The sequence below is a fragment of the Quercus robur genome, chromosome 11, assembly GCF_932294415.1.
Source record: "Quercus robur chromosome 11, dhQueRobu3.1, whole genome shotgun sequence".
NCBI lineage: Eukaryota > Viridiplantae > Streptophyta > Magnoliopsida > Fagales > Fagaceae > Quercus > Quercus robur.
This window is the reverse complement of record NC_065544.1, coordinates 49228151-49362301: the sequence shown is the minus strand read 5'-3', so window position 1 is coordinate 49362301 and position 134151 is coordinate 49228151. Positions and strand designations below refer to the sequence as shown.

Sequence of the window (134151 nt, the reverse complement as noted above, 5' to 3'; positions counted from 1 at the left end):
AGGTGGTGAAGGTGGGGAGTTACCGTGGAGATGGTGGTGGCCATGGGTTTCTGGGGTTGCCGTGGGGTGGTGGCGTGGTGGAAGGGGGTGGAGTTTTTATTATGGGTCATGTGGGTTCATGGTGGTGAAGGTGGTGAAGGTGGGGTGTTGCCGTGGAGATGGTGGTGGCCATGGGTTTCTGGGGTTGCCGTGGGGTGGTGGCGTGGTGGAAGGGGGTGGGGTTTTTATTATGGGTCATGTGGGTTCATGGTGGTGAAGGTGGGGGGTTGCCGTGGTGATGGTGGTGGCCATGGGTTTCGGGTCTGAGGTTTCTGGGTTGCTGTGTGGGTTGCTGTGTGTGTCTGGAAGAGAGCTGAAAATGGAAGAGAGGAGAGAGATGAGAGAGAACAGATATAATTTTGATATATATTATTTTATTTTGTAAATATATTATTTTAATGAGTGAAAGAGGAAAATAGAAGTTTGGGATGTGGAGGTATTGTAAAATAAGATGGTATAATGATAAAGTGAGTTTTTAGAATTGTAAAATAGAATAGCATTAGCATTTCCCAATGCTAATGCTCTAACGCCAAAAAGTGATGTTTATTATGGTATTTGAGTTGTTGGATTATTAAAAAAGACAGTGAGAGAGACAGATAGCTTACTTTTCTACTCCACCACCTTGCACCTTCCTCAATATATTTTTTTTTTTGATGGGCACCTTCCTCAATATTACCTACAAGATTTTTGGTTTTGTGAATTGTGATGATGGGACTATCGTATTTTCTTTGGTTAGGTGGGCCGGCTATGATTGCATTATTGGTGGAGAGTTATAATCGATGTTTCTCCTTTGTTTGGTCCACTTGTATGGCTATCCAAATTTATCTGCGTTTTTGTTTTGTTCTTTTGTATCTTTATTGTTTGTGAGAGCTTAATTATTTTTGTTGGTTTATTAGATATCTAGATTTTAAAAATAAATTGTTTAAAAGTTTTTTTTTTTTTGAGAAACAATTGTTTAAAAGTTGTATATAAGTTAAATAGATTGAATAAATAAATTAATTTTAGCATACTTCTAAGCACTTTGTAGCTCTGATAGAAAATTTTCAGTATTTTTAATGAAAATATTTAGAATTTAAATCCAATATTATATTATTAAAAAATTAATTAATTTTAGCATAATGCATCATGGAATAAAGTTTTTATAGAGGGACTATATTTTCAGTTTAAAAAATAAAAGGGACTATATTTAATTTAATTTATTAGCGTGTGTCACATTAGTCATTAATCTTTGCTCTAAAGGTACTAAAAGGTCAAATAATGGCTTCCTTGTTTTTCCATAAAAATATCAAAACATGGTTGTCTTATAGGTCAGTTCTATTGTCAATGACTCAATAATTAGATTTAGACTCATCGATGATCTACCATTGCTATTTTAATAGCTCCAATTCTGTCATTTTAGCTCCAAAAAAAACAAAAAAAAAAAAAGCTCCAATGTGAATACTGTGAGTCATTTTATTTACTGGTTTCAGGTTAGGTCTTTTTCTATCTCTAAAAAAAAAGGGGGTTAGGTCTATTTCTCACTAAATTTTAGTGGTCTCAACAAATATTAATACGCTCGTTTTTTTTCATTTAAGTTTTAAATGTAACTTTGATTCTCAAAAAAAATAAATATAACTTTCTTCTTTGGCTGGGCAAATCATAGAGAGAAGAAAAGACTAGGAAACAAAATAATCATATAATAAAAGAAGAGGCAAAAAAAAAAAAAACCATTATCGACCAAGAAAATTTTATTTACTAGAAAGCAGTAATTCTTGTAATTAGCTTGTTCACATCTTCAAGGTTGCTACTTTTTTATTCAACGAAAACAAACTTGGATTGTTCTGTTTTTTTAACAACAATTAGGAGGAAGAGAATTTAAACTTAAGTTACCCTATAAGAAAAACTAGACAATACCATCAAGTTTTAAGATTCTTTAACACATTTCTAGGTACGAGTACTATTCCTCTCTTACACTTTTTATGTGCTTGATATCACTTATTTTCCTTCAAATTTGGGGTAGTGTGTAATTACCTTTTTTTTTTCTTAAAAGAATGCTAAAATATATTTATACTTTAAAATTTGAGAAAAAAGTGATATTTTAAAAAGTAGTACATATAAAAGCTAAATGAAAATGCTGAGGACAAACAAACATTGTAATCTCACATAAAAGTGGACTTTAGGTGGATTTATATATTGGTGAAAACTTTTAAGGTAAAACAAATAAAAATAAAATGATAGTTTTTATTTTTAGGAAGAATTTCATTTAAATTTTCTAAATTTTATAAGGTTTTCTTTTTTAATTTGGAAAAAAAAAAATAAAGGTTATTACCAGCTATAGTTATAGCTCCCATCTAAGATGCGTAGAGTTTTCTTATTAATTTGGAAACGAAGGTTGTAAATTTATGTTACCAACTATAGTTCCCATATATTTTAGTGAATTAAATAGGAAAGTTTTATTTATATTTTGATTGCTTCTCCAGCTAGATAGATGGGCAAAATACGAATAATGTTAGGACTACACCCCTTCCCACATCCAAATATACACTCTATTTGAGTTTCAACTCGTGATTGATGTACAAGTTGACACAACATGCTCAAAGGTAAATCACATGAAAGTACTGAAATTTAATCACAAGTTGACACGTAAACATGATATGAATTTAGGTTTGAAAATTGAAAAGGTGTTTTTATAGATGGACCAGCAAAATACTCATTATGTTGGTTTTTTTTTTTTTTTTTTTGGGCAAAGTATGCCATTATTTGGTAGAAACAGGCATATTATAAAATAATACCGTGAATGCATTGGTTAAAAATGTAAATCCATTTAGGATTCAAGAAAAAATGTAAATATTGTTTTATAGGTTTTTATTTATTTTACTAAAATAAAAAAGTTAAACTTTATTAGGTTTGGGGAAAATTTTAGAGGCAATTAAATCTACACCAAATTTCACAACATATTTAGGTGTTAACTTATGATTGGTGAATAATAATTTTAATTTTCACCAAAGACATGATCCTTTATGTACGATATCTATTTCTACGTGAGTGATCCATTCTATGAAAGTGATGATATTGCAATCATGTTGTAAAATTGAGGAGTGTGGATATGGGTATGTATTGGTGAGGTTTTCGACCATCTCTGGCCTACATGATGCAGGTGGCTTAGTAGGTGCTCAACCACATCGTTAAAGCATGCCCAATTGAAGGAAATTTTCTCTATCATTGCCTTAAACACTAATAAAGTAAACAAAAAAGACAAGTAAATCAAATGAAGCAATAGACAAAAGGATAACAAAAGATGATGAAGATGGTCCCTCCTGCGGAAATAAAATCAAGGGTCAAGATCTACCTGTTAATTTAATTGATCAACAAATAAGTTTAGGTGTCAACTTTTCACTATTTTTTCACAACCTCTTGCACAATATATTGTGATTAATGCATAATAAAAATTGTGTCAACAGTGAACACATAGGAAAATAATATTACTCCAATTATAACTTACCACTTTAACATGAGTTTAGGTGATAGTCCAATATTAATGTCACTGGTATTTCCTGTCTTTGCCCACTATCTACCTATAAAACAAACTTATGAAAAAAGATCATAAAAATAAAATTTTTATTAAAAAAAAAAAGGGTCATCCCTAACATTGTTCATTCATTAATTATATTCATTTGATCAAGGGACCAACTGTGACATCTAGAGGTAATTTTCACCAAACTCTCACAAAAATAAACAAATCATCCGATGTTAACATTGCCAGTTATGCCAAATTCAAGATTTTTCCACATTGATACTTGCTACCCAATTAGTGAACACATATACAATCATCAATGCAGTTCCCTTCCTGCCAAAGACATAAAGCAAAGCTTCCAGTTATTAATTCTACTGATGTTCTAAAATATGGTCTCAAGCTATTAATTTTATTAAACATCAGCCTACCTTATGGATGAACTGAGTGAGAAAGCAGAGAAGCCAAAATCATTCACATGATTCGTATGAGCTGGAAGGATTTGATGGTCCTGTAGGATTATCACGTACAAGTGATCATAAAAAGAAAGCCCTTCAACCAAGAAGCTTCATGGCTCCACCATGTGCATGTAATATATAGTTCCAAGGCTCAATAATTCAGGTAATGACAAGTTGTAGTTGCTTTCTAATTACTGATATTGTACAACAAACAAAATAAGGTAAAAGAGCTGATGTGACTTTCATGATCAGAGCTTGAGCCCCAAATTCCCTTACATGATTTCCATAGTAGCTCCTACTGTTTTTCCTCTTTTTTGGTCTTTTCTTATTGCTTTGGGTTCACTTTAACGATAGATAAGAGATGTAGCATCCACTGAATTATATCTCAATTCAACACTATGAAAAAAACAAATTTATAAATTGTCATTTCAAACATACAAACAGCTATATTACATATACTTATAGACAGACGCACACACAAAAAAGAAACAAATAAAAAAGAAAGATTAGGACAGCACTTCATTAAGCTTCTTCTTCTTCTTTTTTTTTTTTTTTTTGATGTGTGTGGGCTATGAATGAGTCCTATTACTGATTAGGACTGAGCAACTGGCAGGAAATCTAATAAATTAGTTGATAACCAAAATATTATACAAGTATACGCTATAAAGCACTGCAAGAACATGTGATTCTCTTAAGGAGTCAAAACAGGTTATTGATTGGTTTTAATGTATAAAGATACAAAATAATGCTTCTGGTTCAATTTATGGAACATAAACTGTGACACACCCAGACCTCCTCCAGATTTGGTTTTGGATCACTTCATTTAACAGGTTTTCTGAAGAGATCTCACCACCACAGATTGCTTTGAAATTCACTAAATGAAATCAATAATCTCTTTAAAATAATAACAGAAAAATAAGTCTGACTAAAATGATGGGCGAGAAGAGTATTGTATGAGAGTTTTTTTTTTTTTTTTTTGAGAAACATATGAGAGTTGTTAAAAGAGGTTTGATAACATAAACAATTCACAGCAATAAAATGCATCGATAGTGATTTACAAGTATCGTTGATTTATAAAGTAATAAAAGTAAAACACACAAAAATTGCTTCTTTAAGATCTCTAGGCTTGAAAAAGGGGATAACAGAAGAATAAACAGTCACCAAATATAGTATCGATTATCAAGCCTATAGCTGCTGTATCAATGACTGAATATGTTGAGTTTATCCAACCAAAGGTCCAAAGCCAAGCGCAACTGTTAAACAGGTTGCACAAAAAGCCAACCCCACCCCATCTCAGGCTGGTATTGCAAAATATAATCTTGGGCAAGTTACATCAAGTGGGTCAGCTTGTTTGGGAAGTGTGGGATGTCAATTAATCTACAGTTTCCATTTATCAAACAAATTGCAGAGACATTTTTACAAAGTATCAAGGGTAAATTACAGAAAAAGGCACAAAGTTTATACCATGTTTCAAATTAGGTTGTTATTCATTTTTGTTATTCTAGGTAGTAACAGATAGGGAAGAGAAAAAGAGGAAAGCATTGATAAAACTGTGTTTCACCTAGGTAACTAGGTTCGATTTTCTAGCAATCATTATCTCACTCTAAGCGAAACTTTCTCTCTCTGCCCTCCCTATTCAGCGTCTACCAAATTGATGTATGAACAAGCCCTAAGTGAAAAACAGAGTTTAATCGATAGCTCCTTGCTTTATTCTGCTCTGTTACTACCAGAAAAACATAAATGAATGATAGGGATTGACAAAGGCTTCAGATTGAAACGATTTTCATAAATTTGAGACTTTAATCAACAAAATTTAAAACCTAGGACCTAATATGAAAGATGGTATAAACTATGGGCCTTTCAAATAATTTCCCAAGTATCAAATTAACTGAGGGTACTTGAACACTTCAATATAATTGCTTTTAAGAAAATTCTAGGGAATTTTATAAAGACAATGTATACCTCTGACATTCAATTAAAAGCATCTAATATCAAATAATGCCAGGACTTTATCCAGAATGCAATTAGCAATGGTTAAACAATTGACTATTTATAATATTGTGTTAAATAGAGTATACACAGTTACTCTCACTATTAATCATCATACACAAGTCCAGTTGGAATGGGATTGGTTTGACTGTGCCTCAAACTGAGGCTCAACTTGATTGGATTTTAAGTCCAACCCTATGACCAACAACTTCAGCCCAAACCTGCCGATTCATTGGATAAGGTTGAGGTTGGGCCATATACAGGCTACCCAAATTGCAAACCTAATATGTTTCCTTGCAGAGAATACTTGGAATTTACATGACTATACCCAGTAAGAATAACCAGGAAACGAACCCCCCCCCCCCACCTCTTTTTTCTTTCTTTCTTTCCAATTGGACAAAGCATACCCTCCATATGTACAAAAAAGTGGATGCCACCTTAACTGAACTGGAAAGCCTCATAGTCTACATGTGGTTTTAACTTTTAAAGCTACATTATGCTAACCCATTAACATGAAACAATTACCAAAATAGATAATACATACTGCATTTCACACCATAATCAAATGTCAAAAATATGGATTCGTTGAATTCACAAAGCTCTTTATCAGTTTTATTCAAGAATACTGAGACAAAATAATGATACAAAAGGAAGCAAAATATCTTCCCTGGAGACAACTATCTGATTTTTGGAATAAAATTTCACAAGTATTTCAGTGTGGAGATTCAATTGTATAGAATCTAATCCGGATCGAAGGCCAACTTGTGAAGGGTACAGAAAAATGTTACAAGTTATGGAGTTGACTACAAATATAATTTCCGTTGGTCCCCCTATAAACCACTCAACAGAGGACAAAATAGATGAAATTTACCTTTCGGCATCAAGTAACAAAGGATCTTCTTCCATCTGTCCAGTTAAATGTTCCAAAACTGAGTATATTACTTCTTTCAGAGGGTGAAATCTATCTGCTACTGTGAAAGCATTCACTTTATTTTCAATTTCTATCCAACTGACGGCACGCTCTTTCCTTACTTGTCTCTCATCCATAAGCTTTCTCACCTTCTCTACCAACTCCCATCTTCCAAGCACAGCATATATACTTGAAAGTAAAACATAGGGAGCAGAGGATTGGGGTTCCAATTCGATGAGGCATTCAGCCGCTTTTCTTCCCAACTCTATATTTCCATGAATTCGACAAACACCAATTAAGGCATTCAAAACTTGATCACCAGGCTTACAAGACATCTTCTCAAGCTGTTTCATCAACTCGTCAAAACATCCAGCTCGGCCTAAGATGTCAACTACGCATGCATAATGTTCTTGATCAGGAACAATGCCATGGTCACACATCATGGAATTGAAAACCTTAAGCCCTTCTGACACAAGACCTGAATGACTACAGGCATTGAGAATTACAACAAATGTGATCCTATCTGGCTTCAAGCCTGATCTTACCATGTCATCGAACATCTTCATTGCCTCCTCACCATGACCATGCTGCGCTAAGGCAGACATCATTGTATTCCACAACACAACATCTCGCTTATCGCCCATAAGATCAAAAACCAATTTGCCAATTTCCAAACACCCACATTTTGAATACATGTCAATGAGAGAGCTCACAACTATAGTATTAGGCCTAAAATTAGTTCGTAGCAAATACGCATGTAACTGTTTCCCATGCTTGAGTGAAGCTACACTGGCACAAGCACAAAGGCAACTACTAAATGTGAATTGATCAGGTCTAACTCGAAGCGTCATCATTTTCGTAAACAATTCAAGCGCTTCATGCCCCAGAGCATTTCTTGTATAGCCAGCAATCAATGCTGTCCATGATACAGGGTTTTTCTCGGGCATTCGATCAAACAATTCACTAGCTGATTCCATATCCCCCCATTTAGCATATCCTGAAACTAGAGTTGTCCAAGCAAGGACATCCCTTACACTCATGTCATCAAAAATTCTCCTTGCATCTCCCATCTCCCCACACTTTGCATAAGCATCAACAACAGAACTAGAAATCACCACATTTGACAAAAACCCAGCAACCAAAACCTGCCCATGAACCTGCCTAGCAAGCTCCAATTGCTTTAACTTCACACAAACCGTCAAAACACCAGCAAAACTAAACTCATTATACCCAATAGACAGTCTCCTCAGCTCCCTATAAAACCTCAAAGCTTCATCAGAATGCCCACTCTTTGCATAAGCAATAACCATAGTGTTCCACGACACAACATCCTTCTCGGGCATTTTATCAAACAACTTCTTAGCTGGCTTAATCATCCCCATTTTAGCATACCCAGAAAGCATATTGTTCCAGCTGTACAAATTCCTCACAGACATTTTATCAAACACCTTGCGTGCTTCAACTTCGTCGCCACATTTGAAGTAGGTACCTATCAATTGGTTCGACAAAAACGTAGTGGGGTGCTTTAGACCCGTGAGCTTCAAATGGAGATGAACCCATTTGGCTTCTCTAAGAGACCTGGCGTTTGCGCACTGTTGCAAGAGATAGGAGAGAGAATTCGAAGGCAAGCGGAGGCCTTTGCGAGCTAAGAGCTCGAGCGAAGAAATGGCTTGGGAGAGGTGACCTTGGGAAGCGAGGTTGAAGATTGATTGGACAATGCAAGGTTGGGTTGAGAATGAGCGTTTCTTGCTGGGTCTGGAGCGAAACGTTTCGTGAGTGAGTCTGAGAGTTGGGGAAGAGAGAGAGGGCATTGCATAAACGACTTCATCTATGTTGGGGGTTTAGAGGTCCGCTCCGCCGAGAAGCATAGCCGCCTGTGATCAATGACACCACTTTGTGGGCCTTTTTCGATGGGCTAATCCCCATTAAAACTTGAAGCTTAACAAAAATTGGAAGTTCAAGAACCTAAATTAAATAAAATTAAAATTAAAAATATATATCTAAATTCCCTCCTATATATCATTAAAAGGATGAAAAAAATATAAAGTTGGAAAAAAAAAGTTCAGAGTCTATGATTTGAGGTCCATTTAATGGGTTTGAGTTAGCTCTTCTTGTTTGGGTTCCAGTTAACCCATTTCATTAGGATTTTTATTTTTTATTTTTTTTATAGGAGTTTAGGGGTTTAGGATTTATTTATTGAATAGGAGGTTTGGGTACAAATCCCACTTACGTTAAAAAAAAAAAAAAAAAAAAATTGATAGATTGACTAAATTATAAAGACTAATCATTATGAATCGAGTACCATGGATTCATTATTAAAAACACACATGCATACACATTAATGTCTTGACTCGATAATAAAGAGGTGAAAAAATTGCGATCCTTCTTTTTATGTCTTTTTTTGTCACATTCTTTAATCTTACTCTCTTTCTCAAACCTCATCTAATATACATATTAAAGAATTTCTAGCCATTGACATTTCATTGAAATTAGACCTTGTTATCACTTTTTTAAAAATTGGACCAGACCCTATACAGGCCTAGTAAAAACAAGAAAAGTCGAGGAAAAATCAGCAATCGAATCAATTCTAGTTCTTCAACTGTTTCGATTTTTAAAACCATGCCTTTTACATATAATTAAATAAATTTATCTAAATTTGAATATTCATTATTATGGATTCATATTTTGTCTAGATTTTAATTAAAAAAACACACACACATTAATATCTTGACCTAATGATAGGTAGGAAAAAAAAAACATTCTTACTTACGCCCTCTTTCATGAATATGATATAATAAAAATATTAGATAATCCAAATTATAAATATTAAAATTTCGTCAAAATGAGACCTTGTTATGTATGTTTAAATAGATTTTCCATACTTTGAATATTCATTATTATATCCTGTATTGGTTAAATATCAATATAGGGACAATAAATCTCGCATGACCATTGATTATTTGTTAAACAATAGCAAAGTTGTCAATTGTCATTGGATTAAACAATAGCAAAGTTGTCAATTGTTATTGGATTATTTATAATTCAAAGTTTAGTTACAAAATTGGTTTATAATTTAAGGCTACAACCTTACTTAATATTTTTTTATTGGAGATGAATTTTGACAAATCCACAATTGGATTACATCTTTTTCTTATATCCTCCATGCTTGCAAAATTTCTTGAAAATTAAAAATCAATATCTATGTCATCAATAAATTGTTTAAATTTCAAATTTATTGTAGTTTAAAATTATGTATAAAATATAAGATTATATATTATATAGTAAATAATATTCGATTGATAAAAAATTTGACATGTGTATTAAAAGCATAAAGAATATACAATTCAACTATTAGATTTTTAAAATATGTAGTAATGTTTATTTTATTGAGTAAGGTTATAATATTAGGCTACGACTAATTTTGTAGCTAAATTTTGTCCTTATTTATATCAATTATTTTTTGTTATATAATTGATTTAATTTCATTAGTTGCTTTACAATTTGGAAAGTATTGTTACTCTCTATTGAAATTTGTTTCTAATTTTCTATGTATTTAAGGGTAATTTAGGGTTTTGATTTTTTTTTTTTTTTTGAGAATCAGGTTTTAATTAAATTACTTGTTAAAAGCTAGCTTTTTCCCCTAATAATTCCAAAGTTGTAACAAGGGAGAAGCGATTTTAACAGTGTAAGAAATCATTACTAAATAATCTAATAGAAGTGCCGAATTTTTTTTTTTGAGAGATAATTATAACATGTTGTTAACCCCACAGCTCAAACATTTTCCCCCCTAGACCCCCAAGTACTTTGTGCATAGAGAGGTGTCAATTCAGTTATAAGGCCTTTGGCGAAGTGCCAAAATTTAAAATACAAAATACTTTTTTGTTGTTGTTGTTGAGAATCAAATACATTGAAATTAAATTGTGTAATTAAGGGGGGAACAGTAATTAAATTTAGGAAAATTAGTAGGGGGGGGGGGGTGAAAGAAAAGGAAAAATAAAGGGTAGGTGTGGAGAAATCATTACCTATTAAATTAAATAATCCATAATTACTTGTAGGTGGAATAGATAGTTATAATAATCTTATAATAATTAAGTAGACAAAATATATACATATACACTTTTTATTACTGAATGGTATCAAATGTGAAGAGATAATTTATTATTTTGTGGAATCAGTTGCATGTAATATCCATTTCATACAGGAATGGCCCCCATAACACAAAAGGGTTATACATATACTAGCTCATGAAGATGTTAACACACATATATTATTATTAAGATAATATAATTGTGTGGCCTCAATTTTTGATTTTTCAAAAAAAAAAAAAATGTTTTATCATCATTTAGTTAAAATAAAATAATTCCAATGATTTGATTTAGTGTTTCTTAAGGCTGCATGAATCTATAAATGCTTTGAGTTTAAGCCTCTATCTAGCATATTGGGGCCACTCCTAATGAATTTCTTTCTATAATTACTTTTTTTTTTTTTTTTTGAGATGTCTTTCTCTAATTACTTAGTTAGATATTCGAAGAGCCCCATATATCATTTAGCAAATATATATATATATATATATATATATGGTCCATTTGGATATAGCTTATTTTGTTGAAAATTGAAAACTGAAAACACTGTAGCAAAATAATTTTTAAATGTGTGAATAGTGCTGTGGGCCCTATTTTTATTTATTTTTGAATAAAGTGGTTGTAGGTCCCATGAACAGTAAAATTTGTTTCCTAAAAGTTGAAACGCGTGAAAAAAAAAAAAGAAGCAAAATGCAAAACGCCAGACGCAGGATAATTCCTATCCAAACGCTCACGTAGTAGACTCCAATTAATTAAGAGAGTCCATATATCATTGGGTCTGTTTGGATACTGCTTATTTTACTAAAAACTGAAAATAATAAAAAAGTTACTGTTTACACTGCGATTACTGTTCATATGCTTGGTGCACTGTTCATGTCGTGCACTGTTCATGTCCCATGAACAGTGCACCAGGCGCTAGTCAAAAAAAAAAAAAAAAAGCTGTAAACACAAAAGGGACTAGACACAGGGAGTATCCAAATGCATACATAGAGTTAAAATAAAATGATGAAATTTAAAATACAAGTTATGATTTTTAGACTAAAATGATAAAAATGCTCTTCAAAATCAAGAGAGTGAAAAAAAAAAAGGTATAATGGGGAAAGAGGTTCTCTTTCGAAATTAAATTATCTATAACTATCAAATTATAATAAAAATAATTAAAAATAATATCTACCTAAAACTACATTGCTGCAAGGAGGTAGGTTAGATTTTATTTTTAATGTTTTAGCTTACGATGGATCAAATAAAACTCCTCATAGCATATGTAGGTGTGACTTGTGAGTATATGTAAACAATAGGCATCATCTCAAGTAGTGTTTAATGACGCTTAAATACCTTTTGAATTTCCGACCTTCATTTCAATTAAAAAATATAAGATCTCTTAATAATATATGTTAGGTTAGTGAATACTGAATACTGAATAGTGCTGCTATCACTTTCAATTTGTTTTTTTGTTTTAAATAAAATAAAATAAAATTAAGAGTACTTGGAATATGTTAGTGATAAAATGGCATGTTCAATCTTTATGGGAAAAAAGGAAAAAGACAATAAAATACAGTGTGATTGGAAGGACAATGAAGGAAAAATAAAAATAAATATATAGAAGGAGAATATGTGGAGAAAAGGGAATGCATTGCAAGTTAGTTAATTAAATTAATTATTTTTTGTTGGTATCAATTGATATAAACGATATATACGTAAAACCATGTATTTAAATTTTTTAATATATAATTGTGTTGTTTAAAATTTCACAAATTTTTTTTACTAATTGCTTACATTGAGAGACATGACATTCTCTTAAAAAAAAAGGCTAGTTAAAAGTAAAAACAATCTTGATCTAATCAGATGTAACTGAAAATGATTTATTACCAGATAGACTCTGTAGTTGCACGATTTTCCTGGCCCAACTTATGTTGATTAGGCCTTGGCCCAAAGCGCAACCCACAATAAATATTTGTAGAGGATGGGTCAAAGAGTTTAGCCTCAGTAAACTTGTTCGGCCTAATGCATGGACAATATAGTTTGCCAAAAGAAAAATCAAAACACCAGAATTGATCTTTCTCAAGTCTTATTTTATTTCTTTCTTTTTTCCTGATACAGTTTTTCCGTCCCCTTCTTTGAGGGACTCCACTACATTATATATTTCTCTTCTTTTCATCTCAACCTTACACCTGTTAATCATCCAAGCATCCACTTGAGCACCTGTCCCATCAGACGCCCTCATCAGACCCTCTGTGAGTTGCAGAGGCCAAGGCGGTACTGTTCAGGAGTCTTTTCCTCATTAATGCGACCAAGAGGGTGGTTGGGGCGCAATTAATGTGGTGGTAGTCTTCCGTGAGATATTTTGGATTTAATCCATTTTATATGTTGGGAAGATGAGCTGAAATGGCTGGGGCAGGTTCCTCGTCTGGGCTTTGTGATGTCCGAGGAGGAGTTACTCCTCGGACAGGTTTCCTTGGCGCTATTGGGGTTGAATAGCGCTTCATATGAGGCCTTTCTTTGGACAGGACGCTCCTCGGACGGGCCTGAGTTTGGAATAGCCCATCATTTTTGGGCCGGGCCCCACAATAGCTCCTCAAAACTCTGGTTTTTACCTCCCTCCGAGGGGAAAAGCGGGGTTTTGATGTTTGTGAGTGGAGGGAAATAAGGAGATCGTGGGGCGCGCGTGTGGACCGTTACTTTTGACGCACTACAATTTACGAGGCGTGGCCATTAACTTCTGGAGGCGTTATGCTCCCTTCATCCAACGGCTTGGCGTGGATCGAACGGCCATCGTTTTTTCCCGTATTTTTAGGCAGGGATGATCTTTTCTCTCTCCTCCCGGCTATATAAGACGTCAGAGGGGTTCAGTTCCTTCTTTCATCTGCATTTCGCAAACCTCAAAAGACTCCAGAGAACTCCATCGAATCCCAGAGATATACAAACACCTGCGTCCGTTACGCCGCCGTAGCCGTTCTTGTGAAGCGTTTCGTCCAAGAGAGATTTCCAGGCGTTCCCTTGAGCGTTTCGTGAAGGTACCAGTACATTTCGCTTTTCTCTCCGTTTCAATTCCCTCCTCGGACTTTACTTTTCCTCGTGGTCTCTACTTTCATTTCTCCCTTTCAGTTCAGATGGGTAGATTCGAAAAATTAGTTAAAACTTCAGCCGCTATGGAGGCCTTTAGGGCTAAATATCACATTCCCCCTAGGGTTGGGCTGCGGTACTGTCCTCTGGAAGGAGTATTGACAGATAGAGTTGTGGGAGAAGTCGTTATCCCCATGATTGCTTTCATAGAGGGAGGGATGACACTTCCCATGCGTAGGATCACCAGGGAATACTTGTTCAACCATAGGTTGACGCCGTATCAGTGTGCCCCGAATATGTTCAAGATACTAGGCTGTGTAGATGTCCTAAACGAGCAGATGAATCTAGGCCTTACTTGGCACGATGTGGCTTATCTGTACGAATGTCACCGCCTCGGGGATGATGGGTATTATCTTAAATCCCGGAACGAGGACGTTAGGTTGATCTCTTGTCTTCCAGTTTCCAATAAGACCGTGAAGAATGACTTCCTCATTGCTTCCGGGGAGTGGTTCGACGGTATTCATTGTCCGACTCGGGTAGGAAACCCAGGTGTGGCGCTTTTAGGATTGATCCTTTTTGGGGAAAGGATTTAGTGTTGAGGGGTTATTTTTCTTGCTTTCTTTGTAATTGAAAAATTTCATGGTCTAACCTCACTTTTCTTGGTTTGTTTGCAGACAAAAGTCACGTTGCTCCTCGGATAGGCCTTGTGAACGTGCCAGCGCTGAACTATCTTCTCAGGTCGGAGATTTACATCGCCCAGGACGGACAGTTGCGTGCGGCCCATCTGGTTCTGGGTTACCAACCTCTGAGCAGCGCTTTTCAGGCAGTCGGTCACGCTATAAGGGCTGGCAGTCCGAGGCTGGCCAGAATTGACGTGTCCCAGGACGGATTCCTAGCTGACCACGATTTGCCGCCAGTTGTGTTGCCAGGTGACAGAAATCCCTACTTAGCAGAGCAGTTACCTCCGGTAAACGAGCCTGGTGCTGCTGTTTTGGTTGAAGAAGAGGCCGAATCATCTCGTCTTTCCGTTGAAGAGGAGATAGATAAGTTTTACTTCGAGGAGGAAGTTCAGCAAAACCCCTTGGTGGAGTTTTCTAATCCCGAAGTAGAGCAGGACCAACATTCCGCAGTTGGTGTTCCCTCAATCGTTATCTGCTCGGACGATACTTCAGACGAAGAGGTAGAGCCCATGGCAGGAAAAGGAAAGACTCTAAAGGAGTTGATGTCCTCCCGAGGGAAAGGTCAGTCGTCAAAGGTTCAGCCATCGAAGGGACCAAGTCCGTCAAAGGTCAAATCCCTTCCCCCTGTAGTCCCCCAGGGCGTCTCGGACCCTGGTCTAAAGGTTAATCCGGACCTGAAGAAGAAGAGGCCGGTTGACACTACTGAGGAAGGTGAGGTGATTGCCCAGCCGACCAAGCAGCAAAAGACCACGCGGGCGCCAAGGAGCAGAAGGGGTAACTCCTCGGAGAGCCGGGACGAGGAGAACCTTGCTGACGTTCGCGCCTCCCCTCGTGTATGGAACCCCAAGCTGGAGCTGGATGGGGTTGCCATCTCCTACAATGCCTCGGTCCGAGAGTATAACCGAGGCCGGGCAGAGTACGTGGCGGATGCCTTAGAGCAACCCCTACTCCTTCCTCGGGACATGGAGGCCTATAGGCGATTCTCTCAGCCCGAGCTCTTCCTATCCCTAAAAAGGTATCTCGCGTTGGTAAGTAATCCTTTTACTGTTTTATCAATTTATTTATCCCTACTAGATTTCTTTAACACTCTTGTTTCGTTCGCAGATTACTCAGCAGGTGTTCGTGGCTGATGAGTTTTGCCGCGATAGCCATAGTCGGGTTGAGGCTGAGACCCAGGCTCGGACGGAGATGGAGAAAGCCTTGGGGTCCCTCAAGCACGAGCACCTTAAACTCACGGATGAGTTCAAGGTGTCGGAGAACCGGCGCAAAAGTGCAGAGGCTGGTTTAAAAAGTGCTGAGACCCAGGCGGAGGACCAGCGCAAAGAGCTGTACACGACGCAGCTTGACCTTGTCACTGAGAGGCAAGCAGCGCAGGATCTCAAGATTGCCCTGCAAAAGGTAGAGGATGAGCTGAGGCTGGTAAAGGAGGAGGCCCAGCTGATCCGAGAGGCCACAGAGGCTGAGAAGAATGCTGCTCGCCAGCTCGGGGCCGAAGAGACGGAGGCCAGGCTGTCTGAGGAGATTCCTGAGGTATGCAGAGAGTACTGCGACATTTCATGGGCTCATGCTCTCGACGCTGCAGGAGTTCCTGCGGATTTGGCACTAAGACTGCCCGAGAGCATTTTCTATCCTCGGGAGATCCGTGCGAATCCTGAAGACGCCCAAGTGGCTTCAGAGCAGGACCTGGCGGTGCCTGATGCCGTCCTTGTGCCTGATATGGCGAAGGATCCTGCCGCAGACTCTACCATCGAGGTTCCTCCTCCTCAGCCCGAGCAGAAAGAAGATCCTCCTGCTCAAGCTTAGCCTTCTAGGCTTTCAATCTCTGTAAATAGTCTTTATTTTTTGTTTTATTTTATTTTATTTTATATATATATTTTTTTTCAAATGAGAGTTATCCTACTTTTCCCTTTTTTGTAAGGACCTCTCTTTCTAATGTACTCGGAATATTAATATAAAATGTTTGTTTTGCTTATTACGGATGTGCGCTAGTGTTGCTCTTTTTTATTTCAAACATTTGCAACAATGTAGACACAAGTTATTAGTCAAAACGGAAATGGGTTTTTGGCGCTGCACGTTTGATGATTGCGATGGTACTAAACTGCGCACACGCATTAAAATGATTTTCTTTAAGTAATAATCTCCCAATCTATCACAAGTAATAATTTCCCCAAAAGTCTGTGGTCTGAGGAGCCAGGCAGGACTTAGGTTCTGCTTAAAACTATGAATTGTCACGAGTAATAATTTCCCCAAAGTCTGTGGTCCGAGGAGCCATGCAGGACTTAGGTTCTGTTTAAAACTATGAACTGTCATGAGTAATAATTTCCCCAAAAGTCTGTGGTCCGAGGAGCCATGCAGGACTTAGGTTCTGTTTAAAACTTATAAATAGTTGGCTTAAATATTAATTTCCCCCAAGTCTGTGGTCCGAGGAGCCATGCAGGACTTAGGTTCTGTTTAAAACTTATAAATAATTGTAATGTAGACTGGCAAGCGGCAAATAGTCATAAAAGAAAACGTATGCTAAGCCATTCTTATTAATAATAATACCTCCTGAGGTTATTTACATTCCATGGTCGAGGTACAGCTTTTTCATCCAAATCTTCTAGGTAGTAGGCGCCTATTCCGGCCACGGATGTGACACGGTATGGTCCCTCCCAATTGGGCCCCAACTTGCCCCAAGAGGGGTTCTTTGCGCTGCCAAGAATCTTCCTCATCACGAGGTCACCTGGACCCAGGGGCCGCAATTTGACGTTAGCATCATACCCTTGTCTCAGCTTCTGGTGATAGTAGGCCATGTGAATTGTGGCATTTTCCCTTCTTTCCTCGGCTAAGTCCAGGCTTCTTTCTAGCAACTCATCGTTATTGCTTGGGGTAAACGAGCTAGACCTCAACGTGGGGAAATTGTTCTCGATCGGAAGCACGGCTTCGGCCCCATAAGTCATTGAGAAGGGGGTTTCACCGGTTGAACGCCGCGGCGTTGTCCGATAGGTCCACAAGATGTGCGGTAATTCTTCTACCCATCTCCCCTTTGACTCATCTAGTCTTTTCTTCAATCCGTTTACTATGACCTTATTTACGGCCTCGACTTGCCCATTCCCTTGGGGGTATGCGGGGGTGGAATATCGATTAATGATCCCGAATTCACGGCAATACTCCCTAAAATTCTTGCTGTCAAACTGAAGACCATTGTCGGAAATGAGTGTTCTCGGAGTTCCGAAGCGGGTGATTATGTTCTTCTAGATGAATTTTTGGGCGTCCACGTCCCTGATGTTGGCCAAAGGTTCAGCCTCCACCCATTTAGTGAAGTAATCGGTTCCGACTATTATGTATCGCTTGTTCCCCGCAGCCTTGGGGAAGGGCCCGACAATATCAAGACCCCATTGCGCGAACGGCCATGGACTGGAGAGTGGGTTGAGAACCCCTTCGGGTTGGTGGATATTCGGGGCAAATCTTTGGCACTGATCGCACTTCTTAGCGTATTCCTGGGCCTGTCTCTGCATGTTCGGCCACCAGTATCCTTGGGTGAGTGCCCTGTGCGCCAGTGATCTTCCTCTGGTGTGACTTCCACATACTCCCTCATGCAACTCCTCAAGAAGGGACTCGGACTCTTCTGGATGTACGCAGAGTAAGTACGGTCCAGAGTAGGAGCGCCGATAAAGTTTGCGGTCCTCCGACAGCCAAAAACGAGGAGCATTTCTACGTATCTTCTCGGCTTCTAGTTTTTCTTCTGGAAGGATTTCGTCTTGGAGGAAATTCCTTATGGGGTCCATCCAACTGGGGCTCTGTCTAATCTGATGGACTTGGGTGGGGTTTCCGCTGATGGGACTGGCCTTGATTAGATCTTCGACTAGGATCATTCGTGGCAAATTACGTGCCGAGGACGTGGCAAGAATGGCCAGCGAGTCTGCATGAGTGTTTACGCTCCTGGAGATGTGCGTCAGACTGAAAGATTCAAAACTCGTCTGTAGCCGTTTGACTTGTGCCAGATACTCTTGCATCCTAGTATCTCGAGCTTCTAGCTCTCCCATCACTTGTCCGACCACTAATCTGGAGTCCGAGAAGGCTTCTATTACTCTTCCACCCAATCTTTGAACCATTGTCATTCCATGAAGTAAGGCTTCGTATTCGGCTTCATTGTTCGTAGCCGAGAATCCGAGTCTTAATGATTTTTCAATGACAGCGCCGTCCGGCGATATTAAAACTATCCCAACTCCTGATCCTCTCTGGTTGGCCGCGCCATCCGCGTAGACCCTCCAATGCATGGTCTCCCCGGCTGAAATTGCGCCAACCAGTTTTCCACCTAGGTCTTTCTTCTCGGTCATCGTTTCTATAGAGGGCTCAGTAAACTCCGCTACCAAGTCTGCGAGGACCTGTCCTTTGACGGAAGGTCTGGGCATATATTTAATATCAAAAGTCCCCAGAAGAGCGTTCCACATGGCGATCCTTCCTGTGTAGTCAGCGCTTCGAAGCACGGCTCGAAGTGGAAGCTGAGTCAGGACGATGACCGTGTGCGCCTGAAAGTAATGAGGAAGCTTCCGGGTTGCATGCACTATCGCCAGAATTGCCTTTTCTAAGGGTAGGTATCGCACCTCGGCCTCATGTAGTGATTTGCTCACATAGTACACCGGTCGTTGCACCCCATTATCATCCCGTATCAGTACCAAGCTTACGGCGTGGGGAGCTACGGCGATGTAGGCAAACAGCACCTCGTCTGCCTCCGGACTGGACATGATGGGTGGTCGGGACAGGTAGTCTTTAAGCTGTTGGAAAGCCTGAACGCAATCCTCCGACCATTTAAACTCTTTCCACTTGTTTATCAGAAGGTAAAAAGGCCGACATCGATCCGCCGATCGCGATATGAACCGGTTTAATGCCGCAATCATGCCAGTGAGCTTCTGCACCTCCTTCGGGTTCCAAGGAGCCTGTAGACTGTTAATGGCTTTGATCTGGTCGGGACTCACTTCTATTCCCCTGTGGGTAACCATGTACCCTAGGAATTTCCCAGACCCGACCCCGAATGAACATTTGGAGGCATTCAGCTGCAACCGGTGCTCCCTTAAGATAGCGAAGACTGTTCCAAGGTCTTGCACGTGCTCGGACACCCTCTTACTCTTCACAACCATATCGTCTATATACACCTCAATGATCTTGCCCAGTTGTGGCTCGAACATCCGAGTCATCATCCTTTGGTAGGTTGAGCCCGCGTTCTTTAGCCCGAATGACATCACCTTATAATGATAATTTCCGATGGGCGTCATGAAAGCCGTTTTCTCTTGGTCCTCTAGCGCAAGGGGTATCTGATGATAGCCCTGGAAGGCATCCAGAAAGCTCATTCGGGGGTGCCCCACGGTTGCATCCACCAATCGATCGATTTTGGGTAGAGGGAATGGGTCCTTGGGGCACGCCTTGTTCAGGTTCGTGAAGTCCACGCAGACCCTCCACTTCCCCGTCTTCTTCCTTACCACCACTGTGTTTGCCAACCATTCGGGATAAAAGACCTCTTTGATAGCCCCTGCTCTTTTCAACTTTGCCACCTCGTCTCTTACGGCACTAGCGTGTTCCTTTGAAGGGCGTCGGGGTGGTTGCTTCCTCGGAGTGGAAGAGGGGTTGACGTTCAGGTGGTGGCAGATGAGGCTGGGATCAACTCCAAGGGCATCATAGGCGTCCCATGCGAATACGTCGACATTTTCTCTGAGAAATCTGACCAGTTCTTCCTTTTCTTGAGAGGGCAATTCAGAGCCGACCTGAAAGAACTTCTCCGGGTCATTGCTGATAGCAACCTTCTCTAAACCTTCACACCTTATCTCCTCGGCCAGCCCCTTGTCTTGCTCTGCCGAGGAGGTTGGTTGCTATAAGCTCTTTGGGATCGAGGACTCGACCAAGGGCCGATGTAAAATGGCGGCCACCACACACTTCCTAGCTACGGCCTGATCTCCTCGGATCTCTTCTACTCGTCCTCTGGATGGGTATTTCACCTTTTGGTGAAGTGTGGAGGTCACGGCCTCTAGGCTGTGGATTCATGGCCTTGCAACTATCGCGGTGTAGGGTGAATAAGCGTCGACCACGATAAAATTCACCTCCACCACCTCCGCCCTAGTCTGCACGGGCAGTCGGATTTGCCCCTTTGGCGTAACAATCTTCCCCTCGAAGCTGAGAAGGGGGGAGTCATAATCTGTCAAATCTTCCAGCTTCAAGTTCAGCCCCTTGTATAGGTCTGGGTACATTATCTCCACCGCACTTCCAGAGTCTACTAACACCCTTTTCACATCGAAGCCCCCAATCCGCAAGGTGACCACCAAGGCATCATCGTGAGGTTGGATTGTTCCTCTCTTATCCTCATCCGAGAATCCCAGTATCAAAGAGCTTCCCTTTTTTAACTTTTTGGGCTCCCTTTGCCTGTCCTCGGAGGGAAGGCGATCCACGGCTAATACCCTGGGGATGGGTGGCCCAGTTCTTCCCGGTGCAGCGAGGATGACATGTATCGTCCCGGTGGGGGGTCTTAAAGACACGTCCCTTCGAGGTTCTTGTGTTGCTTGTCTGGGATGGCCGCTCGATGGGTGCAGCAGGTGACGTAGCCGTCCTTCTCGGACTAGTTGATCCAGGTGATTCCACAGATTCCTGCAGTCCTCAGTAGTATGCCCATGGTCCTGATGATAGTGGCAATACAAGTTCTGATTAGGTCTGGCAGGGTCTCCAGCCATCTTTCCCGGCCATCTGAAATAGGGTTCATCCCTTACTTTCTCCAATACTTGTTGTACCGGCTGTCTGAATACGGCATTCACTGTTTGCGGGTTGCTCTGCCCAGCCTGTCGCGGAAAATCTCTCCTCGGCTGACCAGGATTGTGACGTTCCGTCCTGAAATCATTTGCTTTAAGGGGGATAACCTTCTCCTTTCCCTTCCCTTGCAGCTGATCCTCCTCCACTCTTTTGTACTTGTCGATCCTATCCATTAGCTGTTGGACGTCAGTAACTGGTTTTCCGGTGAGGGATTTCCTTAAGCCATGCCCGATGGGGAGGCCGCTAGTGAACGTGCTGATAGCAACATTATCATGGTTGTCATCTAAATCGTTATACACCTCCCAATACCTATCCGAGTACGCTTTCAGGGTTTCTCCTTCGTGCATGGATAAGGACAGTAGCGAACTGAGAGGTCGAGGGACTCTGGTGTTTGTAATGAAACGGGAGCAAAAAGCTTGAGTGAACTGCTTGTAGGAGCCTACGGAGTTTGTCTTCAGGCTGTTGAACCACCTCATTGCCATCGATCCCAAGCTGGAGGGGAAGATTTTGCACATGAGGGCCTCGTTTTGCGAATAAATCGCCATTTTTTGGTTGAACTGACTCACGTGCTCTACCGGGTCTGTTTTGCCGGTATAAATGGCGAATACCGGTTAGTTGAAGCGTCTTGGCAGCTTGGCCCCTTCGATTCTATTCGTGAAGGGTGACCTTGAGACCTGATCCAACGCCTTCTTCATGGCGTCACTCCCCGAACCTTTGCTGGATGGGCTCTCATACTTCCGTACTGGGCGTGGTTCCTTTTCGTAAGAAAAGGTTTCACTTGGGGGGGTCCTCGACCTTCGTCTGTAACTCATGTCCTCCGCATTAGAAGACTCGCCTGAGTCAGAGGGAGATCGTCTTCGCTGTACACGTCGTAACTTTCTTTTCAAGTCATCTATCTCTCGCTGCATGGCCTGGTGACTATTTCGCCTCTGAGACACGTGACTTCCTGTCTGAGTGTGACTCTGGCTCGTCCGGATAGTATGCACACTTCCCTCACGATTCCCCCTGCCGCTTGGGTTGGTTGTGTTATTTTGCCTCTGGGACTCGGTGGGTTGTGTCCGTTGGGAGTTAGCTTGGTGAGGATCTTCCTGGTGCGGATCTAGTTCTGTCATGCTCGACCGTTGCACTAGCTGATGCCTTAGCTCTCCCCACAGACGGCGCCAATTGTAGTTGCACGATTTTCCTGGCCCAACTTATATTGATTAGGCCTTGGCCCAAAGCGCAACCCACAATAAATATTTGTAGAGGATGGGTCAAAGAGCTTAGCCTCAGTAAACTTGTTCGGCCTAATGCATGGACAATATAGTTTGCCAAAAGAAAAATCAAAACACCAGAATTGATCTTTCTCAAGTCTTATTTTATTTCTTTCTTTTTTCCTAATATAGTTTTTCCGTCCCCTTCTTTGAGGGACTCCACTACATTATATATTTCTCTTCTTTTCATCTCAACCTTACACCTGTTAATCATCCAAGCATCCACTTGAGCACCTGTCCCATCAGACGCCTTCATCAGACCCTCTGTGAGTTGCAGAGGCCAAGGCGGTACTGTTCAGGAGTCTTTTCCTCATTAATGCGGCCAAGAGGGTGGTTGGGGCGCAATTAATGTGGTGGTAGCCTTCCGTGAGATATTTTGGATTTAATCCATTTTATATGTTGGGAAGATGAGCTAAAATGGCTGGGGTAGGTTCCTCGTCTGGGCTTCGTGATGTCCGAGGAGGAGTTACTCCTCGGACAGGTTTCCTTGGCGCTATTGGGGTTGAATAGCGCTTCATATGAGGCCTTTCTTTGGACAGGACGCTCCTCGGACGGGCCTGAGTTTGGAATAGCCCATCATTTTTGGGCCGGGCCCCACAGACTCTGTTTGTTTCGATGTAAAATATTTTCAAATGTAAAATATTTTACATGTAAAAAATTTTACTATAAAATATTTGACCATAAAATATTTTCAAGTGTTTAGAATGACAAAAAACACGAAAATGCAACCCACCACCAGCCACTCCAAATGAGCAAAAACCACCAATAGCCACCCCAAATGAGCATAAACCATTAAACCACCCCCAACCACCCCAAAAACCAGCTTTGGAAGAGAGGAAAAAGACAGCCACCACCTAAAAATCTGACCATTAAACCACAAATCTGAGCACAAACCACAAGCAATCCACAATGAGCATTAAACCACAAATCCAATTAAACAACTCCATAACCACCCAAAAGAAAGCAAAAAAAAAAAAAAAAAACCCATGAAATAAAAACCAATTTAAGATCATAGTTTCATTTTATCTTTGCTCGCCACCATAGCACCTTCTAGACGTTGATGGTAGATCACAACCGTAGCACCTTAGCACCTTCCTCTGATCGTGGCTATCCAGATCATGTAGGAAAGCTTCCTTGACCACCATCGGCATCATAGCTCCCCACCAAGAAGCCTCCTCGTGACTTTCTTTTTCTGTGCGAGATGGGTATGAGAGAGGGGAGATAGATCTGACGATAGGGGTGCCGGCGGAAGCTAGAGTTGTTCGGTGGTGCCTCAGACTTGGAGCCGGAGATTAGTGGGAGAAGGGATCAGAGGTGTCTGGGTTTTTGGAGAGAAATTTGATTTGGGAGAGTTTAAGCATAAAGTGAGTAGGAGTGAAGATGGTGATAAGTATCGGGGTTTGAGGGAGTGAGCAAATGTAAAATGTTTTACCAAAATTTTAAGTGTAAAATATTTTACAAAAATTTGTTTAGGTTGATTTAGTTGACTGGAAATATTTTACTTTTGACTAAATATTTTACTGCAAAACAAACACAGTAAAATTGGAAAATGTTTTCTTGAAAATATTTTACTTCAAAACAAACAAAGCGTATAATTGTGATCAATGACTAGTCATGTTTTTAACTTCTTCTAAAAAACCAAAAAAAGACTAGTCATGTAAAGAAGAATCAAGGAATTGGCATTTCATGCACAAAAACTTGTAAATAGGATATGAGTAAAAATATCAGTATATTTTTAACTCCTCACAATAGTCACATTTGTGAGTGAGAGTGAAAATTAAAATGTGTTTATTCGATTTATATCAGATATATTAATTATATGGGAAATTTTAACCAATGCCCTTAGGACATTGATTTATGAGCTATTTTTAGAAACATTTTATTAGAAGAATGATAAAACAATAAATGTTGTTGATAGCTTTTTAAATTTCCCATGAAAGTTGTGTCAAAATTTTCCTATTATAGTTTATTAACAATTACTTTAAAGTCATCCGTTAACATGATCCTAATCATATAAGGAAGCTAGGGCTTAATAATGATAATCATAATAGTAGTAAAATAATAAGAATAGTGTTAGGGGTACCACAAATTTTAAGCATTCAAATTGACAGGTCATCAATCACAAAGAAGCGGTTTTTAAAATATTCATTTATGAAGTAGTTGAAGGCTTAAAGCCTACTAATTACATTTATTATAAGATCAGAGTGTAAAGTTTATGTAGTAAAATTTGTAGTATTTTAACATTTTCCAAATAGTAATAATAATAATTAAATCATCCTCTTGAATCTAGTAGGAGTGATCTAAAATTGGACTTGTGTAATGTAGGGGTTTGATTCCAACTTTTAAGCTAGAGATTGCTCATTCTCAAAAAAAAAAAGCTAGAGATTGCTGATACATAATAAGTGGAAGACCTTGGACATCCAATTTTCTCGAAAAGATGAATTACATGTGGCAATGCTGCACCTTGGGGCACACTTTGAACCCCAAAATGATTAGGAAGAACACTGAACACCAATGCATAGTCAAGTAGGCGAGGAAACCTTCAAATGACAAAGTTGCTATAACTTGTTTGTGAAAAATATAAAGGTTATATAGCATCTTTTAGTTGTTTTGTTTTAATAATTTAGGCAACAACTTGTGTTTAGTGGCCAGTTCCATTGGATATGTTGGGATACAGATACGTGTTTGATATTGGACATGTGTCCACATCGCAACATCACATGTCTAGTGGAACTGGCCACTAGACACAAGTGCCACCCAATAATTTATGGGTTAATGAGTTCCCTTAGTAGGGCGGCTCCATAAACATGATTAGGGTGTTCAAATGAACACCAGACCTTGAAAAAAAAATTATATATAATATTTTTAAAATATTTTTTTTGGTCTACCATAAATAAAAAATAAACACCCTAAAATATAGTTACAAAGACTAATAAGTGTAAACACAATTACAAAAATCAATAAGTTGAGTAACAACAAAAATAATGTTGTGGACACAACAAAAATGCAAAAATGCAAAAAAAAAAAAAGAAGTTGAGTTAAATTGTTAATAGAGTAAAACTATGGCCACAATAAAAATTAAAGTATTAAGAAAAATTCTTTTTAATAGAGTAATGCACACAACAAAAATATTGCAACAACAAAAATTAGAGTTGAGTTGAATATTCATTGTAAAACTCCATGTATTTATGTGTGTGTGGGTTTTTTTTTTTTGTGTTGACAATATACTTAAGTTCTCTTTTTATTAGATTTTGTATAATTTAAGTCTTTTAGAGCATTCACATTAGCTAGTGCAAAAATTCCTATCTATGTTAGCATAAAAACCTAGTTTATTTACTTATTTTATTTTACATAACTACTTTTCAAAAAGGTCAACATTAAATTATTGATTTTACATTACATTTCATTTAAAGTATTATTTCATTATCAATTTTTTGCTACTCTCCCAAATCATCTCTATGTGTGTATATGAGTAAATATAAAGTATTAAAAAACAAATTTGTATGTGAATATTAACTATACATAATTGCACAGTTACTGTAACTACAAATGCATTTTGCACAATAAATACATAAGTTGATTCAGGTGATTTTTTGTGATTGGCTGTGCAAAATTGGCCCTTATGAAATTTTTACGGACTAATATGATTACTTTTAAATTTGAATGACTACCCTAGAAAATTTTTTTAGAGCTACTGTTGCTTAGGACATTTATTAATGAATTATTTTAAAAAACTTTTAATACCACTTTTATGAGAAATATAAAAACTGTAAAAAAAAGTCCATTTTTTTCTCATAAAAATTTTTAAAAAATATTTCATAAACCAATGCCCTTAGGGCATCCGTTAACTTTTTCCATAATTTATTTTTCTAGGATTTCGGAATTTGCAATTGTTGTTAATGCAATCTTGTGACTCAATCCCAAACCGTTGATAAAAATAAAAAATAAAAAATAAATATTGTTGTAAATTGTTTGTGATGTTTATGTGTAAATGCAATTGTCATAATTATTAAATTACATGAAGCTGTATGTTGTTGTAAATTGTTTGTGATGATTATGTAAATGCAATTGTCATAATTATATGAAGCGTGTTAGAATGGCTCTTGGTGGAATTGGATGGCAAGATCATATAAATTAATAATTAAGCAGTTTCATAGAGATATAGCTGCCATCAGAGAGTTGAATATAGATTTGGTGGAATTTATCCATCTCAAAGATGATCAAATGCACTAAAAAAAAAAAAAAAAAAATCAAAAGTCACAAATCTATATCATAGAAGACGAAATGCGTCAGTGTATATATTTTATTTATTGTCAAAATCAAATTCAACATATACTATGTCAATGGACAAATAGAAATATGAATTGACCTAGATGCACAATAAAACTCTTTCAACTTCGTCGGTATATTCAATGGTTTGACAATATTTTTTTATTTCCTGCATAATAAAGATGTTTTGATGATAATTTAAGTTTGTGGTTAACTATTTTTAACATCTTTTGTTTATTATATCAAAGATGAAACAATCCTATTTGAAATTACTGTGTTTTATAAGTTAGGTGCATGTATCATACCAAATCGAATCACAACCAATCATTTTTGTTTGATAAACCTTGATTGATTTATTTACTTTTTGTACATTTCCAATCAATGATTTGCGAATTACACAGTAATTTTTTTTTTTTTTGCGTATCATGTAAATTATTATTTTGATATGATCATAACAAGTTTCAGTTCCATAATTACAATTTCTCTTTTACTTTTCCCTTGTAAAGAAGTTTTTATTTATTTTTTTACAAATTTTTTTAATAAAAGAATTTTAACTTATAATGTTTACTCATGATAATATTTTTTTATTATCAAACAAAGACATCAATTGGTTTTTGGATTAGGCAATGACTGAATCTCAAATCTCTTATTTGACAATAAAAGATTTTACTAATTAAGCTAATTAGAACCCACCTCATAAAAGAAGTTAGGAGATGATCCATCCACCAAAAAATTTTATACTTAAATGTGACCATAATAATATCCTATTTTTGATTTAATTGAACATACAACCGAACCTCAATCAATGGACACCTACAAGAAATAAGAAGATAGCATCACAGGGTCATAAGTTTGGTTTAGTGTGGAATTCTTAGATATGTAAGTTTATAAAGATCGGGGCTTAAAATGTAATTTGCAAGGTAATGACTAAGGTTTTTGTGTAAACCTGATATGGAAGCGAATTTAGTCCTTACAAGGTTTTGGTGTAAACCTTATATAAGACTTTTGATGGTTGGCTCCAAAAGTAAACCAAAGTCCTTGGCATTTGAATGCAATTAAGATTCAAATTGGGGAGTGACATTCGCTTACATGACTTGATTGACTTTATTTTCAAATATGGAATTCAATACAAGATAAAAAGGAAACCACTTGATCAAAAAGAGAAAGGGAGGATAGATGGAAGTTCTTATCTTTTTGATTCTCAAGGATGAGACTCTAAAAGCCAATTCCATGATTCTTGAGATTCTCTTTCAGATAGGTGCTTAGGTTGATAGTAGGGTTAGCTAGCTCGATCTCATCCACTATTTTTGCTCAACCTTAATTACCCTTTAAGACCGAATCAAAGAGTTTGGTTGAGCTTGTTCATGTCATCTCATCACGTTATATATTCTTACAAACCTCTTTCACTCGATCTTATGTTTACACCTTAATCTAACGGGAAAAAAAAAAAAAGTTAGGATCACATAATTTCATGTCACAACTTTACCACACTTATGATATGAGAGGCTGTAAATAAAAAAAAAAAAAAATTTCAAGTAAAAATGATAAATAACCAATCACTCACGATACTTCACATAAAATTGTTATGAAAATGAAAATGACCTCATCGAATACAAAACTTTTTCTAGACTCTAGGTTTCATCTAACTAAGCAAACGTTATAGATTTGCCCACGTGCCCACGTGATATCACAATAAAACATAAGGTACTATTATGTGGGCCACACACACACTTCCCCATCAAGCCATCAACTCACTTACACATACACGAACGGTCTAGATTCGTCTACCACAATACATTGTCAAAGCAGGCAATCATTTTTATTTTGTTTTTATTTTTTGTAATTCGCGTCCACGTCAGCCTGATTTGGCGTCTTTCACGATGATACCAATGAGTCAATCTCTACCGTCGGATCACAACCCCACATGAAAACTCATTCTCAACCGTCGATCAAACTCTTATCCGTAATTCATCCAAAAAAAAAAAAAAAAAGTTAAGTAGAAAGATTAATATGAATTGAAAAAAAAAAAAAAACATCGTATATGAAACAACACATTTTCTTCTCTCACTCTCTCTACATACACACACATTTCCTCTCTCTCTCTCTCTAAAATTTGCACACTTTCTCTCTCTAAAAGCCTGTATCTGTATTATCCAGAATAGCAGGTAAGCTTTCTTTGTACTTCGTTACTCTTTATTTGTGTTTTTTTGTTTCGTTTTGTTTAATATGCTTTAGTGTTTTTTGTTTGTTTGTAAAACCCTAATAATGACCATGCAGAACTCTTTGAGGATCTGAGTTTGTTAAGCTAATAATGGATTAATTATGTGAAAGGAGAAAGATCTATAATGATTTTGGATTAAAAATGTGATTTATTTATTTATTGGGTGTTTGATTTTGACTGATTATTTGGTGGGTGTGTTGGGTTTTTATTGATTATTAACATGTTTGGTGAAATGGGTGTTTCTGGGTTTTGGTGAATCTAGGTTTTTTTTGAAGCAACATTTTGAGGATTTTTTCTGGGATGGAAAATGGTGTTGGGGTTGTTGATGGGTATGAAAAGGGAGAGAAGAGTGTGGAAGTTGGGGTGATTGAGGGGAGAGTAGAGGAGGAAGGGAGGGTTGTGGTGGGGTCTGATGAAGTCAAGGATTTGGATGGTGAGGAGGTTTTTGAGGAGGCAATGAGTGACACAAAGGATTTGGAGGAGCATGGTTCATTGGATGGTGGGGTTGGTGGGGGAGATAGGAATGTTGAGGTGGTTGGTGAGTCGGGTTTGCGAGGGGTAGATGAGAATTTGAATGGTGGATATGAGGTTGAGAAGTTTGAGGAGGCGAGTGAGGTTGCATCTTTGGAGGTGGTTGGGAGTATTGAAGACAAGGTGGAATCTTTGGTGGATGGGAAGAGTGTTGATGGGGTGGTGGTGGAGGATGGGGTTGATGAGGGAGGGACTGAAAAGGAGGTAGAGAATGATGAATTTAATGGGTCGAGGGAAGACGTGGTTGTTGATAGTGGAGAAAATGGTGGAAAGGAGGTATCTGAGATTGGTGCTGGTGGAGAAGAGGAAGTCTTGAAGGGTGAGGACGAAGTGGATGTGAAGTCTGGTCTAGTGATTGAAAAGTCTGAAGATAAGGATTCTGATGATGTGAATTTGGAGCAAATGACTGTAGATGAAAAAGCAGAAAGTGGAGGTTGTGATAAGTTGGAAGGAAGTGTTATTGAGTCTCCTGTAGAATCTGAATTGAATAGGGAGATTTTGAATGAAGGTGGTAATGGTGAGGAACTGAAGGAGAATAACTTGGGTACTGAATGCCAAGACAACAGCAGCAGGGAACTGAAAGATGCTATAGCTGGCCTTGTTCCAACCTGCGAAGATGATAGCAGTGATGTACCAAGGGACACTTCATCTTATAAGGACACAGAACATCGGGATTACAGGAATGGGAAAGTGGAAGATACTCAAGTTGGAGTGGATTCCGAGCGTCATGTGGAAACTTCTGAACTGAAAGACATTTCAGTTGATCTGCATACATCTGTGAAAGAAATTTCAGTAATTGAAAGCTCACCTTCTGCTGAATTGTCTAAAACTGAGAATTCTGAAAAGTTTCAGGGTGCTGCAACTGCCTTGAGAGCAGAGGATAATAAAGTTTCTCAACTTCAGCATACTAATGAAGAAGTTCATGAAGCTTCCACCAGCCATGTTGTGGCTGAGGAGATTAAAACGAAGGTAGAAAATACTCAGCAAGAGAAGAAAAGACCTGGAGGTAATGGAGAAGAGGAGATACAGCCAGCACCAGAGCTTGCTTCTTCATTTGGAAAATCCACAAATCCTGCTCCCCCTGCTCGTCCTGCTGGCCTTGGTCGTGCTGCCCCACTATTGGAACCTGCACCTCGGGTTGTTCAGCAGCCTCGTGTGAACGGTAGTGCATCTCATATGCAAAACCAGCAAATCGAGGATGCTGTTAATGGGGATGCTGAGGAGTATGATGAGACTCGGGAAAAACTCCAAATGATAAGAGTGAAATTTTTACGGCTTGCACATAGGCTTGGACAGACTCCACATAATGTTGTTGTGGCACAGGTTTTGTACAGACTGGGATTAGCTGAGCAGTTGCGAGGGAGAAATGGGGGTCGTGTTGGTGCGTTTAGCTTTGACCGTGCGAGTGCAATGGCAGAGCAGCTTGAGGCAGCAGGGCAGGAGCCCCTTGATTTCTCTTGTACAATTATGGTCCTTGGGAAGACAGGAGTTGGTAAAAGTGCAACCATCAATTCGATATTTGATGAAGTTAAGTTCAGCACTGATGCTTTTCAAATGGGTACAAAGAAGGTGCAGGATGTTGTGGGAACGGTGCAGGGGATTAAGGTACGTGTCATTGACACTCCAGGCCTTCTCCCTTCTTTGTCAGACCAGCGGCAGAATGAGAAGATTCTCCACTCTGTTAAGCGCTTTATCAAGAAAACTCCTCCAGATATTGTATTGTATCTTGATAGATTGGACATGCAGAGCAGGGATTTTAGTGATATGCCACTCTTGCGCACCATCACTGAGATATTTGGTCCATCTATATGGTTCAATGCAATTGTGGTCTTAACTCATGCAGCCTCTGCTCCACCTGATGGTCCAAATGGTACTGCTTCTAGTTATGACATGTTTGTGACCCAGCGTTCTCATGTTGTCCAGCAAGCCATTCGTCAAGCAGCTGGAGATATGCGGCTTATGAATCCTGTTTCATTAGTAGAGAACCATTCGGCATGCAGAACAAATAGGGCTGGGCAGAGAGTGCTGCCAAATGGTCAGGTTTGGAAGCCTCATTTGTTACTGCTCTCTTTTGCATCAAAGATTTTGGCTGAAGCAAACGCACTTTTAAAATTGCAAGATAGTCCCCCTGGCAAGCCTTTCCCAAATCGAACAAGAGCACCTCCTTTACCTTTCCTTCTCTCTTCCCTTCTCCAATCAAGACAACAGGTGAAGCTGCCTGAGGAGCAGTTTGGTGATGATGATGATGATGTAGATGATGATCTTGATGAGTCGTCAGATTCCGATGAGGAAACAGAATTTGATGAATTGCCACCATTTAAACGTCTGACGAAGGCCCAGGAGGCAAGGCTCTCTAAAGCTCAGAAGAAGGCATATTTTGATGAGTTGGAATATAGGGAAAAGCTTTTTATGAAGAAGCAGTTGAAGGAGGAGAAAAAGAGACGGAAGATGATGAAGAAGATGGCATCTTCGGCAAAGGATATGCCTAGTGACTTCAGTGAGAATGTAGAAGAAGAAAGTGGTGGGGGCGCATCTTTGCCAATTCCCTCAGCTGATTATAACTTACCTGCTTCTTTCGATTCTGATAATCCTACTTACCGGTATCGCCATCTTGATTCAACCAATCAGTGGTTTGTAAGGCCTGTTCTAGACAGCCATGGTTGGGACCATGATGTTGGTTATGAAGGAATAAATGTAGAAAGATTGTTTGTGGTTAGAGACAAAATACCCTTATCTTTTTCAAGCCAGGTTACAAAGGATAAAAAGGATGCCAATGTCCAACTGGAAGTAGCCAGTTCAATAAAGCACGGTGAAGGGAAAGCAACTTCAGTAGGTTTTGATATGCAGTCTGTTGGAAAGGATTTAGCTTACACTCTACGGAGTGAGACAAGGTTTAGTAATTCTAGGAAGAACAGGGCAACTGCTGGTGTCTCAGTTACTCTCTTGGGTGATGCCTTATCAGCTGGATTGAAAGTTGAAGACAAATTGATTGCTAATAAACGGTTCAGGTTGGTTATGACTGGTGGCGCAATGACGGCTCGTGGTGATGTTGCTTATGGTGGTAGTTTGGAGGCACAGTTGAGAGATAAGGATTATCCTCTTGGTCGTTCTCTTTCAACTCTAGGTCTTTCTGTCATGGATTGGCATGGTGATCTTGCCATTGGTTTAAATATACAGTCACAGATCCCTGTGGGACGGTCTTCAAACTTGATTGCTCGTGCCAATCTGAATAATAGGGGGGCAGGACAGGTCAGCATTCGCTTAAATAGCTCGGAACAGATTCAAATAGCTTTGGTCGGCCTCGTTCCTCTTCTCAGAAAGCTACTTGGTCATCTTCAACAATTGCAGGACAAGTCAGCATTCGCTTAAATAGCTTGGAACCGATTCAAATAGCTTTGGCCAGCCTCATTCCTCTCTCAGAAAGCTACTTGGTCATTTTCAACAATTGCAGTGTAGTCAATGATGAAATTAGGTTATACTGCAGCAGCTTCGCGGTTATAGGAAATAACTTTTAAATGACCATATCTTAATGATCATCATCAAAAGTGAGTGATAATAAGCTGCTTATTTCATCTTCTCTCATCCCAAAAAGTACCTTTTTTTGATTATAGTAATTTAGCTTCTTTGCTAGATATCAGCATTTGATGAATTTTGTGCCCTTTTAATCTACTGGACCAAGTGTTGCAGCTTGTTCATATATGCTTATGTCTAATATCTCTCTATTGGTGTGAAAATTCGTTTTTATTTTTTTTATTTTTTTTAATATCCACAGCGTTTAGTTACTTGGCCTTCCTCACACCCTTTCTGTATTCAAGGTGATTGTTATCACCTTCTCTTGATGTCTAGGATATGATTTCTTTTATTTTTGTTAACACATTGAGGATAGAACAAGGGGTTTTGTTAATCTGTTGTTACTAGTGGTATGTTTGTGAGATGATTGTGAAAATCAATATTATTGATACTATTAACATGATCAAGACAGTTATGTTTACTTAAATAGTGAACTTTTATTCTTTGAATTTACAGAATTTTTGTTACACAAAGTTGAGGGCATATGCCTTAATGATGCAAATCTTAATATACTCCAAGTCAAACTTTCTGTGAGGTTTATAGCTGTTATGTCTTCAACTTATTATTTGTATTCATGTGTCCTAGAGAGTATGATTTCCTTATTTATTTAGGCCCTTTGGCCTTTGTTTCTTTCCCCCCTTAACCCAATGATTTTGGTGGCATGAACAACCCTGTCAACAGAAAGTAGGATATATTTGGGAAATGATACACCTGTTGCATCCTCACACTAAACCCATACCACGTGAGTGATGCCTCGACTTATCATTTTTCATGGAGTTTTGTTTGCATTGTGACAGTTTGAGTGACAAACGCTGAAGTTGTTCCACTGGTATCTGCTTATTAGTTTGTTTATTTCCACTATTTGGCTGATTATGGTGGCTGTCACTGCCAAAAGCCTCGTTTGATAGGCCCTAATTATATTCTTATGGTGGCCAATTAGCCAGTCACATAGCAGCTTAATGGCTGTAAATATTTGTGTGAATGGTCAGTAAGCTCACCTAAAGCAATGTTTTGTTAGTGGCCTTTGATAGTGAAGCTGCTGGACTGTAGAGTTTCACTTATAGGGCTGTCAACTACATTTTGAATTTGTTGTTTTGCTATATATATATATGCTAGGGGACAATTTTTTTACAACATTTTTCACTTGTTTAGGTAACAAGTTGAGTGGAGCAACATCACCTTCGGATGGTTCCATCATTGACACTATTTTTATTATGCACGAATCACAAGAAGTTACATCAGGGGTTATGAAGAAAGTTACGAAAAATTGTCTTCCTTATCTTGTTGTAATTATATATCAAGCAGGAAATTGCTTAATGCCGTCAGGATAAAAATAAGTATAGGGACACAAATTGTTCCACAACTTGTTGAGGTGGCAGGATGTTAGTGGTGAAAAGTGATTGTCCACTACTCATAACTTGCCATCTGAACTAAGTTGCGGAACAAAGTTGTGGAGGATAAGTGTGAACTGATAATCACTCCATTCAAGGTAGCCCCATATGATGAGATAGATGTCTACTGCGCCCCTTGTACTCTAAAATGAGGCTGTCAATTCTTTTCTTTGGTAGGCTAATCTAATGCTGTTCCGTTTGTTCTATGGTCTCACCCTATCTGTTGTTGATGGGCCAAGAAATTTTCAGCCTTAGCTTTCCAAATGAATACATGTGATACCTTGGACCCGTGCTTGTTACCCCTTTGCTCAGGAAATCCTGTGTCCTTCTCATAAAACCGCACCTGTCCTTGGTACTTTTTAATAATTAGAATAAGCCATTAGTTAGTTTCTAATTACTAGGTGCCAAAGGTTTACTGTTTTGAATATCACATCCTTCTTATTTTGGTCTTGCATTCATTATTGATGTTTACTCGGAGCTTTGAAGCTACAATAAGAGATGAAGTAGCAAACAAGGAGTTAGAAGACAAGGTCTTTGAAATGAATTGAGTTGACATACTGTGTTGTTATAGGGGACCCTATTAGCTGTCTGGTAATGGGAACATTAGACAAACAAATAAGATTCTCTACTAGCTTTGTGATGGAATCTTATTTGTGAGCCCAATCAAGATGATCAAATGGCATTTTTATAAGGCATGGATGGTACTTGAACTGGGATATCTTCTGCAACGATTTCCGGGCAATCAAGCAATATTTAGTTTTATTAGCCATGTTCATGAATCTGAGGAAAGCTCAGAAATCCATCAAAGACTTAACAATCTGTTTGTGTTATTTTGTTATGATTTAATGATTTCTGAACTGTGGTTTCAAGTTATAGAAATATGTTTAGGTATGAGCTCTAGTAGAGCAGATCATTGTAGGACAGAGACAAGGCAACACGTCTAATGGTAGCTGGTTTTGTTGAAGTGGTCAATCACTGCTTTTACAACAAAATGATAAAAAATATCAATTCTACTTTTACATTTAGAAAGAGTGGTGTGCAAGAGCATCTTACTTTATAGCAAAATGGTGTAAGTATCAGTCATGTAATGGTTTGTCCTCAAAACTGGCCACAAAAACCATTCTTTTGAGGATTAGGATTGATTGATTTACCATAAATTTAAAGTCTTAAAGGCTTTATCAAAAAGAAGCTTTAGGCCTAAGCTCCTTTAGTTTTAAACCTATTCTCTGCAAAATCTCTTTCAATTTTAAATGTATCTCACTAACAATTTTCAAAAACACAAAATATCCAAATAATGCTATATTCACAAGTACAACACATTCAACAATGCAAAACATAAAAATGATTCCAACAAAATAAGAGAGTCCCAATAAAGAAAACGAATTTGGTATAGAGATGAACAAGCACCATGTGACCCTTTGAAAGAGAATATAGACTACATTATTATAGCTCAATAATGCATAGCCACAACATGGTACTCGACAATAGCATCCCCAGAGGTAAGATTGAGAAAATGTGTCTTCGCTTGCACAAATCCACGTGCCAATCGGAAAGCACCAGTCCCACCTATGATTGGCATCTCACGGATTGAATGAAACACTGCATTCCTGCCCAAAATAGTGAGACCGCTACCATTGAATTTCCCAGTTGTGAAAAAAAGGTTCATGGCCAAAAGTAGGCCCAATTCTTGTAGGCCAGCTGACCCATATAGACCTTGAGCTCGACCCACAAGCTTGGAGGTGGATTCAGGTCCTTCTGTTAATGGGTCATCAAAAATGTTGATTAGTCCAAACAAGGTGGGTGATTTCTTAGTCCTTGATGCTTCAGCTACTTCCACTGCACTTGGGTTTTTGCCTGATAGTGTGTCATGAAAGTAAAAATGGAGCCTAGAGACTTTCTCTTCGCCATGATGAAGCTTTTGGATCCATTCATCAACTTCTTTGGGCTCATCATTGGTGCTTTGCACCAATTGCATGGCCATGCTTAGAGAGAAAAGCAATAGGACTAGAGCTAGCTTTGTCATTTTCTCTTTCACTCACACAACAAAAGGTTAGAGGATAGGTAGGCTTTTTATAGTGGAAAGAATCAGAATCATTTTCACCCTTTTAACTTTGGTTTTGTCAAAGGTATCATGTGTCTGTGACTTGTGCAATCATGTGAACCATGCCTCATTATGGAGATGTGCTTGCATTAATATCAGCCGAAAAGGATACTTGATTGAGACGTGCAAGATTGTGGAAGCAAAATATTTGGTATCCGAAAAATAATGTTAAGAGCACAATATTTTTTATATGATATATTGTGATTTTTTTTTGGATGTGACTAATTGTGGGTGGAATGATATAATTTTTGAAGTTGTGATCTATAATTAATGGTGTTACAGTTCATTCTTAATCTTGGAATCAAATCAAATTACAACATTTCTTTTTTGTTTTCCCAAATATTAAATACTACTATTTTTTTTTAATATTTTCATCACAGGGTTTGACCAAAAGGTCACTATTTTTATTTTCCACCTACCTTAGCCGGACAAACTTTTGGCTAATTGGTTTCTTAGCATTTTAAAATATGCAATAGGGTTAAGATTTAAGCCAATGTCAAGACCAATTAGGCATCTTAATGCAATAATGCTTTAATCTACCTGTCTACCATCAATAATTTTTTTGAGGAAAATGTGTGTAGCTTGGCTAATTGTACTATCATCAAGAAACAGCTCAAACAGAAAACAATAAGCTTACCAAGTTACCAACTTGCGAGAACAAAAAGTCACAAGCACAACAGCTTAATAATTTTAACAGTCATCTATATTGATTGTATTTTATGCATGAGAACGTACATTACTCAGTGACCAAGAACATTTGGTCCAGTGCTAATAGATGAGTCTATATGAAAGTAATAAGTTATTTTAATCACAGTTTATCATGTTATAATGAAAAAAATTATGTATAAAACATGACTGTTAAGAGATAGAACTCTCTGTATTAGTCAAGTTTCTCTTTAATGAAATTTCTTTCTTCAAGTAAAAAAAAAAACCATGACTATTTTTAAAAAGTTTCACAATTGCATTTTTTATTTTTATTTTTATTTTTTAAAGAGTTAAAACGGCAATTTTATTGATATATGAATATCTAATTGCACCGGAGGCATTGTGAATGTGAGGCCTTCTTCAATACACTGAAATGGTCCAATGACTCTTGGGTAGACACAAATTATGGGTCCGAGCTTGGAGCTCTAACGACATTTTGGAAAATATTCCTTGTTCCTTCGATATATAATTCTTTTTGGGTTAAAACTAGATAAAATGTTACTATTTTAAGCTAGATAAAATGTTATTAATTTTAATGGAAAAATATATTTTCAATTTCCCGTTGTAACTATCAAATTATTCAAAAACCCACAAAAAAAAAAAAAAAAAAATGCTTAACATTAACGCACCTCTAAATCTAATTGCTGTATTGATGCTAATGTTTTTTGAAGTTAGCAACATCCTTGAAAAATGTATTGAAAGAAAGCAGTGGTGGCTCTAAAATTTTTTTTTAGGGTGGTCACTAAGAAATTTAATTATACAAAATCTAATAAAGAGACAACTTAAATATATAAATGTCACAAAAAAATCGCACAAATAAATGAAATATTACAATTTTTTTTGTACTAACAAAGTGAAAGGAAAAAAAAAGGAAGACTAATAAGAAATAAAGTGGAAATTGAAAATTGAAAATGCTAAATTGAGAACAATAAAGTGACCACAATATTTTCATAACAAATCTTATGCAACAAGCTGTTATTGATAGACAAAACATATCGATGTTGAGCCCAAATTAAAATTAGTAATAGCTTACCACATAATATTTATTGTGAAAATATTATGGATGTAACATTACTCTTATTTTTGTTGAACGTAAATTCTATGATTCTCAGGTCAGAGTGTTTAACATTTTTATTAGAGTAGTCAAAATAGGTTAATTTAATGTATAATAATTTTTTTTGTAAGTATATGTAGGGACACGTTTTGCGTCAAACCGCTGTAGAGTTGGGTTCGCACATAAATGGGCCCATACAATATCATTTGTAGAGAGTGGGATCGAAAGGCTAAGTCGTGTTTACCCGGCGGTGGTTTTGTTAAGGAGCTCATACATGATTCAGGTGTTTTCACCTCTGGAACCCCCTCCCCCTTTTTCCCATGGGACTGGAGCGCCCCCTCTTTAGGTTACATATTTTTCTTTTATACTAGCATACGTTCAATTTCCTTCGTCCACGTGTAGGGTCGACCTTTCCAAGACTGATACTTGTCCCATCTGTCCCAGACCTAAGTCGTTGGGTGTAGCTGATAAAGCTAAAGAGCATAGCTCTTTTAGGTGCCAAGTTCAGTCTGGGAAAGGCAGTAAGGGCAGCCTGTCCTAGATATTTCAGATTTTCTTTTAAGATTGTCCCTATGCCTCTTTTGCCCCTTTTTCTTGGTGGAGCTTTGGACCAAGCCGAGGGCTGCACCGTCCTCGGCTGTCTCTCTGGGCCCATGTGTGCTTTACACTAATGAGCTTGGACTACCATCTTCTTCGGATTGGGCCTTAAAGCTTCCATGAACAAATGGGCTTGGCCCATATATTGTTGGGCCCCACAGTATATATGTACAATTATTATTATTTTTTATTATTATTTTTATTTTTAAGTAAGGGTGGTCACAGAATATATTGGTTTAAACTAATTATTTATATAATTTTTTTTTTTTTTGCTAAGTATAAAAAAAAAATTGGCAAGTGAGGGTGGTACTGGGACCACTCTCACAAACAAGTGGAGCCGCCATTGAAAGAAAGAAAGAAAGAAGTGGGTAAAAAATAATTAGCAACAGAAAATGCTCAATGCTCAATCTCATACATTGTGCATGAGTGAACACCAAAATCAAGATAGGAAAAAAAGAAGAAAAAGATAAGACTGTGTGATCTTCAGAGACCATTAACTTGTCTACTCAAATAGTGTTAGAATAATATATAGTAAAATGATTAAATTAATTATTTTTTAACAATTTTAAACTTTTGAAATATTTGATAATTTATTATACAGTACCTTTGATTTCGGTTCACTAATGCATATAAATGACACAGCTCAAGAAGTGCAAATCTCTTGCTTCAACATCACCGTGTCATAAGAAAAAAAAACATGTGCCTATAAATTTGGGGAAATGAGTTGAATTTCAATTCCTCTATATGAGAAAAAATATATATTTTGTTTCCAATATACATTACTTCTCACTCATAATATATAGGTCCCATTGATACACTGATTCCACTTATATGCGGAATCCACATATTGTGATTTGTGAATAATACCACTACCTCCTATGTATATATATTCTTAGCAACAAAGTTCAATGCTATGCATCGGATGAGAAAACATTGTATCAAAAGTGCCTGAAGGACTTGCAGTAATTGGAAGAGTTGGATGACATTGAGTTTACAAAGGCTGTTAATGTTTTTAGGGATAATAGAAATGCAAATTATGCAACCTGGTTGAGGTCTCTTTGGCTTGTAAAGTTATCATATATAGATGCAACAGCGTTTTTATTTTTTGGAGGCCATAGCTGCAGATTCTTTAATGCCTCCAACAAATTAAAAAAGTCCAACAAAGTAGATGAATTTGTTATTGAAATGAACGAGCACTATGTGATCCTTTGAAAGAGAATATGGACTCCATTATTATAGGCTTGGAGCTCAATAATGTATAGCCACAACATGGTACTCGATAATAGCATCCCCAGAGGTAAGATTGAGAACATGTGTCTTTGCTGTCACAAATCCACGTGCCAATCGGAAGCACCAGTCCCACCTACAATTTGCATCTCACGGATTGGATGAAACACTGCGTTCCTGCCCAAAATAGTGAGGTTGCTACCATTGAATTTCCCAGTTGTGAAAAAAAAGTTCATGGCCATAAGTAGGTCTAGTTCTTGTTGGCCAGCTGACCCATATAGACCTTGAGCTTGACCCACAAGCTTGGAGGTGGGTTCAGGTCCTTCTGTTAATGGGTCATAAAAAATGTTGACTAGTCCAAACGAGGTGGGTGATTTATTAGTCGTTGATGCTTCAGCTACTGCCACTGTGCACTTGGGTTTTTGCCTGAGTGTGTGTCTTGATAGTAAAAATCGAGCCTAGAGACTTTCAACTTGGCATGATTGAGCTTTTGGATCCATTCATCAAGTTCTTTGGGCTCTCCATTGGTACAAAGCACCAATTGCATGGCCATGCCTAGAGAGAAAAGCAATAGGACTAGAGCTATCTTTGCCATTCCCTCTTTCACTCTCATGACAAAAGGTTAGAGGATAGGTAGGCTTTTTAAAGGATCAGATTTATTTTTTCCATGGGTATTTACATCAGTTCCGTGTATAATAGAAAAAATATGTAGAATTTATGTAGTTTTGCCTAAAAACAACTCATATCAGTGTATAATTGTGTAAATTTATATTGACACTATTTATTTTATATTTAGTTATTTATTTATTTTTTATGTATCTCAATGATGAAGGAAGATATAATAGTAAATAGTGGTTGATGTGTGTGAAGAAAAAGAAACAATTTCAAAAATTAATAAAATTGACATTATAATGAAATGTAGTATAAAATAGATGATCTAATGTGGGGTGTTTTAAAAAGAGAATGTAAAATAGAAAAAATAGGTCCTTATACTAAAATAAACAAAAAATTTTGTACAAGCTAATGTGAATGCTACCTTTTGTTTTGTCCACGCTATAGCATGTGTTGTGACTTGTGAAGTGTGAACCATGCCTCATTATGGATATGTGCTTGCATTAATATCAGCCAAAAGGAATACTGATTGAGAGACGTTCAAGATTAAGGAAGCAAAATAATTGGTATCAGAAAAATAGTGTTAAGCACAAAATAATTTTTATACAACATTGTAATTTTTCTTTTCCGAATGTAACTAATTGTGGCTGGAATGATATAATTTTTGAAGTTGTGATCAATAATTAATGGTTTTAAAAATCTAATCCAACTTGCTGATTATTTCATTCTTAGATCTTGGAATTAAAAAAAAAAAAAAAAACAAAAATGTGGGAAGTAAGAAGGATTCTATGGAAAGACCTTTAGTGAATATATATAAGTTCTGAAATTTTGATAATAGATTTTTAGTTGAAGCAGAATCTAAATTTATGAAACTTAGATGATAAAATTTTAGTTAAATTAAATTATAATTAAATCTTATCCCTTGATTTGAAAAAATATATCCTAACAATTAATAATATATTTTTTTAAAATAATTAATAAAACGTAAGATACAACTTGAGGGGGATTAGATATATATATATATATATATATATTTTTTTTTTTCTAGAGAGGGAAGTTAAAAAAATTTATAATAGACTTTTAGTCTGAATAGAATTTAAACTTGTTAAAATTTAAATGATAAAGTTTTACATAAATTAAATTATTGTTAATTTTATCCCTTAATCTAAGGAAATATATCCTAAAAATTAATAAAAAATTAATTTAATAATTAATGAGAGTAGTTGTTTATTAGGAAAAAAAATGTTTGAGAGAGAGAGAGAGAGAGAGAGAGAGAGAGAGAGTATCATGTAAATTTATCAACTCCTATGAATCAATACAATATGTACATCCTTCCAATACAAATACATATGCATAAGTTGTAACTAAAAAAAAAAAAAAAAAAAAAAATTGAAAACAAAACAAAAAACAAAAAAACGTGGGCTGCAATAGAGATTCTATGGAAAGACCATTGATGAATATATAAAAGTTTTGAAATTTTGATAATAGATTTTTAGTTGGAGTAGGATTTAAATTTCTGAATCTTAGATGCATGTTGTATGTTTTGTTACTTACTTTATTTAAAGAAATTGATACAAACAAATAAGTTGTCTCTATTAACTGAAAGTTATACGTATGTTGCATGTTTTGTTAAAACACTTATTGTTACTTTATTTAAATAAATTAATAAAAACAAATAAGTTGTCTCTATCAATTGAAACATAGATGCATGCTGCATGTTTTATTAAAACACTTATTGTTATTTTTATCTAAAATACATGTTGCATGTTTTGTTAAAATACTTCTTGTTAATTTATCTAAAGAAATTAATAAGAACAAATAAGTTCTAATCTTTATCAGCTGAAACTTAGATGTATGTTGCAAGTTGTCGAGGATGTTTTGTGACAAGGGCCAAAAATGCAAGAACGACCCAAATCTCCCTCTTAGGTTTGTTAGATTTTTTTGGTTAGTGGAGAGTCAAGCCCAAAAATCACAATGTATAGCAAACAAAGGCTAATGGTACTTTGTGTAAAGAGAAATCAAAATAATCCGAAATACATGAAAATGTATAAAAAATACATAGGTCCGAAACTTCGACACTTAGTTAGCTAGAAGAGGAAATTGAGAGAGGACATAAGGAAGAGAGGGAAAGTTTCCATATACCCATATTCCCCCCCTAAGCTTTGAAATTTTGAGAATGTATCCTGATTGAATGAGCTTTCGCTCTAAAGTTTAATAACAAAAATGTAGAAAAATGCATAAAAACAATAGGTTCAAAACTTCGTCTCACGGTTAGTAAGAAGAGGAAATTGAGAGAGGTCGTGAGGAAGAGAGGGAATGTTTTCTTGTACCCATATTTCCACTCCTAAGTTTCAGAATTGTGAGAATCATTGCTGGCTGAATGAGCTTTCGCTATAAAGTTCAAGTTATATGGGGAAAATGTGATTGGGTTCTTTTGAATCTGATTAGGGGCTTTTATATTCATTTTTGGGTGCTCTTAGTGATTGGGTTTTAGACTAAAAGATGAGCTCTGGACCTCCAAGTTGCTAAATTGATGGTTTTTTTTTTTTTTTCTCCATTCCTATGTTTTGAATTAATAGATTTTTGATTAGGCCTTGATCATGCATAATTTTCTTTTTCTCCATGTTTATGTTTATCATGAATTATTAGCCAGCTTATTTTCCCTAATTTATTTCAATTCAACATATATTTTCCCTAATTATAGTTTATTAAAACCAAGTTTGATGAATTTGGTAAGGATGGAGTGTAAAACTTATGTATTACATCATTTAATAAGAGATTGTTACATTAGCATTTTACTTAAAATTTAATACATCATACCACACTTAATAACATCTCAATAAACTCCTAATTTGGTTGGATTTATATTTGGGTATTAGAATTGACTAGCATGTAATCCATGCAAAACGCATGGATGCATTTAAAATTAAACACAATTTTTATTATAAAAATATAAATAACTAGTCAAATTATTTTTAAAAAATAGCATGTAACACATGCATACGTATAGATACATTTAAAATTAAATAAAATTTTTATTATAAAATATAAATAATTAGTAAATTTTTTTTTTAAAAAAAAGTAAATGTAAATAGTCACATATTAAAATTCTTACCTATACTTATGATTTTTTTTCCTAATTTTTAATAAGATAGAACATGTAGTGATTTTTTTTTTTTGATGCAGTAATTTTTATTAAGTATATGTGATTGTTTTTTTTTTTTTTTTTTTGGTTAATCTTATAGTTCATTAATATTAGATTCTTAGTATTTTGCACTCATTAACTCACTTGGTACAAAAATTAAAAAACTTAAATGAATAATTATGGTGTGATCCCCTATAAATTTAGACACATGGCACAAAATTAGATTCTAATTTCAAATTCTAATTGAACTTTTTCTAAGCTTTACCTATTAATTATAAATAAATAAATAAATAAATAAATAAATAAATAAATATATATATATATATATATATATATAGATTAGGTGTGGTTATGCTTATTTTTAAATATGTGATAAGATGATGTGCCATGTTGGGATTGAAGGAGTAAAACATGAGTTTTACACCACATCCTTACAGAATTTAATCTCATTAAAACCTTACTAATTAAAGTGCTCAAAACAAGTTTTTCTAAATGGACACTAGAATAATTAAAAAGGGAAGAGAATAAAGTTCATACTCACCTAATGTTAAAAAATATAATATACAAGATGAGAAAAATTCTTATGTAATGTGTGAATGAAAATTTTGTGTCACTTGATCACATCATTTAAACAATTAGATGAGGAGTATTATACAAACAAGTAATTGATATTGTTACAGGATTTATTCATAAAGTATTTCTTGAAATTGCGGAGGAAACTAAAGTTTAATAAATAAAAAAATTATAATAAACTCTATTGTGAACTTGAGAGAATATGAAGTGTCGTTCGTATGCCTAGTAGAAAGAAGTAAGAAAAATGGTGGTAATTTCACATTGTTCACTTAGGGGAAGAAACATTTTAGTTTTGTTAATTGGAGTTGAGAATCACACACTGTATATGTTTAAGACTTGGATTACATGACCGATAATTCCACATTAGGTACTTGAATGTGATTTTGCAATATTTGAAATTGTGCTATATGATTTTCACTGCGGTTGTAAATCAATTTCAAAGCATCTACGCCTAAATTAGTTTTTGCAATAAAACTCAGAAATCAAAAAATGACAAAACCTTGTTCATGAAGAAGTACAGAAGACAGTTTTCTTTAATATTGATTGTCTCTCACGGTTCTCTCAAATTACGTATTTTTTATTATTATATTACAAAATAAGAGTTAGTACTTTCCTATGATAATAACATCCATTGAGGGACAAAATATATACTTGATGCATCATAAGTTATATAAAAAATAATGGAGTTGCTTAATCATAGGGAAATCAATATAATTCAACTTATAAAAAAAAACATAAAATTAAACCAATTCATATCAATATAGTTTTAGGGAGTTGCTTAAATAATATTGTGACCTAAAATTAGTTTACCAACTCACATCAAACAAATAAAATTAAACCATAAGACATAGCACATATAAGGGATCATGACAGGAAGACAAAATAAGAAAGGGCCAATTAACAAGACTGAATAAAATCTAGCCTTAGTGAACCACTGTAACATTGTAGCCAACTATAGCATCGCCGGTGGTGAGATCAATCCAATGTGTCTGAGCAATGGCATAGCCACGCGCTAGCCGGAAAAGCCCAGTTCCACCGACGATTGGCATCTCTCGAACCGGATGCATAGCCGAGTTCTTGCCAAGAAGGCTAATAGAGCTACCATTGTAGATGCCATCTATGAACCCAAAGTTCATGGCCATGATCAGTCCCATCTCTTGCTGTCCTGCAGACCCATATAGTCCTTGAGCCCGGCCCAAGAGCTTTGAATTTGGATCAGGTGTCTCAGTCAATGGATCATCTGCCATCATGATAACACCAAATAGTGTTGGAGATTTCTCAGTTTTAGTAGCTTCAGCCACCCTAACTGCACTTGGGTTCTTCCCACTGAGTGTGTCATGGAAGTAGAATTGGATGTTGGTCACTGTCTCCTTTTTCCTTTGGAACTTAACCCTTGTTGCCCATTTCTCTTCCTTGAAGCTTTGAGCGAATGTGATGTTTGCCACTAGGGAGAATAGCAATGCTATTAGTACAACACTAAGTTTTGCCATTTCTCTCTTCCTCAATTTGACTAGCAAAAGTTTTGTGAAATAGATTAAAGGTTAGGGGAACCTTTATAGGGGACATAAGGGATTTGGCTCTGCAAAGTCTTATATAGAGCATGTGAAAGCATCAGAGGTCGTTTAACTACAACAGGAAGAAATAAATTTTTGCCACCCCTTTTAAGGGGTCCGCTTTGTTTTTGAGTGGGGCAACTTCCTTTTTTAATTTACAAAAGAGACTTCCTCTAGATCTGTCTTTCCTTGCTTATGGAGGAAAGAAATTGAAAAATCTGACCCAAATCTATGAATCACTACCTATGTTTGAGTTTGACCAAAGCTCAATGAAATTATTTATTTATTTTTCTGTTAAATTATTAAAAAAAAAATTACTTTTTTATAAATAAAAATGTCTGAGTTACTATCAATTTTATTGTAAAAGGTTTATATATTGACATGGTAATGAATGTGATTAGTGTCATTTCAAGTTTACATTGCTTTTTTTTTTTTGGGTGATTTTTTATTAAAAAAATTAATTACATTTTTTATGATTGGTAGCACATAAGTTTGTATTATTTATATAATAAAATTTTGTAATATCCTTAGTATAGAAGGACTTTGAGAGCGAAAAAGTGAAAGACAAAAAAGACATTAATTTGTCACTAATATACACCTGTAAAGAATAATTATGATACATTATATTTAATACACAAAGTGATTGTAGCCTCAAAAATGCTTGCACAAGAAAACAATTTTCAATTTGTTTGGTTGCCCGACTCTAATGCACATTCGCTCACCTAACCAAAGACTCAAAGAGTATGTTATGTTTCAAAAAAGGTATGCGCTTTTTGTTCACGTAATTAATTATGAACGCTTTCCCTATTTGTCTGCTAACGATGACATGACTTAGATGATCATCTTAGGGTCCCATTGATTTGAAGCCATGATGCATTTGATCTAATTGTGCATGGTATCCAAGGTGAAAAGGTTATGTAGGACACTGTGCATTCTTGACATGATGATCACTCTATAATTATAAGTGCTTGTAAGGTATAAAAAACAAGAGTTAAGATTTAAGTTTCTAGAAAAGAGCTTCACACATATAAACATTAAAATTAGGATATATTAAAATTCTATCTCATATTTAAAGAAAAAAAAAAAATTTACGTTAGACAGTAAATTTTGAGATAAACATAAGATTGATCATAACTTAGGACAATATCATTTTAATAATGACTTGATCCCAAAACTTAATACACAGTACTTGCCATTTGTCCAAATATGCCAGCAAGATTATTAGCCCAACTTGATTACATTGTCGCCATAGTTGAACTGTAGTTGATATATATATCACAACAAACTAGCATGATCAAACCTAATGATTCATAAGTATCAAAGCAAGTTCTAAAACTTTGAATGGAGGCCGGTGTCTAGGCTTCAAGGTTTAAATGAAGGAGGCTTCCTAATCTTAGTAGCTTGCTCGAAGCCATATGAAATTTCAATCAACTTTGGCTCTAAACCTTTTAGTCCCCCAAAGCAAATACCAAATGGCACGCCTTTACTATTATATCCTGCAGGGACACTAATTCCAGGGAAGCCCCCAATTGCAAGGACAGAATTAACACTAACACCATCAGGTCCTAAAAATGGAGTCAGCAAGGCATCAAGGTTATACTTTATCATCAACTTCACAAAATTAAACCATCTCTCGTCAGCCTTGCCATGTAATGCTGCCTTCTCTTTGTTACCAGACCCATTTGTGGCTTGAGCTTCTAGAAAGAGGTTCTGCCCATATTCCTTGATCTTTTCCTGCATGGCCATGCTAGTAAATCTTCATTGTGTTGGATGAAACTTATAGACAGTTCTTTAATTAGGTGCTGTAACTTGGGTTTTCATTGAATTATATAGTTAAATTTAATTGTTTAAAAAAAAGATAACACCACCTTTATTCAAATAGGCAACTAAATATATAACACATAAGAACTGTATTTAAGTTTTGCCCTATTAGAGTTACATTGCTTAATAAAGTACATAGTTGAACTTAATTGTCTTTATTTATTTATTATTTTGATAGGAAATTTGAAACTTTCATTAAACTGAAGAAAACATTATATCCTTATGAAGAGCTTGCTCCAAAAAATAAGGATTCTCTTTTATCCAAATGGAAAAATCAATAATACTAAACTCAATTGCCTTTGAAAATGATAGCACTATATATCTTTACACTATTTGGTCAATTCAACTGTAGGGTTAGTTTAATTAAGGAACCTAAGATATAACTCCTAAAGATTTGTATCTAAGTTTTGCCCTATTGAATAATACTACAATATTTTTCACAACTGTTAAGTTGGTAAATTATTATTAATTCTCGTAAAAGCTTTTACCACTGACACATTAACAACTTGTTAACTTGTTAGTTGTGACTCTAAACATATTGAAAATAAAGTATTTATGTAAACATACTAACCAAATCTGAGAACTTCTTGTTGAAGGCTATAATGTCAGCCAAGCTACGCACTGGGGAAGCCACCAGTTCTTTTAAATATTTGTTCTAGGCCTGTTTGAACTCTATCATCAATGCTGTCCGTTCCGAGGTGCCAACATTCAAGATAGCATGAGTGTTAGCTATTTCAAGATTGTCCACCAAAATTGCACCTTCTTACCTGAAATTTTGTGGAAAATTATGTACCAAGTTTGGATAGTACATGTTTCTCAAAAAAAAAGAAGTTAGGATAGTACATCAGATAGGGTAAATTTCTAGCTTGTATGTTTTGTTACGTACGTACCTTAGTGTATCAAGATGCTGTGCAAATATTTTTTTTAAGAAGGTGTCATTGCCGAAATTGTAAAAGGGTTTTCTCGCTATTCCCAAACGCTTCCCTTTAAGACCATTAACCTTCAGAAATTGTTTATAGCCACAATGTGGAATGTACTTTGATGCTTCGATGGTTGCTTTATCATTGTAGTCTTGACCAACAATCTCATCAAGAACGTAAACAGCATCTGATACAGTCCTGCAAATGGGCCTGTTCTATCCAACATGAAATGAGAGTTTTTTTTTTTTGGTTAAGGTAACTATCATATCTCGAGGGGAATTATTGGTGAAAGTTAACACAATAATAACATTATTATACAAGAAAATCAAATTAAAAAAAAAAAAAAATCAAGATAGAGTATATTTTCTTTCAAAATTACACAATATTACTCGTTAGGTTTTAGATGTTAAATGTGACAAACATAATGTAATTATGAGATTAAAGTTTGGCCAAAACCTTGTCAAGAGCTGCAAGTGAACTCCAACTCACTTGAGCGAAACCAAGACTTACTGGAGTGGAACATTAAAAGTAGACAAAAAGTTTGCTGAGTCTTTCACTCAAAACTCACTTAAGCGAAATTGTTAAGTTTGCATTAGCTATTAACCTAGCTTTGTTAGGATCTTTAATCATTGTTGTAGTTGTAGCTCATCATATGTATTCGATGCCCTGTTATCAATATCTTGCAACTGACTATGTTATCCAACTTTTATTGTGTTAGTTTCTAAGACTTTAGGTTTAAATGTATTAAAACTTCAATTTGTATTGTTGGCAAATCATGATCAAAACGTTTTAGTTTTGTTTAGACTTGCTCAAAGTATGTGGTTGTATGTAAAGTTGGAATCCAGTAGCTGCAAGATTTATTATGTAAATCTACCTGGCTCGATCGATTGAAAATTAGGCTCGATCGATTGAAGCTCGTGCAGATTGTTTGACGTGTAGGGTTTTATGTTTTGTCTTAAGTATAAAAAAGAAAACCCTAGCCACGTTTTTCATTGCTCAATATGCTGTATGTGTGAATCTTTTGTGAGATCAAGAGGTGTTTGCCTTTACACATACTTAGGGTTTCCAAGATTCAAGATTATATCAAGAACTTGGTGATCGATTTAGTTGCTGCAATAAGAGCTTAAAGATACACAAGCAGGAGTGCTTGTATTTGCTAGGAATCTAAGAAAAAAGTAGTCTATGGACTCAAAGCTGTCACGTGGTCGTGGTAGTAAGTTTCCTGCTCGAGAGCAATAGGATGTTAGTGGTCTAAGTCGCTATTATGAAAATTTCAATTCTTTCATAGTGGATTCAAGTTTACCTTGAGGATAATTAGGTTAAATCCTCCCCAGATTGTTACTGTTTTGGTTTCCTGGGTCATCATATCTTTGTGTTATTTATTTTCCACACTTTACATTGATATGGTATATTTGTGTTAACCTAGATCTGAAATTTGACTAAGTAATCACTTGGCTAATTAACTAGGTTAATCTAGTTATGTTTTAAGGGGTCTAAAAATAAACAAGTGGTATCAAAGCGGATAGCTCTCTTGTTGTAGATCCTTTGATCTAAGAGCTGATCCTTTACCCCTGTTGTCATGGATAATTGGAAGATCTTATTGCTTATATGCCATCTTGTCTACTTGTTGATTTTGTCTCTTGTTGCTTTTGTTAAATCTTTCCTTGAGCATTTTGGTATAATTACTTGTGATGATAATTATGTGTGTTATACTGCTTTAACCGTCTTAAAGGCACGTGATTCTTGTCTTTGGTATTTGGATAGTGGTTGTTCCAGGCACATAACAGGAAATAAATCTTTGTTCAAGACACTCTTTTGAAGGAAAGATCGGGATAGTCACGTTTGGAGATGGAAGCAAATCTGTGATTAGAGGCATTGGAACTGTGGACATTCCAGGGCTGCCTATTTTTGAAGATGTCTGGTATGTAGACGGGTTGAAGGCTAATTTACTCAGCATCAGTCAGATTTGTGATAATGGTTTGAATGTTCTCTTCACTAAGTACGAGTGTGAGATACTTGATGGAGGAGGTGACTTTATGTGTGTTGGTGTAAGGACAGCTAACAATTGTTATGGTATAACGCCAAGTATAAGCAACAAGTGTTTTAGTGTAAAGATCAATCAAGTTGACTTATGACATCAATGGTTGGGACACACAAGTCATAAGCAACTAGAGAAGATTTCCAAGTGTGATGCAGTTATTGGTTTGCCCAAGTTTGAGAAGATAGAAAAGTGCATATGTGGACCATGTCAGATGGGTAAACAAGTGAATTCCAAGCATCCGTCTGTAACTGAGGTTCAAACTTCCAGACCTCTTGAGTTGCTGCACATTAATCTCATGGGTCTTGCCAGAGTTCAGAGTTTGGGTGGAAAGAAGTATATTCTAGTTGTTGTAGATGATTTTACTAGATATACATAGGTTATGCTTTTGAGAGATAAAGCTGAGGCTCCTGAGAAGATGATACATTTGTGCGAAAAATTGCAAGTTGAGAAAGGTACTGTGATAGCTAGAATCATAAGTGATCATGGAAGAGAATTTGAAAATACGAAGTTGGATACCTTCTGCAATAATCAAGGCACGCATCAAGAGTTCTCATCACCCAAGACACCACAACAGAATAAAATAGTGAAACGGAAGAATAGGGTTGTCCAGGAGATGGCATGTGTCATGCTACACAATAAAAGATGCCCAAACCCTTCTGGGGAGAAGTAGTTAACACTGCTTGCCATACACTCAACCAAGTATATTTTAGACCTGATTCTAAGTAAACTCTCTCTGAACTCTGGAGAGGAAAGAAGCCGGTGGTAAAATATTTCAGGATATTTGGCAGTGACTGTTACATTATACGAGATAGAGAGAACCTAAAAAAGTTTGATGCAAAAAGTGACAAGGGATACTTTCTAGGATACTCTTCCACTAGTAGAGCATATAGAGTGTACAATCTGAGAACCAAAACAATCATAGAATCTTCTAATGTTGTGATCAATGATGAATTAAGTTCTGAAAGTCTTTCAGAAAACAGTTCTCCAGTTCAAGAAAGGAATATGGAAGTTGATGATTCACTTCCTGCTGATTATGTAGGGAAACATAGTGAGGAAGAGCTGCTGTTGTTGAATGGTACAATTTCAGTACCATCAAGTTCAGAACCATCCACACCGGTTCATGAAACTCAACAAGAACAAAGTGAGCTTAGTCCTAAATCAGAACTGAAAGGTACCTCTACATCTCTGGTCAAAGGTCCATCTTCTAGAGTTAAGTTGAATCACCCTGCCACAAATATATTGGATAGTCTAAATGATAACATGAGATTGAGATCAAAAGTTTTGAATGTGATTATTCACTCATGCTATCTATCCCAATTTGAACTGAAAAACGTGGATGAAGCACATCAAGATGCTGATTGGTTTAATTCCATGCATGAAGAACTTCACCAATTTGTTCGAAATGATGTGTGAGAATTAGTTCCTAGACCTAAGGGAGTAAATGTGATTGGAACTAAGTGGGTTTTTAAGAAAGAGTCAGATGAACATGGTACAGTTATTAGAAATAAATCAAGACTTGTTGCTCAAGAGTACACACAAGTGGAAGAGATTGATTTTGATGAAACCTTTGCATCAGTAGCAAGACTGGAATCCATTAGGATACTTTTGGCCATAGCAAGTCATTTGAATTTCAAATTGTATCAAATGGATGTCAAGAGTGCTTTCTTGAATGGGATGTTGCAAGAAGACGTATATGTTGAACAACCAAAGGGTTTTATTGATCCTTACAGACTGGATGATGTCTACAAGCTGAAGAGAGCCTTCTATGGGTTGAAACAAGCTCCTAGGGCTTGGTATGATGGATTGACTGCATATCTCACTGAGCATGGATTCAAAATGGGATTTGCAGATACTACTCTTTTCATAAGAAAGGATAAGAATGGTTTTGTTATAGCTCAAATTTATGTTGATGATATTGTTTTTGGTGCTACTAGTGATTCTCTTGCTCACTCTTTTGCAGATGAAATGAAGGCAATGTTTGAAATGAGTATGGTTGGTGAACTAACTTATTTCTTAGGATTGCAGGTGAAGCAAATGGACTCAGGAATCTACATCAACCAAGCAAAGTATGCAAGAAATCTAGTTAAGCGATTTGGACTAGACAAGGTTGCCTATACTAGAACACCAATAGCTGCAAATGCAAAATTAACCAATGATCCATTAGGTGAGTCTGTCGATGTTACATTATACAGAAGCATGATTGGATGTATTTTGTATTTTACTGCAAGTTGGCCTGATATTACTTTTAGTGTTGGTGTTTGTTCTAGATTTCAATCTAATCCTAAGGTTTCACATTTGAATGCTGTTAAAAAAATCATAAAGTATGTTGGTGGAACTTGTGATTATGGATTATTTTATAGCAAAGAGTCTAATCTGTCTCTTGCTGGATTTTCTGATTCTGATTGGGCCGGTAATGCTGATGATAGAAAAAGCACCACTGGTGGGTGTTTTTATGTAGGAGCCAATCTTGTTGCTTGGATGAGTAAAAAGCAAAATTCTATGTCTTTGTCTATTACAAAGGTAGAATATATTGTTGCTGGAAGTTGTTGCTCACAGCTTCTTTGGATAAAAAAACTTCTGAGTGATTATGAGATATCACAAAATACCATGGTTGTTTATTGTGATAATTCTAGTGCTATTGATATCTCTAAGAACCCTGTTCAACACTCTAAGACTAAGCACATAGAGATTAGATATCACTTCATTAGGGATCTTGTTGAAAGAAAGATTATGTCTCTTGAGTATATCCTTACTGAACGTCAGAATTCTGACATCTTCACCAAACCTCTTGATAGAAGTAAATTTGAGACACTTCGTCAACTAATTAGTGTGATTCTATGTCCCTGATCATCCTTGGCTTTCTTGGTCCTTGTGCTTCATCGCTCTATTCTTGATGGCCATTCTTCTTTGTTTGTTTTTTTTTTTTTTTTTTTCTTTTTCCTTGTTTTTGTTTCTAGGATTTGCATTGCATAACACTCATGCATTTCATTCTAGGATTGATTTTGTTTCTTCTTTAAAAAAAAAAAAAAAAAAAGGGAAGGAAAAAGGAAGCAAAATGTGTTTTGCATTATTTTTCTTGGATTTGAAATCAAGGTTGGCCAATTTATTTTTACATGACATGTTTATGTACTTTTTTTAGTTTGGATGAGCTTATTTATTGCACTTTACTAGTTGAAGCTTTGTAGTGCATGTTGTGTGAGAAGATGTTTATAGTTTTTGATTACATGATCTTGATCTTGAAGTCACATGCTTTTGATTGTCAGACTTGAACTTATTGGGAAAGGCATAAATAACAATCTCACCACTGTTTACTAGCTAATCATGAACACCTTAGTGCATATCATAAGATTTTGTGCTCAAGAAAGTGTAGCACATGCACAAAAAGAACATAAGGTGTAGCCTTGACTTTAATAAATTCACAATCAAATAAAATTGGTGTGTTCATTATCCCGGCTATTATTAATAAGTTTCTAAACAAATAAAATTGGTGTGTACATTATGAGGCAAATCAAGAAACTTATATGATTGCAAGCTTTTATTCTAGGAGATATGAGAGTTATATGATGTAACTCTTTAGGTGATAGTCTCTTTCAATCTTATGTGATGAATTTTGTAGAAATTGTGATTGATTTCTATTTACATATCACCTCACATGTATCTCAAGTTTTTACTAGTTGCACATACTACACAAGTTACTCTTTGCTAAACTTAGTACATGTTATTGTGTGTGATTTTGGTTTGGCCAATCAAGTTTGAAAATTCCTTGAATTTTATGCAAAATGTGTATGAAGCTTGAGAATTTCAGGAGAATTGTTTGAAAATTTTAATTTTGGGAAAACTAGGTCCAAAACATGTGTTTTTGAAAAGCATTTCATCTCATACTCATGCATTTTTTTTCCCCATAAAATACTATGCTTTGAGGAGTTTCTACATAAAATTGCTTTGTTTTTCAAAAAATTGGTTTTTCTAAAATTTCGATCGATTGAAACTATTTCTTGATCAATTGAAATTGCGATTAAAATTTTGGTTTGGCTTTGTGTGTTTTGATTGATGCTCGATTGGTTCTGGATCAATCAAAGGCATTTTTGACCGATCGAATCTAATTTTCAATCAATCGAAAGTCATATAGAGAGTTTTTTAAAACCTTTGTTTCTCACGTGCTTTGTCACTTTCAAACTATTTCAAAAACTCTTTTTTCTCTCTATTCAATCGGTCCAAGACTCCTAGCAAGATTTTTGTCATTTTCTTCAAAATTTCTTCAAGGGTTTTTGTCTTCATACACCGGTAAGACCTTTTTACCCTTCTTTTTCAATTTATTTTCATTATTTCATGCATTTAAGGGATATTTTCGGATCTTGAAAAATTTGGGGTTTTTGATGATTTAAGCATTTTCTTTCACAATTGATCAATGGGTTTTTGTTATAAGATGCTATATAACTGTTCTTGATGGTTTAATTTGATCAATTTGGTGATTTGTGAGAAATTGAAAATTCTAGGGCTTGAATATACCCGAATTGGGGGTTTTTGTTCAATTTGGTTTAAATTGATGAAATTGGCTTGTTAGATTGATTCATTTGATCATTATAATGTGTTATCTATCTTGTGTAATGATCAATTGGTCAATTTCTTTAAAATTGAACAAGTGGTTTTTCAAATTTTGGGGTTTTTGTTATAAACTCTATGCTCAAGCTAATTTTGTGATTTCAAAGTTAAATTGAACTATTCTCACTACATTAGGGCATGCATCATTTGATTATACTGTTCATGCATCATATAGATTGTTATTTTTTATTTTTGTGTGCTAACTTGCAGTCTGCCCTTGGTTTTTCTTGTTTCCTTTTTGGTTCTTTTCTGTTTTCTTGTCCTTTCCTTAGCATCATGCCTAGGAAGACTAGAGCAAATAGGACCTCCACTTCTTCACCTTTCCCCACATTTGATAGTGAGAGGTTCTTGAGTGAGAAAAACCAAGAAAACTTTGAGAAGCTTAACCTTAAGAGAAACATTTGGGCTAAGCAAAAGGTTCTATTAGATGAGCTAGATGGTGAGATTAGGGGGAACTTTGAGCGTAGGGGTTGGCTTCCTCTATTGGACATTTCTCATCCTCCTCCGGCTACTTTGATTAGAGAGTTCTATTTGAACCTTTCTGTCCACTCCTATGATGCCAACACTCTAGTGAGGAGTTGGGTACGGGGTGTAGGTTACACCATTACCCTTTTGGTAGTGGCTGATGCCCTTGGGGTGCCATTGGTCCAACATCTGGTTTATCCTTATGATGAGTCTCCACCTCTTGATGACATTATGTCATTTATTACTGGTACTTCTATCCAGTGGGGTTCCGATCGTCGGATCACCTCTCACGAGTTGACCGAGACTCATTATCTCTTTTTTCGAATTTCTTGCCATTCCATTTGGCCTATCTTTCATCTACACACCATTCCTTAGGAGAGATGTGCGTTTTTGTATGCTCTTGTTTCTGATGCTCCTATGAACTTTCCTTATCTTTTCATTCACTCTTTGATTGAGGTTCATAGGAGTAGTTCTACTGCTCATGCTCTCTTCTTCCCTGTTTTTATTCACCGGATTCTTTTACACCTAGGTTTAGTTGAGTTTCTGGCTTCTGAGCTTGTCCATATCATAGCTCTCATAGGTGCCACCTTTCCTAGGTAGAGGGCTGCTCAGATGGGAGCGAGCTCTAAACGCCCTAGGGTTGAGCATTCCGGTGTCGTACCTCCTCCTCCCTCTTCTACAGGTGATACTACGACTGAGGAGTTTGTTGATCTTGCTGCTACTGCTACTGTTCCTCCACCTTCTACCTCGGATGATTTAGACATTTGACGTATGTTGGAGACTGTTATGACCGTTCAGGCGGCTCATGGTCAAATTTTGGTGGACATGCTTGATGAGCTTCGTGCCTTACGGGCAGATTTGGAGCATTTGAGACGGTTGCCTCCGCTTCCTCCTTTTGATGATGTGTGATTGCCCTTTGGCATTCCGTCACAAAAAAGGGGGAGTACACTTGTAGAGGGTTTTTGTAGTTAGGGGGAGATTTTTGTTTTTGTGGAGCTATTAGATTGTATCTAGGTGCTTCATTGTGTATTCACATTTTTTGGCTCTTGATGTATTCTTTGTTTTGATTGGGTTATTCATGATATGGGGAGATACATTGGTTGTATATGTTTCTTGTTTCACATTGCTTATTGATATATATTTATGAGGTTATTTATGATATATGTCTTTATTTTGTGTTATGTGAAATCAAGAAGTTATTTATGTTTTACTTGTATTTTCCACACATACGTTTATCTAGTTGTTGAGTGTTTTAGGAAATATACAGGTTGATTCAGTCGTGCTGCTGTCTACCCTTGCAACTGATAGATAGTAGTTAGGTTGAATTTGTTGTTTTGGGCAATATTTTTGTAATGGACTGTTTTTATAAACTTTGAGCATTTTTTTGTTTAGTTTGTGTTTTGTCATGGATTGCCAAAGGGGGAATTTGTTAGGTTCTAAGACTTTAGGTTTAAATGTATTAGAACTTCAATTTGTATTGTTGGCAAACCATGATCAAAACGTTTTAGTCTTGTTTAGACTTGCTCAAAGTATGTGGTTGTATGTAAAGTTGGAATCGAGTAGTTGCAGGATTTATTATGTAAATCTGCCTGGCTCGATTGAAAATTAGGCTCGATCGATCGAAGCTCGTGCAGATTGTTTTTCTGCAGATTTTTCCAACTCAACCCAAGCTCGTTTGACATGTAGGGTTTTATGTTTTGTCTTAAGTATAAAAGGAAAAACCCCAGCCATGTTTTTCATTGCTCCTTATGCTATGTGTGTGAATCTTTTTTGAGATCAAGAGGTGTTGGTCTTCACACATACTCAGGGTTTGCAAGATTCAAGATTATGTCAAAAACTTGGTGATCGATTCAGTTGCTGCAATAAGAGCTTAAAGATACACAAGCGGGAGTGTTTGTACTTGCTGGGAATCCAAAAAAGAAGTACTCCGTGGACTCGGAGTTGTCATGTAGTCGTGGTAGTAAATTTTCTACTCGAGGTAGCAATAAGATGTTAGTGGTCTAAGTTGCTATTGTGAAAACTTCAATTCTTTCATAGTGGATTCAGGTTTACCTTGAGGGTAGTTAGGTTAAATCCTCTTCAGGTTTTTACCGATTTGATTTCCTGGGTCATCATATCTTTGTGTTCTTTATTTTCCGCACTTTACATTGATATGATATATTTGTGTTAACCTAGATATGAAATTTGACTAAGTAATCACTTGGCTAATTAACTAGGTTAATCTGGTTGTGTTTTAAGGGTCTAAAAACAAACATATTGTTCACACATGACATGTGAACAAGTGGATTTCTCATATAGTTGGTGCTGCTGACTATTTGATACGACCTATTAGATTATGCACTTAAGCAAATTGTGTGTTCTTTAAATCAAAGTAGTCAACACGGATATATTGTATTAAAGATATATTGTATTAAAGACTTTTGGTTTGCTGAGGAGAATAAAATATATTGGTACTAGTCATACTGATGTACCATTTCGAAATTAGTATGATATATATATATATATATATATGCATACACAAATCAACTTTTATATATATATATATATATTATATGTATATTTATGAACTAAAGTATTTTGTTAAGGCCCAATAATATTTAAAATCAATTAGTGCATTGTCTATCGTTGCTTCGATAAATAAAAGTGTAACTTTTAACCTTACTAGTTGTAGACCCTTGCGATACGCAAAAAAAATTGACGATTTATTTATTTTTTAAGTGAAAAATGAAAATAGTAGATGAGAAAACATAATGCATTTTACATTTTTTTTTTTGGAAAAAAAAACCTTCATTCATTCATAAAAATAAGAGAATCCTAGTACAAAGCTTCCACAGTTGGTGGGGGTGAGTCCACCATCAAGAACATTTCATTTGTGATATTTCTAGCATGTTGTGCAAGAGCATATGCCACCATATTTCCTCCTCTCCTTATATAGCTAACAGATACCCAATCTTCTTCTTTACTAGCCAGGTAAAAGATTTTGTTTGTTGGATGGTTAGGGATCCATCTATCCGAATGAGCTCAGATGGAAGAGCCATTTCCTACCCTTCAACAACATCCAGATTTTAGAATAGGTAATGCTACCATGATGCTTCTCTAAACATAGGAACAATTTGGTAACTCAATAGCATCAAGAAAGTGGGACCATGAGAAATATCTAGCTTTAAAGCACCGGTAGAGAAATGAGTCTTTTTCTTGATACATTCTCCACCCTTGCTTGGCTAGCATAGCTAGATTGAAGGATCTCATCTCAAAATCTCGTTCCATTATTATATAAGGCGAGATATTTTGTATATAATATAATGTGTGGTTGTAATTTTCTTCTAGTACTCCTTACAAACAATTCATTATCTATACATTTTGATTGGCGGAAAGAGCAAATATAAGTAAATTTATCATTTATATTAGAAAAAAAAGACTTTAATAACATAAGAAAATGTAATTTTATCAAGAATCTACCATCATTATGCTAAGAATGTGACCTAATTTTCAATAAATCAGCTTGTCTTTCTATACAAACCTCTTTTCCAATGCATTGTTGAAGTGGACCGAATGGACCAAAGTATATAAAATGGACCTAAGTGGACCGACTGGACTGAAGTGGATTGAATTGAACTAAATTAGACCGAGTGGACCGAAATAGACTGAAGTCGACCGAGATGGACCAAATAAACTGAAATGGACCAAAGTGGATCTAACTGGACCGAAGTGATTTAAATAATGAAATGGATTGAATAGACTGAAATAGACCGAAATGGACCAAAATGGACCGAATAGATCAAAATGCTATGATGATGTGGTTCAATATAAGCGTAGTAATAATAAATACTATGTTTCAATTTTCACCTTTTAAAATATTATATAGATTGGAATTATAAAACCAATTGGAATTGAGCTTGTGGGTGAAAATTTTTAAAATTTTAGTTTCTCTTTTACTAACAGACTTATTTTTACAGCAACCACAAATTCCTTATTTATTTGAGTATTAGTGCAACGACCCCAATAAGCAAAGAAAAAAAAATCTATTTTGATATAGAAGATTGTGAAAAGGTTACCCAATAGTGTCCTGCCTAGGAGAGATTGGGACGACCCCAGCGCGGCTTGTGAGACCAATTGTTGGTTTAATGCCCACAACTGAGTTAGAACTGGAAGGGCAAATAATAGAGCCATCTGTTTCAGACCCAATGACACTGCCACCAAATTTGCAGCCACTGATATAGCTGATCCACCACTTGACCCACATGGATCTGCCGATAGAACATAGGGATTCTGCACATCATCACAAAACATTGATGTTGACACCTTGTTCCTGTCTTTCTTTTTAGAACATACTATCATGCACATCCAATGGTTAATTATTTTATCCAATTCTGATTACATACCAAGAAAAATTGGCCAGATCCAGATTATATGATATATGTGGATGAATATTTAAGTTCTAAATGTGTTTCAACATTCTTATTCTCAAATTCGTCTCCTATAACAATTGCAAACGTTTTTAACTCTCTCAGCATACATTTATATATATAACCCCTAAAACTATAACAAGGGAAAAAAAAAGCTGCAATTGAACCTCTACATGCTACTGTTTACATGTATTGACTTAGACAATAATTTTATCAGTTATTTCAATTAAAAAAAGAACGTCAAAACAGCACCATTTGCTAATATTGGACTAAATTGACGAAAAATAAACCTTAGAAAATAATTTATTAATTGAAGTAAAAGTTAATAGACTAAATGAACAAGGAGAACTCTATGGAGACACCTAAATTGACACTTGATTTCACGATATTTTTAAGTGCCAATTGTAGATTGGCACACAATAATTTTATTTTTCTTCAAGTACCAGTAATGATTCCATATGTAATTGATGTAGTCCATCACAAGTTGACACTCTATTATGGTGTGAAATTAGGTGTGGACAAGGACTAAACAATCCATACAATCTGACTATTATACATTGAATCAATACAAGTCACGTACCTTTCCTTGGCCACCTCTGCCGCTCCAACCATTGGTTACAGATTCCGACCTGAATTGAGACCACTCGCTTAAGCTAGCCTTTCCTATGATGATAGCCCCGGCTTTCCTCAGCTTGGTCACCACTCCAGCATCCTTAGGCACCACTGAGCCTAGCAGTGCATAAGAGCCAGCCGTAGTGTTCAACTTATCCTTGGTTGCAATATTATCCTTGAGCAGAATGGGAATACCATGTAACCCAGAGAGTGACCCAGGTTCTTTTGATTTGCGCTCGGCGTAAGCCTTATCAGCTAGGTGTAGTGCGTCTGGGTTCACCTCTATGACCCCCTTAAGGATTGGGTTGAGTCTGTGCATTTGTTTTAGGTAGAACTCAACGAGTTGCCTTGAGGTGAGTTGGTTTTGCTTGAAAGCGAGTCGGATGTCATGAACACTTGCTTCCTCGATTGAGAACCCATGGCCTGTGACAGTACAGTGCGACCCAGATGATAAAATAGGTAGAAGAATAAGAAGCAGTGATGAGAAGAGACAAAATTGTAGCTTTGAATTGGTAGCTATTGAAATAGTTAACTGATCAGTAGGAGAATGCTTTGGAGCTCAAAATTCTTAAGTAACTTTTTTCATAACGACTGAAATGACTTGTTATGATTGAAGTAACATTATATTCATCTTATACATGCAAGACCCATAAATGAAGAGATGTCTCATAAGATTGACTTATAAGATAATTTTTGTACTAATAGTACCTTTATCACACACTAATTACAACATATTATGTTAGTAATTGTAAAAAAAAGTTGCAAAAAATGTTTTTTCCCTAGACTTATTGCTATAATATAACATGTTTTCTCGCTCGGAACATCTTACTTTCAGTTTAATTAATTAATTTAGTATATGTACAACTTTTTAAACTTTAATTACTATTTTACGATATAGTTGTACTTTTGCAAAAGTTATTTTTTAATCCTAATAATTAACTGATAAAAATAAACTTTTTAAATGAGCATGTGTATGGTATGTGATTAAATGGGTGCTGATAGACCAAGAATGTATTAACCCATTGTGATAAATTAATCAATTGATTTAGCCAAGTTAATTAGTTAATTCAATTAACATGCAAAACGTGTGGTAGCACAAACAAATCACCAACTAAGTAAATATGCAGCGGAAATTAAATTGACACGGTGATTTGTTTACGAATATAGAAAACCTACACGGCAAAAACCCCATCGGGTGATTTTAAGGTTACTACTCTCGAGAATCTACTATTATCAAAACAAACGGTTATAAGTAAAGGAATCCTAGTACCTTATACCAACCTACAGTTGAAACCTTATCCCAATACCCAATTGGACTTGTTCTATAGTGATAATCTCTCATTTTCAATGCATGGGTCTTAGTACGTGACTAACCAATTCGATGCGCGGATCCTAGTATGCGGTTTACTTACCAACTTGAGAAATATGTTGGCTGCAAAGTTCTTCAGTTCATCACACGATGAAAATCATGAAACTCTTTGGTTACAAAACCCTATGGTGTACAAATAAAGTAGTTTCTTCAAGAGAAAGATGAACTAGGACAAATTCTATCTCCGGTCACAATTTGCATGAACAAGACTTTACTTCACACTCGCCCCACCTTTGACAGCCCTAAAAATAATCCTTATATATGTTTAGGGTTGTGAGAAAAGAAAGCCCAAACATATACACACGGATTGGATGAAAATCAGTTCTGAAAAACTGAATTTCATAAATCTCGACAGATAAAGTATCTATCAAGCTAGCTATCGAGCATCGGGTTTCAGTAGCTTTTTAAACCTCGGTAGATACTAGTTGTCGAGTTTTAAAATCCAGTACTTCTTCACTTGTTTCTTTGACAGATTTATATGGCTTTAACACTAGAACTTGAAACTTTGTTCCTTGAAGCATTAAACACATCCTAGATCTACCCAATTACAAGTAAAATGCATTTTGTCGAAGGATTAGACAATTCTAAATTAACATATGTTTCTAACATCAAATCACATATGTCCTAATAAGTGCCATAGTAAGCAAGTTTTGGGGCCAAGCAAAAGTTGATGGAAACAACGAAGGCCTTGCTCTAAAATATTGTGAAGAACTTTGTCAGCTTTGTTGGTCAAATTTGGTTGGCTGTTGGTATCAAGGCCCCATAAGCTTTTTGCTCAAATTCTTAAAGCAAAATATTGGATGCTTGTGAATTGGCTAAAAGGACAATCAGCATCTTGGACATAGAAGGGGTATGACACAGGACAACCATAAAAGGCTCCATCCATAAGGCCACAGGTTGGGCCGTCTTCTTTTTATTTTTCCTCTCAGACATATGTATAATTGGAGGCTTGTATCTCGTGTCCGCACTAGAGTGAAGAGGAGTCACCAGAGTGACGAAGAGTAAAGATGTTAAGGATTATGCTATTTGGTGGGGCATATGACAAATATATATATATATATATATATATGTGTGTGTGTGTGTGTGTGTGTGTGTGTGTGGAATGACCCTTGGATAACTTTGATTTGGGCTTTAAACCAAGGCCTAATAAGGTAGCTTTGCAACTAGTGATGGTAGCAAATTTAATTGATCTAGCTAGAGGGTTCTGGGATGTGTCCAAATTAGATGGTATGATAATGACTATTAATCTTGTTCGACTTAACCGGAAACCGAAATTAAATCCGGTTTTTTAAACATTGAGAACCAAATTTATTTGAAATTGCATGAACCCCTTAAACCTTGAGTTTTGCATGAACTGTGCGGCCCAATTGCGGTTCAAGCATGCTTAATTAAGAAAAAAATCAGAAAAGTGCGCTTACAAGATTTAGAACCTAGGCACGGTCACAGTTGGAGCTAGAGTAGTAAAATTAACCCAATATTATTATTATTATTATTATTATTATTGTTAATTATAAAAACTACTTAACACAATTCTATTCTACCGAATTAAATCATCCATCTCTTAAAAGGAATAAAAAAAATTATAATTAAAATCCTTCAAAAATATTCAACTTTACTTCAAAAATTAATCATAAATTTTAATGGTTTCATAGTTATTATTTTATTTTATTAACTTGCTTATTTAATTTGTAAATATATGCTTGAAAATCATTAAATTTCCCTTACATATATAGATATATTAGTCAATTTTACTAGTTTTATAAATTTAATATCTATATTTGGGCTTTAATTAATTATTAAAGTACTTATGACGTCATCACGGTTCGACCTTGGTCGAACCTTGGTCCGACCTTAAAATCCTTGAACTTCTCCCTTTATCGATTCTTTGAATGGTCCGGATCTGAAAACCATGTCAAGGTTGTCAAACCTAGATTGGACCTAGCGATTCGACTGAGTTAACCGAAAACCAAACTGAAATCCTGTTTTTTAAACATAGAGAACCAAATTTATTTGAAATTCCATGAACCCCTTAAATCGTGGGTTCTGCATGACCGTGCGGTCCAACCGCGGTTCAAGCATGCTTGTTAATTAAGAAAAAGAATTAGAAAAGTGCGCTTACCAAGTTTAGAACCTAGGCACAGTCACAGTTTAGGTAGAGTCTAACCACTCAGCTAAGCTTGCAAGTTGATGCTCAACAATTAAAAAAAAAAAAAAAAATACTTGAAGTAAACTTAACGCAATTTTTTTTTTTTTAATAAAAATAACTTAACACAATTCTATTCTACCGAATTAAATTATCCATCTCTTAAAAGGAATAAAAAAAATGTAATTAAAATCCTTCAAAGATATTCAACTTTACTTCAAAAATTAATCATAAATTTTAATGTTTTCATTGTTATTATTTTATTTTATTAACTTGCTTATTTAATTTGTAAATATATGCTTGAAAATCATTAAATTTTCCTCACATATATAGATATATTAGTTAATTTTGCCAGTTTTATAGATGTAATATCTATATTTGGGCTTTAATTAATTATTAAAGTAATTATGATGTCGTCACAGTTCGACCTTAAAAACCTTGAACCTCCCCTTTTATCAGTTCTTTGAATGGTCTGGGTCTAAAAATTATGCATAACATACGTAAGGTTTGTTTGGGATCTACTTATTTTACTGAAACTGAAATTTTTTTACTGAAAGTACTATAGATAAAGGTAAAAGTTAGCTAAAATAGTACAATGGGATCCATGAATAGTAAAGAAAAATGCAGTATGACCCATGAATAGTAGCAAAAATAAGATGAATAGTAAAATAAGTTAGCTTTTTAATTTTTGCCAAACACACACATAGTAGAGAAAGTCAAACAATTGTAGGTCATGGTTTCATTTTCCAAATTAAAAGCACACTCGTCAATATCAGCATTCATATATGTATATATTCATTTTTGCCTTTTTGGTTAGTTTATATTTCATATCAAATTCAAGTTTTTTTTTTTTTTTTTTTTTTTTTTTTTTTTAATTTATTAATTAAAACTAACCTACCAAATCCAATCTACATACACTGTCATGCCCCAAACCCCAAAGGGTCTGAAGCATGAGAAAGACATCTCAAAAGCACCTGTCGGTTTTTCCTTTTTGACAATTCAATACAAATAAATCATATCAAGTACCAACATCAAGAATTATCATGATAATTCCATTAAATATACTCCCAAAATAAGTTAGAGCTCTATGCAATAATTACAAGGACCATTGGCCATAAAAGAATGGACGTTTGAATAAATAATTACATAAAAGATTGGAGGACTGACTTGGTGCATGTGGAAGTTCTGGCGTCAACGGAGCAGGAGATCCATGCCATTATCCGGTTAAGATCTCAATCCCTTTCCTGGATCATTAGTGCTATCTATGCTAGCCCTAGGTTTGCTGAAAGATGCATGTTATGGGAAAACCTTAAATTAATAGCTACATTGCATGACCTTCCATGGGCCCTTATGGGTGATTTTAATGAGGTTATTACTGAGGAAGAAAAGGCTGGGGGTAATCCTATTTGTCAAAGAAGAGTGAGGGCTATTCTTGATTGTATGAATGAGTGTCAAATGTTGGACTTGGGTTTCTCAGGGCCTAAATTTACCTGGACTAATAAGAGAGAACTGGGGGGACTCATCCAATGTAGGCTTGATAGAGTTTGGGCAAATCCTGTATGGAAAGCTTCCTTTCCTGAAGCAAATGTAACTCATTTGGCCAGGGTTAATTCGGATCACTGCCCCTTATTACTAAATCTATGCCCTAATCTGTCTAATGCATCAAATCGGCCATTTAGGTTCCAACCTATGTGGTTGAGCCACAATGATTTTCCAGCCATTGTTAGGGATTCTTGGAATGGTATGGAATATAATCTTACTGGAGATGTCACTAGGTTCACCCATAAGGTCCAAATTTGGAACAAAGAAGTCTTTAGAAATATTTTTGTGAGGAAAAGGCAGATCATGTCTAGACTGCTGGGTGCCCAGCGTGCTCTTGCCTTCAATCCTAATAACTTTCTCATTAGCCTCCAAGATCAATTATCAGAAGAATATAATGAGATTCTGCAACTTGAAGAGGAGCTGTGGGCTATGAAATCTAGGGTTAATTGGACTATTTTTGGGGAAAGAAATACTGCCTATTTCCATTTGACTACCTTGACTAGAAGAAGTAAGAACAGGATCACTAGCATATTGAATGATGAAGGGGTTTGGGTTCATAATGTGGAGCAAGTTCAAGAAGTTTTTACCAAAACCTTTATTAAGCTTTACCAGACAGATCAAACTGCTTGTCCTTGGTTTCAGAGATGGGATACAGAGTGGTGCATGAGGCTAGAGGCTGAAGAAGCTAATGCTTTAGGGCTGATGCCTTCTAATAAAGAAATTTGGGATGCTTTTAAGTCCATGAAGCCTTACAAGGCCCCTGGAAATGATGGGAAGCACGCTGGATTTTACCAGAGGTTCTGGCTGGTGGTTGGGGAATCTGTGAGGAATGAAGTGAAACAAATTTTTGCCAACCAAAAAATCCCGGATTACCTCAACCAAACCCTGATAGCCTTGATTCCTAAGCAATTGGGACCTGAGACAGTTAGCCACTTTAGACCTATTAGCTTATGTAACACTGTGTATAAAATCGTTTCAAAAATCCTTGTTCATAGAATTAAACCCCTTCTGCCTAAACTTATTTCTCCCATGCAAGCTGCTTTTCTGGAAGGGAGGAGAGGTTCAGATCATGTAATCATTGCTCAAGAGCTTATTTATTCCCTTGGAAATAGAAGAGGTAAAGATGGGTATATGGTGGTGAAGATAGACTTGGAAAAAGCCTATGATCGCTTAGAATGGAGCTTTATCAGGATGATTCTTATACAATTTGGTTTTCCTGAAAACATCATCAAGCTCATCTTAAGCTGTGTGGCTACGTCATCTACTTCCCTTCTCTTCAATGGAAGTAAACTTCCAACCTTCTGCCCTTCAAGAGGAATAAGGCAAGGGGATCCCATTTCTCCCTATCTTTTCCTCTTATGCATGGAGTTCTTTGGAGCTCAAATAACCAAGATGTGTAAGGATAAGAGGTGGGATATGGTCAAAGCTTCTAGAAATGGGCCTAGCTTCTCCCATGTCCTTTTTGCTGATGATATTCTGCTTTTTGCCAAGGCCAATACTAAGAATTGTAATGCTATAATGGAAGTGCTTAATAACTTTTGTAACCTTGCTGGGCAGAAGGTAAACTATGGAAAATCTAGAATTTTTTTCTCTTCAAATGTTCCTGCTAGAAGGCGGAGGACTTTATGCAGGAAATTGGGAATCATTGCTACCAACAACCTTGGTAAATATTTGGGCTTCCCAATCATCCACAAAGGTAGAGTTGGTACTGCTTTTAATTTTATTTTGGACAAAATCCAAAGTAAGCTAGCTGGTTGGAAATCTAAAGTTCTGTCTAAAGCTGGGAGACTAGTGCTTGCCAAGACTGCTGCTGCTCCTATTGTTGAGTACTACATGCAGTGCCATAGTCTACCAGTCAAAGTATGTGATACCATTGACAAAATGATGAGGGATTTCATCTGGGGGTCAACAGAGGAAAGGAGGAAAATGCATATGGTGAAGTGGAGCACTGTTACTTTGCCTAAAGAGTTGGGAGGTCTGGGGCTTTTTTCAATGAAGCATAGAAATGAAGCCATTTTAGCCAAGCTTTGTTGGAGGCTTGGCCAAGAGGAGGAGAAACCATGGGCAAAGATGCTAGCAGCCAAATATCTCTGTCCTAACAGAGTTACTGATGTTGGCAGGCATTTGCCCTGCTCTCGGATATGGGCTGCTTGTAAGAAGGGAGGGCCTACATATGTCAAAGGCTTAAGATGGACCATAAGAAATGGGGATACTGTGAGCATGTGGAGGGATTTCTGGCTGCCTTGTGGGAGATTAAGGGAGCTAATTGAAGGACCACTAACCCGGGAGGAGGAAGTGTTGACTGTTAGACAATGCTTTGATGATAACCATGTGTGGAGACCTTCAAGCATTTCCTTTCAACTTCCTGCAAGTGTGCTAAACACCATTAAGGCCACTCCTTTCTCTTTTGTTTACCAAGATTGTGATAGTCTCATGTGGGCATACTCTAATAATGGATTATTCTCTATCCAAGCTGCATACCTGCTTGCAAGGGGTTTAAATCCCCTGTACCCAGATACTTTGTCCTTTAAATGGGTGTGGAAGTCTGAAACTTTGCCAAAGATCCAATTCCTTATATGGCTGTGTCTTCATGATAGTCTTCTTACAGCTCAAGTGTTGGGTTCAAGAGGTTTAAGCCTTGATCCTTTGTGTAAAATGTGTTGCAAGCATAATGAATCTATTGAGCACTTATTCAGGAGCTGTGAAGTTGCTCATCAGTTCTGGTCACAGCTGCAAGTGCCCCATTGTACCATGAATTCATTCACTTTGCCCTTTAAAACTTGGCTGGAAGTCAATTGTAAAGATGGTATGAATGCTTCTGTGAAAGGAATTCCTTGGAAAGTGCTTTTTCCTATGGGTTTGTGGCATCTTTGGACTCATAGAAATAATTTTATTTTTAGGACTGGTGTTGTGGATTCTCAATTTTGGAGAAAATGTATCCAAGCCGGTACTGAATTCTTTGCCATTGGTCTTGCTTCTAAGATCAAACAACAAAGAACCATTGTTCCCGTGGGGTGGGAGAAGCCACCGAGGGGTTGGATGAAACTTAACACCGATGGTTCAGCAATGAGGAACCCGGATAGAGCTGGTGGAGGGGGTTTAATTAGAGATCATGATGGGGCTTGGCTGAAGGGGTTTGCTAGAGGCCTTAGGTTCACTAATAGTGTCTTGGCTGAGCTTTGGGCACTTAGAGATGGGCTGCTGCTAGCTAAGGAAATGGGCATTCAGCATCTTATAGTTGAACTTGATGCTTTGAGCATTGTTACTCTAATGAACAATGAAATTGAAAATCTCTTAATGGATCCTCTCTTATCTGATTGCAGGAGCCTCTTGAAGGAAATCCCAAGCAAGCGCGTGATCCATACCTTCCGGGAAGCAAATCAATGCGCTGATGCATTGGCTAAATTAGGAGCGCAATTTTTGTCTAGCTTTGTAACTTTTTGTAACCCACCGTCTGTGGTGGAGGATATATTAGCTTTTGATAAGGCTAATCTACGTTGTAATAGACTTGTGAATTCTTAAGTAATGTTTAAGCTTGTTTTTATCGAAAAAACTTATTCCATCAGTGGGAATAAAGTCATAGCCACTATAATATACAAAAGAATGAGTCAAATCTACTTTATGATGGACATCATCTAAATGTCTCCATCACAAAAGTTCAGCCTCCATCAGTAGTTAGTCTAACTACTGCTAGCCACTAAAAAGCTGTCTCAAAATGATTGTTGCCTACTTTGAAATGTTTGTAAAATAAAGGATGAGAAAAAACCCAGTAAGTAGCATAACTAATGACAGTGGGGGAAATGTAAGTTTCATTTTCAATGATAATAATATGACATGAATGATTGAATAATGAAGCACAAAGTTTCTCAAAGTAAATACCTTGAAACTATATGCTATAATCTGTGGACACTAGCAATATAATTCCAAAGCCATAAAATCTAACATACGGTGATTTATTACAAATATACCACACTACTACATAGATCAGTCAGGGGATCCAGCCATTCATAACTGGCATGATATTGTCCTCTTTGGTATGCAGTCTCTTGACCTCATAGGCAGTAGCCTCACCCATACCCTTAAGGTATTGTCTCTCCCTCTATGGGCAGCAGGGAAAACACGTCAAGTAGGACCTCTTTTGCATGTGGTCTTTTGGCCCCATCGGCAGCAACCTCACCCACACACAATCAAGGAACCTCTTCCCCCCATGGGCAATAGGGAAGAACGTGTCATCCAAAGTGAAAAGGCACTAACCTAGATCTGATTCCATTGTCACAAAGACTACGAAAACCAAATCTGGTGATCACCGGGAAATCACACATGACATAAGGTTAAAACAATATAAACCTCATAGGTAGACATGTACTTTCAAATACATAGTTTATATCCAAGTAATTTCAGAAAAACCTTAAATAATCTAAATTCTACAAAGTTTGTAAGGTTTTCAACTTCATTCTTATCAAGATTTTCTATCAATTTCCCAAATAACAAGAAAAGATAAGCATCTTTAAATTTTCTAATATACTATAAAATCCATGATTTCCTTATCAAAGATTAAAGGAAAAAAATGCTCATTTTTCCATGTCAACAATTCATGCATTTCCCTAAATGCAGTACCAAATATGATGCACTTTAATATATAATCATATATAGTAGGTTCACAACACAACACTTTTTAAGAAAAAATAGTTTTATAAATAATTTTCTAAAATGTGTTTGGCCCAAAAGAAAAACGTTGTTTATGTAACATGGTTATTTTCCAAAATCCCATTAAAAAGTTACTTACCTCGAAACCCGCAAAAGCCAAATTCTCCAAACTCCAAGGAGATTAGCTAGAACCTAATTAAACAATATCAAGCAAATCTATCACAATAAGCATAAAGCTTGAAATTGTATCTAGCTACAATTTAGGAATTGCCAAATAAGCACTTAATTAGACAAGCCTAGTATTTAACCTCATCAATAATATATTCACTTTCAAAGTTTCTCAACAAATCAATTCACAAGGCATAGACTCCAATTTATAAAGTTAACCCATTCAATATCATTTCCAACATTATGACTAGCTTCCATAAGATTTACACAATATCATCAAGAGACCAATGAAAGCAAAATCAAGATATCCTCCAAGACAAGAAAATTAGAACTTCAACTAACTCCAACTAAACCAAATAGCTATGAAAAAAATTAGATTTACCAACTATCACATGTTATAACTCAAAACTCTTAAATTTCCACCACAAATAAACCTTAGATAGCCATCATTAGCACAAACCATAAACTCACTCATCAAATAATTACACCAATAAAAAACTCATACTTATAAACACAATAAATATCACTTCCAATGCTCACAAATCACATGAGTATTATTATTAAAACTTAGATAAAAATAACCTCAAGCAAAAGTGTAAAACCCACCAAAAGATTAGAAATTTTTACTTCAAAAAAAATATGTGAAGGTGCTTATAGGTTCTTAAGGATTTTCCCATGATCTTGCTAGAAGAATGATAGTGGAAGTGGTGGTATGGAGGTACCGGTGAGAGAGGATGAGAGAGTGATAAAGAGGAATGAGAGAAAATGAAAAAAAAAGAAAAGAAAATAAGAAGAAAGGGATGGTCGGCCAAGTGATGAAGTGATAGAGTGAGATACTACTTGTCATAAACCAGTTAAAAAAAATCAACAAAGAAAGAAATGGAACATAAGTTTTAGCAAGCCAACCAAAGCTCGAGTGAGGAAGAAGCGATGCTAGAGAGGAGTGTGAAGAAATTCAAAGATAAACTAAAGAAAAACCTTTTATGCCACCTCGTTCACAGGTAAGCTATAAGGATAATCAACTGGGAGATATTCTTGGTGCATATGCCCAGGCATTTCAGTTTGATAGGGTGGAAGATTCAGAGGTGGAGTCAGACACAGAGCTTGACGAGCTCATTAAGGGAATGGTGGATGTTAAACTCTTTAAGGAGACTAAGTTTTGGATAAGAGCTCCTTGGACTAAGGCCTAATAGTGAAAGTGTATGGAAAAACTGTGGAGCATAGTTACCTCACTTTCAAAATCAATACCTTGTGGAAGCCAGTGGCAAAAATGGATTTTGTTGACTTTGGGAAGGGTTTTTTTTTTTTTTTTTTTTTTTTTTTTTTTTCATCAAGTTTAGTGGTGATACAAACTACGACAAAGTGCTATGTGGAGGCCTCTGGTTTATCGGGGAACATTTTCTTGCGATTAAACCAGGGGAACCGTATTTTAAAGCCTTTGAAGCTACCATTTCTTCTGTGGTTGTTTGGATTAGGTTTTTAGAGCTTCCAATAGAATTTTATGATTCCTCGGTACTTTGAGAAATTGGTTCAGCCATTGGGCCTGTATTGAGAATTGACTTATACACTGCTTCTGGTTCAAGGGCGAGCTATGCACATCTTTGTATTCAGGTTGATCTCACCAAGCCGCTGATTAATACGGTTAGAGTGGGACATCTAACACAAAAGGTTATGTATGAGGGCATTTCGTCAATGTGCTTCTGTTGTGGGAGGCTCGGGCACAAGCAAGAGAATTGTTGCTATCGTGTGAGACCAGTTAAGAAGCCAACGAATGAAGAACCTTCAGAGAGACAAATGACATAACAAACTGATCAGTCTGAACCCAACTTTGGAGAATGGATGTTAGTTACTAAAAAGAAAAATCTAGTTAGAACTGGACGAAATCGTGGGACCAAATTGCCTTATCAGCAACCAATTTCCACCCTTAAGGAAACTATGGGTAAAAAGGGGAATTTGAACACCCTGACACCTTTTAACCTTGATTTGACTTGTCAATTTGAAGCTGGTCCCTCTCTTAGAGCCATTGAGGCCTTTGATGCAGCCATCTCATCTTGTCAAGTTGGGGAAGCTCACACGCAAACTAGGCATGGAGAAGGCCGAATGGACAATCAGATTGTCAGTCAAAATATTTTGAGCAATGATCTGGGCAACCACTTAACCTAGGCGATTGAGCATGGGAATAAGAAAGTGAAATTCATGAGGCCAGTCCAAGAAAAGAAAATCCCAAGTTCTAAAGGCTCCAAAGTTTTGAAGCGTCCCAACCTCGAACCTGAATTCAACCACAAGTCTCCTGTATTTGCTTCTAGTTCACGTTCTAATTATGGCTCACCCCTCTCCCTCCTTCCCTCCACTTCTCATGGTGGGATGGGCAATTTGGCACAGGAACAAGGCTTTAGCCATTCTAGAAGAAGTGATTGCACAGATACGAGCAGCCTTAACGAACATAATGAGTTGGTTCGAAGAGGATCTAGCTGCAGCCTGGAAGCACATTTTCCCGATCACTTCAACCAGTGTAATAACAAGGGACCTTCCTTTGGATCACCCAGCATAGGGAAGGATACCAAATCCTTGGTGGAAATTTCTCATAGACACTTTGTTGATCTCAGAAAAGGAAGCTCAGGAGTTGAACAAACTAAGGTAGCCATTAGTAGTGCCCTACTTGGATGAATCGAGTTGGTTTGTCCAAGAGAGGAAAGTGATCGATTTCAGGGGTTCGGTGTCAATGCATCTGGGGAATGTGCCTATGAAGAAGCTGTTCCAGATTCTCAACCTAGTTAAGAGATGCGACTTACTCCTGTGCTGCAGAGAAGAAATTCAGGGAATTCTGAACTACATGATGGTATGGAAGCCAAATTGGGTGGCATCCAAGGACCTGTTGAGGAGGCTAGGATGGAGCATGATTGCATTAGCCAAGATGGGGACTAATCCGGTGGAAATACCAAATACCAACTGTTCCCAAATGAATATTCTTTTGTGGAATTGTAGGGCTGCCCTAAATGGGGACTTAAAGAGAAGAGTGTTTGAAATGGTTGTGAACCATTTTCCCTCTATCATGATTATCACTGAGACTAGAGTGGGTGGTGACAAGGCTACCAAGATTATTGAGGGCCTCCCTTTCAATGGCTTCTTCACTACTAAAACCATTGGCTATGCAGGGGGCTTTGGCTACTTTGGAAAAGAGAGGAGGTGGAAGTGTTTATGTTGGCAGCCACGGAGCAAGAGATCCATGCCACCATTAAGGTATGCAATTCTGACCTTACTTGGCTTATTTCTTCTGTTTATACTAGTCCTCATTTAGCTGAAAGGAAAATTTTGTGGTCTAATCTGTCTCAAGTAGCCCTTTTGCATAACCTTCCTTGGTTACTATTAGGAGACTTTAATGAAATACTTTGTGGAAATGATAAACTTAGGGTTAGGCAGATCAATCTCAATAAAGCCTTAGAGTTTAAAGCCTACTTGGATGATTGTAATTTTCTAGACCTTGGTTTTTCTAGGCCCAAATACACATGGTCAAACCTTAGACAAGTAACTGATCTTATTCTAGAGTGCATTGACAGATGCTTTGCAAACCCTGCTTGGAGAGTTCTTTTCCTAAACCCATGGTGACCCACTTGCCTAGGGTATTTTCAGATCATTGCCTAGTCCTCCTAGAATTATCTCGACCCCCACCTACTATAACTGAGAAGCCCTTCAGATTTCACGCCATGTGGATTCACCATCAGGATTTCCTTGATGTAGTTAGAAAGGCTTGGGAGTTTGAACCTAACCTCCACTTGGCTATAAGGAATTTTGTTGACAGAGCAGAGCAGTGGAATAGATCTGTCTTTGGGAATATTTTTGCTCGGAAGAAAAGGGTTTTAGCTAGACTAAATGGGGCCCAAAAAGCCCTGTCCAATGGGCCCAATCAATTTCTTATCCAATTGGAAAGGAATCTCATTGAAGAATACAACTTAATTATGCAGCAAGAGGAGGAATATTGGGCCTTAAAGTCACATCTAAATTGGGCCGCATATGGAGACTGTAATACTTCTTTTTTTCATGTCTCTACTCTGGTCAGAAGGCATGGGAACAAGATTCGAAGCCTAAAAAATTCTGTTGGGGAGTGGATAACTAATGAAGAGGGGGTTAAGGATTTCATTCTCTTAGGTTTTAAGAAGATTTTCCAAACTGGTCTTTTAGCTTCCACATGTGAATTAGAAGTATATTCTTTTAGTTACTGCTTCCTTACTAAAGAAGAGATGTCCATTTTGGGTGCCCCTGTCCTGAAAGAAGAAATTAGGCAAGGCCTTGGGCCATTGAAACCCTTTAAAGTTCCCGGACCTGACGGTCTCCACATAGGCTTTTTTCAATATTTTTGGACTGATGTCAAGAATTCTGTTTGCAAGGAAGTCTCAAATATTTTTGAATCAAGGGAGGTACTAGGATTCCTGAATGAGACATTGATCTCCCACATCCCAAAATGCCCAAACCCGGAAAGTCTTAATAACTTTTGACCTATTAGTTTATGTAATTCCATCTACAAAGTGGTAACAAAAATAATTGTGGGTCGCCTTAGACCTTTCTTGGATAAATTAGTCTCCCCCAATCAGACTATCTTTGTGCCAGGAAGGAGAGGTTTAGACAACGTTGTCATAGCACAAGAGCTTGTCCATACTTTAGACAAGAAGAAGGGCATAGTGGGCTTTATGGCCGTCAAAGTTGATCTTGCAAAGGCTTATGATCGCCTTGAATGGTCCTTCATCTGCAACATCCTTATAGCTTTTCGGTTTCTTGATGTGATGATCAAGCTGATTATGATTTGTGTTTCATCAACAACAACTTCTATCCTCTTCAATGGTGATGTTGGCAAACTCAACTCCTTTAAGCCCACGAGAGGAATACAACAAGGAGACCCCTTCTCTCTATATTTGTTCATACTCTATATGGAGTACCTTGGATTTCTCATCAATGAAAGTTGTAGGAAGAAAGAATGGACCCCCTGAAAGCTTCCAAACATAATTTGGGAATCTCACATTTGTTCTTCGTGGATGACCTCATGCTCTTTACCAAAGCCAACAAGATAGGAGCTAAATCCATCAAGGAAGTTTTAAGCAAATTTTGTAAAGAGTTTGGGCAAGTGGTCAGTGTAGAAGAGTCTCGTATTTATTTCTCGACTAATGTCCCTACAAACGTTAGAGAGGATATTTTTAATTTGTTGGACATCTCTAAAACCTCGAGTTTGGAGAAATACTTGGGCTTCCCCCTAAACCATAAAGGGGCAGCGCGAAATAGGTACAATTTTATAGTGGGGAGAGTGGTCCCAAAGCTGTTTAGGTGGAAGGCCAAATTCCTTTCTTTCGTAGGAAGAACTGTGCTTATTAAATCTGTTATGGTAGCGATTCCAAACCATGTCATGCAACGGGTAGCACTACCGAACCATTTGTGTGAAAAACTTGATAAAATAAACAGAGACTTCCTTTAGGGCTCCTCTACGAGAAAGAAAAAACTTCACCTTGTGGGATGGAGTAAGATTATCAGGCGTAAGGAAGAGGGGGGGTCTTGGTATACTGGCGACAAGGGCCAAAAATATTGCTCTGCTTGCTAAATTCAATTGGAGACTTTATCAAGAAAAAGATTCACTTTGGGAAAAAGTTCTCCTGAACAAATACTGTTCTCATCATCGTGGGAAGTCCTTAGACCCCGATAAGCTTCCATGCTCCTCTAATTGGGTTGCGATTAAAGTGGGATTTCCAATTTTCAAACAAGGAATTTGCTGGAATGTGGGCAACAAGTCGAAACTGAATTTTTGGGAGAGTAATTGGGTGAAGGGCAATACGGTTAGAGAGCTTATTGAAGGCCCACTTACCCAACAGGAGGAAGCTCAGACTATTGCTGAAATCCATCAAAATGGGAATTGGAATTGGGAAAAAATTTCATTTGATCTCCCTAGAATGGTTGTTGACAAGATCCAAGCCATACCTATACAAGCTTTGGGTGAAAGAGAAGACACTTTGATGTGGAGATTCTCCCATGATGGAGAATTTAGCATGGCATTAGCATATTACTTGGAAATATTTGAGCATTCTAATCCCCCTCCCTTCATAGGTTGCTGGATTTAGGGCCTGGACACTTTGCCAAAAGTTAATCATTTTCTCTGTCTGTGCAACCATAGTAGCATTCCGGTATGACAAGTCATTAAGGCTAGGGGAATTAATTGCACTGCAGGTTGCCCTTTATGCCGTACATAGGAAAATTCAATCATTCATGTTCTCAGGGACTGACCTGTAGTGAGGAAGTTTTGGATGAGCATGGGAGCGCCTTAATCCCTAGTAGATCTCCTCAACCTTGACCTCCTGGATTGGCTAAAGATGAACTGTTTGTGCAGCAACCAAATTCAACCCAATGGCTTTCCTTGGTGCTCACAATTTCCCTTTGCTATTTGGTTGTTGTGGAAAGATAGGAATAGAATTTTTTTTGAGAACTCCCCGATCAATCCGAAGCTTCATTATTCTGTATCCAAGTTGCTAGAGAGTACTTTTATTGTGTGAGCAAAGGGCAGAAAATTAAACGCCAAGTTGCCATGCCAGTGTGTTGGAACAAGCCGCCCCTTGGATGGTTCAAGCTAAATTCTAATGGAGCTTCTCTTGGGAACCCTGGCAAGGCGGGTGGGGGAGGTCTAATATGTGATCATCATGGAAAGTGGGTCAAGGGATATATGAGGCACATCAGGATAGCTTCCAGTATCATTGTAGAGTTTTGGGCACTGAAGGATGGCTTGTTGCTAGCGACCCAGCTCGGCGTCTCCCAGCTCCTTGTGGAGTTGGATGCCAAAGTTGTTGTTGATTTGATGCAATCTACCAAATCCTCTAATAACTCATATTCCTCTTTGCTCAATGATTGCAGGTACCTCCTTCGTCAATTTCCCCAAGTCAGGATCAGCCAATTTTTCGGGAGGCGACTAAGTGCGCGAACCATCTCACCAAAGGAGGCTGCACCCTTATAGGGAATTTTGTTGTTTTACTCTTCTATTACGGAAGAATTATGTATTATCTTAGATTCTGATACTTTTGGTTTGTACTCATTAAGGCTTTTAGTTATTACTTTGCCTTTTATGGTTAGTTAACTAATGTATATCATCCTTTTAACTAAAAAAGAAAAAGAAAAAGAAAGATAGTGTGAGATGAGTGTTGGGTAGTGAATGGGTAGGTGGAGCACGTGGGGTTCCAAATATATCTAACCAAACCTTTTTTCTTTTTTGTAAAAAAAAAAAAAACCTTGGGCCGTTACATGCAGACTCCCTTAACCACAACATGTATAGTAGAGAAAGTCAAACAATTGTAGGTCATGTGATCAATTTCCAAATTAAATGCACACTTGTTTGTATTGGCTGCTAGACTTTTGCTAACTTCGATGTTATGGTCCTCGATGCAGTTTTCATAATAATATCTTGAATTTTATTTTTATTTTTTGGCTTATCATAAGAAGTCAGGGCTTGGCCTTTCGGTTTCACAGTGAGACTCATCATCATCATCATCAGAGAGAGAGAGATATGGGTACGAGGGAAAGAAATATGGGTATGCCGTTGAGAATGGCGTTTTTATTGTGGTCAATGAATGTATTTACAAAAGCAGTGGGTTTGGGAAACAGTTCATGCAGTGGAGCAGCAGCAGTTTGTGGGAACGTTACAATTCCATACCCTTTTGGAATTGAACCTGGTTGCTACATTGACGATTGGTTTGCGATAGGTTGCAACAAAACTCTTGGCTCTCCCAAGCCTTTCTTGAGAAGATTAGATCTGGAGGTGCTGGACATTTCATTAAAGGGCACACTTCGCGTCAACTATCCTATGACATCGTGGTGTCCTAAGAATGGGACTAAGAATGCGACTTGGAGCGAAGCAAATGTGAGCTTAGCATCAAGTCCCTTTTTTTTCTCAAAATCGAGAAACATATTCATTGGCATGGGTTGTGGCAACTGGGCTTGGCTTCGATCCAGAGTTGGCTTAATTGGTGGGTGCATGTCCGTTTGTGAGAAAGACACCATACAGACAAACGGCAGCAGTTGCAATGGCATCGACTGTTGCAAAACCACAATCCCTTCAGATCTCGATGTGTTTACCCCAGATATAATGGGAAAGTCCGGTAATTTTACATGGGCCAAAGATTGCAATTATGGCTCCTTAGTAGATCAGAAGTGGTTCGAGGAAAATTTAACAAACTACTTTGAAGTCAAAAAAATGTCTCAAGTTCCTGTGGTATTAAATTGGGAAATAAATGAATCCTTATCGTCTCTTGTAATGGAAACTAAATCATCTCACTCAACCTGTCGGTCTGCAAATGGTTCTTCGTTATTGGGTTATAATATGAGTACGACTTTTACATGTACTTGCATCTCCGGCTTTGAAGGAAATCCCTATCTTGTTGATGGATGTCAAGGTAAACTTCTTGCACTCTATTGATTCTATTTATTAATAAATAAATTAAATGTGTGTTTCATTTTCATAGACCAATAAAAATGATTAAATTAATTAATTTTGATGTTGTCACAAAATTTCATTTTAGGTATAACAAAGTTTGTAAATATATTTTTGTGTCACAATTAGGACATGTGTGACAAATATTGTGTTCCAAAAAAATTTTATTTTGGTACATTATTTGTCAAAAATTATGTTTGATAATCTTAGGGGGAAAAAAAGGAGTTTGACAAAGTTTATTTATTTCTTATACTTCTCTTCCTTTTTTTAAGCTTATCAAGCATCTTCAATAATAATAATAATAATAATATGATGAAAAGTGGAATAATGACATAAGTAAAAGAACATGCTTTATATCCTCTCAAGTCTTAGCCCTTTTTTCCCTCTTAATTTTCTCTTAAACTTTCTACTTAAGTAAGCCTTCTCGTGAGCAACCTTATTACCTTCCCTTTTAACATGAGGATAACATAATTGAATAAAAAATCTAGCATCTAACCTAATATCATCAATCAACAAATCATTAGAGGACAAGAAAGTACTATCATTGGTCAAGGCTACTATTAAAGTTTGCAGCACTATTTTTTATAGGAAGTCAAATATTCATGAAATATAGGATGGTCTAATTTGAGGCTTAAGGGCTGTTTGGATTTAGTGTTTTCCATCACCCATCACTCTCTTTTCATCACTCTCTTTTCATCACCCTTTAACTCAAAACTGGTGGGTCCAACGGCTGTTTGGATTTGTTTTCAGTTTTTGTTTCCATCACTCAATTCTCTGATTTTTAAATGATGAGTTATTGAAATTAAAAATAACTTTTAGGTGTTTTTGAGTTATAGAAACAGAGTTATGATGGCATTTTGGTAAATACACACATATTTGAGGGACCCATAGTCAGAGAGTAGTCAAATCCGATTTGGTCTTTATTTATTTATTTATTATTTATTTTTTATTTTTTTTTTCCACTGGGTTCGGTGAGTTTGGGTATTGGGGGTTGAAGGAAAAAAATAAAAAGAAATAAGAAGTAAAAGCTGCACCAAGTCAATCCGTGGGTCCCACAAAAAAGTAAAATTTTTTGAGTTATCAAAATTGAAAACAAGTGCCAAACATACTGCCTTAGGAAGTTGTGGTATTTTCAGTGATAAGTGATGAGTTATAGAATGATGAGTGATGAGTGATGAAAATTGAGTGAGGAGTGATGGTTTTTTAAAAACCAAACAACCCTTTAGCATCCCAAATTGAGCATGATAAGAAGCATCTGGCTATATATAGTTGGTACATTAGCATGTGGATGTCCTTAATGACCCTCCATTTTGTTTGGCAAACGTTACTAGATTCAAGGCATTAAGGTTTTTGAAACCTATGCCTCTCTCTTTCTTATCCTAACATAGTCTATGTAGCTTTAGCAAGTGTATACTATGATCCTTGCCATAGTAGAATTAATTTCATCACATGTTGCTTTAAAAAATTTAAAATAGTTCATAATATGGGTGGGTATGACTTTTGCTACTTTCTTTATCAAGATTTCTCATCCAGCTTTCAAAAACAACAGTTCTTTCCTACCTTGTACTTTCCTTACTATCCTGTCCTTAAGGCCTTGAAAGTTTCTACCTTTGAAATCCCCTCATTGTTGGCAATAGGGGTGGAGGGAGGGGTGGGGGGGCTAGTTTGACTCTTCAAAAATCCTCCCACCCTCTTGTATTTTTGGTAAAAAAAAAAAAAAATTTGCACATAAATTTAAATAATGCGTCTCCTAGATTTTTACTAAAAACATGTAATACATTTATATAGTTGACTAATTTTTTTTCTTATACATTTGTGTCATACATAGCTCATTAAATTAAAGTGTAAATTCCCTATAAAGTCTCCTATATTTAAACTCCCTATTAGAACTTGTCATATCATATCATATTTTTTAAAAAAATGGTAGAATAAATAATTGTATATATCAATACAATCGTATATAATAAATTTTTACTAATAATCAATAAATTTCATATTTATAAAAATAATAACATAAAAAGAAAAAGAAAACATATTTTGTTGAATATTTTTTGGACGTTAGACTATTTAGTGACTACTGACTAGTTGTGTTATACAGCGGAAATGACTATTCTGATGAATGTCAATGTTGCATTGTCGTGTTTTATTGTTGATAATTTTGAACATCTATTCTAATGTTGTGTATGTTATTACATGCCACTATTTCAGATATTGATGAATGCTTAGATCCCACTTCATGTAGCTTTTCATATCTTCGATATGGATATCGCTGTGTAAATGTTCCTGGGGGATACTATTGTGTTTCAGTTTTTGATCGCAAGTCTCGCAACAAAATTATCATAATAGGTATGTCCTTTTACCCTCTGAGATCTACAATAATTGAAAAAAGATTTACCTAAAACATGAAGGTGATTTTGGAACTCCAAATTGTAAAGGCATAGGGATAATATTGAATGAAGTATAATAATCCAATTGTTGCTTACTATTTCCATTTTGTCTCTTAATCTTTTTACATCTTTAATACTTCTTTAGGGGTGACTCCCTTGAATCAAGTCAATTTTTAAGCATTTCCTATTCATTTTGTCCGCAAACCAGTTGGTTACTAACAAATGGTATCATTATGAAGATGTCCACAAGTTGTTTTATTTACTCCCAAAAAAAGAAGATGACCCAAAAGCAAACTCGAAAGAATTTATGTGAATGTTCGAAATTTTTTCCAAGAATTTTAGAGTATCATTCTCTTTGATTACTACTTATCAGTGTAAGTAAACATACCTTTGTCACAGAATAGTTTGTCTAGCCTTTTGGCGTTCAAAGAAGTTGTCTCTATTTTATTCAAAACTATTATAAGCTTTCGATTGGTTTTGGCTCTTGAGGTATGTTGGACCTTTTAGAACTTAATGCTTGTTCTTTTCTATTATCATTTTTTTTTTGGCAAAACTTCTTTTCTGTTATCTTTTATCCTCTACTACGACCCACTTTTAGTGTATCTTTCTCATTAATTAAAACTTGTCAATGTAAGTTAACATACTTTTGTCAAGGGATTTTTTGTCTAGCCTTTTGGCATTCGAAGAAGTTGTCTCTATTTTATTCAAAACTATTATAAGATTTACTAGGAGTAATCTTTCTCATTTCATTGTGTTAACTAGGTATTAGCACAGGCATCACTGGGCTATTATTTCTGTTCATTGGTGGATGGTGGTCATACAAAGTGGTAAAAAAAAGGAAGAATATTAAGCGCAAGGAGAAGTTCTTCAAACGAAATGGTGGTTTATTATTAAAGCAACAATTGTTTTCAAATGAAGTAACTGTTGAGAAAACCACCAAATTGTTTAATTCAAAGGATTTGGAAAAGGCCACAGACAATTTTAATGTGAATAGAATTCTTGGTCAAGGAGGACAAGGCACTGTTTATAAAGGTATGTTGACAGATGGGAAAATTGTTGCAATAAAAAAGTCCAAGGTAATTGATGAAGGAAAACTCGAAGAATTTGTTAATGAATTTGTCATTCTTTCACAAATTAACCATAGGAATGTGGTTAAACTACTTGGTTGTTGTTTGGAGACAGAAGTTCCTCTGCTAGTTTATGAATTCATTCCTAATGGAACTTTATCCCAATATCTTTGTGACCAAAATGAGGATTTTCCAGCAACATGGGATATGCGCTTACGAATTGCTACAGAAGTTGCAGGAGCTCTTTTCTACTTACACTCAGCAGCTTCTACACCCATTTACCACCGAGACATTAAGACTACAAACATTCTCTTAGATGATAAGTACAGAGCAAAAGTAGCAGATTTTGGGACTTCAAGATCCATTACTGTTGATCAAACACACCTAACCACAGTAGTACAGGGCACTTTTGGATATTTGGACCCTGAGTATTTCCAATCAAGTCAGTTTACAGAAAAGAGTGATGTTTATAGTTTTGGTGTTGTCCTTGTTGAGCTCTTAACTGGAGAAAAAGCGATTTCTTCTACAAGGACAAAAGAATGCAGAAGTTTAGCCACATATTTCATTCATTCAATGGAGAACAATTTGTTTGATATTATCGATGCTCAAGTTATGAAAGATGCTAAACAAGAAGAAATCATAGCAGTTGCAAACCTTGCAAAAATGTGCTTGAATATGAAAGGGAAGAAACGACCTACAATGAAAGAAGTTGCAATGCAATTGGAGGCAGTCCAAACATTGAAAAACACTCCTAATGTTCAACAAAATCACGAAGAGGTTGAATATGCCAAAACTGAAATGTACGAGCAATGGGATGCAATTTCTACATCAACAATGTCAGGTGCGGATAGTGGTGTAGCCTCATCTTCAAGCTCCCGCCCACTGTTATCTTTTTAATTAGGCTGAAGTAAAAGCTTTTGTTACAGTATTTATTTGTTTAGTTTTGTCATGCTATATCTTTAGCTTCTTCTTTTTTTTTTTTTTGGGTATTATAAAACTCATTTCATGAAATTAGTTCTTAAGGTGGATTAACCTTATGCTCTTGTGGTTGTATAATATAGCAAAAGTCTGCATTTTGGTATTATAAGAATCCATTTGTATTATATGGATCAAATGATTTACCATTCAAATTATTGGTGTCAATAGTGTCCCATGTGCCTAAGAGAGTTACGATAATCATAATAGGGTTCTTGTAGTTCTAGCACCCACCACATGATTGCATTTTCTTGAAATTGAAAGTTTCCGTTGTTGCACTTTCCATTGACTGATCGGTCTTAAATTGCCTTTATTTTTTTTGTCGTTCTTCTTGTGAAACAAAATGCCAAAAGAAAAAGAATCATTCTAGCATACTAGGAATTGAAAATTTCTTGCATTAGTTGTGGGATTTCCACCTTTTTTTTTTTCTTTTTAATTGAAATAAGTCAATAACTTATAAAAGGCTAAAAGTCATGTTTTCTTTTTTTTGGCTGAATACATTAGATTTGTCATTTGATACATTGTGTTGTTTGATTAGTATTATTTAAAAAAAAATTATAAATGATAATTAAATGGCTTCATTTGCTAATAGATTTGGATGGAAGGACTGTATTGACTCATTTTAACAAAGTGGCATACTAAATTGTGAAAAATTAAACTCCAAGAACTAATTTCACAATTGAGGATTTTAGCCTTAAATGAATGTATATTTTATGGCACACATCTTAAGTGTGTGTATGTGTATATATATATATATGTGTGTGTGTGTGTGTATGTATAGACAAAGTTTAGTTACAAAATTGGTTGTAGCTTAAGGTTACAAGCTTACTCAATATCTTTTTATTAGAGGTGAATTTTGACAAATCTACCATTGGATTACATTTTCATCTTATATCTTCCATGCTTGCAAAATTTCTAGAAAATTAAATATCAATAGCTATCTCATCAATAAATTGTTTAAATTGCAAGTTTTTAGTTTCAAATTATACATAAAATATAAACTTGTAGATTATATAGGAAATAATATCCAATTGATACAAAATTTGACATGTGTATTAAGAACACAAAGAACATACAATTTAATGGTTAAATTTTCAAAAAATATGTAATAATATTTATTTTATTAGGTAAGGTTGTAGTCTTAAGTTACAACCAATTTTGTAACTAAACTCTCTCTCTCTCTCTCTCTCTCTCTCTCTCTCTCTCTCTCTCTCTCTCTCTCTCTCTCTCTCTATATATATATATATATATATATATATAGTTAAAAATGATCATATTCTACTGTTCGACCTCCTAAACTTGAACTCCCCTTCAACCCCTATTTAGTACCCTTCAAGGTACCACTTGGACCAAATGGCAGTCATCTTAAGTCGATTTGAGCCATATAAATAATACCATTTAAAGTTTCAATTGCGACTATTTGTTTTTTGTTATAGCGCATATTTTTTTCTGGGTGTGAACTATGAGTAAATAGCTCAATTTGATTTTGATATTTTAGGATTGATTATGTACAAATGTATGCTGATCAGAGAAAGTTAAAAACATTTGAAATAGTTATAACCTTATGGGAGAAGAATGTTGAAACTCATGCCAAAGAGAAAGTCTCTTGGGCCCTAGGCTCCACTTTTACTTACTTGACACACTATTAGGAAAAACCCAAGTGCAGTGGAAGTAGCTATAGTATCAATGACTAAGAAATCACCCACCATGTTTGGACTGGCCAAAATGGCCAAATACCACCAATTTCAAAAATTTTTTGTAAAAAAACACTGTTTTGGAACTATATAGGGAAATACCACTTTTTATGGTACTCGAGTTTCTTAAACTCAAGTTCCTAGAAGTTTTGCGACCGTGGCATTGCTAAGGTGAAAATTGGGCAATAAAAAAAATTATGTGGTACTCAAGCATGCTAACCTCAAGTACCATGCAACATAATACTTGAGTATAACAGGCTCGAGTACCATTTTAAAATAAAATGCTTTTTTTTTTCTTTATCTAAGGTACTCGAGCTCACCAAACTCAAGTACATTGTAATTTTTTTTTTTTTGGGGATTATTGACAAATAAAAATAAACATAAAATGGAGTTTATTTTATTTATAGAGTACTCGAGCTCATCAAGCTCGAGTACCTAGTATTTTTTTTTTTGGGGGGATTATTGACAAATAAACATAAACATAAAAATAAGTAACTTTTTTACATTTTTATTTATTTAAATAGAAACTTTGTAAAATATAGAGATTTTAATTTCAAAATATGAAATTAATTTCTACATTAAGTAAAACTGTTCACAGTTTTCTCACAAAAAATGTTCACTGTTTTCTACATAAACTATTTCTAGCAATTTGCATAAAATTATTTTCTATTCAACATTATTTAAAAAATTGTTCCCTCTCTTTTCTGCGTAAATTATTTTCTGTTCACTATTTAAAAAATCGTTCACTATTTTCTTATAAAACACCTAGTGAAATCGATTTTTCTAAATCTAAACTCCAAATCTGAATGCTTTTTCATATTTGAATTTCACAATAATCGAATCTATTTTTCTGTATAGATAAAATCTATTTCTAGATTAATAAAATTTGCATTTTGCCCATCATGTTTACTGTATACTCGAATCTAGTTATTGCATTAATAAAATCTGTTTTTTTTTTTTTTTTTTTTTTTTTTTTTGCATTAAGTAAAAACTGTTCACTGTGTTCTCATAAAAATTATTCACTGTTTTTTGCATAAACTATTTTTAGCATTTTGCATAAAATTATTTTCTGTTCAACATTAATTAAAAAATTGTTCACTCTCTTTTCTGTGTAAATTATTTTTTGTTCACTATTTAAAAAATCGTTCACTTTTTTCTCATAAAACACCTAGTGAAATCGTTTTTTTCTAAATCTAAATGCTTTTCCATCTTTGAATTTCACAATAATCAAATCTATTTTTCTACATTGATAAAATCTGTTTCTACATTAATAAAATTCGCACTCAGCCCATCATGCTTATTGTATATTCGAATCTACTTACTGCATTCATAAAATGTGTTTTTTGCCATAAGTAAAATAGTTCACTGTTTTCTCATAAAAATTATTCACTATATTCTGCATAAACTATTTCTAGCATTCTGCATAAAATTATTTTCTGTTTAGCATTATTTAAAAAATTGTTCACTCTCTTTTCTGCGTAAATTATTTTCTGTTCAATATTTAAAAAATCATTCACTGTTTTCTGAAAAATCACCTAGTGAAATCGATTTTTCTAAATCTAAACGCCAAATTTGAATGCTTTTTCATGTCTGAATTTTACAATAATCAAATCTATTTTTCTGTATTGATAAAATCTGTTTCTACATTAATAAAATTTGCACTCTGCCCATCATGTTTACTATATATTCGAATCTGCTTACTGCAGTCATAACATTTGTTTTTTGTATTAATTAAAACTATTCACTATTTTCTATATAAAATATTTCTAGCAATCTGCATAAATTATTTTCTGTTCGGTATTATTTAAAAAATTGTTCACTCTCTTTTCTGCGTAAATTATTTTCTATTCACTATTTAAAAAATTGTTCTCTGTTTCCTCATAAAACACCTAGTGAAATCCTGTTTTCTAATTTTAAAAGCCAAATCTGAATGCTTTTTCATGTTTAAATTTCAAAATGAACGAATTTGTTTTTCTGCATTGATAAAATCTATTTCTACATTAATAAAATTTTCTCTCTGTACATCATGTTTACTGTATATTCGAATCTGCTTATTGCATTCATAAAATCTGTTTTTTGCATTAAATAAAGCTGTTCACCGTTTTCTCATAAAAATTATCAACTGTTTTCTACATAAACTATTTCTAACATTCTGCATAAAATTATTTTCTGTTTAGCATTATTTAAAAAATTGTTCACTCTCTTTTCTACGTAAATTATTTTTTGTTCACTATTTAAAAAAGTATTCCCTGTTTTCTCATAAAACACCTAGTGAAATCTTTTTTTCTAATTTTAAAAGCCAAATCCGAATGCTTTTTCATGTTTAAATTTCAAAATGAACGAATTTGTTTTTCTACATTGATAAAATATGTTTCTACATTAATAAAATTTGCACTCTGCACATCAAGTTTATTGTATATTCGAATCTGCGTATTGTATTCATAAAATCTGTTTTTTGCATTAAGTAGAACTGTTCACTGTTTTTTGCATAAACTATTTTTAGCATTCTGCATAAAATTATTTTCTGTTTGGCATTATTTAAAAAATTGTTCACTCTCTTTTCTACGTAAATTATTTTCTGTTCACTATTTAAAAAATCATTCACTATTTTCTCATAAAACACCTAGTAAAATCATTTTTTCTAAATGTAAACGCCAAATCTGAATGCTTTTTCATGTTTGAATTTCACAATAATCGAATCTATTTTTCTGCATTGATAAAATCTATTTCTACATTAATAAAATTTGCACTCTGCTCATCATGTTTACTGTATATTCAAATCTGCTTACTGCATCCATAAAATGTGTTTTTTGCCTTAAGTAAAACTGTTCACTGTTTTCTCATAAAAATTGTTCACTGTTTTCTGCATAAACTATTTCTAGCATTCTGCAAAAAATTATTTTATGTTCAGCATTATTTAAAAAATTGTTCACTCTCTTTTTTGCTTAAATTATTTTCTATTCACTATTTAAAAAACCGTTCACTGTTTTCTCAAAATCACCTAGTGAAATCGTTTTTTCTAAATCTAAACGCCAAATCTAAATGCTTTTTCATGTTTGAATTTCGCAATAATTGAATATATTTTTCAACATTGATAAAATATGTTTCTAAATTAATAAAATTTGCACTCTGTACATCATGTTTATTGTATATTCGAATCTGCTTACTGCATTCATAAAATCTGTTTTTTACATTAAGTAAAACTGTTCACTATTTTCTGCATAAACTATTTCTAACATTCTGCATAAAATTATTTTCTATTTAACATTATTTAGAAAATTGTTCACTCTGTTTTTTGCGTAAATTATTTTCTGTTCATTATTTAAAAAAATTTTCACTGTTTTCTCATAAACAGCATTTTATTATAAAATGGTACTCGAGCCTATTATACTCGAGTATTGTGTTGCATGGTACTCGAGTTTAGCATGCTCGAGTACCGCGTAATTTTTTTTAATTGCCCTATTTCCACCTCAGCAATGCCACAGTGGCAAAACTTCTAGGAACTCGAGTTTAAGAAACTCGAGTACCATAAAAAGTGGTATTTTCCTATATAGTTCCGAAACAGTGTTTTTTTACAATTTTTTTTTGAAATTGGTGGTATTTGGCCATTTTGGCCTGTTTGGACTAGTCAATATTTTTTATGACCCGTTAACAGAAGGGCCTGAACCCACCTCTAAGCTTGTGGGTCGAGCTCAAGGTCTATATGGGTCAGTTGGCCAACAAGAAGTAGGCCTACTTTTGGCCAGGAACCTTGTTTCAACAGTTAGGTAATTCAATGGTAGCACTCTCACTATTTTGGGCAGGAATGAATTGTTTCATCCAGTCCGTGAGATGCCAATTCTAGGTGGGATTGGCGCTTTCCGGTTAGCATGTGGATTTGTGCAAGCAAAGACACATTTTTTCAATCTTACCTTAGGGATGCTATTGTGGAGTACCATGTTGTGGCTATACATTATTGAGCTATAGTAATGGAGTCTATATTCTCTTTCAAAGGACCACATAGTGCTTGTTCATTTCAATAACAAATTCGTCTACTTTATTGGGACTTTGTTAATTTATTGGAATCTTTTAATGTTCTGCATTGATGGATATTTTGGGTCTCAAGAACTGTTAGTGGAATACATTTAAAATTGATAGAGATTCTGCAAAGAATTGGTTTAAAACTAAAGGAGCCTAGGCCTAAAGCTTCTTTTTGAAAAGCCTTTTAAGACTTTATACATTTATGGTAAAATTAATCAATCCTAATCCTCAAAAGAATGACCACACGGAGTATGACTTGATGGTAAGAGTCCTTGTCCCAACAATTAGAGAGGAGTGATTCGAGCAATAGCCTTAACAAGGCTTGTGTGGTACACATAATATTATTCATTGCTGTCACGTGACGTTGGGTTGATGAGCCCATACTGAAGACCCATTTTTTTATTTAGCAAAAAAATAAAAAAAAATCCTCAAAATAATGTTTTTTGTGGCCAGTTTTTGAGGACAAACCATTACATGGTTAATACTTTCACAATTTTGCTGTAAAAGTAAGATGCTCTTGCACATGCACACCACTCTTTATAACGTAAAAGTAGAGTGCTATTAACGGGTGTTGTATGGTACAGGCGTGTACCGTACAACACCCGTTAATGTGGTATAAATAAGTATAAAATATATATATATTTTTTTTGGGAATTTAAAAAAAGCTAGATAAGTAATTTAGGCATGTGTCAATTTTGATGGAAAAAATCAAATCATTAAAGACTTGGCTTTATCTTGACTAGAGTCCTCACTTTTTGTTCTTACTTATTTAGTTTTTGAGAAATAACTTTTTTGTTTAGAAATCACTCTAGTATAGATGAAAAAATCATGATACAAATAAAATAAAAAATACAACATGTATTAAATATAAACATAAAGATTAACTGCATATTCAAATATATTAAAAAGATATATATGAATTTAATAAAATAAAATTACTGTACCTTGTAAAATAATTGTTTAATCTTTCATTGAACATTCGAAATTTTCTTCATATTTTTTTTTTTAATAAATTTTGAAGTGGGTTTGATAATAGTAAAGTAAAACTGGGTGGGAAATTTAAAAAAAAAAAGAGGGAAATGTGTTAAAAGGGAATTTTTGTCATATAATTTAAAAAAAAAAAAAAAAAACTTTACTCCTGAAATAAATATCATTTGAAAAGTTAACTTTACCATTTTTCTATGCAAGTGGGGCCTAGCAGTTGGCTCATTAACGGGTATTGCCTGGCTCTTCTTATGGATTTAATAAAATAAAATTAGTGTACCTTGTATAAAATAATTGTTTAATCTTTCATTGAACATTTGAACATTTCTTCATCTTTTTTTTTTTTTTTGAACTGGATTTGATAACGGTAAAGTGAAAGAAAGTGAGTTTGATATTGGTATAGACATAGGAGATGAAGAGTAAAATATTGATAATGTGAAATTGGGTAGGAAATAAAAAAGTGAAATTGAGAGAAATGTGTTAAAAACCCATTTTTGTTATATAATTATCAAAGAAAACCAAACTTCATGCTGAAATAAATACTACTAAAAAGTTAACTGTTACCATTTTCCTATCCAAGTAGGGCCAAGCAGCTAGCTCATTAATAGGTGTTGTCCAGCTCTTGTTATGAATTTAATAAAATAAAATTATTGTACCTTGTAAAATAACTGTTTTATCTTTTCATTGAACATTTGAAGTTTTCTTCATCTCTTCTTTTCTTTGAACTGGGTTTGATAATGTTATAATGGTAAAGTGAAAGAAAATAAGTCTGATGTTTGTAAAGTTGGTGGCAATGTCAACGTGAGCAATAGTAAGTTACCATGGGAGGAGAGAGAGAGAGAGAGAGAGAGAGAGAGAGAGAGAGAGAGAGAGAGAGAGAGAGAGAGAGAGTAATTTTTAGTTTTTAGATTTAAATTTGATTTTGTAACTTTTGGTTTTGTTTCGGTCCGGTACATATTTTTTGGCCAAAATTTGATATTTTCTCCGGAATGGACGAAATGACCTGATATGTCTGATATTCAAACTGGTACGAAACAAAGGTGTTTTTGGATTGGCAAAGGTGAAGGAACAGAAAATACTGACCATACCAGCCGATACAGTACGGTATTGATTCCCTTGGTTTGTGCCTCATATCGATAAGTCACTTTACTTCTTTTCTAGTCAATTCACAAGTGTTTAGCATTGGTTCCTACCTTTAACTCATTTATTCATCATAGGCCATCAAGGGGTATCACCCCAACCCACCCCCCCCCCCCCCCCCCCCCTTGTTCATTACTTGCTTTCACTGTCTATAGGTAGAAGAAGCTTAATTGCGTAAGTGACTATTGACACTTCAAGTGACAAAAAATATGGATTTATATGAAAGTGATGGTTTATTAATGAAAATTGCACATATTTTTAAATTGTGAAAATATTGTGTTCCAAAAAAAATTATTTTGGTACCATCATTTGTTGAAAATTATGTTTGATAATCTTAGGGGGAAAAAAGAGTTTATTTCTTCTACTTTGTTCCTGTTTGTTCTCTTCCTTTTTTTTAAGCTTATCAAGCATCTTCAATTATTATTATATAGAAAGTGGACTAATGGAATAAACAAACAATCATGCCTTATATCCTATTGAGTTGTAGCCCTTTTTCCCTCTCTCAATTTCCTCTTGAACTTTCAACTTAAGGAAACCCTCTTGTGAATGAGAATAATGCGCATTTGGCTATTATAAGTAAATTAAATTTTAAAGTTGGCTAAATTGCAAACTACATTCTAGAATGAACGAATATCTTGGGTACCATAAGGAAGAAACTGAAGTTGGTGGACACACACACACACACACACACACACACACACAATAGAGAGAGAATTAGTATAAGAACAATGCATGGGAATGCATGTGTTAGTAGAAGCTTACTGAACTTTTTTAGGTTATAAATTGACCCCAGTTAATTAATTCAATTACCCAAGTTGATTAATTATTCAAATTACATGCAATAACGTAAAGGCATGAACAAATCACCACATAATCTAAAGTGCAGCGGAAAGTAAATTTGATACAATGATTTGTTAACTAATGGAAAAAACCTCTCATAAGGCAAAAATCCCACCAGGTGAATTTTAGGTTAGCACTCCCAAGAATTACTAATCAAAATCAAGAGATTACAAGTATAAGGAATCTTACACCAAACCTGGCCTACCCCAAAGTATCTTCCTACAGTAGAATCCTTATGCCAATCCTCAATCAGTCTTGATTTTGTAGGGGATTCTTTCCTTTGCACAGATCCCAGTACATGATTAACTTTTAGCAACTTGAAGTTTCTTGTTGAATGCAAAGTTCTTCAATACACTTGAAGAGAAGGAAGCACTTAGTCACAAAACCCTAAGGCACAGTAGAATGTAGCTTCACAATAAGTGTAAAATTTTCTATGAGAGTTTCTACGTGTGATAATGGCTAAAAAAAAAAAATCCTTTTATATCATCTAGAAGTTTAGTGAACAAAACCCTAGAAGTCTAAGTCATCATAGGCCTAAAAATAGATCTAGAATTTCTAGATCTACGAAGCTCAATAGATTGAGTAGTATTAAGCTTGTATCGAGCTTATGTCAAGCTTGTGTCGAGGTTCACTATTTTCAACTTTTCACACTTGTTTCTTTGTGTAGTCTTCATGTAATCTTCAATAATATCAATTGTTTTGTTTGTAAAATATACTTCATGACATTCTAGAATCCACTTAAAACTACCCAAATAAAAGTAAATTGTATTTTGTCAAAGAATATACTGACTACTGAAAAATATGACCATAATAGTATGACCCTTGCCATAGCAAAATTAATTTCACCACACATTTCTTAAAACAATTTAAAATGGTTCATAATATAGGTGGGTATGGTTTGTGCTATTGTCTTTATCAAGATTTCGCATCCCGCTTTCAAAAACAACAGTTCTTTCCAAGCTTGTACTTTCCTTACTATCCTGTCTTCTAGGCCTTGAAGGTTTCTAACTTTGAAATCCCCTCATTGTTGGCAACAGTTGCGGGGGAGAAGGGGCTCCTTTGACTTTTCAAAAATCCTCCCACCCTCTTGTATTTTTGGTAAAAAATAATAATTTAGGACATAAATTTAAATAATGCCCCCCCTAGATTTTTACTAAAAGCACATAATTTTATATATATATATATATATATATATATATAATAGTTGACTAATGTATTTCTTGTTTCTTCTAATTACTCTTATGTCATACATAGCTCATTAAACTAAAATGTAAATTCCCGATAAAATCTCCTATAGTCATACTCTCTTTTAGAACTTGTTACATCATATTTTTTTTTTTTTAAATTGGTAGAATAAATAATTGTATATATTAATACAATCATGTCTACTAATAATTAATAAATTTCATATTTATAAAAATAATAACATAAAAAAAAAAGAAAAAAAAAACCATATATGTTGAATATTTTTTGGACATCAGACTGTTTAGTGACTATTGACTAGTAGTATTATCAGCGAAAATGACTTTTTGGATGAATGTCAATGTTGCATTGTCGTGTTTTATTGTTGATAATTTTGAACATCTATCCTAATGTTGTGTTTATTATTGCATGCCACTATGTCAGATATTGATGAATGTGCAAATCTCAAAGTATGTAGTTTTTACGATATTCGATATCCTTGTGTAAATGTTCTTGGAGGATACTATTGTGATCTAGTTTCAGATCACAAGTCTCGCAACAAAATTATCACAATAGGTATGTCCTTTTACCCTCTCTAAGATCTACAATAATTGAAAAACGGTTTACCTAAAATAGGAAGGTGAGTTTGGAACTCCAAATGGTAAAGGCATGGGGATAATATTGAATGAAGAATAACCCAATTGTTGCTTACTGTTTCCATTTTGTCTCTTAATCTTTTTATGTTTTAATACTTCTTTAGGGGTAACTCCCTTAAATCAAGTCAATTTTTAAACATTTTCTATTTATTCCATCCACGAACCAGCTGGTTACCAAAAAATGGTATTACGAAGATGACCCACAGGTTGTTTTTATTTACTCCTCTCCCCCCCCCCCCCCCCCCAAAAAGAAAAAAGAAGATGACCCACAAGCAAACTCAAAAGAATTTACGCGAATGTTCAACAAATTTTCCAAGAATTTTAGGGAAAAAATGACACACTAGCATTATTTAGCAAAAAAAATTAGCAATCTACCACTGTTTTGGAAATATGTAGGGATCTACCACGTTTCTGAAACTCAAATTTGTGAAACTTGAATTCTGAAAATTCAAGTTCCTTGAAAAATATACTCTGAAAAATTTTCAATTTTTTTTTTATGGTACTCGAGTTTATGGAACTTGAGTACCATAAAAAAAATTTTCAAATTTTTCTATGGTACTCGAGTTCCATAAACTCGAGTACCATGGAAAACTCAATTTCATCAAACTCGAGTGCCCAAAAAGTGGTAGGTTCCTATATATTTCTGAAACAGTGATATATTGCAACATAGTTTTCGAAAATGTGCTATTTGACTATTTTCGCCGAATTTTAGAGTATTATTCTCTTTGATTACTACTTGTCAATGTGAATTAATATACTTTTGTCACGGAATAGTTTGTCTAGCTTTTTGGCGTTCAAAGAAGTTGTCTCTATTTTATATAAAACTATTTTGAGCTTTCGAATTGGTCTTGGCTCTTGAGGTATATTAGACCCTTTAGAACTTAATGCTTGTTCTTTCCTATTATCTTTCTTTCTTTCTTTTTCATTTTTTTTTGCTAAACTTCTTTTTTGTTATCTTTTATCTTCCATCTACAACCCACTTTTAGTGTATCATTCTCTTTGATTACTACTTGTCAATGTAAGTTAACATACTTTTGTCACGGGATTGTTTGTCTAGCCTTTTGGCGTTCAAAAAAGTTGTCCCTATTTTATTCAAAATTATAAGCTTTTCTAGGAGTAATCTTTCTCATTTCATTGTGTTAATCAAGTATTAGCACAGGATTTGGGCTATTATCTCTATTTATTGGTGGATGGTGGTCATACAAAGTGGTAAAAAAAGGAAGAATATAAAGCACAAGGAGAAGTTCTTCAAACAAAATGGTGGTTTATTATTACAACAACAATTGTCTTCAAATGAAGTGGTTGTTGAGAAAACCACCAAATTGTTTAATTCAAAGGATTTGGAAAAAGCCTTTGACAATTTAATGTGAATAGAATTCTTGGTCAAGGAGGACAAGGCACTGTTTATAAAGGTATGTTGATAGATGGGAAAATTGTTGCGGTAAAAAAGTCCAAGATAATTGATGAAGGAAAACTCGAAGAATTCGTTAATGAAGTCGTCATTCTTTCACAAATTAACCATAGGAATGTGGTTAAACTACTTGGTTGTTGTTTGGAGACAAAAGTTCCTCTGCTAGTTTATGAATTCATTCCTAATGGAACTCTATCTCAATATCTTTATGACCAAAATGAGGAGTTTCCAGCAACATGGGATATGCATTTACGAATTGCTACAAAAGTTGCAGGAGCTCTTTTCTACTTACACTCAGTAGCTTCTACACCCATTTACCACCAAGACATTAAGACTACAAACATTCTCTTAGATGATAAGTATAGAGCAAAAGTAGCAGATTTTGGGACTTCAAGATCCATTGCTGTTGATCAAACTCACCTAACCACAGTAGTACAAGGCACTTTTGGATATTTGGACCCTGAGTATTTCCAATCAAGTCAATATACAGAAAAGAGTGATGTTTATAGTTTTGGTGTTGTCCTTGTTGAGCTCTTAACTAGAGAAAATACGATTTCTTCTACAACGATAAAAGAATGCAAAAGTTTAGCCACATATCTCATTCATTCAATGGAGGAGAACAATTTGTTTGATATTATTGATGCTAGAGTTATGAAGGACGCTAAACAAGAAGAAATCATAGCAGTTGCAAACCTTGCAAAAATGTGCTTGAACTTGAATAGGAAGGAACAACCTATAATGAAAGAAGTTGCAAAGCAGTTGGAGGCAATCCAAACATTGCAAAAAACTCCTAATGTTCAACAAAACTATGAAGAGATTGAATATGTCAAAACTAGGATGCACGAGCAATGGGATGATGTTTCTACATCAACAATGTTAGGTGTGGATAGTGGTGTAGCTTCATCTTCAAGCTCCCGCCCACTGTTATCTTTTTAATTAGGTTGAAGTAAAAGCTTTTGTTGCAGTATTTACTTAGTTTCATCTTGTGATGCTATATCTTTAACTTTTTTTTTGTCCTTTTGTATTATTAAACTCATTTCATGGAATTAGTTCTTTAAGGTGGATTAACGTTACGCTCTTGTAGTTGTACAATATAGCAAAAGTCTGCATTTTGGTATTATAAGAATCCATTAGTATTATATGGATCAAATGATTTCCCTTCCAAATTATTGGTGTCAATAGTATTCTATGTGCCTAAGAGAGTTACAATAGTCATAATATGGTCATTCCCATATACCATACATGTCCAAGGCCTCTTCTTGTAGTTCAAGCACCCACCGCACGATTGCATTTTCTTGAAATTGGAAGTTTCCATTGTTGTACTTTCCATTGAATGAATAGTCTTAAATTGCCATCTTATTTTTTGTATTCCTCTTGTGAAAAAAAATGTCGAGAGAAAAAGAATTATTCAAGCACACCAGGAATTGAAAATTTCTTGCATTAGTTGTGGGATTTCCCTCCTTTTTTTTTTTTTTTTTTTTCACAAGTAGGTGGAAATGGATATTAATCTCCTCTCTACAACCCTCAAGAGCATGTGATTGGGTTCCTTGATGTGATGAAAATTACACCCTTCCAGTAAATGTGATAGGTTAATTAGTTATTTGCGTGACACAAATGGAAATTTAAGATTACCAAAGAAATCGCATTGCACAATTCATGATAACTAGTGAAGTGCATTGCCCAATGAAGTACATAGTTAAAATTAATTGTCTTTGAAAAAGATAGCACCGTCTTTACAACATTGGTCAGTTAAACCGTGTAATTTAGTTCAATTGAGGAACCCAAGGTAAAACTCCTAAAAGTCGATATCTAAGTTTTTCTCTATTAAGTAATGCTATATTCGCAAGGGACAAGGTTTTCCTCCAACTAGTTGCCATCTCTATATCTAGCTTACTTATAAGTTTTACTAGGTACACCTTACATATGGCTTTAGGGCAACCCTCTCAACAATTAAGAGATCTATCTGAGGAACATGAAGACTAGTTGAAGTAACGAGCCTCCTAATATAATCTCCTTCAACTTATTATGTGGCAATTTATTAGACTATCCACGCATATTATTTAAATAAGTCATATGACTAAAAATATACATGAATAATTTTTTGAGGTAATTATACTCCACTCCCTTGAGATTTGAGGGAATGACACTCAACCCCAAACCTGAATAGAAAAAACACTTTCCTCCCTTGAGGTTTGAAAAAATTGATACTCCTCTCCTTTTGTTTATATTACTAATGAAATATTCTAAATTTCTATAAGAATCTTTTTACAAAATTTAGCTATGGTTATCAAAAAAAATAACTGATAAATTTAGTACAAAAATGCAAAATTTATCAAGTACCAAAACACTTGCAATGGCAAATCTTTCCATAATCTGTTCAAAAAAGAAAAAAATAATGAAAATAAAAATTCATACTTAATTTTATGATACAATTAAATTAAAATTTTAATACAATGAATTTTAATTTTGAAAGGAATGATAATTCTTGAAACTTACCCTTAGATAAAGGACAGGTTAATATATAATATTTTTAATATTGATTTAACAAAGTTTGGTCAATTGGATGTCAAGGGGGAAAGTCTTTTTTTCCTTCAAGTTTGGGTGGAGTGTAATTTCCCCAAATTTCAAGGGAGATAAGTGTTATTATCCCTAATCCCTTTAATGAGAAATGCTATGTCCACAATATTTTCACAACATTTTCACAACAAATTATAAGTGGCAGGTTATTACTTGTTGTTATTGTTGGGGCAAAAAGGTAATCTCAGTAGTAAGTTCAAATTTGAACCAATAACAACTAATCACTTGTGATTTGTTATGAAAATATTGTAAAAATGTTGTGGACGTAGCATTTTTCTTCTTTAATAGCTATGTAGTGGGTTAGAGGTAAACTTTATTCATTAAGAAAGTGTTATTAATACTTAATACTCTTGTAGGTTTACCATTGACACCACTAAATCGTCTATTATTAATAACTAGCTACCTTGATACAATTGTGAAATACACTTTTACTCTAAACATATTTATATTTATATGTCTAGCCATGATTCAGGATGATAAGGGATTCATGGTGGCTGCAATGGCAGATAAGGTCCCACTCCCCTATTCGGTCACTACAGTGGAAGTTCTCATAGCAATAAAAGCCTTGAGATTTGCTAGCGACATTGGTCTAGTGTCTTTCATCCTTGAGGGGGACTCCAAGATCACCATTGATGCTTTGGTAGGGGACAACATGGAGCATGCTGAGTATGGAAACCTGATAAAGGAAGCTAAGTGGTTGTCAAGTCAGTTTGTTGATGTGAGTGTTAGAATAATGTGCCCTCAAAAACAATACTATGCATTTTTATTTGATGATAAAATTCTATTTTCACATTCATAACTTTTATAGGTATATTTCATTGTTTAAATGTGGCATGTGATGTCACCTCTGTAGAAAAAATCATGTTAATGGTTAAGGAACCAAAGACAGGGAGTAATGATTTTTCATAAATTATTAAATTGTTCTAGGCTGTGGATATTAATTGAATATTATTACTGAAGCCTACACTTGTTGTGCTGCTATATGATAGGATGATTTACTCCATCATTGAAGTAATGACTTTAAACAAACAAGTGGGTGTAATGTAACAAGTACATACACTAAATTGGATCCGATCAAGGACACTTTATGGAGTGATCATTGTTAATTAAAAGGTTGTTCTATCACAATTTTTCTATTGTCCTCAAACATGAGGGATTTGTGTATATTTATTTATTATGCACATAACTTTGACAATGTCAACTGGTGATGCCAATTTTAAAGGCTATATATAGACACGTTGGGTTATGTGTGTAATGAGTAAAATATATAAATGCTCAACAATGAATCCATCAGTCTCTAAAGAAGATAGTATATTCAGTTGATTTTCATATTGAAGTTAGACTCAAAACAAAACCAACCGGTGACATTTTTCAAAAATGTTTTTCATATATATAATATTGTATATATATTTTAAAGAGTTTTTTAAAGATATTTTGGAGTCAAATAGAAATTATGAAATCAAGAAATTAAGGGTCACATAAGCTAGGGACATGACAGTGATATTTATCCAGTCCTAGTGGTTTGTGGGAATATAGTATGGTGGAAGGACATAGATATAAAATTGTATGAAATGGGACCTCATTTGTAATTCTCTAATCTTTAGGGGTTAATTGTAATGTGTTGATGGACATTATTGCAATCTGTAAAAGTACAGATATTTTCTTGATATGATTGAGAAAATTAAGAAATAATTTTGAAAGAGTTTCAAGATAAGTCAATAACGTTCAAAAAGTTATTGATAAATCCTACAGCTGAAGATTAGGATCCCTAAGGATCCCACGTCCAATCTCTCTCTAGGGTTTTAGAAGTCTTATATAAAATAAGATTTTATAATATCATATTTTAGTGATTGGCCATCAAAACTGCTGTGTGATACTGCAGTCTTCTGAAAACTCTAAAAGAAATAGAGAGAGAGACGTGAATACCTTGGGAGGCAACACGCTTGGGTTGCTAAGAGAGGTACGCAATTTTGTTTTATTTAGAATTCATGGCTGTGTGGTACAACGATCTTTAAATGAAAATATAATTTTTGTTTTATATTGCTTCCGCAAAAGTTTACAGTGAGTTATAGTCATATTAGGAGTGAGGGCAATTGTGCCGCACATAACACTGCTAGACATGTTAGCAAGTATACGGTGTGAATGGAGGTTGTTACTCCACATCTTTCTGTTGTAATCCCAGCTGATTTGGCATCCTTTGAATAAAATTATAGTGTTCTTTCTCCCAAAAAAAAAAAAATAAATAAATAAAAAAATCTGATAACCTCTTACTGAACATGTACGCTCCAGGATGTTAAAAACATCGTTTAAACTAGAATGATTGGTCAGACCGGATCGGACTGAACTGATTTTGTATATATATAATTTTTTTATATTTAAGAAAACCTTAATAAAAAAATTATATATATATATATATATATTTGATAATTTAAAAATAAAGCCCAAATTGAATGGAAAAATAGCCCAGCACTTATAATTGGAAGCCCAACAATGTAGGCCGAAGATTAAAAGTTGGACTAGACTGAACAGGATAGATTAAACCTGGACAATTTTTTTTTTTTTTTGGATTAAAAACCTAGACAAATTGAGACTAATGACTTGTCTAGTCAAATTTAGTCTAGGGTTTTAATGAAAGAAAGTGCTACGTTGACAATATTTTCACAATAAACCTAGGTGATAAGTTGTTATTAGGTTTAATTTAAACCTACAATTGAAATTACTTTGGGTAAACTACATATTTGGTCTCTATCATTTACACCATATTTCAATTTGGTCCCTAACCTTTTAATTGTGTCAATTTGGTCTCTAATCTTTCAGTATTATATCAATTTAGTCCCTATTATTATATATTAGATGAAAATTGCTAATATGACAAATGGCTTGAAGAAAATTTTAGTTTATTGTTACATCAACAGAAACTAATTTTTTATTTTGACCATCAAATACGTCATCAATTTTCATCTAAAAGATAGCGGTAAGAACTAAATTAATATGGTATTGAAAGATTAGGGACCAAATCGACACAATTGAAAAATTAGGGATCAAATTGAAATATGTTGTATAAAAGAAAGACCAAATACGTAATTTACCTAATTACATTTTTATCTACCAGCCAATAACAAAGGGGGCCGGACCCACATATGGGCCAGGCTCTCCTAACATTCCATAATTTTTTTTTTTTCCATATATAATATAGCTTAAAATTAGTTTAGACCCAAGACAAAATAGAGTTTGGGCCCTTGCTTCAAATTAGTCTGCTTTCATTATCTAAATGCCTGTCCAAGCTTTTATTTTTCTTGTTCATCTCTCCTATTGTACATCACCTCCTTATTTTATAAATTAGTTGTGACAATTAGAACCCAATGATCTATATCTTGATTCCAAGTGTTTTTAATTCCCACAATTGGCGATCTTCCAAATTTGAGGATTCAGATTGATTGGTTTACAACAAAGAAAAAACTCTTAAAGGCTTATCAAAAAGAATCTTTAGGCCTAAGCAGCTAAGCCCCTTTAGTTAAAATCCAATTCTTTGCGAAATCTCTAATGATTTTAAATGTATCTCGTAATAACAGTTTTCGAAAAATCCAAAATATGGGCTAGAGTTATTTGGTACATACACTTAAAAACTAAAAATATGTGTTTGAAAACATGTGTGAAAATACGTGTTGGTGAAAAAAGTGTATGGAAATACATGTAATGTTGTTTAAAAACTGAAAACATGTGTTTGAGTGGATGTACCAAACAGAGCCAAATCTCTTTGGCATGATGCAGCTTTTGGATCCATTCATCTACTTCTTTGGTGCTTTGCAACAATGGCATGGCAATGCCTATTGAGAAAAGCAATAGAACTAGAGTTGTCATTCTCTTTTTCTCTTTCACTCACAATAAAAGTTGGAGGGGAGGCTCTTTATAGTGGAAGATATATATATATATATATATATATATTATTTTTTTGAGAAGCAGAAACATTTTCTCCATTTTAACTTTTATGAACACATTGCACAAGAATCTGGACCCAAGAATATTGATTGAAACGTCACGTGTCAGATAGCAGAAGCATAATAATTGGTATTAAAAAAATTATCGTTAGCACACAATAGTTTTTATATTACATATTGTAATTGGAATGATAATATTTTTACTTTGTTTCTAAATATCTTTAATATGAATCAAGATGTCAAAAGAGTTGTGCTCCGCTATAATTATTGGTGTCAAAAATCAAATCCGACATGCTGATGATATCAGTTTATTCTTCAATCTTAGAATCAAATCAAATTACAATATATATTCATTCTCAAAAAAAAAAAAAAAAAAAATAGAATATATATTTCTTTTTGTTTTCCCAAATATAAATACAATTTTTTTTTTCTTCACATGCATCCTCATGGTTTGACCAAAAAGTCACTATTTTATTTTCCAGCTATATAGCCGGACAAACTTTTGGCGGGTTTAAAAAATGCAAAAGAGTCAGACAAATGTGCAGAGTGCAATAATGTTTCGGTCTACCATCAATAATTTTTTGAGGAATATGCGTGGCTAATTGTGCTATCATCAAGAAACAGCTCAAACAAAAAACATGTCTACCAAGTTACCAACCTAAATAAAAATAAGAAACAGCTCAAACAAAAAATAAGTCTACCAAGTTACCAACCATAACAGGTGACAATACTAAAATTACATGCTCGTTGATGCAATGGACAAATATTAAATCTACATGCTTTCATAAAAATAAAATAAAAAATAAAAAATAAAAATCTACATGCTCGTGTCCATACAGATGATGAGCATCCAATCCACAAGACCATCCATGAGAAGATGACTACATAGCATTAACGGCACACTTATAAATGGTTTTGTAACCAACGAGCTCCAATGGTAAAAAAGGCCAGCCATAAACTAGTTAAGCCTCCATTTAAGCTTAAACAAAGTTACTCAAAACAGCCACATTAAGAGGCTGCCATCAATTACACTCATAATGAGCATCCTAATAGTTGTACTAGGGCTATAGATAAGCCACCAAGTATCAGGAGAAAGGTACACAAATTCAAATAGACAAAATTATATTCTGATTATCTGAGAGATATTGATCCTATTGACTTAATCATCGGAGAACCATTAGCTTACGCCACTCCGGTGTCTTTTTCTTTCATCTTTGCAAGGAACATTACCTCATCCAAGCTTAGACGAGGTCATCGACTAACGGCTGTTTTTGGCTTCATCACTGGGTTCAAATGAAGGAGGCTTCCTAATCTTAGTAGCTTGCTCGAAGCCATATGCAATTTCAATCAACTTTGGCTCTGAACCTTTTAGTCTCCCAGAGCAAATACCGATTGAAACCCTTTTACTATCATATCTTGCAGGGACACTAATTCTAGAGAAGCCCACAATTGCAAGGGCAGAAGTAACACTAACACCTGTGTTATTTGTTAGGGAGTCTCTGTGTTATTTGTTTTTGCATCTGCTGAGAGTGTCTGAGATAGTGAGAACTGAGAAGTGAGTTGTGATTTGTAATAAAGTTATAATACTATTTGGTGTTCGAGACTTTTGAGACTTTTGTTGATAGTCTGACAGAGATAAAGAGACAGAGAGACAAACACAAAACATAATATTTTTAAATTAGATTAGTTAATTATTTTGTGTTTAAAAAAATTGAATGTGGTTACAAATTTTTTTTAGGAGTAACAATGTAAAATATTATATCTAGTGTTCATTTTGGACTAATTTATTTAATTGAAATTAATTTTTTTTTTTTTTTTTTTACTGAAAGTACGATAGATAAAAGTAAAAATTAGTTAAAATAGTACAATAAATTAATGAATAGTATAAAAAAGTATAATAAAACTCATAAATAATAAAAAAAAAGTTAAAGAGCAAAATAAGTTGACTTTTTTAATCAAACCAAACGTGACCATAATAATTATTTTTTTGCTTTAACGTGGAACCGCACCTAACTGCAGGTTGAGACTAATGACATGTCCAGTCAATTTTTTTTTTTTTTTTTCAGATGGAATGTCCAGTCAAATTTGGTCTAATGATTTAACGAAAGGGAGTGTAATGTTCATAATAAATTTTAGGGTAAATTGTTATTGATTTTTAATTTAAACTTATTATTGAAATTACAATTTTTCTCACATGTAGCAGCAAGAAACAAACTAACAATATACTAGCATTTAAGATTTATCCAATATAGAGAATGAGATAATGAAATGGCTTTAATTATTTGGGTGGGGAAGTGACATGGCTGTAATTAAACCATGTGGCATTGCCACATAAGTGACATGTACCATTCTGTGCACTTTACTACGTGCGTTATATGTGCACTACCGTCTCTTTTTAAAAAATGCATGTGAGAGTGTGTATATATATATATATATATATATATATATATATAAACAGAACTGAAGAGTGGAGAAGATAGAAAAGAAAGAAAGAAAGAAATGGACGCAGAAGCAGGCGGGTTTGTGAAAGGCTGTGAGCAAGGCGTACACAATCGCATGTCTGATATTTGTCAAATACAAATAACAAAATGGTAAAATTTTCAATTCGCGAATGCGGAGTCACTATGACTGTTTGTGTTTGATGATTCTGAATTCTATGTTTGGAAAAAAATGCAACCTCACCTTTTGTTTCTATCATTCTCAGGTACTTTCGGAGAAGAATCAGGAAATTGAAGACGAGAAGAAGAAGAAGAAAATAGAGAAGGTTTTTATTTTTATTTAGTTGTGGTTTTTATTCGCAATATTACCATGCATTTGTATATGTATAGTTTGCTGATAGTGACTGTATTGCGTTTGACAAACTGCTAATTTATATACGTGTAGTTTGTTTTCTCTGAGTGTGAGTTGCTGATTGTGATGTATTTGATTTATTGTTAATATATATATATATATATATATATATGTGTGTGTGTGGTTGAGTTCAAGTTATTTACAACACTCAATGTTTTTTCTTTTTATTAAATGTGAATTTTAAAAAATCCACAGTTGGATAGATTTTTTTTTTTTCTCATACTGTAAACGCTTGCTAAATTTCAAGATGGTTTGAGATTAATAGCTATATCATTGTTTAAATTTAAATTTTTTTTGTATTTAAAATTGTAGACGGAATAATATAAATAGCATTTGATTCACATGAAACGTCTTAAAAATAAAGAGAATATGTAATTTAACTGTGGGATTTTTGAAATATTGATTATTTAAAAAGTTATAAAGTGGTGTACAAGTACAACAAAGGTAACTTGAACCCAACCCGCACATGAGTGTGTGTAGTTTGTTTTCTATTAGAGTGAGTTGCTAGGAAGCTTGGGCATTGGTAGGACACGTGTATGGCATCTCAAATGAAATGTTTGTGCTTCCTAAGTGAGTTGCTGATTGTGATGTATTTGTTTACTTGCCTTGTAATTTTGGTTCCATTTGTTTGAATTGAAAACGTTGGATGTGTGATGATATATATATATATATATATATATAATGTTTGAGTGTTTGGAATTTGACCCCCTTATGCTTAATGTGAGAGAGAGAGAGAGAGAGAGAGAGAGAGAGAGGAATCAGCGTACCGTTGAAGATGTGGGACTTTAACTTGTTCATTTGAAATCATCTATTGGGTCATAGTGAGCTCAAATCTGTGGGTTGACCTTATAGCTTATGTTCAGCAGATATATTTTTATTGTATTCTCAATTGTGCATTCCAATTTAGGAAGCATGGACATGGATATGGGTACAGGTGAGACATAAGCAATTTTTGAAAAAATATAATATGACACGGTGGGTAGGACACGGATTTGACATGGGTACAGCACTCCAAATGAAGTGTTTATGCTTTCTAGATTATAGTGAACCCAAGTATGGTATGTATAAAGGCTAGGGTTAGGTTTACTTGAGCTTACAACATAATTAGATCTCTTGGACCATTACGCATAATTTACTTATAAACCTAATATCTTTAACCCTAGTATGGTATATATTATGTTTTCTTACTTTCATTTTCTTATTATATTTTTGTAATAGTAACTTTTCTTTACTTCAATTATTTTCTCTCTGGATAGAAAGTATTGCAGTAAAACATTGCATTTTATTCTTGAAAGTTATTTTCTCTGTGGGAATAACTTTTAACCTTTTTTAAAGATAATTATTGGTCAAATTGAATGCATAATTTTCTGGCAGGCAAGGGAGAAGGAATTGAAAAAGCAAAAGGCTTTAGAGAAAGCTGCTAAACTGCAGGTAACAAGAACATATTTTTTGTAGAGTGGATTATATATTTGCATGACTTGCTTTAATGAATTATTGATGCAAATGAGGATTGTGTATAATGATTAGTGTGTTCCATTTTTTTTAGGTGCAACAAACATCAACTAATAGAAAAAAGAGTGAAAAGAAAATGGTGAAGCGTGGGGGGAAGGAAGAGAATTCTGAGGACTTTCTTGACCCTGAAACACCTTTTGGCAAGAAGAAAAGACTGTCTAGTAAAATGGCAAAGCAGTACAGTCCTACTGCAGTTGAGAAATCGAATGTGTTGTTTTTCTTTTAATCTCTTCCTGTATGAAATTGATCATAATTGAAACTTTTGTACTATTTTCATCCTTGATTTTGCTAATCTAGGTGGTATGCATGGTGGGCGAAATCTGGGTTCTTTGTTGCAGATGTGAAGAGCTCCAAACCCCCATTTGTTATCCTGAGTTTCTTTCTGGAATTCTTTAAAAAATTTCTGGAATTATAAGAACATTTTCATTTGTAATGTTTTTTGTTTTCCTATCACAAAGGAAATTTTGAAAAGAAACAAATAGTGACTTTGGTGTGAGTTAGATTTGAAAACAACTTTCATGTGCATCTTGGGTGGTTTTTAACATCTCTAGAATATTGAAGAATATGGTTAAAATTTTCTGAGAAGCAAGCCAAACTATTGATAAGGGCTAGTATATTTTTGCAACTGACTGGGATACAAAGAAAATCTCAAGTAGTGATGCAATTATGACAATGACGAATTGAAGCCCAGCTCCTAGGATTTTGGTTGCAATGTAGGATGAGGCTGTAAATTGGAGGGATTTGAATAGCGGAGATGAGAATAGTAACTAATGTGGATGAGACTGAGGAATAGTTCCTATGATTTGTTTTCTGCCTGTGTCTAACAAGAAGTTTTGTTGGAAAACAACCATCTCTTGTAAAATTTTACTCAATTCATTGTCTATTAGTTTATTAGGATTTGAGTTATGACCAGTTAAGTTTGCCCATACATTCTGGCCATTTGAGTTTTTGGTATTAACTCTCTGTTTAACTCCTAGGAAGTATGAATTGGTTATGTATGTATGTAAAAACCTAAATCTTGAGAATTTATCCGTTTGATAAATGCATTATAATCTTACCTATAAAAAAAATGAATGCATTATAATCTTGAGAATTCTCATAAGTAGAACTGTACAAATGTAAAAGAAATGTATGAAGCGTGTTGTGCAACATGTAAAAGAAATGTAGAAACAAGTTTATATTTTAATTACATTACCTGGTTGTGTACTCATAATTTCTGTTCTTAATCGGTTTCTTTAATTACATTACTTCTTGTCATTGCTCTTTAGTTTATATATATATATATATATATAGATATATATGTATGTGTATTATTGAGAACTATTATATAGAAGATATTGAAGGTGGATTAGTGATCAATTTATAGATTTTCGTGTAAACCTAATTTGTTATTTCCAATTTCATAAACAAATCATTTAATATATTGCACTCAAGCTCAAGGCAAGGTATTTTCCCATTTTTATATGAATTTATGTACTAAAAAAAATGATATCTCCAATTATAATCCCTTTAAAAAGTAAAATATATATTTTCTCTCCATTCCTATGTTTTGAATTAATCGATTTTTGATTAGGCCTTGCTCACCCATAATTTTCTTTTTCTCCAAGTTTATGTTTATCATGAATTATTAGCCAACTTATTTTCCCTAATTTATTTCAGTTCAACACATTTTTTTCCCTAACTACAGTTTACTATTTTGACTGAAAAAGGTAGAAATTACAGTTTATTAAAAACCTTACTAAAAGTGCTCAAAACAAGTTATTCCAAACGGACACTAAGAATAATTAAAAAGGGTAGAGAATAAAGTTCATACTCACCTAATGTTAAAAAATACAATATACATAATGAGAAAAATTCTTATGTAATATGTGAATGACAATTTTGTGTCACTTCACATCATTTAAACAATTAAATGAGGAGTATTATACAAACAACTAATTGATATTGTTATAAGATTTATTCATAATGTATTTATTTTTTAACAATAATGGGAGATATACCATATATTTGTTTTTACCCTTAATTGTTATTTTATCAATTGAAATTACGGAGGAAACTAAAGTTTGATAAAAAAAAAAAATGTATGTTTCCAATAAAAATTGTTTGTTCTTGCATATCTCTACTGTTTTTCCAAATTAATCCTGAAGAAACATATAATTTAGTGTTAGGATTTCATACCTGGTACTACTCAGGTGGCTGCTGTGGATTCAGTCTTGAGGTCTAGGCAGAAGGTTTTAACCTTGTTGAAGCATAATTTAGTGGCTGGCCAGGCTAGAATGAAGCAATAGTGTGACAAACACAGGGCTGAGAGGGTGTTTCAAGTAGGTGATTGGGTATATATGAGATTACAGCCAAATAAACAACAGCACGTGGCTTTTAGAGCTTCCCAAAAGCTATCCCCTCGTATCTTTGGGCCTCTCCGGATAATTTAGAAAATTGGTGAAGTTGCTTACAAACTAGCTCTCCATGCTGGTCCAGCCATCCATCCTGTCTTCCATGTCTCATGTCTGAAAGCTAAATTGGGATTGCAAACTGTTCCTATTTCCACCTTACCTTTTGTGATTCTCAGGCTATTTTATCACATGAACCTGTAGCTGTATTGCAGACCAGATCTCATCGTTTAAGGCGTAGAACTATCACTTAACTCCTTATTCAGTGGCAAAGCAATTCTCCTGATGATGCTACTTAGAAGGACTTATTCACTCTTCGACAACAATATCCACATCTTGTGGGCAAGATGTTTTGATGGGAGGGTAATGTTAGGAGTCTAACGTGTTTGTGATCAAAGGTTAGAGACTATATGTGACGTACTGAGAGTAGGGGTGAGTATTGTATGTTGAAGATTCCTACCAGTTAGTTAGTTAAGTGACAACTAGAGTTAGTTATTGGAAGTTAGTGTATAAAGGTCGAGTCAAAGTGTTGTGAAATTTTAAAGTACTCATAAGTATACGAACTGTACTGAAGTATAATTTGACAAAAATGAGGTCAAACTCATAGAGGCTTGAATAAACATAAGAAAATTAATCAAATCTTAACCAAATTAATCATAATCTAGTTTGATAAAAAAATTTTGTTTTGAAATTAAATAAACTAAGCAAAAAGATATAATATAAAACAGTAAAGAGGTTAAACAATCAAGAGAAACGAATTAAGGTGTTGGAATCCGTCTTGTTAATTCATATCAGCATATATATATATATATATATATATATGATCATTAATTTTTCCCAACTCACTACATGATAATCTAAAAATCAATCTTGCTATCATGAAAAATATTCTTATTTAAAAGCATGTTTTAAAAATCTAAAGTATGCTCTTCTTCGCTTCCTAAGTATAAAATTAAATCATCAATTGTATTTGTAACCAAATAAATCATTAGAGATATCCAATTTTAAAATCAAGAAATAATAAACCAAGCATTCAATTAATTAAGATAAATCCTAAATCATGAGAAAAACATGATTGAACTCGTATCTAGAATTCTATCTTAGTCAATTGATATGACGAAAAAAAAATTTAAATTATTAAAGAACAACTATTATGGAAAAAATTAAATCACATAAATACTACTGATAATCTCTAACAAGGTTTCATCCTCAACCCCAATTGAAAATTTAACTACTCATGATAATTGAAGTAAAATACAAAAATAGAATACTAAACATCAAACTAGACAAATATAATGGAGAAAAAATAGGAACAGTCCTATCATAGAAGCCCTAGTAGCCTCTACAGACTACAGCTCACTTATTAGTTTTTAGTGTTTCGGTGAAGGCCCACTAACAAGTATGCTATTAGACTTTCAAATAAAATATCGTTCAAAACCATTGGCCCATTGCATTACTAGCCATCTCAACAGATCCAAGTTAAATACTTAGTGGGCTTCGTATTTTTTTATGCCTCAACCCTTTCTTTGCTTTATTCTTCTTTTAATTCACACCGGGCCGGATTTAAGTTGGCTTGCCAATTGGCCCAAGCCTAAGCATTCAACTTTATTGTAAATTGCTCTAGTATGGCCACGTCAATAACTTCTTTCTTTTCTTTGTCTTCCACTTCTGATTAAGCTTTGTTCACATCTTGTAGGTCTTCAAGTCTGATTTGGGTTCAGCCCACCTGAATTAGAATCTGTCATTTTGTCTCAAATAAAGTCCACTAGCATGTAAAACCTTTATGACCTATAAAACAAAGATAGGTTATAATCAGTCACAAATTAACATAAAAATGAGGCTAAATATGTAAATATGAGGATACTTTATTATATATAGTTCATGCACATCACAAAGGACTGTGTTGGTTATGCAAGTTGATAACAAATTCCCAATTCTCTTAATCTCTCTCTCTCTCTCTCTCTCTCTCTCTCTTAGGAGGCTGATTTTCTTGAAGAATCATTTCTTTTTCTTTCTATATTTCGTATAAAGCTGTTGCATAAGCAGAGGCTTAGCATTTAGAAGAATATGTGAGTGATTCATATACAATATCTCTTTCTTTTATCACCGGTTCTACCAATTGATATGTTTCCACAAAAAATTGAAATTCAATTTCTTGATTTTATATCTTTCATTTTTGGAAACATATAAAGTTCTTCTGTTAAGCCTTGACCAATAAACCGATAAAACCCTTCAAATTGTATTTGATTAAACCCAAGTATTGTATACATTCCGGCATTTGCCTAGTGGAAAGAAGTAAGAAAAATGGTGGTTAGATCAATTTCACATTATTCACTTAAAGGAAGAAACATTTTTGTTTTGTTAATTGGAATTCAAAATCATACACTGTATATATTTAAGACTTAGATGACATGATTGATAATTCCACATTCGGTAGTTGAATGCAATTTTGCAACATTTGAAATTGTGATATATGATTTTCACTATGGTTGTAAATCAATTTCAAAGCATCTATGCCTAAATTAGTTTTTGGCTTTGTGCAATACAACTCAAAAAAAAAAAAAAAAATGACAAAACCTTTTTCATGGAGAAGTAGAAGATAGAGTTCTCTTTAATATTGATTATCTCTCACATTTCTCTCAAATTACTTTTTTTTTTTTTTTTTTTTTTCTTTTTTAAGTGTGAAATGGTCTTTTATTAAGAAGATTTTGAAACATGCTTAGACATGAAACTTCGTTCTAAGTTGCTATTTGAAAGTATTGGCATATTTAATTGAAACTAGATTTTATATATATTTCATAAAATTTTATTTTATTTTAAATTTTTTGTAGCTATAAAAATTGCAATTTTTTTTTTTGGGGTCAAGGACTCATTAATTAAGCTCGTAGATTACAAAATAAGAGTTAGTACTTTCCTACGATAATAACATGCATTGAGATACAAAACATATACTTGTTGCATCATAAGTTATATTAAAAATAAGAGAGATGCTACGTTCACAATATTTTCACAACAAATCACAGGTGGTTAGTTATTATTAGTTTAAATTTGAACCTAATACTAAGATTATTTTTTTGCCCCAACAATAACAATTAGTAACAACCTGCCACTTATAATTTGTTGTAAAAATATTGTGAAAATGTTGTGGATATATCATTTCTCTAAAAATAATGGAGTTGCTTGATTATAGGGAAATCAATATAATTCAACTCATATAAAAAACACATAAAATTAAACCTGCCAATTCATATCAACATAGTTCTAGGGAGTTGCTTAAATAATATTGTGACCTAAAATTAGTTTACCAACTCACATTAAACACATAAAATTAAACCGACGTGGCACATATAAGGGATCATGACAGGAAGACAATAAATAAGAAGGGGCTATTAAAGTGAACCACTGTAACATTGCAGCCAACTATAGCATCACCGGTGGTGAGATCAAACCATTGTGTCTGAGCAATGGCATAGCCATGCGCTAGCCGGAAAAACCTGGTTCCACCAACGATTGGCATCTCTAGCCAAGTTCTTGCCAAGAAGGCTAATAGAGCTACCAATATGAACTCTTTCCCTATTTGTCTGCTAACAATGACATGACTTAGATGATTATCTTAGGGTCCATTGATTTGAAGCCATTATGCATTTGATCTAATTGTGCATGGTATCCAAGGTGAAAAGGTTATGTTAAATCACTGTGCACTATTGGCGCGATGATCACTCTACAATTATAAGTACTTGTAGGGTGTAGGGAGCAAGAGTTAGCGTTCAAGCTTCCAGAAGGAAGTTTTACATATATATACATTAAAATTAGGATAGAATAGAACTATCTCATATAATAATAATAATAATAATAATAAAAAAGGTTACGTCGTTCAAAATATAATTTGAGATAAACATAAAGATTAATCATAACTTAGGACAATATCATTTTAATAATGCCTTGTTCCCAAAACTTAATACACAGTACTTGCCCTTTGTCCATATATGCCAGCAAGATTATTAGCCCAACTTGATTACATTGTCGCCATAGTTGTACTGTAGTTGATATATAAACTGTAGTTGATATATATATATATATATATATATATCACCACAAACTAGCATAATCAAACCTAATGATTCATAAGAATCAATGCAAGTTCTAAAACTTTGAACGGAGGCTAGGTGTTTAGGCTTCAAGGTTTAAATGAAGGAGGCTATATATCACCACAAACTAGCATAATCAAACCTAATGATTCATAAGTATCAATGCAAGTTCTAGAACTTTGAACGGAGGCTAGGTGTTTAGGCTTCAAGGTTTAAATGAAGGAGGCTTCCTAATCTTAGTAGCTTGCTCGAAGCCATATGAAATTTCAATTAACTTTGGCTCTGAACCTTTTAGTCCCCCAAAGCAAATACCAAATGGCACACCTTTACTATCATATCCTGCAGGGACACTAATTCCAGGGAAGCCCCCAATTGCGAGGACAGAAGTAACACTAACACCATAAGGTCCTAAATATGGAGTCACCAATGCATCAAGGTTATGCTTTATCATCAACTTCACAAAACCATCTCTCGTCAGCCTTGCCATATCTTTTAATGCTGTCTTCTCTTTGTTACTAGACCCATTTGTGTCTTGAGCTTCTAGAAAGAGGTTCTGCTTATATTCCTTGATCTTTTCCTGCATGGCCATGCAAGTAAATCTTCATTATTTGAGGATGTGCCATGCCTTTTTTGGCAATGATGAAAAACATGAAGGGAGCAGAATATATTGTGTAGGATGAAACTTATAGACAGTTCTTTAATTAGGTGTTGTAACTTGGGTTCTCAGTGAATTATATAGTTAAATTTAATTGTTTTAAAAAAGATAACACCTTCTTTATTCAATTAGGGAACCAAATATATAACACATAAGAACTTTATTTAAGTTTTGCCCTTTTGGAGTAACATTGCTCAATAAAGTACATAGTTAAACTTAATTGTCATTGAAAATGATAGCACTTTATATCTTTACACCATTTGGTCAATTCAACCTTAGGGCTAAAGTACAACTCCTAAAGTTCTGTATCTAAGTTTCACCCTATTAAATAATGCTACAACATTTTTCTCAATTGTTAAGTTGACAAGTTATTATTAATTCTCATATAAGCTTTTACCACTGACATTAACAACTTGTTATCTTGTTAGTTGTGACTCTAAAAATATTGAAAATGGAGCATTTATGTAAACACACTAACCAAATCTGCGAACTTCTTGTTGAAGGCTATAGCATCAGCCAAGGTACGCACTGGGGAAGCCACCAGTTCTTTTAAATATTTGTTCAAGGCCTGTTTGAACTCTATTATCAATGCTGTCATTTCCGAGGTGCCAATATTCAAGATAACATCAATGTTAGCTATTTCAAGATTGTCCACCAAAATTGCACCTTCTTGCCTGAAATTTTGTGGAAAATTATGTATCAAGTTAGGATAATACATCAGATAGGGCAAATTTCTAGCTTGTATGTTATGTTACGTACCTTAGTGTATCAAGATGCTGTGCAAATATTTTTTTTAAGGTGTCATTGCGGAAATTGTAAAAGGGTTTTCTCACTATTCCCAATCGCTTCCCCTTAAGCCCATTAACCTTAAGAAATTGTTTATAGCCACCATGTGGAATGTACTTTGATGCTTTAATGGTTGCTTTATCATTGTAGTCCAGACCAACAATCTCATCAAGAACGTAAACAGCATCTGATACGGTCCTGCAAATAGGTCTATTCTATCCAACATGAAATGAAAGATTTTTTTGTTAAGGTAATCATCATATCTTGAGGGGAATTATAATGATGACAGTTAACACAATAATAACATTATTATACAAGAAAATCAAGTTCAAAAAAATCAAGATAGAGTATTTTTTCTTACAAAATTACACATAATATTACTCGTTAGGTTTTATATGTTACCTGTGACAAACACAATGTAATTATGAGATTAAAGTTTGGCCAAAAGCTTGTCAAGAGCTGCAAGTGAACTCAAACTCACTTGAGCGAAACCAAGACTTACTGGAGTGGAACATTAAGAGTAGAGAAAAAGTTTGCCGAGTCCTTCACTTCAAGCGAAATTGTTAAGTTTGCATTAGCTATTAACCTAGCTTTGCTAGGATCTTTAATCATTGTTGTAGTTGTAACTTTTTTTTTTGTTGCTGAAATTGTTGTAGTTGTAGTTCATCATATGTATTCAATGCCCCCTTATCAATATCTAGCAATTGACTACGGTATCCAACTTTTATTATTCACACATCACTTGTGAACATGTGGATTTCTCATAGTTGGTGCTGCTGACTATTTGATACAATACCTATTAGATTATGCACTTAAGCAAATTGTGTGTTCTTTAAAGTTCAAATCAAAGTCGTCAATACGGATATATTGTATCAAAGACTTTCGGTTTGATCAGGAGAATAAAATATATTGGTACTAGTCATACCGATGTACTGTTTCAAAATTAGTACAATATATATATATATATATATACACGTATACACACAAATCAACTTTTATATATATATTTGTATATTTATGAACTAAAATATTTTGTTGAGGCCCAAGAATATTTAAAATCAATTAGTGCATTGTCTATGGTTGCTTAGATAAATAGAAGTGTACCTTTTAACCTTACTAGTTGCAAACTCTTGTGATACAAGAGAAAAATTGACGATTTATTTTTTTGTTAAGTGAAAAATGAAAATAGTAGATGAGAATTATCAGTATTAATCCCAAACAATTTTTAAAATAATGTGATTATTTTCTAACAAAGTATAATTGATAAAATATATTATATTTCTAAATTAATGTACTTATATTTGTTATTTGAAAGTGTTTTAAATTTTGTAAGTTTTTTTTTCCTCCAAGGAAACATATTTCATTTTACAATCAATTATTATATAAGAAAAGATATTTTGTATATAATGTAATATGTGGTTGTAATTTGTTCCTAGTACTCTTTACAAACGGTTCGTTATCTATTCATTTTGAATAGTGTAAAAAGCAAGTAGATATAAGTAAATTTTCATTTATATTAGAAAAAATAACATAAGAAAAATGGAATTTTATCAAGAATCTACCAACATTATGCTGAGAATGTGATATAATTTTCAATAAAGCAGCTCATCTTTCTACACAAACCTTTCCTCCAATGCATTGTTGGAGTGGACCGAATGGACCAAAGTAGATTAAATGGACCAAGTGGACTGAATTGGACTAAATTAGACCGAGCAGACTAAAATGGACCAAATGAACTGATATATACCAAAGTGGATCTAACTGGACCAAAGTGAATTGAAGTGAACTGAATGGATTGAAGTAGACTAAATAGACTGAAATTGACCAAACTGGACTAAAGTAGACCGAATGAATTGAAATGCTATGACGATATGGCTCAACATAAACGTAACAATAATAAATACTATGCCTTATCTTTCACCTTTTAAATATTATATAGATTGGAATTATATGACCAATTGGAATTGAGCTTGTGGGTGAAAATTTTTAAAATTTTAGTTTCTCCTTGCTAACAGACTTATTTTTACAGCAACCACAAATTCCATATTTATTTTAAGTGACTATTAGTGGCAGTGCAATGACCCCAATAAGCAAAGAAAATATCTATTTTGATATCGAAGATTGTAATAAAGTTACCCAATAGTGTCCTGCCTAGGAGAGATTGGGACGACCCCAGAGCGGCTTGTGAGACCAATCGTTGGTTTAATGCCCACAACTGAGTTAGAACTGGATGGGCAAATAATAGAACCATCTGTCTCAGACCCCAATGACACTGCTACCAAATTTGCAGCCACTGATATAGCTGATCCACTACTTGACCCACATGGATCTGCCGATAAAACATAGGGATTCTGCACACCATCACAAAACATTGATGTTAGCAGCTTGTACCTGTCTTTCTTTTTATAACAAACTATCATGCTCATATAATGGTTAATTATTTCATCCAATTCTGATTACATACCAAGAAAACTTGGCCAGATCCAGATTATATATGATATTTTTGGATGAATATTTAAGTTCTAAATGTGTTTCAACATTCTTTCTCCTATAACAATTTCAAACGTTTTTAATACAACCCCTAAAACTATAACAAACAAGGGGAAAAAAAAGCTGCAGTTAAAACTCTACATGCTACTGTTTACATAGCTCAAATCGACCGTGCAATATACATTCATTTTTAGGCAATGTTTGGATCCACATTTCTTCCGTTTGCGTCTGCGTTTGTTCCTTTTTTTTTTTTTTTTTTTTTTTGGTTTTCACGCGTTTTGGGTATTGCGGTTACTGTTCATTGAACAGTAACCGCAAAAGCTGACTTTCTGCAGTGAACAGTGCATATGTGCACTGTTTACGGACCCACAAATTTTATTTTTTATCAATTTTTTCATTAAAAATGGGTCCCACAGCACTATTCACACATTTAAAAATTATTTTGCTACAGTGTTTTCAGTTTTCAGTTTTCAGTTTCAGCAAAATAAGTTCTATCCAAACACACCCTTAAGGTTAAAATTCAATTGAGTACATTGATATTTACTTCAATTATCAAATTAGTCCTTAGGTCTAATTTTTGACAATTTAATAAGCCGCATTGTCAAAAATGAGTCAAATCAAGTTCTTTCGTCCAAGTCTGTTAACAAATGAAGCCATTTAAATATCATTTATAATTTAAAAATAATAATATACTAATCAAACAACACCATTTATCAAATGACACAACTCATGTTTTCAAGGAAAAAAGAAAAGAAAAGAATTTTATCAGTTATTTCAATTTGAAAAAGAACATCAAAACAGCACCATTTGCTAATATTGGACTAAATTGACGAAAAATAAACCTATACAGCATAATTTAATAATTGAAGTAAAAGTTAATAGACTGAATGAACAAGAAGAACTCTATGGAGACACTAAATCACACCTAATTTCATGACATTCTTAGGTGCCAATTTGTGATCGGTGTACAGTAACTTCACTTTTCACCAAATACACACAAGGGACTGAACAATCCATACAATCTGAGTATTACACATTGAATCAATGCAAGTCACGTACCTTTCCTTGGCCACCTCTGCCGCTCCAACCATTGGGTACATAGAACGACCTGAATTGAGACCACTCGCTTAAGCTAGCCTTTCCTATGATGATAGCCCCAGCTTTCCTCAGCTTGGTCACCACTCCAGCATCTCTAGGCACCACTGAGCCTAGCAGTGCATAAGAGCCAGCCGTAGTGTTCAGCTTATCCTTGGTTGCAATATTATCCTTGAGCAGAATGGGAATACCATGTAACCCAGAGAGTGACCCAGGTGCTTTTGATTTGCGCTCGGAGTCAGCCTTATCAGCTTGGTGTAGTGCTTCTGGGTTCACCTCTATGACGCCCTTAAGGATTGGGTTGAGTCTATGTATTTGTTTTAGGTAGAACTCAACGAGTTGCCTTGAGGTGAGTTGGTTTTGCTTGAAAGCGAGTTGGATGTCATGTACACTTGCTTCTTCTATTGAGAACCCATGGCCTGTAACAGTATTGAGCGACCCAGAAGATAATATAGGTAGAAGAATAAGCAGTGATGAGAAGAGAAAAAATTGTGGCTTTGAATTGGTAGCCATTGAAATAGTTAACTGATCAGTAGGTGAACGGTTTGGAGTTCAGAATTCCTATCTTAAGTAACCTCTTCACGTGGACTAAAATGATTTGTTATGATTGAAGTAACATTATTTTCAACTTAGTTTATCATTAACACAGGAAGGTATATTATGAGACTCTCATTAGGCATTTTTTTCACAACAAGCAGGACCCACACATATTAAAGATATGTCTTGTAAGATTGATTCATAAGATAAATTTTGTACTAACACTACATTTATTATACACTCGTCACAACAGATTATTATATTAATTGTAAAGAAAGTTGCAAAAAATGTTTTTTCCTAGACTTATAGCTATAATCAGTGGCGGAACAAGAGTTTTGGTTCAAAGGGAGCAAAATTAAAAAATATTATTTAAAGTGAAATTGATCTAAAAAATATTAATCGATAATAATAACAAAATAAATAAATAATTATAAGAAAATAAATATATTTCATATCATTAAAATAAATTAAAAAAAAAACCAATTCATACTACAAAATCTACAACAAGAAGTTTAAAAACTTATGTGGTAAAAATGTGATTAGTGTTACTTAAACAATATATAATGAATAAATGTTTGAAATTATTTTTTATAATTGGTGACATACCAATTTGTAATTATAAATAGTAAAATTTATAGTATCTCTTGTATAACTCAATAATAAAATACTGTGAAAAGTATCATTAATAGTGAAAATGGTGAAAAAAAAAATAGAATAGAAAAAAAAATTGTGAAACAGGTATCAAACTTGGGACAAGACAAAAGCTACTTACAACAACAATAAGATAGGTGAATAGGTGATACGGTTTGATGTATGAGAAAACTTGTTTTTTTACCAAGTGGGAGTTATTTTCTAGTTTTTTCTCTATGCCAGTGAGTAACTACTTAAGAATTAAGATTGCGGATTGTTTGGGATCTGTTTATTTTACTAAAAGTAGGGTAGATAAAGATAAAAATTAGTTGAAATAGTACAGTGGGATCCATATATGATATCAAAAAGTGCAGTGAGGTTCATGAATAGTAAAATAAGTTGACTTTTTAATCTGAAGCCAAACTAACACAATGAGTCTGTTTGGATACCGCTTATTGCTGAAAACTGAAAACTTATTGTGTTTTTAGGACCCAAGAAAAAAAAGCCAAACTCACAATTTTTCAGTACTATCTAAACTCACACTATATACATGAAAATTTTAAGAGTCAGGGGGCAAGTGCCCCCCTCAACCTACATCTAGCTCCGACCCTGGCTATAATATACCGTGTTTTCACGCTCCAAACATCTTACTTTCAGTTTAATTAATTCAGCCTATGTACAACTTTTTAAACTTTAATTACTATTTTACGGAATAATTGTACTTTTGCATTAGTTATTTTTTAAACCTAACAAGAAACTGATAAAAATAAACTTCTTAAATGAGCATGAGTATGGTATGTGATGAAATGGGTGCCATAGTAAGAAAGTTTTGGGGGCGAGCGAAAGCTGATGGAAACAACGAAGGCCTTGCTCTTAAATACTGTGAAGAACTTTGTCAGCTTTGTTGGTCAAATTTGGCTGGTTGTTGGTATCAGGGCCACATAAGCTTTTTGCTCAAATTCTTAAAGCAAAATATTGCATGATTGCGAATTGGCTAAAAGGAGAATCAGCATCTTGGATATAGATGGGGTGAAGAACAGTAAAGATGCTGAGGATTATGCTATTTGGTGGGGGCCCTTGGATAACTTTGATTTGGGTTTTAAAGTTTAAACCATGGCCTAATAAGGTAGCTTAGCAACTAGTGATGGTAGCAAATTTAATTGATTTAGCTAGAGGGTTCTGGGATGTGTCCAAATTCGGTGGTTTGATAATGTCTATTGATCTTTTATGACTGTGGCTGCAGAAGAATTGTCATTGCTAGATGAAAAGACAATGTTTGTGTTATGTCTCAAGTTCACGTGGAGCCAAATGGGAATCACGTGTAGTCAAGTGGTGAAATTGCAGAAAGTGTCTAGAGAGAAAAATTATAAGAAGATAAGGATCTTGCCTCAAGATTAGTTGTTATTTGCACCAGATTAGTATTGTTTGAATTATTGTTAATTGTTATTTGAATTATGAATTAGGACTGCTATACAAACTCAATTTTGATGCAGCAATGTTTGAAGGGATTAGCACCTCAGGTTTTGGAGCAATAGTGTGCAATGACAAAGGGGAAGTGATGGCGGCTATCTCAGCAAGGGGACCTCAGTAGTGGACAGCGAAGAAGCTGATGTGCTGGCGTGCAGATGTGCCATTGAATTTGCGATGGATGCTGGGTTTAGAGAGCTAATAATAGAAGGGGACAGTGCCACTGTGATGAAGACCATTATGTCATCAAAGGTCAATTATTCTAGGCTAGGACATATTTATGAGGACATAGGCTGTACGGCTTTGACTCTACAAACTTTTTCTTTTAGTTGTGTTAAGCGGAGTGCCAATTCCGCTGCGCATGCATTAGCAAAGTATGCAAGACAGGTAGATGATGAGGTTGTTTGGTTGGAAGAATCTCCACCACCCATTCTGGAAGCTTTGTATTTGGACAATTGTTATTTCATGAATGAATGATTACGGTTTTCGATTCATAAATAATAATAATAATAATAATAATAATAATAATAATAAATAAATAATTTATGAATTAGGATTGTTATTTGAATTATGAATTAAGATAAGGAGCTATCTTGCGATAGGACTCTGTTAGATAGGATTGGGTTATCTCTTTTATCTGAATTCTAATCCATCTTGTATTTAAGTGTATTAAGTGAAATAAGAGGCAAGCAGAATTTTAATCTCAAATATCTCTCTCTCTCCCTATAATTTCTAGGAGGGTAGTCGCCTCGAATACGACTAAGTTATCCATCAAATTGCAGTCTACGGCATTTGGTATCAGAGCCAAATGTTGACCAACCCACCACATATATGATCAACCACCAATGACAACTGTGTATCAGCCTTGGAGGTTAGCACCCATTCTCTTCGACAATAGTTTGAGTCTTAAAAAGAGGAATTCACTACTGTGAAAGAAGGACTGGAAGCCCTTACCATTGCCGTTGCCAAAATGACCAGAGCTATGGAGGCAAAAGGTATTCAAATCGATGAGCCCAACAACAACAGTGGTCGAGACAATAGTTCCACTAACCAAAATCATGAAACCGGAGAATGTTCTGGATAGCAAAGTCATGGCACACATCATGGCAGCATACAGACCCAATTCTCACGCTTGGATTTTCCTCGCTTCGATGGGGAGAACCCAATCGGGTGGATTTACAAGGCTAAACAAATTTTTCACTATCAGAAGATAGACACTAGTGAGAAGGTGCTTCTAGCATCTTTTCACCTACTGGAGGAAGCCTTGCAGTGGTATCAATGGTGAAGATGATAAAATATAGAGCCTGATGGGCCTACCTTAATGGGCCTGACAGATTGGAACTGTTGGGCCTGTGTAAAGATGATCCCATGCGCTGTGAAGGCCCATCGCTGACAGACATAGTAAGGGCCCATGATCCGAAATCTCTATCGCCTAAAAAAGCCCTAAGATCCGAAAATGGAAATCCTTGCTCACCACGCTCAGGAGAATTTGTATTAGAGTCCCACATGGAAAAGATTTGGAGATCAAGAAGAAAAGCCAACTCTCTACCACTATAAAAGGCCTAACACCTTCGCAAATCAAGGTACGTTTTGATTGACCCTCTCTAGCGCTCTAGAGTGGTGAGAAGAATTCTAACTTGACCTTCGGAGAGTGTTTGGCCGGCACCACACCGGTGCTCTCTAAAGGTTTTCTTTCGATTGCTCTTGTTGTGCAGGTTCGCTTTGAGTCGCGAGTGCGGTGTGACCTATTGGTGATCATTTTCGGCATCATCAGTTGGCGTCGTCTGTGGGAAACGCGTAGCACTTTATCGTTTCCTAGACAAAAGAGTTACATGGTACTCACTCGCTCAATGGCAACCACTAATGACGTTCAAGAAGAAGAAGCCCCTACGACTGCCCTTGAGAAACAGGTCAGGACGCTCGCCACAGCCGTGGAGCGCCTTACCAAACAAAACCACGACCTAGAAGAGCAACTGAACCAAAAGAATGCGGCGGTCAATAGCCAAGGAGCGAATCAAGAAGGGACCAGCGCTGAAAGGAGAAATCAGGATGGACCATAGGAGAGTAATGCCCCGAGCAGACCAGTGCGACGGGACACTAGCATCCCTTCCCTGACGGATACGGCTCCACAACCCTTCATCGCGGAGATGCAGGCGATGAAGGAACAGATGGAAGTAATGATGAACGCTCTCAAGGGGCGGGTGTCAAGTGATCTTGACGACCTTGTCAACCGGACTGACTCGCCATTCACGACAACCGTCAACTCCTTCCCCCTGCCGAGTAAGTTCCGCATGCCAAATATGGATAGTTATGACGGAGTCAAGGATCCTCTAGATCACCTAGAGACCTTCAAGACCCTGATGCACCTTCAGGGAGTGGCAGACGCGATTATGTGCAGGGTCTTTCCTACAACCCTAAAGGGCGCAGCAAGGATTTGGTTCAGCCGGCTAGCACCCAACTCCATCAGCACCTTTAAGGAGCTAAGTGCTCAATTTACTACGCACTTCATCGGAGGACATCGGTATAGGAAATCCACGGCTTGTTTAATGAATATCAAGCAGCGAGAGGAGGAGACGTTATGGGCCTACATATCGCGCTTCAATAAGGAAGCGCTCTCGATCGACGAAGCCGACGACAAGATACTGGTAGCAGCATTCACGAATGGGCTGAAGGGGGGTAAGTTTTTGTTCTCCCTATACAAAAACGACCCAAAGACCATGTCGGAGGTGCTTTACAGGGCCACCAAATATATGAATGCTGAAGACGCGCTATTAGCCCGAGAAGATAGACCCAAGAAAAGAGACAGACAAGAGGATCCCCGACAGGACCAGGGGCGAAAGAGAGGAAGGATGGGAGACCGAAGGGAGGAGAGACGTCCAAAACCCATGGGCGGAAGGTTCACAAATTTCACCCCGTTAACCGCTCCGATAGACCAAGTCCTAATGCAGATTAAGGACGAAGGGTCCTTGACGTTTCCAGGAAAGCTGAAGAGTGATCCCAACAAAAGGTCCAGAGACAAATATTGCCGCTTCCACCGTGACCATGGTCACGACACGGCCGATTGCTTTGACTTGAAGCAGCAAATCGAAGCCCTTATCCGACAAGGGAAGCTGAAGAAGTTCGTCAGCAAGGAGAGAACGGATCAACCCCCGCAAGAACAACACCCCCGCCGAGAAAACGAGCGACCAAGACCCCCATTAGGGGACATAAGGATGATAATCAGAGGAACGACTGCGGCCGAATCGTCGAAAAAGGCTCGCAAAACATACCTTCGGATGGTACAGAATGTCCAGTTGGCGGGTACAGTGCCAAAGATAGCAAGAAGGGAAGGACCCATTATCGGGTTCTCGGAAGAGGATGCACGGCGCCTACACCATCCACACGACGATGCCCTCGTCGTCAGCATGCGGGCAGGCGACTACAACATGCACCGAGTGTTGGTCGACAACGGCAGCTCGGCCGATATCTTGTACTATCCGGCGTTCCAACAAATGAGGATTAACAGGGAACAGCTAATACCGACAAACGCCACGCTCGTTGGTTTCGGAGGGAGTAGGGTATTCCCTTTGGGCGCGGTCACGTTATCGGTGACAGTAGGAGATTACCCCCAAAAAATCACCAGGGACGTGACATTCTTGGTGGTCGATTGCTCGTCCGCTTACAATGCTATTCTTGGATGACCTACGCTCAACTCGTGGAAGGCGGTAACATCAACTTACCACCTAATGATCAAGTTCCGAACGGAGTATGGGGTAGGAGAGCTACGCAGAAGTCAAGTTGCCGCACGAGAATGCTATGTAGCTATGATGGAAATGGAAGACCAAATCCAGGCCTTGAACATAGAAGAGCACTGAACGATGGCAGAACCCACAGAGAAGCTAGAGGAGATAACTCTCAACAGTTCCAATCCGGACAGAACAACCAAGATCGGAACGCTTGCCAAACCCGCAATCCGTCAAGAGCTCGTAGCTTTCTTGAGGAGCAATAAGGATGTGTTCGCTTGGAGCCATGACGATATGCCAGGAATCGATCCCTTGGTCATGGTACATAAATTGAATGTATTGCCCTCATTTCCACCCGTCCGACAAAAGAAGAGAGTGTTCGCACCTGAACGAGACCAAGCAATAGCGGAAGAGGTCCGCAAACTCCAAGAGGCAAGCTTCATCAGGGAAGTCTACTATCCCGATTGGCTGGCGAATGTGGTAATGGTGAAGAAAGCGAGCGGCAAGTGGCGGATGTGCGTGGATTTCATCGATCTTAACAAAGCGTGCCCCAAAGATAGCTATCCCCTTTCAAGGGTCGACGTCCTAGTAGACTCGACGGCTCAACACTAATTACTAAGCTTCATGGACGCTTTCTCGGGTTATAACCAGATCCGCATGCACGAGGCCGATCAGGAAAAGACTTCGTTCGTAACCAGTCAAGGACTCTTCTGTTACAAAGTAATGCCATTCGGCCTGAAGAATGCGGGGGCAACATACCAAAGGCTAATGAACAAGATGTTCGCACAGCAAATCGGGAGGAATGTACAAGTCTATGTCGATGACATGCTGGTGAAGAGCCGGAAGGAGGAAGACCACCTGGAAGATCTTAAGGAAACATTCGGTACGCTTCGATCCTACAACATGAAGCTCAATTCGGGAAAGTGCGCATTCGGCGTAACGGCAGGCAAATTCCTAGGATTCATGGTATCCCAGAGGGGGATTGAGGCTAACCCGGACAAAATCCGAGCCATAATAGAGATGGCCCCCCCGCGAAATGTGAAGGAGATACAAAGCCTTAACGGCAAGATAGCGGCATTAAATAGATTCGTGTCGAGAGCCACAGACAAGTGTTTGCCCTTCTTTTGCAAGTAAAAGAAGTCTTTCGAGTGGACGGACGAGTGTCAGCGAGCATTCGAGGAATTAAAAGCATACCTATCTTCACCACCCCTATTGAGTCCCTCGCAACCTGGTGAAGAACTTTTTCTCTACTTGGCTGTCTCCTCTGTTGCAGTCAGCGCGACCTTAATTAGAGAAGAGGATAATGCACAGAAGCCTGTATACTACGCCAGCCGGGCGCTCCGCGGTGCCGAAGAAAGATACCAGCCTATGGAGAAACTCGCTTTTGCATTGGTCACGGCGGCTCGCAAGCTCAACCCCTACTTTCAAGCCCATACCGTGAACGTAATGACCGACAAGCCCTTGTGAAGGGCACTGAGTAATCCTGAAGCCGCAGGTCGGCTGACGCTGTGGGGAATAGAATTGAGTGAGTTTAATATCAAGTACCGTCCACGTGTGGCCATTAAAGGACAAGCTGTAGCCGACTTCATAGCAGAGTTTACGCGTGACGAAGACAAGGGGGCAGAAGAATCCCCCCAGTGGAGCATATACACCGACGGATCATCCAATCGGCGAGCCGGAGGGGCTAGCATAGTATTGCTATCACCTGAAGGAGACAAGATTGAATGTATGGTCCGTCTCGACTTCCCCACTACCAACAATGAAGCGGAATACGAAGCAGTGGCAGCAGGACTCGACCTAGCCAAAGCCGCCGGAGCTGAAAGCGTAGTCGTTTACTGCGACTCTCAAGTCGTGACCAATCAAGTAAACGGAGATTATGAATGCAAGGGGGAAAGGTTGAAGAGATATCTTGATCAAATAAGGGCGAGAGTCGACGGACTAAAAGCGATGGTCGTCCAAATCCCCAGAGGAGAAAATGAGCTCGCCGATCGGCTAGCCAAAGCCGCTTCAGCAGAACATATGATGACACCGGGTAATGTACTTTCTTTTGTTCAAATTTTTCCACTAATAAACCCCGACAACATGCAGGAGATACGCTCCGAACGAAACTGGACTACACAGATAACTTCATACTAAAGGACGGGTTACTGCCAGAAGAGAAGGAGGCAGCAAGAAAGCTAAAAGTCCAAGCGGCAAGGTTCGTCTTAATAAAAGACATTCTTTACAAGAGAGGTTTCTCCCGTCCTTATCTAAGATGCCTAGGGGCTGAAGAGGCAGACTACGTAATGAGGGAAGAACACGAAGGGATATGCGGGAACCATTCTAGATCACGGTCGTTGGTGAACAAACTGGTACGAGCTGGGTATTACTGGCCAACCATGCAGAAGGATGCCGAGTCTTACGTAAAAAGCTGCGACAAATGCCAGAGGTTCAGCAATTTTATCGGACAGCCAGCTGAGGAGCTAACCCCTATAACGGCTCCATGGCCGTTCGCTCAGTGGGGACTAGATATCATAGGACCTTTCCCAACGGCCGTAAGGCAGCTAAAGTTCTTGGTAGTGGGTATTGACTACTTCACAAAATGGGTAGAAGCGGAAGCCTTGGCCACCATTACAGAAAAGAACATTAGAAGTTTTGTCTAGCGGTGCATCGTATGTAGGTTTGGTATTCCTAGATTTCTTGTCTCAGATAACGGGAGGCAGTTCGACAACGGCCATTTCCGGGATTTCTGTACACAGCTAGGAATAAAAAACCACTACTCATCACCCGCCCATCCTCAGGCTAATGGCCAGGTTGAAGTCACGAACCGATCCCTGTTAAAGATTATCAAGACTCGGCTCGAGGGGGCAAAGAGCATATGGCCCGAAGAATTGCCGAGCATACTGTAGGCATACAGGACAACGACGAGGACTCCAATAGGAGAAACGCCATTCCGACTGACATACGGGAGCGAGGCGGTCATCCCAGCAGAAGTTGGGCTCACAAGTTACAGGGTTCACAACCATGACGAGAGCAGGAATGACGAATCTATGAGGCTACAGCTGGACCTGATAGATGAGGTTAGGTCGGCGGCGGAGCAAAGGATCGCTAGATACCAGGATCGCATGGCCAGACATTACAACTCCCGGGTCCGACACAGAAACTTCCAAGTAGGAGACCTCGTACTCAGGAGGGTCATGGGTGCAACTAGAGACCCTACACAGGGAAAACTCGGCCCCAACTGGGAAGGACCTTATAGAGTCACGTCATGGAAAAGGAAAGGAACATACCACCTGGAGACAACAGATGGAGAGAAGCTACCGCATCCATGGAATGCCGAGCATTTGAGAAAATACTACCAGTAATAGTAACACGGCGAACGGCAACCAGTTTGTTTTTTAAGATTTTTATAAGTTTTTCTTTTAACTGTTTTTTTTGCTACAATCTTGTCGTGCCTTTTTTAAGCCCAAAGGGGGCAGGCACTTTTCCTTTACGCATTTCTATAATCAGATACAATTTTGATCTTCTACTTGGATGTCATTACAATTGTCCACAAAATTAACGGAAACTGAATGAAGTCCACAAGATGGAAGGATACAAAATGAAGTCCACAAGATGGACGGATCATCCTACAGGGACGATCACTTTAAGTCCACAAAATGGACGGACACAAAACAAAGTCCACAAGATGGACGGATCATCCTACAAGGACGATCACTGTAAGTCCACAAGATGGACGAATCGTCCTACAGGGATGATAACATCCTACAGGGATGATAACTTAAAGTCCGCAAGATGGACGGATATAAAATGAAGTCCACAAGATGGACGGATCATCCTAAAGGGATGATAACATCCTACAGGATGATAACTTAAAGTCCACAAGATGGACGGACACAAAATAAAGTCCATAAAATGGACGGACCATCCTACAGGGATGATAACATCCTACAAGGATGATTACTTGAAATCCACAAGATGGACGGATACAAAATGAAGTCCGACGGATCGTCCCAGAAGGATAACCACATACAATCCACGAGATGGATGGATCATTCGCAAAGTGGACGGAAATAAAATAAAGTCCACAAGATGGACGGATCGCCACAACAATAAAAGAACGTGTCCGCGAAGTGGACGGACCACCGACTACATTAAAATTTTTTACAAGTCCATTAAATGGACGGTACATTTAAAAGTGATATACAATTCCACAAAGTGGACGGATAACCACGACGATGAAAGGGCTGTCCGCAAAGCGGACGGATCATCGAAACGGTTAGAAAAGCCAACCATGAAATGAACGGTCATGCTAAAGGTAAAACACCACAAAGCAGACAGATAGTATATCCATAAGTCCACCTAATAGACGGATCCAATTAGAAGTAAGGAAAAAGTAGACGGAAAAGGAAAATCCTCACGGATGCAAATGCTCAATCAACAACGAAAATATGCATAAACGTAATCAAAGGAAAAAACATTGTTCGATATGAAGGCTGACATAAAACAGAAATAAATGTTTAAAGTACACATTTAAGTCTACCACTCCAAAAAGGAACAAACTGTCCTCAAAATATAAGAATTACAGAATTTCAATCAACTTTCTTAGGGTCGGCATCCGGAACATCCTTCGGCAAGGTTGACTCTCTGTCGTCCTGAGCTGTATCGTCTCCAAAGAGGTCCTCCGTATTTTCGGAAGCGACGGGAAGAGCAGAAGTCTGGCCTTGGTCGTCAACTTTGATCATTGACACATCCAACTCGGGGTAGGCCTTCTTGACTTGACGGAGCGAGTCATCAAAGCCTTGCAGGAAAGAGTCTGCCAACTCGCTCAACAAGGAGTCTGAGTCGCGGTACTCCTTGACGGCTACCTCTTTAGCATGACGGATCTCTTCCTTCAGTTCTTTAATCTCCTTCTCCTTCTTCTCTATAACCGTCAACGCCTCGTCCGACTTCTGCTCCAGCTCTTTCCTTGCCTTCTCAGAAAGCTCCAGCTTCTTCTCCATATTGGACCTCCATTTATGGAGTTGACCAAGCTCTTCCTCCGCCTGTTCCGCCTTTGCACGCACCCGGTCCAAAGTACTCTCACGATTGAGACACCGGTCCAGTAATCCCTTCATCATGACCAAGGACTACAAACAAAAAGAGAGCCCGTCACGTAATGTACTAAACAACGAAAAAGAGAAACAAACATATTTGACGGACATAATTCACCTGAGCAACAGCAAAGAGGCCCGTCTCTCCCATAGCCTCCGTCGAGTGGTTTCCCAGATCCTCATAATCTTCCGCCGTAATAATGGACGACAACTTCTCCAACGCAAACTTGGAGTCGTCACGGAGGAGGGGAGGAGGTCTCTCTTGTTTAGAGTCTGGGGCCGTCATGAAACCTTTTCCCGTCCCATGCTTAGCTGGGGTGACGGTCTTGGCACCCTCAGCCATCAAGCCAACCACAGGTTCAAGAGAGATCTTGGGTTGCTTAAACGGACGGTCAGATTTTGATGTCGGTTTCCTCTTCGAGGCTGAAGCCGACCCCTTAGGTACCACCTCGCCGGATTCCTTCTTCTTGACGGCTTGTGATTTAATTAAAGCTCTCCTTTTTGCGTCTTCCATCTCTGCAAATAATGACGGATGAAATTAAACTAAGTAAAGTTAAATGAATGGCAAAGTAAAGTCGATGGGCTTACGTCTATGAACTCGCTCGTCGTATCTAATAGCCTCTTGGGTGGGCTCAAGACCGTCACAGTACCAATGTATGGTCTTCGGATTCACCAACTTAGCCTAGGTCCTTTCCTCCGGCTTAGTTTTTCTGCAAATCTTTTCAAGGAAACTAAATTCCTCAAGGCTAACTTGCGGGCGCCGTCTACCTGCAGAGAAAGACGATCAAGATATATACATAAAAATGGACGGATATGAAAAGCATTACAAAATTAAGACGAGTGCATACACGATTGATTTATCACTGCCCAGGTTGTGTCAACGGGCATGTACTCCGTCTCCCCTGGACGGTTCATCCATCTGTCACCCTCCAGGAAGAAGTAACGACTCTTCCAGTCTCTATTTGAGTTTGGGGTCTCAAAGATCACCTTCAACAAGGGGCTTCGACTAGCAAAACTATACATCCCCTTTGATCCAGAAATCTCGTCTGGACGGTAACAGTGAAGAAATTCACGGACCGTCAATCTCCTTTCTCCATTCGACATCGCACCATAAAGAATCTCCATGGCTATGAAGACCCTCTAGGCGTTAGGAGATATCTGGGTGACGGACAACCCCAGATAGTGCAAAAGTTCCCTATAAAGTGTAGAGAGCGGGAACCGAAGTCCTGCCTTCAACGCCTGCTCGTATACTCCGACACCCTCTACCCCTTCATAGTAACACTTTTCCGACACATAGGGTAGATGGATGGAAATGTAGTCCGGGATTTGGAAGTTGGTTCTAAAAGTGCTGAAATGTCTCTCCCTGATGACGGATGTGAACCTATGCACTGTCCACTTTGGTAACATGATGAACTGCCTTAGTCCATCAGCACCTACAACAGACTCCAGTGCTTGATTCCCGTCGTCATCAGAACCTTTTATTTCAACTATCTCCATATCCTCATTTGTTGAGGATGAAGAGGAGGCAGACGGACTCCTATCTTCGCCGGGACTCTCTTGGTCTTTATAACCGGACGGGTATACATCCTCGTATTCCGTCCCGTCACGAACCATCGACTGGTTAGTTGACGCACTAGACATTTCCTACAATTGACGATGAAACCTAAGACTGATGGGTTTGAAAGTATTGACGGGTATAGTAAGCCTAACAACAATGCAAGGATGGAAATGTAACTTGACTATGGTATTAAAGTAAGTACTTACCACACTTAGCAGAGGATAGGTGACGGTTGGTGTAATCGGTAGATACTCGTCCTCGACGGAGTGCTCTGACAAGGTTGACGGCTTCGCTCTGACAAACGATTTCTGGTTGAAAATAGTAAAAATGGGAGAGTGAGGCGCCTTATATATATAGGAGATGCACGGAAGACGAAGCGACGCTTCGATCCTATACAACGGCCATTCAGAGATTGACACGTGGCATGCTCAATAAATGTTGACAACCTGTCAGCACGCATCAACAGATTGTACCCTTCATGGAACCGTCAACTTTACGAATCTTCTTCTGACGGGTTGATCCATCTGGAACCGTCATCCTATCTTGCATAAATCCGTCAACCAGTTGTGACTATAAACTTAAAACCTTCTTTTTGTCTCATGGGTCTCGTTCCGTCATAAAAAATACCCGTCATACCCTTACGTTAGGATCGTCACCCCATTGATCCTTTGTCCTAAAAGCTGACGGACCATTGGGGTGAAGGGGGCAACTGAAGATGATAAAATATAGAGCCTGATGGGCCTACCTTAATGGGCCTGACGGATTGGAACTGTTGGGTCTGTGTAAAGATGATCCCATGCGTTGTGAAGGCCCATCGCTGACAGACATAGTAAGGGCCCATGATCCGAAATCTCTATCGCCTAGAAAAGCCCTAAGATCCGAAAATGGAAATCCTTGCTCACCACGCTCAGGAGAATTTGTATTAGAGTCCCACATGGAAAAGATTTGGAGATCAAGAAGAAAAGCCAACTCTCTACCACTATAAAAGGCCTAACACCTTTGCAAATCAAGGTACATTTTGATTGACCCTCTCTAGCGCTCTAGAGTGGTGAGAAGAATTCTAACTTGACCTTCGGAGAGTGTTTGGCCGGCACCACACCGATGCTCTCTAAAGGTTTTCTTTCGATTGCTCTTGTTGTGCAGGTTCGCTTTGAGTCGCGAGTGCGGTGTGACCTATTGGTGATAATTTTCGGCATCATCAAATGGTATGAGCAGTCTCTACCAAATGTGCAGTGGGAGGAGTTTACTCGTGCCTTGTGCATCCGCTTTGGACCTTTAAAAGCTATGTCAGTGGACTGAAGGTAGAGATACAATCAGAAGTTAAACTATTTTGACCCACTACCTTGCTTCATGCCACAAGTCTGGCCCGATTGTAGGAAGACCAATTACAAAGAATGCGGCATGCAATTTTCACTCCAACACTTGCCAAATTTTCCCAACCACAACCAACTCCATACAACCCTTCTTTACTACCAACACCAACACCAGTCAAACCTACCTTACCACCTACAACTGGGATGTGACCTGCAACCAATCCAACATTCAAGAAACTCTCTTGGGCTGAAATGCAAGCTCGGAGGGAAAAGGGGTTGTGCTACAACTATGATGAGAGATTCGGCCTTGGGCATCGATGGAAGAAGTAGCAAATATTTATTTTAGAGACAATGGAGGAAGCATTAATTAGATGTGGTTTTGGGTACTCTGCTAAAACATCAATTATTTGTTAATCATTCTAAGTGGTTATTTGGCCGGAAAGAAGTGGAATATTTGGGCCATGTTATTAGGTGTTGCTGCCGATCCAAAGAAAATACATAGTATGGAAACTTGGCTGGTTCCTACTAATACCATTGAACTTCACGAGTTCCTTGGGTTAACCGGTTACTATTGGAAATTCTTTTGTGGCTATGGTAGCATTGCTGCCCCACTTAACACAACTATTAAAAAAAGATGGGTTTTGTTGGTCTGAAGCGGCAGAGAATGCCTTTCATAACCTCAAGTAGGCCATGGTTCAAGCTCCGATGCTCACGCTACCTGATTTTTCCAAGCTATTTGTGGTCGAGGCTGACGCCTTTAGTACTAGTTTGGGTACCGTTCTTATGCAAGATGGCAAGCCGCTGGCTTATTACAGCAAGGCACTCTCCAGCAAGGCCTTAGACAAATCCACTTATGAAAAAGAGCCCATGGCAATCATTCTTTTGGTGAACCAGTGGCAAAATTATTTAGTGGGATGACGATTTCGCATTCTTACAGACCACAAAGTTTGAAGTATCTCATCTCGACCATGGACCAACAAAAATGGATTATAAAGTTAATGGGGTATGATTATGAAATTGAATATCACCCCGGCCGTGAAAACATGGCAACAGATGCTCTCTCTTGTTTACATGGAGAATTAGCTTCCATCACCTACCCACACCCTATTTGGTTATAAGTTGTCCAATGTGAAGCCCAGGCTAATCCTATGTTAACAGCCATGCGTGAAGCCTTGTCTAAGGGAACCATAAGCAACCAAGAATATGAAACTAAGGGTGAGTAATTGTGGTATAAGGGTCGTTTGGTTTCACCACAAAAGTCCCAGTTCAAGGAAGTGGTGCTTCGTGAATTTTATAACACTCCCATTGGAGGTCATTCTGGAATTTTTCGCACCTACAAAAGGATCGCTACCAACTTCTACTAGGTCGGTATTGTAAGGTTGAATTTAATCAACCATCTTGTTGGCTTTATTCCGTGTCAAATTTGCTTGTATTTCAGCATTTAGTAACCCTGTATTTAGGTGGGTTTGTTGTAAGGGTAGTGAGTGAGATAGAGTGTTGAATGCTCAAGAGTGTGCAAGAAAACAGAGTCTCGCGGTTGGACCTTGCGGGTGACTCGCGGCTGCAAGCCGCCAGATGCAGCACACGTGCCAAGCATGCCAGAAGGTGAACAGTCATGCTAGCTGGAGCACTACAGAACA

At 36.0% G+C, this 134151-nt stretch overlaps 8 protein-coding genes and 2 pseudogenes across 12 annotated transcripts; 3 read left to right on the top strand and 7 right to left on the bottom strand.

The window, feature by feature from the left end:
* Positions 1-6561: 6561 nt before the first annotated feature.
* LOC126706436 (pentatricopeptide repeat-containing protein At2g21090) lies at positions 6562-8907 on the bottom strand. Its single transcript, XM_050405889.1, has one exon. The coding sequence runs from the start codon at positions 8695-8697 to the stop codon at positions 6844-6846; it is 1854 nt and encodes a 617-aa protein (XP_050261846.1). The 5' UTR covers positions 8698-8907; the 3' UTR covers positions 6562-6843.
* A 20131-nt stretch (positions 8908-29038) lies between these two features.
* On the top strand, positions 29039-35008 carry LOC126705923 (translocase of chloroplast 120, chloroplastic). Of its 2 annotated transcripts, XR_007648460.1 has the most exons (3): positions 29039-29172; positions 29491-33304; positions 34482-35008. XR_007648460.1 is itself a non-coding variant. In XM_050405147.1 (2 exons), exon 2 carries the CDS (start codon positions 29529-29531, stop codon positions 33126-33128), a length of 3600 nt encoding a protein of 1199 aa, XP_050261104.1. In that variant the 5' UTR covers positions 29039-29172; positions 29491-29528; the 3' UTR covers positions 33129-33493. The 2 variants fall into 2 exon arrangements, 1 of the variants encoding a protein (XP_050261104.1); XM_050405147.1 differs by lacking the exon at positions 34482-35008 and having other exon boundaries at positions 29491-33493.
* Positions 35009-36004: 996 nt separating this feature from the next.
* Positions 36005-36775, bottom strand: LOC126705924 (dirigent protein 22-like). Its single transcript, XM_050405148.1, has one exon. The coding sequence runs from the start codon at positions 36741-36743 to the stop codon at positions 36171-36173; it is 573 nt and encodes a 190-aa protein (XP_050261105.1). The 5' UTR covers positions 36744-36775; the 3' UTR covers positions 36005-36170.
* Positions 36776-40425: 3650 nt separating this feature from the next.
* On the bottom strand, positions 40426-40999 carry LOC126706695 (dirigent protein 22-like; annotated as a pseudogene).
* A 4466-nt stretch (positions 41000-45465) lies between these two features.
* Positions 45466-46312, bottom strand: LOC126706700 (dirigent protein 23-like). Its single transcript, XM_050406234.1, has one exon. The coding sequence runs from the start codon at positions 46222-46224 to the stop codon at positions 45658-45660; it is 567 nt and encodes a 188-aa protein (XP_050262191.1). The 5' UTR covers positions 46225-46312; the 3' UTR covers positions 45466-45657.
* A 1145-nt stretch (positions 46313-47457) lies between these two features.
* On the bottom strand, positions 47458-63456 carry LOC126705157 (probable amidase At4g34880; annotated as a pseudogene).
* Positions 63457-78553: 15097 nt separating this feature from the next.
* Positions 78554-96890, top strand: LOC126705917 (wall-associated receptor kinase-like 3). Of its 2 annotated transcripts, XM_050405140.1 has the most exons (4): positions 78554-79437; positions 81684-81821; positions 82625-82894; positions 95833-96890. In XM_050405140.1, exons 1-4 carry the CDS (start codon positions 78573-78575, stop codon positions 96765-96767), a joined length of 2208 nt encoding a protein of 735 aa, XP_050261097.1. In that variant the 5' UTR covers positions 78554-78572; the 3' UTR covers positions 96768-96890. The 2 variants fall into 2 exon arrangements, with proteins under 2 accessions (XP_050261097.1, XP_050261098.1); XM_050405141.1 differs by lacking the exon at positions 95833-96890 and having other exon boundaries at positions 78572-79437; positions 82625-84072.
* Positions 96891-103589: 6699 nt separating this feature from the next.
* Positions 103590-118825, bottom strand: LOC126705919 (probable amidase At4g34880). 3 transcript variants are annotated; one of them, XM_050405142.1, is made up of 6 exons: positions 118177-118825; positions 116764-116978; positions 114601-114837; positions 114320-114515; positions 113475-113763; positions 103590-103711 (listed from the first exon to the last, which is right to left on the bottom strand). In XM_050405142.1, exons 1-6 carry the CDS (start codon positions 118723-118725, stop codon positions 103605-103607), a joined length of 1593 nt encoding a protein of 530 aa, XP_050261099.1. In that variant the 5' UTR covers positions 118726-118825; the 3' UTR covers positions 103590-103604. The 3 variants fall into 3 exon arrangements, with proteins under 3 accessions (XP_050261099.1, XP_050261101.1, XP_050261100.1); XM_050405144.1 differs by lacking the exon at positions 103590-103711 and adding an exon at positions 112984-113280 and having other exon boundaries at positions 113397-113763; positions 118177-118824; XM_050405143.1 differs by lacking the exon at positions 103590-103711 and having other exon boundaries at positions 112984-113763; positions 118177-118823.
* LOC126705920 (valine--tRNA ligase, mitochondrial 1-like) lies at positions 104411-107843 on the top strand. The gene is made up of 4 exons (XM_050405145.1): positions 104411-104937; positions 105051-105110; positions 106571-106627; positions 106743-107843. Exons 1-4 carry the CDS (start codon positions 104935-104937, stop codon positions 106932-106934), a joined length of 312 nt encoding a protein of 103 aa, XP_050261102.1. The 5' UTR covers positions 104411-104934; the 3' UTR covers positions 106935-107843.
* Positions 118826-129139: 10314 nt separating the features above from the next.
* Positions 129140-130154, bottom strand: LOC126705156 (uncharacterized). Its single transcript, XM_050404093.1, has 2 exons — positions 129759-130154; positions 129140-129676 (listed from the first exon to the last, which is right to left on the bottom strand). The coding sequence occupies exons 1-2, from the start codon at positions 130152-130154 to the stop codon at positions 129140-129142; spliced, it is 933 nt and encodes a 310-aa protein (XP_050260050.1).
* Between the last annotated feature and the right edge of the window lie 3997 nt (positions 130155-134151).

Coding starts and splice junctions, on each gene's coding strand:
- LOC126706436 (XM_050405889.1), bottom strand. CDS start 8,697: ATGCCCTCTCTCTCTTCCCCAACTCTCAGACTCACTCACGAAACGTTT.
- LOC126705923 (XM_050405147.1), top strand. CDS start 29,529: ATGGAAAATGGTGTTGGGGTTGTTGATGGGTATGAAAAGGGAGAGAAG.
- LOC126705924 (XM_050405148.1), bottom strand. CDS start 36,743: ATGACAAAGCTAGCTCTAGTCCTATTGCTTTTCTCTCTAAGCATGGCC.
- LOC126706700 (XM_050406234.1), bottom strand. CDS start 46,224: ATGGCAAAACTTAGTGTTGTACTAATAGCATTGCTATTCTCCCTAGTG.
- LOC126705917 (XM_050405140.1), top strand. CDS start 78,573: ATGGGTATGCCGTTGAGAATGGCGTTTTTATTGTGGTCAATGAATGTA. Junction 79,438..81,683: donor TCTTGTTGATGGATGTCAAG/GTAAACTTCTTG, acceptor CCACTATTTCAG/ATATTGATGAATGCTTAGAT. Junction 82,895..95,832: donor ACAAGGCACTGTTTATAAAG/GTATGTTGACAG, acceptor CTGTTTATAAAG/GTATGTTGATAGATGGGAAA.
- LOC126705920 (XM_050405145.1), top strand. Junction 105,111..106,570: donor AGAAGAAGAAAATAGAGAAG/GTTTTTATTTTT, acceptor ATTTTCTGGCAG/GCAAGGGAGAAGGAATTGAA. Junction 106,628..106,742: donor AGAAAGCTGCTAAACTGCAG/GTAACAAGAACA, acceptor CATTTTTTTTAG/GTGCAACAAACATCAACTAA.
- LOC126705919 (XM_050405142.1), bottom strand. CDS start 118,725: ATGGCTACCAATTCAAAGCCACAATTTTTTCTCTTCTCATCACTGCTT. Junction 114,838..116,763: donor CCTAGGCAGGACACTATTGG/GTAACTTTATTA, acceptor TGGATAGAATAG/ACCTATTTGCAGGACCGTAT. Junction 114,516..114,600: donor CAGCATCTTGATACACTAAG/GTACGTAACATA, acceptor ACAAAATTTCAG/GCAAGAAGGTGCAATTTTGG.
- LOC126705156 (XM_050404093.1), bottom strand. CDS start 130,154: ATGGAAGACGCAAAAAGGAGAGCTTTAATTAAATCACAAGCCGTCAAG. Junction 129,677..129,758: donor GCCTCTTTGCTGTTGCTCAG/GTGAATTATGTC, acceptor TTTTGTTTGTAG/TCCTTGGTCATGATGAAGGG.